Source organism: Gopherus flavomarginatus, chromosome 8, assembly GCF_025201925.1.
Source record: "Gopherus flavomarginatus isolate rGopFla2 chromosome 8, rGopFla2.mat.asm, whole genome shotgun sequence".
NCBI classification, from domain to species: Eukaryota; Metazoa; Chordata; order Testudines; family Testudinidae; genus Gopherus; species Gopherus flavomarginatus.
In genome coordinates, this window is record NC_066624.1 from 5,053,686 (window position 1) to 5,182,831 (window position 129,146).

Sequence of the window (129,146 nt, forward strand, 5' to 3'; positions counted from 1 at the left end):
AGTGACCAGCAGCAGTAACACTTTTTAAAAGCAGCTTGTTTTTAGTATGATTCCAGTTCCTTTTAGCTCTTTGCTGTTGCTTCTCCTGCACAAAGCTGTTTCTTTCCCAGTCTGTTTTCACATGAAAAACGTGACACACACCACACCGAGAACATCCTTAATTCTTATTTAAATACATTTGTCCCAACTCACTAGATTATGGCAGTTCCAATAGTACTCTGGCACTTCTCCTCATTCACCTAGTTTTAGAGCGAAGTAGTCAGTGATGGAGGCAGTGGCAAACTGCAGAACGGCTGGTTTGGGAGCAACCTAAAGGGTAACATACTCAGCACCAGATTCAGATGTAGAAAAAGGTCAAGTCATTGCCACCAAGGTTCATTAATTCAGATTGTCTGATAAATACAACGCACCTTGATTTCATATAGCATTCGGCACAGGCTGTATGTCCAAATGCTTTACAGAATTAAACTTCACACTGTGTAATACACAGTGGAGACTTTTTTTAACCTTCTCTTTTAGAGCAAAGCCATCATATTATCTTCAAAAACAATCAATACAAAAACCCTACTCCAACAGGGAGAAGTGTCAGAACCCATGGAGTTCACTAGGGACCTTGCTATTGGTTTTATGTGGAAGGTAACGCAATACTACAGTGATGAGCAGCAGTATAAAATCCATAGATAGATTTTATATTAAAAATCAGAAAAACACCTTTCCCCAAAATCAGAATCACGCAGCTTTGAAGAAGGGCTAAAGTGTTAAACACCAGGAGAAAACAGATGAGACTATTTTCTTGTATTATAAGCCCAGCCATTGCGTCCAAGAGAACCACAGAAAACACAAGGAGAGGAAGTCAGACCGCTTGGCATAATTACCAGACTTATTGACTCATAGGGGATTGCTACTTCCAAGTATTACTCAGTGACCTGAGATTGGCTACATCCTTTTTTTGTTCTAAATGAAACTGTTGTGGCCCTGTATTGCCCCCCAAAAGTGCTTATCTGCTATCTTTACACAAGGAGGGATCATAATGGATGTTGTTCCTGGGACGCTAAGAATGCGTTCAAAAAACTATTTCCTACATCTTAGATAAATAGGAGCCTGAGCAAACAATAAACCAGTTTGGTTTCTAAAAGCAGATGTTTGTCCTCTTTTCCCACCACCTCTTTTACTACCATCCTAGCAAGATTATTCCAAAGAGCAACACAGTAATGAAAAACAAATGGATCTTAACTCCCTCCATTGATTAAAGCAGTTGCTTACCCTACTGCAACTGTGGTTCCTCAAGAGGTTGTAGTTAGTGTGGCTCTCACTGTAGGTGGGCATGTGCTTCATGTAAGTGAGATTGGATTTTTTTTTAAAATAACCTTGGTTGTTGGAGCCACACATGCAGCCTGTGCCTCTTTGTGCACCATGTGAGGGCCAAGGGCATAGAGGGTGGAGCAGCCATGACCCTCCCTTAGTTCCCTTGCAATTAGAAATCCAAGGCAGGTGAAGACTCCAAAAAGCAGGGATAGAGAGTAGGTTATGAGACTCACACTGACTACATCATCTCAAAGAACCACCCTACAGTAACGGGTTAACTATTCTTTTTTCAGGACTGTCAGCGTGGGTCCCATTGTAGGTGACTGGCAGATAGCATCTCCTCTGGGACTGTGGAAATGAGGAGTTTCATTTGCAACAGTCCAAATGTGACTGCAGTACTGCTCCATCCAAACTTGATATCTGGCCTTGTAGCCAAGTCCAAAGCATAGCATTTGGCAAAGTGTATTAGTCCACTCATCATATTGCAGATCTCTGATACTGGCGGCTATTGAAGTAGGCGGAAGTTGCTTGCAGTGTGGTGGGGTGAGTCTTGATGTTTGGTGGGAAGGTACAAAGATGCACTGCGTGATCCATTTTGAGATTGTGTGTGGTGACATCAGGGCATTCAAAAGGCCAAACTCTAGCCAAAGCGATGGAGTAGCAGTTTGAATGGTTTAGTTCTGTTAACATAATAAAGCAAAGTCCTGGCTACATCTAGTGTGCGTAATTTCCTTTCTCCTAGAGCAGGGTTTCTTAAACGGGTCGCCGCTTATGCAGGGAAAGCCCCTGGCAGGCCAGGCCAGTGTGTTTACTTGCCTCATCCACAGGTCTGGCTGATCGCGGCTCCCAGGGGCCACGGATCGCTGCTCTGGGCCAATGGGAGCCGCTGGAAACAGCAGCCAGTATATCCCTCGGTTCACGCCGCTTCCCACTGCCCCCATTGGCCTGGAGCAGCGATATGCGGCCAGTGGGAGCTGTGATTGGCCGGACCTGTGGATGGGGCAGGTAAACACTCTGGCCCGGCCCACCAGGGGCTTTCCCTGCACAAGCGGTGACCCATTTGAGAAACGCTGTTCTAGAGCAGTGGAGGGCAACCTGCAACCCATCCAGATAATCCGCCATTCATTTACATTTGAACAGCCACCCGCAGCTCCCAGTGGCCATGGTTTGCTGTTCCCAGCCAATGGCACTCCCTCCTCATCCCCAATGGGAGCAGGCCTGGATTGCTAGGGAGGTGTGACCCCATTTGGGGACCACTGGTTTAGGGCCTTTGAAAAAGGGGTCCCTTTCTGCGTGTTTACAGGAGATTGCTAGATTCATTGCAAAATTACGGCAAGCCTGGGATTAGGGCCTGTAGCTCTTTCCTGCAGAAGTGGATAGTACTGGACCTTGCAAGTTTTGCACTTGGCCTTGAAGAGTCCTTTATCAGCAAAACCAGTCCAGTTGGCAATTTCCTTCCCTTGTGGTGTCTGAGCTGCTGCGTACAAGATAAGAGTGTCTCAGTGGGTGTTCAACAACCACAACATCACAACACACACTGGACTTTTAATTTACAAATAGAGTTGCCAACTGTCTAATCACACAACCACCAACACCTTACCCCAGCCCCTGCTCTGTCCCTTTCCTGAGGCCCCACCCCTACTCCATCCTCCCTCCCTTTCACCAGGTTGGGGCAGGGGTGCAGGCCCTGGGCTAAGGCCAACAAGTTCAGAGTGTGGGAGCAGGCTCAGGCAGGGGATTGGGATGCACAAGGGGGTGTGGGCTCCTGCAAGGCAGTCAGCATATCCAGCTCCTAGGGGGGCTCTGTACACTGCCCCTGCCTGCAGGCACCCCCCTTCCCCATTGGCCAGCATTCCCAGCCAATGGGAGCTGTGGAGTCAGCACTTGCGCTGGGGGCAGTGCACAGAGACCCCGTGGCTGCCCCTGCAGCTAGGAGCCAGAGGGATGCAGCAGTCACTTCCAGGAGCCGCATGGAGCCAGGACAAGAGGGAGCTTGCCTTGGCCCTGCTGGGCTGCCCATGGGACTTTTAGCGGCCTATTAAAATCTCCTGGATGGCTTTCAATAGCTGCCAAGAGATTGAGGCCAATTCTGGGAGATAATCCTATTTACAGAGAGGTGGTAATCCTAATGGTCCTCTACAGCTGCAAGACTTGGGTGACTTACAGAAAATTCCTGGCAAACCTGGAACCCCAGCACTTTCTCCAGGAGATCCTCAACATAAAGTTGGAGGATCGCCGTCCTGTTATCAGAAGCCAGCACTTTCACTGGTGAGGCCCAGCTGATTATCCTGCACCAGCTAAGGTAGAGGAGGCACTGTGTGCGCATGCCTACCACAAGACTTGCCTACCACACTCACTCACTCAGGGAGCAAGGAAATGGGAAGGCCTAAAGAAATGCTTCACAGACACCGTCAACACATACATCAAGAGATGTGGCATCGTTACCATGCACTGGGAGACAGTAGTCCAGGACACGGCTAACTGGCAAAGACTTGTCAGAGAAGGAATGACCACTTTTGAGGAAAATTGCCTTGCCCTGGTCACAGAAAAATGCCAGAAAAGAAAGAAAGGACAGATGACTGTGATGCAGGTGATGTTAAAGGGAAAGGTTATTCCACGGTTGCTGCAACATCGGGCCAAGAGTTTGCGGCTCAACAAGATTGGACTCCTCTGTAACCAAAGGACCTATGCAAAATAAAACCTGTGGAAGAGATTCTCCACCCAGAGGTATTGCCACCATCACCAATACTGGCAAGATAAAAATTTAGGTTTGGAGAAGGCAATTTCAGATGGTGTAAGGTTTCTGGTGGTGTGAGTTTTTGTTTTTTGGTGTGTGGGTGGGGAAGATATCAAACTCCTACAAGTGAGCAGGACATCACATGCTATTTCTGAACTACACACTTGAGGTCATCACCACCATTTTGCTGCAGGCCTACCACTTGGTTTGGAGGGAGAGCCCCTGACATTTGGGGGTTTTAAAGTCTCCCTAATTGAGATGTGCTATTAACATTGAGTTAAAATGATCTATTTGAACTCATCCTTTAGAGTAATAGATTCCAAGCTGAGAACCTCAAAAATTAAAGCCAAAGGCACCCTGTCTCCTTGAAAGATTAAACTGGAAAAATGTTAATGGCCACGAGTATGTACTCTGCTATTATTGACAGAAAAAGGCTTTTCTGGTGGTTGCCAGCAATTAAGTGGCATAAAAGGTGAATATCCTCCCAGTCTAAAAGGGCTTTCTCAAGACACAGATGGAATATTTGTTTAAGACAGATGAGGAAAAATGTAACACTACTATTGACATTGGCTATGTGATGGTCCTGGAAACCAAGAAGCTTTTCTTACAACAACCGTACCAAATAGCTCTAAGGCAGTATTTTTTAGCTTTTCCTCTAAAGGCAAAGTAATCAGAGGCTGCAAAAGCTTAGATAAGAGAAGAAAGTTAGCTGTACTATCCACTCAGATAGTAACTTCATAAAAGTATGCAACTTTAATACAAAATTACTTTTTTATGGAGTTACCAGGAAGGGTTTGGTGGATGATATTCCTTCATGGAAAGAGGATCCCTCATCTTTACCTTTGCATGATAAATGGCTTGGTGGTTGGCTCTACAAGAATGTTAACAATTTGCATCTGCAAACTAGTGAACATGAAGCAGATGATTCCACCCTATCTATAGACACCACAGAAAAACTTGAGCAAATCTCACTGCAGGATTAGGACAAGTAAACCTACACAGAGCCCTATAGCTTTAATTAAGGCTGAGGGCAAAGGAATCTGCCCACACAGCTCTCACTGTGGGATTGAAATCTTTGACTTTCTGAAAAATATGTAAATGTGAATTATGCTGGTTAGGGCTTAGACACATTTCAGTTTACTCAATGACCAACTCGTCTCCTTTCAGTTTCTACACTACTCAGCAGGAGGATTGATTCATTTGTCTTCTGCATGGTAAGACTAGATTCACCACTGAAGGCTGTAGCACCAGCTATTGACATTTTCACATCCAGCTCTCTTACATACAAATACTGTAGGAAAGCTTGTTTAAACATACAGAATGCACAGGAAAAGACAGTTAAGCACAGGCTTTTGTTGTTGATCCCACATTTAAAATTAAGCATTAGCATGAGAAAAAGCGACGTACAGACACATCACCAAATCAGAAAAGGGATAACAGAATAAAGATGATCCACTTCTTAGAGTAGGGCTTAGTCTACTTGATAGTTCTGTCTCAGAATATATAGTTATACAGACCATAAGGCCACTCTGCCCTAAGAATATCCAGAAGGCTGCTTTATCAGACTTATACTGACGTCTGCAGGTATTCTGACTAGTGGACTTGCTTTCAATAACTATAGCTAACCCCTGCCAATTCTAAGTAGTATGGATGATAATACAGAAAATAAAGTACTCAGCATATGTAGTACACTGTATTTGTTTGTTTTCCTTACACCCTTTGGCTATCTATAGCTGGGGCTGGGTTAACAGTTTGGGGTATCTTTTCCTTAACAGCTTTAGAGTACAAATTATTCAAAATTGGTTCATAACTGGATATGTATGCTAGTCGCTCATATGCAATTTATTCTAAAGTGTATTTCAAAGAAAGATTGACATGTCTAGTTTTAAAAGGAAGTGGTTTTACATACAGCTAGTTGTGTGAAACAAATTTGAGTGAGAGGAGGTCTGTCAGGACCACAAGATGACATGCATTATCAAACAAGTGAACAGTATCTTAATGCAGTTTTAGTGAACAGTATAGTAGAGACCTCCAAAGAGTGGAGAAGAGTCAGACCATTTAAAAAAAAGGTAACAAAATTGAATGGTTGTGCATTTGTTTTATGAAGATTACATTCTACAAAGGCCAGTCCCCACTACTAACAAAAACAGACATCTTGAATACACACTTGTACAGAGAGATTAGTCAGCCCCCCCCAAAAAGCAATAGCTGTGTTCTCAGCTATAAGAAAGCATGCAGAAGCTTTATTGTTTTGCTACCCCTTGTGCAGATTTCTAAGTCAGTCACACGACCGATAAAACACATGGTATAATGGAACTAGGGCAATAATAAGTTGTACTTTCACAGACTATTGATCAATACTTTGCAAGGCTGTTTTGACATTTTGCAAAGTATTAACATGGATAAAAATTAAGTTAAAGCCAAAATACAAGAAATAGCACTGTGCATATACAAATAATAACATTGAGTACTGTAGAGCTCATTTAAAAATGGCACCACTGGACAATATTTTACAATATGCACATTATTTGAGGCAGGGAAACTCATGCTCCACAGGTGAAGTGATAATACAGATAAGTGCCTCTATTGGCCATTTATGATACTTAGTACAATTTAAAACAAACACTTGAAAAGTAAAATGCTATGTAGGACAGGTCTATTGGAAACTAAACCTCTTTAGAGTGGAAAAAATATGGTGCTCCCACCCCATTCTTAGCCATACAGTATTGCCAGAGACTGTGCTCATCTTTAAAGCACACTTACTTTAAATTCAGTGCTATTTTCTTTCAGAAATCCGAAGCTGTACTTTTAGATAACAAAAAGCATTTGTGTTACCTTACAAACATTCAAAACTGGAAGCTTATGATTCTGGCAGACAATGTTGCATATTAAATAGAAACCAACCAGCAATTACTGAACATAAAAAACCTTATTCAATCATAAAAAAATACTATAATTCATCACCACAGACTTTTTTTACATACTTTATAAATAATAAATAACAGTAGACTACAAATGGGTTTATTTTAGCCCAGTTAGGTGGTCTTAAAAAGTATACTATTGTATTACCTCAGACTGACCAAGGTACTGTATCGAGACTACTACTCAAATGTAACTCCTTAAATGGTATGCAGAGCTAGTATCCAATCCAACCTTAAAGCCTTTCCCTAGAAATTAAAGTTAATTTAGTGGCCTGCCCTCTGTAAGACAGACAAAGGCATAAAGCTATACAGCAGCTGTGACGGGAACACATACACTGCTATCTTACAAAATACTTGGGACTCTCCATAGCACCTCCCAATGGAAGAAACACCTTGAAAAACAGCAAGCACTAAGAGAAAGCAGCGCTGAAGACAGCATCTGGTAAGCACTCTACAAACTAAGTCTGTTGCCCACGCACCAGTTTTACATTCTTTAATTTTAACAATGTCCCCTAAGGCACAAAAATACCTACGGCCTCAATGCCACAGGAGACACCGATGACGCCATGCACATTCTTCTTTCCTCAGTAGTTTAAGTAACTTAGTTACTTGCACCATGCATTTTAGATCAAGGCAGGGATCGTTTCCCTTGGCCAAATATTTGAGTATTTACCATCTTCCATAGAATCTCCTGGATGAAGGGTGTGGAAAGAACTATGCAGTTATGTTAACCATGTTTCATACAGGTTATTTGTATTTCCCCTATTGATAAATATGCTAGTCACCCTAGAAGTGTCTGTGTGTTGTTTTAAATACAACCAACTTCCAGAACCATAGTGTTCAACTGCAATGAAGCAATTACTAGTAGCACGAGAGACAACCAAGCATTTCTTCCCCTTCTGTGGGAGAAATGGCTGGGGATAGCTGCAACTACAGAGAGGGAGGAATAATTTTACTTTGAGTTACTGGGAGAAATTAGATATTTACCCCAACCAGAAATTGTTTATGAAATAATCTAGAGAAATCTAATTTACTACTAAAAAGATAAATGAGTATTTCCAAACATCTCTGCAACCACCATGTGTTTCTCCAGACAAAGTGACCATGACAGTAATAGCATACAGTATTTTCCTAGAAACAATAACACTAATATTGTAAAAAGATGCCTATTCCGGAATCAAAAGGTTTTTTCTTTAAAACAAAGAAGTTAGTATACACTGGACAGACATCTTGTTTGTAAAATAATCAAAACCAGACATTAATAAGGTCTAAAGTGTCCATTAAGGCTAAATCAAAACCATTGGGAAGAGTTGTCAAGAAATAAGATTACATTAGTTTTCCATTAGTATTTTAATCCTCATGTTAAAGATTATCAAGGATCGGAGTTCTTCATTTCTCTGTAGAAATGTACAGCAAGGAAACAGCACAGCGAAACACTGAGTCAGAACAGATTAAGTCACTTAGGTGAGAGATCATCCATCAAAATGAATGAAGAGCATGAGTTTGAACATGTTACTGGAGATTCTGTGGTAATGCTACCTTTAGCCAGTGAATCAGAGGAAGAACCAATACTGCTGCTACTCCTATCGAGAATATCTGAAGACAAACTGGAGACAAAGGAAAATGGTTACTTAAGAACATGTGAACTATGGATTGGCATACCAAGTTAATGCACTTTAAATAAAAAAATATATATTTATGTAGGAGAGACATACTACCACTCAGCCTTTACTGCAAGACTGGCAGCCCTGAAGACTTCTTATTTTCCTCTAGCATGTTATGGATACATTCATGCTCCTTAAGGGAAAGAGGAGCAGAATTTTTTTTTTTTAAACATGCATTATAAATTGACACCAAAACTTCAACCAGATGTAGAATAGAAAAGTCAGTTAATAGAAGTAGCGCCTTTAACAATTACAAGGGAAATAATATTTTTTTCTAATGAAGATTCCAGTAATGCAGCTATTTTGATGCCACTGATTAGCCAGTTTGCTCTCAAATACATCATTCAAAGCGGGATCTTGCAAAATAGTTTTTTTTCCTTAAGAAAATTCTCCCACACTTGGATTTTAAAGGCTATCATGATTCCAGATTACTTGCAAACCAGCACTTTGTAACTGTTGAAAAATGCCACAATTCTCACTAATTCTAGGTGGCTTTCCAATTCTACAAAACTCGGGAAGAAGTTTATTTTAGAATCACTTAAATTATTTGATGTCTCCTTGGAAAGAGACAAGACTCAAGCCAGATATATCACCCTCCTGTTTCTATGAAACAGACATTAGACAGAGATACATCAATATAATCTTAACAGTGGAATATCATAATAAGAATTTGGCTTCATGTCAACTACTGGCCTCTGGGAATGCCCAGGAGATGTGTGGTACTATACTTCCACAAAAATCCTTCTGCTCACTATACCATTCTGGAACAGCAGGGCACCTAGCAGGTGATACAGACAGCAAATTATAGTCAATATTGAGTGATTCTGCTTTGAGGGAAATAAGGACACCACAGAACAATAATTAATTTACTATGAAGCATCTGGCATGTGAGCAGCAAGGATTTCCTGCCTATTCCAGGTATCAAAAATGGTTCTTGTGAGATGTTACCACAAAGAGTGAAGCACTTATGGGCAGCTTGTCAGATCAGCCAAACAGCAAGCAAGAAAACACTAATTCCAGACAGTTGGGGAACAGTTTCTACTAATTTGTAAATGCAAATTTAGCACAAGTTAAAATTTCTCTGAAAAACCAAGGTGCTGAGGATTTCTAAATGACCTCTGCTTTGGTGTTTCAGTGTTTATAATACAATATTTTACCATGAACTGAAATCTGTCAGATGTGTAACATCAGGAGAAAGCATGTTGGTAGTTCCTTGGAAAAGTCTCTTTGGCTGGCTTTCAGTTTCCATTTCACCTGAGAAAAGTAAATAACAGTCAAACTTGTTTGGTTCTGTGAAATATCTTCAGCAGAGTAACTTCAAAGTTCTTTCTATTCAAGACTATTTTGGGTGTCCCATATAGTACGTAATTACATGCATAACATCTTGCACTGTGATCTTGTCAGATCTCCAGTTCAACCAGGTCAGAGCTTGGTAAGAGCCCTAACACTCCTAAAGCTACAGGAAGTGACTTGATTATTCAGTCCAACCTTTTGAGTCTGTACTAAACTAATGCTTCAACATTGTTTAAGGGACACAATGCTGCACTGAAAGTGCAGAACAACAAAGGTTCTGGTCACTTTAAGATCTCACAGCACGTTTCATAAGAGTTGGGACCTAGAACCAGTGTCTTGCTAAATTCAAACTCTGATTTCATCCTGCCTTTATCAACTCCTTTTACAGTTTCATTTGCATACTGTATTCTTCATTCCCTGCCCTGAAGTAATGTGTAGTGTTGCACTGTGCTATTAAATAGGTGCTGGGTTCCAACCCAGAAGTGAGCACTCTGCAGTGTTTGTTGAAATGTTTAATAGCAATTTGCCTCTTGTGCAGTGTCTCATACTCAATATTTTAGAAAGTTATTTGTCAGAGCTGTTAAGCTTAAATGTTTATATATTTAGAAGTATATAGCTTGTATATGCTTTAAAACATATGTTGTCAAATGTAAGTGATTTTAAAAGGACTCATTTTTACAGCCAGCTGTATAACTTGTTTAAAACTGGGCCGCTGTATGGACCAGTTTCCTGCCTTAGTAAATGGAAATATGTGAACTTGGAGCTTCTGGCCATCCGCATATCGTTCTCTTAAATTAAATATTTAAGAGCAGGCAATCGCTCCCATTTTATTCACTTAAAAAAAAATCTATTGTCACAATATCAGTAACTTTGAGAACTTTAAACAGCATGTGTCCATTTTGGACCCAAGAATGACCTCCTAGATATTAAGACCAATATTGACAAGCATGAAAGCACACACACAAAGCCTAACACAAAAAAACATTTGGCACAACACCCAATCACTTCTCCTTCCTTACTGCGAGACAGATTACATCCTCATCCCCGTGTAAACCCGTTGACTTTTTTGGAATTGCAAGTGTAAAACGCAGAATTGGGTCCTGTATCTTTAGTATATTATGCCAATGGTGGGCAACCTGCAGCCCATCAGGGTAATCTGCTGGCAGGTCATCAGACCATTCATTTACATTTGCATGGCCGCCTGCAGCTCCCAGTGGCCGCAGTTTGCCATTCCCAGACGATGAGAGCTGCAGGAAGTGGCGTGGGTGCAAATGTAAATGAATGGTCTGATGGCCTGCTAGTGAATTACTCTGACGGGCCACAGGTTGCCCACCACTACCTCATACTATGGGATGATACCCAGTTCATTTATCAGTTTCTTATATAAAGTTCAGTTATCTGATACTTTAGTTTTTTCAGTTTCTTTTTTATTGCCAGGTTCATGAGATTTTTCAGATGTAGTTTAATTCACTGTCTACCAGCAAAAGTATATTTGAAATTTGGGGACTACTTTTTCAGCTTCCATTTAACTTATAGCAGTTCTAGTGCCAGCTTGGGGAACTAATTGAAAGGCTTCACATTAAAAACATACTATAAATCAACTTTGTGTACATAACGTAGGAGAAATACACTACCACTCAGCCTTTACTCCAAGACTGGCAGCCCTGAAAACTCATTTTCTGTAGCATGCAAGGAATATGTTCATTCTCCTTTGATGAAATAATGATGGCTTCCATCATGCAGATTGAAGCTAAAGAACACAGATGTAAAATACTCGGGATCCTCACACAAACTGAGAAGAAAAAGGTCAGACAACTCTTTCAAGAAATGTGAAATTCTACAGGAAGGCTGCATAGTAACATGTATCATTTTTACCACTAGAAGATATTTTAACAGCTAGCATTTCACTGTTTTACAATATAACACTGATATGCTGAGTCTTTCCTATTAGGGATTGTTTCAGTTTATGGTAACATGTATAGTCATAGCCATGTAATAAATGCAGACTAAGAACCACTAAGCAATTTAAGAGTTTAAAGAAACAAGAATTATGTATTTCAGAAGGATAAAGAAATTAGATGTATTTAGAGTGACATTTATGATTAAGGACTATTCATAATTAAGGCTAAGATTCTGTCATGGATATTTTTAGTAAAAGTCAGGGACAGGTCATGGGCAAAAACCTCACAGAAGCTGTGACCTGTCCCTGACTTTTACTAAAAATATCCATGACAAAATGGGGATCTACATCTGCAGGTCCCCACACTGCCTAAAGTGAGGCAGTTGGGCAGTGGCTAGGGTCCCCCACAGCAGCTGCTAGAGGCCACGGGGGTACCCAACAGCTCCCTGCCCTTGCAGGGGACCCTGCACTTCCCAACCGTCACATGCTTAAGACACGGAGGTCGCTGGAAGTCCATGCATTCTGTGACTTCCATGACCAAATCATAGTCTTATTCATAATTAAAACTGGTTTGTGTATCCAGTAGAAGAGCAAACTCACATTTCCAAAAAGCACCAGAGTGGAGTGGGGAATGGGAAAGCAGGCTCCTGTTTGGACTTTACTTGTACTGTGCTTTTGCTTTAAGTGGTCCACTCTAAAGTACTCTGGCTTCTTACATTGTGAGTTTCACTATGGGTACTAAAAGCTGCTTCACATTCCCCCCTCAAAAACTAGATAAGCAGCATCTGCAGCAAAGGTAGGGTTTTTTTTTTTGTTTGTTTTTTTAAAACAAATTTGAAATAAATTGGACCTGATTTGACAGATTAGAAGTAAGTCAATTTATTTTGTCACTTTTTTTTTAAAAAGCAAACAATCAACGTCACAATTTCATAAATACACACTTGGGGAGAATAAAAGGGGGTGTCACTGGTATGGCTGAGTAAGGAAAGATCAACAGAAATGGATGGGATTAGGTGGAGAAGTACTTGCCACATACGCACTGATAAATTAGTTTTCTTAATCCCTCAGTTTAATGCAGTGTCCATTAATAATAGTATGGAAATTTTTTTTAAGTTTTACTTCAAACACCATCATATTTCTGGTTAAGAAATACAGATTTTCAAAGGGAAAAACACTCATGTACTCTGCTACTTCCATCCCTCTAAATTCTCAAAATATTCATCATTTGAACTTTCGTAATATAGAACAAACATTGGATATACAATTTCAAAGATATTCAGGAAACATATAAAAAAGAATACTTCTATAATTAGAATAAACTTTTGAAATGTACCACTATACAATGCATTTCCTTCAGAACATCATTTATGGAAGCCAGACAGATTTCTAGTATAACAAAGATGGTTAAATACAGAGGGAGCCACAGAATACAGGGCGGACACCAATTTTAATAACTATTTAAATCATCAAGCCAGAAATCTTGATTTAAATAATTATGTTTTGCATTTGTACTTGTTATTTTCTTAAGGACAGGCTGATTTTCATTAGTTGGTATCCACTGAACCATGGGGATATGCAACTAAATATAACTTTTTATATTAAATTTGGTGTTTCTTTTTGCTAACCAGAAGGATACTCTATATTTAAGCAATTATATGGCTGAAAAAAAAATTTATTTGGCTTACATTTTATGCTAAAATACATAATTCATAAATTTCTATTTATTAGATTAACTCTTTACTTGTGGTTTGTTTAGCAGTTTAATCTTTACTTGTGGTTTGTGTCAAGATCTATTTGGCTAGAAATTCAAATTTTATTAAATGCATAAAACCAGTATTTTTTTTTTAAATAGACTACCTTAAAATGTTGGCTATATAAGAGAAAAATCAAAAAACATGGTTTTGTATTTAACACTAACTGATTTATTAGAACAAAGTAAGTTATCTGTAGTTAGTGAATTGAATTGATGGGTTGGTTGGTTTTGGTCACCATGTCCTTCAAGATTTTAGAACTAGTAGACCTCATGCTCTCTCTCTCATATTTTTTTTTCATAGAGTGGAAGAGAAAAACAAGCTTTCCTGCTTTTTCAACTCCCAACTAGTTTCTTAACTTCGAATTAAGTAGTAACTGAACTGGATGAATAAGCAGAAAAGAAAATATTCTCTTTATACCCTCAGAAGAGCCAGTCCAAACCTAGCTTAAATACTTAGACACTGGCTCCAGATGCTTAACCTGACTTCTACCAGTTCGTGGTATAACGGCCTTCAAAACGTGGCAGCAAACATGCACTGCTTAATAACTTCCATGTTTATTTTAAATGTTAGAGCATAAAGTAGCCTAGTAAAACACAAGATAGTCTATTTCAAGTTTAATTTTAAATAGGTTTATTTTAGACATAAGCCTGTATTTAAATTTTGTTTTAAAAATGTTTTGATCCACCCTGCCACAGAATCTAAAAAAGCCTCTCAGAAGGTGAAGCATATTTATCTTAGAATTAGTCTTAATTTACAGCTTCCTGCAGCTAAAAATGATTGCCCATCTAGCATAGATTTTGATTTACATCTGATTTTTGGCAAGTCAGTCTTTCCAGTCTCCAGCCCATTTTTACTAATAGTCAAAGGTGAAAAATATTCCAAGTTTTAAATAGTAGATACAAGTGACTAGTCAGATTTATAAATTAATTTATAGTATTTTAGGCAAGCCCTTTTGTTTTATTTTACAGCTGGAAGTCTGGATTGGTAAATACCAAAACATCATGGAGGAGCGTGCACGATATTTTGAGGAAAGGCTACTGCTTAGCTTAGACTTCCTGTCTTTAAATCCTAATGCTATCTAGTGACCACAATTCACAACTACATCTCTAAAATATCAGAAGTATTTAAACATACCTTTCCTTTTAATGGGACCAAGAACACTCGGCCTGATACAGTTGATTGGACTCTGACTCCTCCTGCTAAAAGAGCCAAGACTGGTATCAATAAATTCTAAAAAATTTAAGCTTGAACGAAATGTTTTGTATACTAAACCAATATACAATCACATTTTAAAAACTGAATTCCTGTTTTAAAACAGTTCAATCACTTAGGCAATTGAGAGTCTGATACTGTAGTTAAACAGAAAAGTTAGCTTTTGAAAGGTGTTGTGTCTCTTCAGAGAAGGATATTTACCATACGATCTTTGGTAGGTCATTTAATTTCTGGTTTACTTATGAAAAGTCAGCCTCATTTTATTAATTTGTAAGTCAGATATAATACTGCTTGTATACATCTGGGGAGTTTAAAAAGTCTGTCTGGTAAGTGCTCTGAGATTCTCTATGAAGGACCCAGACTAATCTAAATTTGAAGAGAATTCAAAGAACGCTAGCGTTCAACTTCCTCTTGCAAAGTTTAACGTTCAAAGATTTTTGGGTGTGTGGGGCAATGGTGGAGTCTCTAATTTCAACATCAGTGCAGTTTAAAAAAAAAAAGCAGTTCTAAAGATGACTTGTTGACAAAATATTGAAAGGAAACTACAGCCACCTTTCAAAGCAGGACAAAACTAGAACCATCCAGAAGTCACTTTATTAATGGATTCCAGTTGAAATTACAAATAAAAATTGCTTCAAACCAATTTCCAGGCCTGAATGTTAACATTGAACTGTCTTAAACTGCCAGACTACTATTGAAACTAGGTATGTGTTACTTTGAGACAATTTGACTTACTTTGAGAATCGCCTTGTCGGACTAGGAATAGGACTTGGAGGTAATCCATTACTACTCACAAACATTTGTAAGGATGGTGAAAAACATTGCTGGGAAAAGAATTACACAGTAAAATACTTCTGCAACTTCCTTTTAAATAATCAATACTTTTTCCCACCCCAGCCAAAACCCCTAGTGAAAGTAACAAGGCCAACAATACAATAACCTACTGGAAGCTTGAATAGAACATTAAAACCAAATCTAAGAGGTCTGTAAAATTGAATTTATAAAATATTCTAAAAGCATCACTTCATTCAAATTAACAGTCAAAATGCTTGAAAATAAAAACTCTGAAATCAAAAGTTAAGATAGAGAATGAACCATGTTATCCAAATAGGATTTGGTCCCTGTTCTGCCCTTACTTCTAAACGCATCAATACAGAAGACTGCATTAATCTTTATACCACTCTTCTCAAAAAACAACCCATGCTTATTTAAAATACTCCATATATTTGTCTCCTGTTGAAAAAAATTGTAATATGAATTTGGCAACAGTGTCTCACTCTTCACATCCATTCTGTGCTCCTGCAGCTGAACTCAGCCCAAGGAGCTGCATGCATACTGATGTCCGTGAAACTCAGTCAAGTCTGCTTTGAGACAGTTGTAATCCTCCCAGTACAAACACTACTATCCAGACAAACAGCCAGCATCTTACCATCATACACCAGCACTGCTTAGAGCCGGTTTCCCTGACAGTGATAAAAATACTGTGGCTGTTCTGCACTGGCAATAGTGAGTGCTAACGCTGGTTGAGCTTCCATGATACAGTAACCATGGAAGAATGCGATAACTTCAGTAAAGACAAGGCCAAGAAGTAAACATGGTTGCTGATTTCCACTTCAATCTCTATCGAATTCTCACTGGAGGGAAAAAAAGTGGTGCTAGGGGGAGGGTCTTTGTCTCCACTCCACCCTTCCCGAGTCTGCAATCAAGAGATCCAGGAGCAACGCAGACTAAAAGGAAAGATCTGTAAACTGGGGTCTTGGACTCCTCCCTCTCTCTCCTCCACACACATACAGCTTATATCCAAATCTTGCTGCTTCCTCCACAATATTTCTAAGATCCATCTTTTTCTTTCTGTTTAGACAACTTAAGATCTCATCCAGGCCTTCAACTTGATTACCACAGCCACCTCCCTAGCATCTTCCCTCCCCAAAGCACAAAAAATGCAGCTGCTGAAGTCACTCAGCATAGTGAAGGAACCAGGAAGTCAGCAGGTCAGATTTTGCAGGCTTAGGTAGTAAGTTTTAGATATTGAGAAAAGTCAACAGCAGTTGTCTATTACCATTGTTAAATCTTTTTTTCTTTAAAATCAGTAAATTAGTTCGAAGAGTTTAAGATGAACTGCAAAGGATTTTTTAAAATCTGAAATGTGTGTTTTCTTTCTTGTTCTTGGTTTCTCCTACCTTCCCTATTCCTCGGGTAGGTGAAGGTGCTGGGGAAACTGGGATGAAGTCTATTCTCTTTGGAGAGGAAGATTTCTCGGACTTGTCCAAGTCAGTGTCACTCTGTAAGTACAAAATGTCATCCTTAAACTGACATAGTACATTGCCTTACAACCTGAGCCACAACATTTCAATGACCAAATCAGTGGAGCAACTAGAAGACCAAACTTATATTTTCTAAAATTATTTCTCAAGTTATTTCCACTTTGTCCTTAAATCCAATGGTTAAGTGTAGAAGTAGAATTAAAAATTTAAACATCTGTAAAGAGATTACCAGACTCAAGCTTTCCTCCCATGACTGGCTTATCTGCATTGCTGTTTGCACTTCCCTAAAACACAAAAAATCCCATTAGTGGCTACAAAGATGACAAGTCTGGCTACTTTCTTATTTTGTTTCAGTCACACTCACCTTTCATGTGCTGTTTCTCTGTTCATTAAATCCACTCCTTCCTCCTACAGGAGATAAGCACTATAAGCTTTCACAATATTTAGTTCATCATGGTACTCAAAGCTGAATGAACTCTTCCTAGTTCAGTCATCGGCCTTTAGAATTTAAACCAGCAGGAGTAACACTCCAGAAGGAAAGGCCTGTCATCCATCCCAACTCACCACTTCTCCCTGTTCATCCCCGAGCCCCATATCTAGATCATAACAATAGCTTTATAAGTGCTGAAGCACTTCAATATGAAGAAACAACAAGCCCTGTGAGGACACCACGCCAGACTGTACGTGACACTGGAGGTTAGAGGATGAAACAGAGCTAAACTGATCTAATGGAGAAGAAACGCCAGCAGTGTCATTTCCATATCAAACACTGCATGAAGAGAAGGAAAGTTAAATGTTTTGATGAAATATATCACATCTGAAGTAGAATAATGCAATTTACCCTTCTGATTTGATGAAGTCTGCTGCTAGGAATTCGAATTGGAGATGATGACAGCAACTAGAAAAGAGTAAACATCCACTTTTCAATCATAAATCAGTAGTCTGCATACAGACTATTCTCAGTCACCTATGTTCTCTTTAAATTAGAATTAAGATAGCCAACTGTCAATAAGTGCTCAGAACTCAGACCACATAGTAGTAAAATGAGAGTTGGCCTTAGTATAGCTAGTGCTCTCTTCTTACCAAGTTCATTCGGTTAATCAATGGATGCCACTGGCTACTGCCCTCAAATGTAGTAGCAATAATATAAACAGTTAAGAAAGGTGAGGTACTGTAATAAGAATGTAAGCATAAGTTAGAACAGTGGTTCTCAACCAGGGGTACACCTATACCTGGGGGTACACGGATGTCTTTCAGGGGGTACATCAACTCATCTAGGTATTTGCCTAGTTTTACAACAGACTACATAAAAAGCACTAGCCAAGTCAGTACAAACTAAAGTTTCATACAGACAATGACTTATTTATACAGCACTATGGATTATACACTGAAATATAAGAATATTATTTATATTTCAATTGATTTATTCTGTAATATGGCAAAAATGAGAAAGTAAGCAATTTTTCAGTAATAGTGTGCTGTGACATTTATATTTTTACATCTGATTTTGTAAGCAAGTAGTTTTTAAGTGAGTACGCAAGACAAACTTGGGGGTACGCAAGACCAATCGGACTTCTGAAAAGGGTACAGTAGTCTGAAAAGGTTGAGAGCTACTGAGTTAGAACATTACAAAATTAACTATGTACTTAAGAAAACTGGAAAGATTTTGTTCACAAGCCTTAAACCCAGTAATTTATCTCAGATAATCTAGAGATGAAGTCAAATCAAATGGTATCACATAAATTTTCAGAAGTGCCAGTGGGAAAAGTTGTAGGGAATTTAAATATTGGAAATAGCACTTTGCCGTAAATTTAGCCCCTTTGAGGCAAAGACTGTCCTGTAGCTAGGTCTGTACAGCACATAGAGCTAATTGAGGGCTTTGGGCACTACTATAAAATAAGCGTTTACTATGACTACTAACAATATTAGGCATAGGGCAGACAGTGAAGTGACAGCTCCATAACAAAAAGCTTAGAACCGGAATTCTGTCACTCTTTTGCTAGGCTGAATGTAAGACAGAGGCCATAGGTATTTTATAGATTTTTAGGACCTTTTGAGTCCCATAACCTCTCTAAAGAACCAAGACCTAATCTTTACTTCCAGGGCTTTGGAGTGGAGCAGCTCTGGAGCAGTGGAGCTGCAGGTTTTTGCCTGGAGCGGAACAGGAGCACAGCTCCAAAGCCCTGTTTACTTGCTATAAAACAGGAAGAAGAAAATGATTTTAGCTGAAAAAAATGTAATGCTATTTCCCATGATTTGTCCAAGTTAACAACTGATTGGGAAACATGTAAGAGTGACCTACAAACATCTTTGAAAAGTGAAATAATTACAGGATTGTATGCTGAAAGCCCTAAACAGTAATGAGTAGAATAATGTTCAGCATACGAATTACTTTAAAATGACCTTCTCTTAATCTGATCCTGTGAAGCCAGCTGTCCACCTCTAGCTCTAGTCATCCTACCAGAGAGTCAAGTAAATGGAAGGCTTTTGGGGGTTGTTTTTTAGACACAGTTCAACTGTGCAAGGTTATTTTAAAATGAGACTGCAATTACTCTTTCCCACAGGCAAATTCAATGCACTGAGCTTTGAAACCAGAAGAGATGCTGGGTTCCACTCTGTTATGGTATCCCAACTACAGGGCAATTTTAACCAAAACAAAAAGACAGGGTATCAATCAGTAATATGCTTTGTGAGGTATTCTGCTTACATCTAGAAAATGTCTTGATTGTTCAGAGAAAATATGCATTAAAAGAAATCCATTTTCCAGCCAGGAGGTCCGTAAGAATATTTCAGTACAGCTTTAAGTTTAAGCTTTCTATTTCCCCACACTCAATTACACATTGTTGAGGTATGAACACTGTGTTTAAGATTACTTACCATACTGTGACGGTTCATAACCGTTGTACTGTTCCTGCGGGTTCGCAACACATAAGGCTGAAAAACCTGCGAATTATCACTGAAAGAGATTACAATAGTTACTTTAACTTAAGGCACACATCAGTGATACAATCTTTTTGTATTACATTTTTCAAGGATACTGACATTTTCCCATTCTATTTGGAGTATTACTTCAAAAACTAAAGAAGGTAAAGGCATGGGGGCTACTAGCATGTCATCTTTGAAGAGCTAGACTCAAGTTTCTCTGTAGCTGAGTGAAATTACTGGTCTCATTCTACTTTTCAGTATCTGAAACGCTAGTGTCTTTTGATAAACTGCTCGGGGCCTTTTGTAGACAGCCATCTTCCTTAAGTCTAAAATTTTTAAGAAAAAAACAGCTACAGATATGATCTTCAGAAAAGGTTTGGTTACACACTTGTAATTAGGGTGTGGTATCCATCAGACCAGTCCCCAGGACTGAAATTAGCAAGCAGATGCTAGGCTGGCGCCCACACTCTTACTTCTCCCAACTAGGGTTTATAATATTAACACAATTCTAGCATTGCAAAGAACCACAAATGGTTTGAAGAAGTGACGGTTAAACTGAGCCTAACCTACATGGAGAACCTGGGGAATTATATGGAATTAGTTGTCCATAAGAAGCAACAAAAAGTGAATAAACTACTGACAGTATAGAAGTGAAGCGCCTGTCTTGCTTGCTCATACAAAGGCTTAGTGCACCCCACAAAAACACCATATAATTAACCCATTTCAGGGCTAGCCCAATGCATTATGGAACTCCTGATTGCACAGTGCACTGCATTATGGTTGGGAGGAGCCACTTGTGGGCATTCTCCTAGCTGGAGCCTTTACTGAAGTTGGAATAGGGATCAGTTGAATAAGCATCAAGATGGGGAGAGAAGGGCTGATAGATACATTAGATCCATCCCCTCACCTGAGAGGAGGGAACCAACCATCAAAACCCATAGCTTCCTCTCAAACATGGGGAAGACAAGGCACTGGATGGCAGGAGGATGCCACGGCAGGACCCTCATCTCACCTGAGCCCAGGAATGGGCATACACCAGGCCAAAGTCTCTCAACCCTACCTTATGGACCATAGATGCAAGGGAGGTAGCAGCTACCACACCCACAAGCTTGAAGTGGTTTCCATCATATACAGGATTTGGTTCAATGGCTCTCAGCATCCCACTCCATAAATTGTTCCAGTGCCCTTGCTATAACTGCAGGGGGAGGGGGGGGCAGCTGCTAGGGCCGGGTCTCACCTCAGCCCATGGATTAGGGGCAGGCCCAGGTCTCTCACCTCAGCCCAGGAATGGAATGCAATGGGATGGGGGCACGAGGGGGGACAGGCAGGCCCGGGTTTCTCTCACCTCAGCCCGGGGATGGGATTGGGGGAGGGGGGGAAGGGTAGGCCCAGGTCTCTCACCTCAGCCTGGGGATGAGATGAGGGGAGGGGAGGGGAGGGGACAGGCCCAGGTCTCTCACCTGAGCCCGGGGGTGGGATGGGATGGGATGGGGGGAAGGGAACAGGCCCGGGTCTCTCACCTGAGCCCGGGGGTGGGATGGGATGGGATGGGATGGGATGGGGGGGAAGGGGGCAGGCCAGGGTCCCTCACCTCAGCCCGGGGGTGGGACGGGATAGGGGGAGGGGGCAGGCCAGGGTCCCTCACCTCAGCCCGGGGGTGGGACGGGATAGGGGGAGGGGGCAGGCCCGGGTCCCTCACCTCAGCCCGGGGGTGGGACGGGATAGGGGGAGGGGGCAGGCCCGGGTCCCTCACCTCAGCCCGGGGGTGGGACGGGATAGGGGGAGGGGGCAGGCCCGGGTCCCTCACCTCAGCCCGGGGGTGGGACGGGATAGGGGGAGGGGGCAGGCCCGGGTCCCTCACCTCAGCCCGGGGGTGGGACGGGATAGGGGGAGGGGGCAGGCCCGGGTCCCTCACCTCAGCCCGGGGGTGGGACGGGATAGGGGGAGGGGGCAGGCCCGGATCTCTCACCTCAGCCCGGGGGTGGGACGGGGGGAGGGGGCAGGCCCGGGTCTCTCACCTCAGCCCGGGGGTGGGACGGGGGGGAGGGGGCAGGCCCGGGTCTCTCACCTCAGCCCGGGGGTGGGACGGGGGGGAGGGGGCAGGCCCGGGTCTCTCACCTCAGCCCGGGGGTGGGACGGGGGGAGGGGCAGGCCCGGGTCTCTCACCTCAGCCCGGGGGTGGGATGGGATGGGGGGAGGGGCAGGCCCGGGTCTCTCACCTCAGCCCGGGGGTGGGATGGGATGGGGGGAGGGGCAGGCCCGGGTCTCTCACCTCAGCCCGGGGGTGGGGTGGGATGGGGGGAGGGGCAGGCCCGGGTCTCTCACCTCAGCCCGGGGGTGGGACGGGGGGAGGGGCAGGCCCGGGTCTCTCACCTCAGCCCGTGGATGAGGGGGGCACTGTTCGATCTCCTCAAGCTCCCCCCGTCGCTCGGGGCCGGCGCGCTCCCCGCCGGCAGCTCCAGGTCCAGCTCCATTTTCTCTTGAGCCATCGCGGCGGCTCCGGCTGCTCCCGCTCCGCCGCGAGGCCCATTCACTGGGGGCGGCCGCAGCGGCTCCTCATGCCGCCCCCTGCCCCGATGCGGCCCGGCCGCCCCTACAGGCCCCGCACAGGCCGCTGCAGGCAGAGTCCGGGGGCGCTGCGAGCCCGGCGAGCGGGGCGGCACCAGCAGCGCCCCATGCTGGGGAGACGAGAGGGGGCGGCCCCTTCCCCCAGCCGCCGCTTCCTCGGCTCCCCGCGCGCGGGGCCGGCCTTGCCGCCGCCTCAGGGAAACAAGCGACCCGGCCTAGAGAACCACCACACAGAACGCGCCGCCACTGGAGCACTGCGCATGCGCCACACGCAGCCGACTTAGGAGCCAAAAGCTAGTGTGTTGCAACTGCGCATGCGCCTTGTAGCCGCATCACACCAATACGCATGCGTAGAAGAACCTCGTCCAGCCAGCTTTGATTTCAAGGAGAAGCCCATGCGCCTGGGAAGGGCGGGTGCGCTGATTGGCTGAACAGGGAGAGCGTGTATTTTAAATGGCCCAATAGGCAGTAAGAACTGTGACGTTGTGGAATGGTTGGAGCCTGAGTTTTTGAATTTTGGATGCATAGTGTTTGCGTTCGAGTCCCACTATTATCACTAGTGCCTTGTGGAATTTTCTTGGAACGTGTTAATTAGGGGTTCTGCTTGTGCAATAGTTTTACTATATTATCCATTATGGCAACACCTCATAGCAGCTTTCCTGTGATTTGCTCTACTAGATTAGAATATGACCATATTCACATCACACAATCTGGTGTATCCATCCAATTTGGTAGGTGTTTAAATGATTGCCAAAGATGACAGAAATCATCAGGGATTTGGGGCACTATTGGTGCACAATTTAGCCCTTATCTTCAGGAATTTGCTACAAAAAATTGCCAAAATGTGTTCAGTATGATTCCTGCAAGATTTCTCATGTAGTTTTTAGCTGTATGTGATCTTATCCTTTGTTGGCCAAGCAAAGCAAGGTCAAACACTCAACTTGATTTCATTTCTATCTTTGCCTGCCTTCCCTGTAACATGTTAAGTGAGGAACGTCACAGTATAATTTACCAGCACCTTTATGAAGATGCTGTCTTTTTCTCCAGAATCTCAGTTTTTGTTTCTTTTTCTGAATCTGCAGGAAGCCTGGAACAATCGTTCTGATAGAGCTGCCAACTGACTAATCACACAAACTCAAACACCTTTGCCCTACTCTCTTCCCTTCTCCCAGGCCTCAGCCCGCTCACTCCATCCCCCTGCCCTGTGTTGCACGCTCTCCCACATGCTCACTTAGGCTTGCCAACCCTCCAGGATTGGCCTGGAGCCCAATTAAAGATTAATCTTTAATGGCAGATTATGTCATGTGATGATGTCTCCAGGGATACATCCAACCAAAATTGGCAACCCTATTCACTCACTTTTACCAGGCTGGGGCACGAAGTTGGGGTGCGGCTCTTGGCTGGGGCCAAGGGGTTCAGAGTATGGGAGGGAGCTCCTGGCTGAGCCTGGGGCAGGGGGTGTGTGGGGTGCAAACTCTGGGAGTGCTCCACGTGCCCCCACAGCTCCCATTGGCCGCAGTTCCCAGATAAGTATCCGTAACAATAGCTATATACAAAAAGGAGTATGTGTCATATGAGGATTCATAAATAGATATATAAACGGTTATGTATGACCATAGATACATGGATGAGTATATATTTATGGTAATAAGCAGATAAATAGCTATAACAATATATAAGATGATAGGTAAATATAGATACAGGAATAAGTATCACAATATATAGAGAAATAAGTTTGGCATAAATAAATATTTTAGAGGTTTGTACTACTAAACATCATTGTAGTGTCTGAGTATTGTCCATATGAAATAGATTATCAGTAATGAAGTCCCTAACGGACTTAATGGAGTCTCTACTTCTTTTTCCTTATCAAATTTTAGGAAGATCTATTTAGATAGCTGTATTAAGGGTAGGTAGGTGGTTGGTGTGAGTGTTATTTTGTTTATGCTGGAAGAGGTTTAACAAACAGAAAAGTTTTGAGCATTTAATAAAAGAATCAGGATTTGTCTAATTTCTGGAAGATAGCTTCACAACTCAGAATGCTTTGTCTCCAGCTTTTACATGTCAACTCTCAACATTTCATTAAGAGTCTCATGCTGATTGATATTTTTTTTTATAACTCCAGCTCCTGAAGTGATGTGCTTATGGTTGATTTTTTAAAAAAGGCATTTGTTATAAGAACATAAGAACAGCCAAACTGGGTCAGACCAAAGGTCCATCTAGCCCAGTATCCTGTCTTCCGCCAGTGACCAATGCCAGGTGTTTCGGAGGGAATTAACAGAACAGGTAGTCATCAAGTGATCGATCCGCTGTTGCCCATTCCCAGCTTCTGGCAAGCAGAGGCTAGGGACATCATCCCTGCTCATGTTGGCTAAAAGCCACTGATGGACCTATCCTCCATGAATTTATCTAGTTCTTTTTCTGAACCCTGTTAGCATCTTGGCATTCACAATATCCTCTGGGAAAGATTGTCTTCATGGTTGTGGAAAAAGCTTGCAAATATGACCCCTAAACACTAAGAACTCAGAGGCTGATATATAGGTATGTAGTATGAAAGTAGATAGATGGATAGATAGATGAGTGGGAACATGGCCACGATACTTGGGGTTATCAGTTGATTCTTATGAAAAGTGCCCTGGGATGTTTCGTGCCCATCAGGTAAATTCCACAGCTTAATTATATACTGCATTTGTGAGATAGCAGCTTCCAGACCACTGAGTTCCTGCCTCCAGCCCATGGGCTCCCAGTTAACAATCTATAACAAAGCCCCCAAGGATCCAACCTTCAGAAGTTAAGAGGTAGGGAGCACATCAGTAAGGGGGAGGAGGAGATGCACACACAGAAGATCACTTGAGATGTGTGCTGTTCATGCCCTCTGAAGCCTCTGGCACTGGCCGCTATCAGAAGATCCACAATGGCCATTCCTATCTTCTTAACCACTTTCTCTGGGCCTTGATGTACTGCGCAGGCGCAATTGCAACTCAGGAGCCTTACTACGGTTACACTGCGCATGTGCTGACACCTCTTGACTCTGTTGCGTCTGCCATTCAGGTTCGCTATGGCGCATGCGTACTGCTTCTCCGCGGTACTCCGGGCCCGGTCGCTTGTTTCCCTGAGGCGGCGGCAAGGCCGGCCCCGCGCGCGGGGAGCCGAGGAAGCGGCGGCTGGGGGAAGGGGCCGCCCCCTCTCGTCTCCCCAGCATGGGGCGCTGCTGGTGCCGCCCCGCGCGCCGGGCTCGCAGCGCCCCCGGACTCTGCCTGCAGCGGCCTGTGCGGGGCCTGTAGGGGCGGCCGGGCCGCATCGGGGCAGGGGGCGGCATGAGGAGCCGCTGCGGCCGCCCCCAGTGAATGGGCCTCGCGGCGGAGCGGGAGCAGCCGGAGCCGCCGCGATGGCTCAAGAGAAAATGGAGCTGGACCTGGAGCTGCCGGCGGGGAGCGCGCCGGCCCCGAGCGACGGGGGGAGCTTGAGGAGATCGAACAGTGCCCCCCTCATCCACGGGCTGAGGTGAGAGACCCGGGCCTGCCCCTCCCCCCGTCCCACCCCCGGGCTGAGGTGAGAGACCCGGGCCTGCCCCTCCCCCCATCCCACCCCCGGGCTGAGGTGAGAGACCCGGGCCTGCCCCTCCCCCCATCCCACCCCACCCCCGGGCTGAGGTGAGAGACCCGGGCCTGCCCCTCCCCCTCCCCCCCGTCCCACCCCCGGGCAGAGGTGAGAGACCCGGGCCTGCCCCCCCCCACCTCCCTCCCACCCCCGCGCTGAGGTGAGAGACCCGGGCCTGCCCCTCCCCCCGTCCCACCCCCGGGCTGAGGAGAGAGACCCGGGCCTGCCCCTCCCCTTCCCCCCGTCCCACCCCCGGGCTGAGGTGAGAGACCCGGGCCTGCCCCCCCCCCACCTCCCTCCCACCCCCGCGCTGAGGTGAGAGATCCGGGCCTGCCCCCTCCCCCCGTCCCACCCCCGGGCTGAGGTGAGAGACCCGGGCCTGCCCCTCCCCCCATCCCACCCCACCCCCGGGCTGAGGTGAGAGACCTGGGCCTGCCCCCTCCCCCCCTCCCGTCCCACCCCCGGGCTGAGGTGAGAGACCCGAGCCTGCCCCTCCCCCTCCCCCCGTCCCACCCCCGGGCTGAGGTGAGAGACCTGGGCCTGCCCCTCCCCCCATCCCACCCCACCCCCGGGCTGAGGTGAGAGACCTGGGCCTGCCCCTCCCCCCATCCCACCCCACCCCCGGGCTGAGGTGAGAGACCCGGGCCTGCCCCTCCCCCCATCCCACCCCACCCCCGGGCTGAGGTGAGAGACCCGGGCCTGCCCCTCCCCCCATCCCACCCCCGGGCTGAGGTGAGAGACCCGGGCCTGCCCCTCCCCCCATCCCATTCCATCCCATCCACGGGCTGAGGTGAGAGACCCGGGCCTGCCCCCTCCCCCCATCCCACCCCCGGGCTGAGGTGAGAGACCCGGGCCTGCCCCCTCCCCCCGTCCCATCCCCGGGCTGAGGAGAGAGACCCGGGCCTGCCCCTCCCCCCGTCCCACCCCCGGGCTGAGGTGAGAGACCCGGGCCTGCCCCTCCCCCCATCCCATTCCATCCCATCCACGGGCTGAGGTGAGAGACCCGGGCCTGCCCCCTCCCCCCATCCCACCCCCGGGCTGAGGTGAGAGACCCGGGCCTGCCCCCTCCCCCCGTCCCATCCCCGGGCTGAGGAGAGAGACCCGGGCCTGCCCCTCCCCCCGTCCCACCCCCGGGCTGAGGTGAGAGACCCGGGCCTGCCCCCTCCCCCCGTCCCACCCCCGGGCTGAGGTGAGAGACCCGGGCCTGCCCCCTCCCCCCGTCCCACCCCCGGGCTGAGGTGAGGGACCCGGGCCTGCCCCTCCCCCCGTCCCACCCCCGGGCTGAGGTGAGGGACCCGGGCCTGCCCCTCCCCCCGTCCCACCCCCGGGCTGAGGAGAGAGACCCGGGCCTGCCCCTCCCCCCGTCCCACCCCCGGGCTGAGGAGAGAGACCCGGGCCTGCCCCTCCCCCCGTCCCACCCCCGGGCTGAGGTGAGAGACCCGGGCCTGCCCCTCCCCCCGTCCCACCCCCGGGCTGAGGTGAGAGACCCGGGCCTGCCCCCTCCCCCCGTCCCACCCCCGGGCTGAGGTGAGAGACCCGGGCCTGCCCCCTCCCCCCGTCCCATCCCCGGGCTGAGGAGAGAGACCCGGGCCTGCCCCTCCCCCCGTCCCATCCCCGGGCTGAGGAGAGAGACCCGGGCCTGCCCCTCCCCCCGTCCCATCCCCGGGCTGAGGAGAGAGACCCGGGCCTGTCCCTCCCCCCGTCCCATCCCCGGGCTGAGGAGAGAGACCCGGGCCTGCCCCCTCCCCCCGTCCCACCCCCGGGCTGAGGTGAGAGACCCGGGCCTGCCCCCTCCCCCCATCCCACCCCCGGGCTGAGGTGAGAGACCCGGGCCTGCCCCTCCCCCCGTCCCATCCCCGGGCTGAGGAGAGAGACCCGGGCCTGTCCCTCCCCCCGTCCCATCCCCGGGCTGAGGAGAGAGACCCGGGCCTGCCCCTCCCCCCGTCCCACCCCCGGGCTGAGGTGAGAGACCCGGGCCTGCCCCCTCCCCCCGTCCCACCCCCGGGCTGAGGTGAGAGACCCGGGCCTGCCCCCTCCCCCCGTCCCATCCCCGGGCTGAGGAGAGAGACCCGGGCCTGCCCCTCCCCCCGTCCCATCCCCGGGCTGAGGAGAGAGACCCGGGCCTGCCCCTCCCCCCGTCCCATCCCCGGGCTGAGGAGAGAGACCCGGGCCTGCCCCTCCCCCCGTCCCATCCCCGGGCTGAGGAGAGAGACCCGGGCCTGCCCCTCCCCCCCGTCCCACCCCCGGGCTGAGGTGAGAGACCCGGGCCTGCCCCTCCCCCCATCCCATTCCATCCCATCCACGGGCTGAGGTGAGAGACCCGGGCCTGCCCCCTCCCCCCATCCCACCCCCGGGCTGAGGTGAGAGACCCGGGCCTGCCCCCTCCCCCCGTCCCATCCCCGGGCTGAGGAGAGAGACCCGGGCCTGCCCCTCCCCCCGTCCCACCCCCGGGCTGAGGTGAGAGACCCGGGCCTGCCCCTCCCCCCATCCCATTCCATCCCATCCACGGGCTGAGGTGAGAGACCCGGGCCTGCCCCCTCCCCCCATCCCACCCCCGGGCTGAGGTGAGAGACCCGGGCCTGCCCCCTCCCCCCGTCCCATCCCCGGGCTGAGGAGAGAGACCCGGGCCTGCCCCTCCCCCCGTCCCACCCCCGGGCTGAGGTGAGAGACCCGGGCCTGCCCCTCCCCCCATCCCATTCCATCCCATCCACGGGCTGAGGTGAGAGACCCGGGCCTGCCCCCTCCCCCCATCCCACCCCCGGGCTGAGGTGAGAGACCCGGGCCTGCCCCTCCCCCCGTCCCATCCCCGGGCTGAGGAGAGAGACCCGGGCCTGCCCCTCCCCCCGTCCCATCCCCGGGCTGAGGAGAGAGACCCGGGCCTGCCCCTCCCCCCGTCCCACCCCCGGGCTGAGGTGAGAGACCCGGGCCTGCCCCTCCCCCCATCCCATTCCATCCCACCCCCGGGCTGAGGTGAGAGACCCGGGCCTGCCCCTCCCCCCATCCCACCCCACCCCCGGGCTGAGGTGAGAGACCCGGGCCTGCCCCTCCCCCCATCCCACCCCCGGGCTGAGGAGAGAGACCCGGGCCTGCCCCTCCCCCCGTCCCATCCCCGGGCTGAGGAGAGAGACCCGGGCCTGTCCCTCCCCCCGTCCCATCCCCGGGCTGAGGAGAGAGACCCGGGCCTGCCCCTCCCCCCGTCCCACCCCCGGGCTGAGGTGAGAGACCCGGGCCTGCCCCTCCCCCCATCCCATTCCATCCCATCCACGGGCTGAGGTGAGAGACCCGGGCCTGCCCCCTCCCCCCATCCCACCCCCGGGCTGAGGTGAGAGACCCGGGCCTGCCCCCTCCCCCCATCCCACCCCCGGGCTGAGGTGAGAGACCCGGGCCTGCCCCCTCCCCCCATCCCACCCCTGGGCTGAGGTGAGAGACCCGGGCCTGCCCCTCCCCCCGTCCCACCCCCGGGCTGAGGTGAGGGACCCGGGCCTGCCCCTCCCCCCGTCCCACCCCCGGGCTGAGGTGAGAGACCCGGGCCTGCCCCTCCCCCCGTCCCACCCCCGGGCTGAGGAGAGAGACCCGGGCCTGCCCCTCCCCCCGTCCCACCCCCGGGCTGAGGAGAGAGACCCGGGCCTGCCCCTCCCCCCGTCCCACCCCCGGGCTGAGGTGAGAGACCCGGGCCTGCCCCTCCCCCCGTCCCACCCCCGGGCTGAGGTGAGAGACCCGGGCCTGCCCCTCCCCCCGTCCCTCCCCCGGGCTGAGGTGAGGGACCCGGGCCTGCCCCTCCCCCCGTCCCACCCCCGGGCTGAGGTGAGAGACCCGGGCCTGCCCCTCCCCCCGTCCCATCCCCGGGCTGAGGAGAGAGACCCGGGCCTGCCCCTCCCCCCGTCCCACCCCCTGGCTGTGGTGAGGGACCCGGGCCTGCCCCTCCCCCCATCCCATCCCATCCCCGGGCTGAGGTGAGAGACCCGGGCCTGCCCCTCCCCCCATCCCACCCCCGGGCTGAGGTGAGAGACCCGGGCCTGCCCCTCCCCCCGTCCCATCCCCGGGCTGAGGAGAGAGACCCGGGCCTGCCCCTCCCCCCGTCCCATCCCCGGGCTGAGGTGAGAGACCCGGGCCTGCCCCTCCCCCCATCCCACCCCCGGGCTGAGGTGAGAGACCCGGGCCTGCCCCCCCCCCTCCATCCCATCCCCGGGCTGAGGTGAGAGACCCGGGCCTGCTCCCCCCTCCATCCCATCCCCGGGCTGAGGTGAGAGACCCGGGCCTGCTCCCTCTCCCATCCCATCCCATCTCATCCCCAGGCTGAGGTGAGAGACCCGGGCCTGTCCCTCCTATCCCATCCCATCCCAGGGCTGAGATGAGAGACCTGGGCCTGCCCCCCCCATCCCATCTCATCCCCCGGGTTGGGATGAGAGACCCGGGCCTGCCCCTCCTCCCATCCCATCCCATCCCTGGCTTGAGGTAAGAGACCCGCGTCTGCCCCCTCCCCCTCCGCATCCCATCCCATCCCCGGGCTGAGGTGAGAGACCTGGGTCTGCCCCCCTCATCCCATCCTATCCATGGGCTGAGGTGAGAAACTGGGGCCTGCCCCTCACCCCCATCCCATCCCATCCCATCCCCGGGCTGAGGTGAGAGACCCGGGCCTGCCCCCCTCATCCCATCCCATCCATGGGCTGAGGTGAGAAACTGGGGCCTGCCCCTCACCCCCATCCCATCCCATCCCATCCCATCCCCGGGCTGAGGTGAGAGACCCGGGCCTGCCCCTCACCCCCATCTCATCCCCTGACTTAGGTGAAAGTTCCGGGCCTCTCCCCACCCCCCATCCCATCCACAGGCTGAGGTGAGACCGAGTCCTGGCGCCCCTCCCCCTTCATACTCCCTACACCCCCCAGCCCTGGACAGTGATGAGAGTTCCTCACCTCATCCACAGACTCATCCTGTCATATTCCAGGGTGAAGTAAAGAGACCTATTCTCTGGACACAGATTTCTTGCCTCCTTTTTGTATGGTGGAGCAGGAGATATAGGTTTTGATCCAAGCATGCTTTCCAGTCCCTTCCCCAGGAGCTAATGAACTGAGGAAGTGCCCAGTCTAGTCTCCATCTCGCCTCCCTAAAGTGGCTGTTGGGAGCAAGCTCACTTTTGATATTTGATCACAGTTGTTCAGGTTAAATGCAGTATTTGATTTTCCTGATGAAAGTTTAAAACACTCCCTCTCCTTGGAATGTGTTTTAATGTACTTCTAACTAATACATAGGTTGTCAAATACATAGCCATTCCCCAGGGATCAGGAGCGTATGCTCACTGCATCATCACCAAATTAGTTTTTCTGTGAGAGCCAGAGATAGAAAGAGCCAACTGGCTGACCTATCCTCAGGGGATTCCTGGACTGGATTTAATGTGCAGTTTTCCACCTGAGCTGATGTAACTGGGCTCTTATTTCAAGGTATCTGCACGCTGCCATATTACAATTTTGTTGCTTCGGAGGCAACAGCAACTTGAGTTTCTATAAAATGTAGTGGAGAACAGTCTTTCTCATATTTAAAACAGAAGCATGTTTTCTATCCAGTTGCATCTCAGTAGCTAAGCAGAGTTAATTAATATTTGGATGAGATGCTGATGCTTCAGAAAGTGGTAATATGATTTGGTATGTTTTTTCCATATGAAACTGTAGATATACTACTAATGCTTCAGAATGGTATGTGGTGCTCTGTTCTCTTTTGGGTAAGATGTAAAACTGAGACCTTGTCCACTATTTTTGCCCTTGTATCTTTCGAAATATGTAGGTAGCTAATTAGAATTTGCCTGACTAAATTTTCCCTGATGTTTCAATTAGACACTGTATTTTTCACTCCTTATTCTAAACTATGGTGCTATGTGGAGTTAAAACAGCTGTTGCATTCACCTGCGGAGGTGGGGGTGACATTTCAGCAATGGATGAAATAGCAATCACTCTATTATTTGTGTTTCAGTTTAAGATTGTAAACACTCTTAAGATCCTTCATGATGCAAGGCACTATACAAACGTTAGAACAGCATTTTTCAAACAGGGGTCACCGCTTGTGTAGGGAAAGCCCCTGGCTGGCCGGGCCGGTGTGTTTACCTGCCCCGTCCGCAGGTCCGGCCGATCGTGGCTTCCACTGGCTGCGGATCGCTGCTCTGGGCCAATGGGAGCTGCTGGAAGCGGTGTGGGCTGAGGGACTTACTGGCCGCCACTTCCAGCAGCTCCCATTGGCCCAGAGCAGCGATATGTGGCCAGTGGGAGCCACGATCGGCCAGACCTGCGGATGGGGCACATAAACACACTGGCCCGGCCCGCCAGGGGCTTTCCCTACACAAGCAGTGACCCCTGTTTGAGAAACCCTTAGTTAGAATAATAAATTATCTGTGAAGAGTTTAGTCAAATCATGAGGGAACATTACTTACTGGGCCCTTTAGCCTCTAGGGGTTTCACTTCTGCATTAAAGATGAGGACAGTTGTGTGTGGTAACAGGCCTGTTAATTTTATTTTGGACAATTGTAGCTTGTGTTGGCAAATGGAACACTATTAGTGAGAGATTCAGGAACTATATTGTAGACATTAGACTACCTACTTATAATGTAGCCTTGTACATGTATCTTTAGTATTTTTTCTAAATTCATTTTGTAGATTATAAACATGAGATTTATAAGAAAGCTATTAGTAGATGGCTAGCCCAGTGAATGATGTAAATCTTTCTACTCTAAGGACTAAAGTTACTGGTTTAAAAAGAACAGCAGAGAATTTTGTGCTTTTTTTTTTATCCCCAGTTGTCATTAATGTTAAATGAATATCATCTAGTAAGAGCTTGACTCTTACTAGTTTCCAAAACGTTTCCCATGAAAGGGAAATTCTGAGTTTTGACCAGTGCTACTGCATATGCAGAACCGTTTGCAGATCAGGGCCTTTGTGTCTAGTCTTCTGATTAGCATTTAAATGTTAAAGAAATAGTCAGTAAAGGAGAAGTAGTTAGAATTGTGCAACCGTGGCCACTCTTCAGGCCCTCCATGGCCCCTTAACTGTTTTTGTCTGGGTTTTGGTTCCATTCCTAAAAATCTAGGATGTATTGTCTATGACAGCTGTCTGTCTACCTGTAAATTAGATGCTATAGATATTTCTTCACTACTAATCTCAGCTGACAAAAAAGCTCATCTCTAAATTTTGGGTCAGAGCCCATTTCAACTTCTCCCTGACCCACTTCCTATATCAGATGATAACTAATTGCCACCTGCAAGAGGAACAGGTGAGAGGGTTTTCGTCATGATTTCCTCAAGAACTGTGATTGGCAAATAGAGATGGGGTATACTTTTGGTGAAAAGGGCTGCACTGAATTCCTAATGAAGAATGTAAAGTTTGTGAAATAGCTTCTGTGAACAAGTTGATATTAGCTTTTTCCTGCAGAATGTAAAGCCTTATTCAGTAGCTTTATCTTGTATTAATTTCCAACATAATGCCATTGAGAGTTATTGAAAAACAAATGGGTGTATACATTGTAATGCCATAAAATTCTTGTTTTGTATGTTTACTACAGTTGGAATAGTTGTCGTCATCTAACATTTAGATTATTAAATTTATCAATATGGCATGATCCCTGTTTAAATCTTAAACGTTTGCGACTTTTTAAAGGATACCTGATCATATGACTGAACAAACTAAAAACATTCTAAAGTTCTTTTTGTCTAACAGATACAATAAGGATTTTGAACTGTGAGAGTTTCAGCTTCTGAAAATTTCTTTACTGAACTAGAGCTCAGTTCCTACTTTGGAGAACAAGCTAATGGAAAAACACTGTCCAGCTTGTGTTTTTAACAACAAAAAGCTTCTTATAAGGTGGTAGTTGTGTCCATCTGTTTGAGATCAGAAAAGAGTTAAGATAGCAAAATATAAAGTAGATGACTTTTCGATACAAATGTCCCAATCAGGTTGGCACATTCAGAAGTCTGTGGGGCTGTGTGTGGGCATGTTGACCAGATTGTAGGGCATGTTGACCAGATTGGGTTTTAAACTATAGTATTAATTACTGTAAAAATTTGTTCAGTTCCTACAGTCTGCTTATTCATAAAGTGCAAAGTTTTGGCTATCAGGAACGTAGGGAATGGCAGAAAAAACTTGCTACTGGAGTATATCTAAAAATAGAGCACTTTGCATGAAATAATCTAGTCCACTAATCTTAAATGAATCTGGCCTATTGTACTCCACTGTGGGTTATGCATGTGTTCCATGCACCTGGAGCTGGAGAATTTGAAAGTAATGTCTGTTGGTCTGTGCATGTGCCCTGGCTCGCCTCATGACTCTGACTGAGGTGATAAAAGGTGAGGCAGACTGACTGCCTCTCCAGTTCTTTCTCACTGCCATGTGGTCCAGGTTGGAACTTCTCTGTGTCCTTAGCTTTGGCTTCATCCCTTAAGATAAAATTTTAGATTTGTAAATAGTTTTTAGCATCTTGTACAGTTTATAGTTTGTGTTTTCATAGTTTTTATGCTAGATTAATTGTTGGGGGAACGCTCCCGCCCCTCACACTCCCCCGTGCTGGTACTAGACTGTTCCCAGAACTCTGGCTTCAAACTCTGCGCTTCCTGCCCACGATCCTTCGCAGTCAATGATGACCACCAGGACTGTACTGCCCTGGGGAAGCACATCGCAGTGAGGTGCAGTATCTGCCAATCATTCCCCAGCCATATTTGAGAAGGGCAGGGACTCTCCATTCAAAACCACCTCATGGAAAAGGGCCTGAGGTCTCAATTGGACCTAGGCTATGGCCTCTGACCCACATACGCATTGGCCTGACTTGGCAAAGAGTGAGCCTCCAACACTGGTGCCAGATAATCTAATTCTACAGAACCCCTGGCAAGATCTTCTCGGGAACCCAGGAGGGACTCTCATATGCACGAGATTATGTCTTCCTCAAAATCCATTTAGAAGAAGTTGGAGTCAGCTCTGAGCAAGCCTGGCACCTCATCCCAAGAGGACTTAGCATGTCCTAAGTCCCAGAGGCTTGACAAGAAAGCCCATAAATATTGGGCTCCATCAGTACCAAAATGGGACCTGTAGGTACTGTCATTCTTGGCACCTCCCAAACCTTGGGATCCGTTGGCACCGACGAAGACCGCTCACTGCCTATCCATGGCACCATCTTAGATACCACCCTCTCAAGCTACAATGATCTGGGCAAAGACAACTCTTCTCACACTGGAGAGACCTGGGTCCAATGTTGCTCCACAGAACATCTTCATTCCCCTGGATCTGGAATCCCTTCCATTGGATCCGTTTCTTTCCAGAGATGGCATAACACCACTCGGAGAAGTTTATCACCCGTTCTTTCCCGAAGGTACAGCTTTCCTTCAGTAGCACCGACGGTATCACCTTTGGAACAGAACTCAGCTTTCTCCTCATCAGGAGACTGATCCTTACCCTATATATCCTCCATCTCCCAAAAGACTTACACCAGCTTGGGACAAAACTCCACGTTTAGCTTGGAGTTGCTGGTACCCCATGTAATGGGGGGAGGGCCACCATATCCCCCTTTCGAGACTTCCTGCTGGCCATATTGGGGGTCCTGGGTCCTGCACAGTAGACAGGGAGTCTCTCCTTGCTTCCCTTTGAAGGAGGTGCTCAGATCACCCCAGGATCCTTCAGAGGAGGAAGAGCAATACACACTGAATCTGGCAGTTCTGCTGGAACCAGCAAGACTACCAACTTTGTGTCCAGACAAAGCAGTAATCCCTATGTCTTCTTTCCCTCCCCCCAGATGAATTCAGGCAGTTCACCTTCAATGCTACAAATATGATCCTGGAACTACGGATTCCTCTTGAAGAGATTCAGGAATCCAAGCACAAGGTCCATGACGTCTTCCATCTATCTGGATCCAACAAAATAGCACTCCTCGTTAATAAAGCTATAATGGAGCCAGAAAGGTATGGCACACCCCTGCCATTGTGCTCCCACCCCCAAAAGGGCAGAAAAACTCTTGTGTGCCAGCCAAAGGGGCTAAATTCTTGTTTTTTCACCCCTCCGCCAATTCTTTGGTCATTCAAGCAGCTTCCGAAAGGGCTAGACAGCAACACCCCTGGTTTACCACTGTGGACAAAGAGGGTAAGCGCCTAGACCTACTGGGCAGAATGGTCTTGTCTTTATCTGGCCTCCAGTTCAGGATAGACAACTACGAGGCACTAATGGCCAGGTTTGACTTTCTGAACTACTCCAAGTTTGCAGAATTCACTGACAGACTTCCACAACAGGACAGAGCTTGTTTCCAGGCTTTGATAGACTAAAGCAAACTAATAACAAAGACTTCTCTCCAATCTGCAGTCGATGCCGTTAACCCATTCTCCAGAGCCATGGCTACTGCCATTGTTCTGGACAGAGGGCCATGGCTCCCTGTGTCACGGTTCTCTCATGAGGTCCAGAATACCCTGGAGGACCTCCCCTTCATAAATTAATTATTCAATCAGATGAGTCATCTTGAAGGATTCCAGGGCTATCCTCCGCTCTCTGGGGTTATATACACCTGTCCCCATGAAGAAGTTCCATCGACAGTCATCTAGAACTAGACCCATGGTTCAACAAGTTTTTTATCGGAGGCCCTATGAACCACCACACAAAAGGCAGAGTGTTCGAAGGACCTGCAAACCTGCACCTTCTGCAACTGTCTCGAAGCACTATTTTTGATGGGATCTCAAGAGCTGTGAGCCATTAAGCCCAACATTGCCCCACCTTTACACACTATTTGGAGGTCATCTAGCACACTTTCACAACATCTGGAGTACAGTAATAGACCAGTGGGTACTGAACTTCAGCCTCTCTAGGTATATGATCAAGTTTGCATCCCTGCCTCCTCCACCTTTCGAGGAGCACTCTCAGGAAATTGTTCTCAAGCAAGAGGTGGGCTCCCTGTTAGAGCAAGGAGTGATAGAACGTGTCCCTCCTCAATACCAGAAGAGCAGCTTTTCCTCAACTTTTTCCTTATACCCAAAAAGAAGGATGGATGGATGGAGACCACTTCTCAACCTCTGCTACCTCATTCACTTCATTCAAGTTCACTCAAATTTTGTCTGGTCATGTAGGGCTCTGTAATTCCATCCTTAGAAAAGGACATGTGGTTTACAACTTTCGATATCAAAGACGTCTACTTTCAGGTAGATATTCATCCCACTCACAGATGCTTTCTCAGATGCTTTTGTTGGTGGGCTTTGACCATTTTCAGTACAGAGTGCTCTCTTTCACCATAGAGCCCTCCCGCCCCCACCCCAGAATCTTCACCAAAATATTCACAGTAGTGACAGATCACACCAGTTGCTTTGGTCTTATTGTCTTTCCCTGCCTCCATGACTGGCTCCTTGTTGCCAGGTCATGCCAGAAGGCCCATGTGTCGAATCTACTGATGCTACATCCCTTCTCTACCCTTGGGTCAGCATAAATACTGAACAATCTACTCTGAGCCACACACAGTTTCTGGACTTCATTGGGACCACCCTGGATTCAGTCACTGCAAGGGCATACTTGCCCATGGACCAGTTGCAGATCACGAACAGTATTATGATCAGGTATCAGAGGGGTAGCCGTGTTAGTCTGGATTTGTAAAAGCAGCAAAGAGTTCTGTGGCACCATATAGACTAACAGACGTATTGGAGCATGAGCTTTCGTGGGTGAATATCCACTTCGTTGGATGCAAGTATTATAGTCCACATCACAAACAGCAGTCAAGTCTTGGTGAAGACATGCCTATCTCTCTTAGGTCATATGGCCTCGTGCCTCACATCACTCTGTTCGCAAGATTCCACCTTTGTTGCCTCCAGGCATGGCTCCAGTTGGTGTACACTCCAAACCACCATCCTATGATCTTCATAGTAACAGTTCCTGCCAAGGTGATTTCTTCTGGACTGTAGTGGACAAATCCTCAACAGGTATTTCTTCCCTCCTCTCCAGACAGGACCATTACCACAGACCCATCCCTGTTCCGTTGGGGAGCCCCCATGGACAGCCACTCAACACAGGGCATGTAAACATCCTGAATTATAAGCAGTCCAGAAGGCATGCAAGGCTTTTCTTCCGTTCACCTGCATTCACCGTGTCCTTTTACTGTCTCCCTGTGTGCACAAGTGGTCAGTTTGTGGAACTGTTGTGTCGGCAACTAAATCACCCTATCAGCAGCGTCCTTCCCAGAAAATGAAATTATGCTCTCAGACTCTCTCAGCAGATATTTTGCAGTCAACCATGAGTGGGAACTCTACAACTCGGTACTGCACAATAGCTTTGATCTATGGGGAATCCCATCCAGGGGTTTGTTCACCTTCATAACAAACAGAAAATACATCGAATAGTGCTCCAGACGAGCCCTAGATCACCACTCTCAAGGCAACACTCTACTTTTTCCTTGGTCAGATCACCTGAACTATGCATTCCCTCCGTTACTGCGCCCACCATCAGGACAGGGCATGGGTTATCCTGATTTCCCTCTACTGGCCCAGGAAGTTTATTTTGCCGAATCTCCTGCGCATGTCATTCTGAGCACTGATCATCTCCCAACATTTCCTGAGCTTCTGACCCAGAGGAATGGCAAGATCAAGCACACCAATTCATGTTCACTTTACCTCAGGGCTTGTTTTTTGGATGATCCTCCTTAGAATGCTCATGTTCCACAGCTGTATGAGACATACTTTCTAATAGTAGGAAGGAGTCCAGTAGGCAGTTTTACTTGGCTTGTCTTCGCGTACAGCACTTTAGTGCAGATACTTCTATGCCAACTGGAGAGCTTCTCCTCTTGACGTAGTTTGCTACTGCCTCTTGGGGAGGTAGATTATGTCAGTGGGAGAAGCTCTCTTGTCAATATAGTGCTGTTTACACAAGAGGGGGGGTTAGGTAGGTATAACTACATCATTGTGGTGTGAATTTTTCACGCCCCTGAGCGATATGGTTATACCGATATAGGTCTCTAGTGTAGACCTGGCCTTAATGGAAATGTTTTTCTTCTTGGGCACATCAAAGGAATGTTCTTCCAGAAAATGCAGATATTCCTCTCATTTTAGTCTGTATGCTTTCTCGAAGGGCATCGGGCCTATTGATTAGCTCCTCCTGAGTCCTCCTGGCAATGATTAATATATATCATCTTCCTTCGCAAGGTTACTCTGTCTTCACTCACCCTCTGACCACCAGATTTTGGAAAGGTGTCATCAGAACCTTTTCATCTGTTCAGAAGCCTATTCCTCAGTGGGACTTGAATCTTGTTTGCTCAGGACTCACAAGGCCACACTTTTGAGCCCCTATCTTCCTGCTCCATGTCCCTTCTCTTCATGAAGGTTGCATTCCTTGTTGCCATCACCTTAGCCAGAAGGGTTGATGAGCTTGGAATGATGATGGTGGATCCTGTTGACACTGTGTTCCATAAAGATAAGGTTTTATTATATTTATACACCACATTCAACCCAGAATTGTTTTTGAATTTCATTGAACCTATCAATCCACGTACCTGTGTTCTTCCCTAAACTGCATGCTTCCTTAAAGGAACAGAGACTCCATGCCCTTGATGTCTAGTGGGCCTTGACCTTTTACATACACAAAACAAGCCCAATCCGGAAGTCCCAGAAACTATTCATCACTATAACCGAAAGAATCGGGACAAGCAGTCTCCACTCAGAGGATGTCCAAATGGATCTCTATCTACATTCTATTCTGTTATCAACTATTGAACCTTCCCCACTCCCCATGGAATAAGAGTTCATTCCATGAGAGCACAAGCAGCAACTATGGCATTGCTTCAGGAGGTATCCCTTTTTGTAAAGCAGCCAGGTGGGGCTCCATTCACACCTTTGTGAGACATACTGTGGTCTTAGTCCAGGACTCCTCTGCTGATGACTCCTTTGCTCAGCCCTAATGTCTACATCAGTGTTTCTCAAACTGGGGTTCCTGACCCAAAAAGGGGTCTCCAGGCTATTGTGGAGGGGTCACGAGATGGTATGGTGTTGTCACCTTTACTTCTGCACAGCTGCTGGCAGAGGCACTGCCTTCAGAGCTGAGTGGCCAGAGAGTAGTGACTGCTGGCCGGGCGCCCAGCTCCAAAGGCAGCACCACCACAGCAGCAGCGTAGAAGTAAGGATGGCGGAGTATGATATTGCTGTTTCCCCCCCTCCTTCAGTTCTGCCTCCCTCCAGCAGTGTCCTCTATTTGAGAACTTGAAATATGGTCACCCTACTTTACGGTTTTTGAAAGGCTTCAATGCCTTTGCAATATTTTCAAAGTGGGGGTCCAGCAAAAAAATGTTTGAGAACCCGTGGTCTACATCCTTGCACCCTTCTCCTTCTTATTTACTGCTTGTTAATCACCCACAGTGGAAAACAATAGGGACCATCACTTGAAGAAGAAGAGGTTTCTTATATGTAACTGGATGTTCTTTGAGATATGAGATCCCTATCTGTATTCCACTACTCGCCCTCCTTCTCCTCTGCTTTGGATTACCTATGATTCACAATATGGAAGGAACTGGAGAGTTCCCCCTCTCTTTATCCCCTTAGTCAGAGGCATGATGTGATCCAGGGCACGTTTGTGGACCAGTGGACACTACATTCAGATTGTCTGGCTCTGGGCCCATGGTGCGCAGACACAACCCACACTGAAATACAGATGGGGACTACACATATCAAAGAACCTCCAGTTACAGGTAAGTAACCTCCTCTTCATCTTTACCAAGGTACCACTTCAAAAAATAATTAGGACTTTCTAAATGGATATTCTGGGTGCTTAATTTAACATTTTGAGTGCTGTATCAACACCTTGGTGAAGAGGGGTTGTAACTTATAAGGTGCTCCCAGTGACAAACTTCTGACCTGCAGTGTGGTTTGTCTTTGATACCACTGGAATTGAGGCTTGCATCAGTCCATCTGTTGATTATGCTTACTCTCAAATTCTAGTGAATGAATTGTGTTTGGTGCTGAGGACTGCATATAGAGAGCTGCACTCTAAACTCATACATTTCCATAGAAGAGACATCTCCATAAAAAGTTTGCAGCCACTTTAGTGAGGACTAAGCATGATTAATGTCATTAAGTGGGGTAGCTGGAACTTGTTTCGGGGAGAGAGACTTGAGTTTTTGACTTTGGGTTAAGAGAGGATGAAAGCACACACACAGCTTATATTGAGGCATTTTTTTGTAGGAGGTGAAGGAGGGAAATGGCTCTTGAATTTGACCACTCTTTCTTTTCACAGTGATAATTCACAGGTGTTTCAGGCCAACATTTTGCGAACCCGCAGAAACAGTACAACAGTGATGAATCGTCATAGTCTGGTAAGAAAATGTTTAGTGCAAACATGTTGCCTACTTGTTATTTGAGTCTAAACAGGATTAAAGATAAGGGTGTAAATTGAAAATTAACACTACATATTTTGTAACTGTAGTGAAATTCTTTTTAAAGATCATTTGGCTTTAGAACACACATTTGTGTCATTCTGAAGACAACCTAGTTCATAACTTATTTAAGCAGATGATCTAAGATTGGATAAGAAGACCAATTTAGAAAGAGAATTGGTATATTCAGAAGTACCAGTCAGTTATTTCTAGGTCTCAATAATCTCTGCTTTGAATGTTTGTTTTTAAATATCCACTGACTTTACATTTATACTGCATCGTAGATTATAAGCCAAAAAGAACTGTTATGATAATTTAGCTGAACTCCAGTAAAACATAGGCCATAGGACTTCACTGAATTAATGCCTGTTTGAACCAGAGCATATATCTTAGAAAATCATCCAATCTTAATTTAAAAATTTTCATTATAACAATTTTTTGTAAACTTAAATGACTTTGTTAGTAAATGTCTGCCTCAAAATTTAGCGCAGTACTTATTTATGAACCCAGAGAAGATGCAGCTTCTATTTTAAAATATTGTTTCTTTTAAGTAAATCATTATAGTCTGATTTATGGTCAAAAGGTAGTTTAGACTGATCCAGTAGTAATATGCAGTTAGTGCAGGCATATTTAGAAAGGATTTCTTGATCATATTGAAAGAACCACAGATACATATATTGATGCATTTCTGGGGGGCCTAGGGTGGAAAAACAGTTCTCATTTTTTTTTAACCAAGAGGAATTTTTGCCTAGATTTAAAAAATATAAAATTTAACCGAAAACTGTTACATTTTTCTTAAAATGTTTTCTAACTTTAAGAAACTGGCATAAGTGCAGTAACATGTCGATTGTATACAATGCACAACTAATATACTGGACGGATGGAGTGTCTTGTGTTAATGTCAATTTATCTTTTTCTAAGGCCATGTTGCAGCACTGGTGGTGGGTTTACAGCACTGCAACTTAGTAACTGTCCACACCTGCAAGGCACATCCAGCGCTGCAACTCCCGGGCTGCAACGCTGGCTGTACACCTGGTCTGCTTGGGGTATAACGAGTGCGGTGCTGGTGATGCGGTGATGCAGTGCTGCTCATCAAGTGTGGCCACCAAAAGCGCTGTAATTGGCCACCAGGGTATTAGGAGGTATCCCAGAATGCCTGTTCACAACAAACCGGGAGAGTGGCTGAACTCTGGGCACCCCGGAGCTGCTTATCTAAAAAACAAACACAGCTCCTGTTTGCTCGAGCGAGCAGAGGCAGGCAGGGGAATTGCTTTGGAATGTTCACAGCTGTTTGCTTGAGGAGAGAAGCCACACGGCGGGGGGGGGGGGGAGTCCGTGTTGAGCAGCTGCTTATGTGGTCTGAAGGCTATTTAGGAGTGCATAATTTGCATTTAGTGAATAAGAGAGGGGTGGGGGAAGGGGTCGAAACTTTTAAAATGATTGAAGGTAGGTGCTGTGTATCTTCCAGTCCTTAGAACTTGCAAGGCAGGGAGCTGACAACAGTGTCAGCTCCAAAAATCCACTCTCTCTGTCTCCCCCACGCTCCCTGTCACACTCCACCTCACCCCCCTCTTTTGAAAAGCATGTTGCAGCCACTTGCACGCTGGGATAGCTGCCCACAATGTACCACTCGCAACAGCGCTGCAAATGCTGCAAATGTGGCCACACTGCAGCGCTGGTAGCTGTCAGTGTGGCCACACTGCAGCGCTGGTAGCTGTCAGTGTGGCCACACTGCAGCGCTTTCCCTACACAGTTGTACGAAGACAGCTGTAACTCCCAGCGCTGTACAGCTGTAAGTGAAGCCATACCCTTACATACAGTATACAAGATGCTTAGACATATGCTAACTTGATGATTGTTTGTTGCTATTTGGGTTACTTTGAGTAGAGATAGCTTTTAATTCCTGTCCACCCCTTCCATACAGCCTCTTCACCCCCCAAAAAGTTAAAATTCCATTTCAGAACTAGGCCAGACAACTGGTTTGGAGGGCATTTGTTTTTGTAGTAGTTTTGAGATCCTTTATTTAAAAGCCTCAACAGATGAGCGTAACATAAAAGCAATGTGCCTGCTGCTTAAGAAACAAAACATCATATAGTGCCAGTAGCACTCTAATTATGGTTGAGGAAACATTTAGTCAGAAGTCCTTCTATTTGGGCATTTGTTTGAAGTTAAATTTAAGCCTGAAATTTCTATCCTTGCTTTCAGACCAAAAATAAGTTGCTTTCCTTTCCAGCAGTTCACTTGGGTTTCCTTTGGTATTGAAGAGATTCACTTAAACAGTGGTCAGCAAGGAGGTCAGGTTGCCCTTTAAGAAAAACAGTTTTGAAACACTAAGGTTCTTTTTCAGTTGACCTGGATACAAAGCCAAAGAGGAGCAAGTGGGGTGATCTAGTTCCCTAGTCTGTCCTGAAGATTAACTGAACTCAAGATATTTCATGTACTTCATAGAAGTTACCTTTTTTATTTTGTTACTTTTTTTTTTTAATAAGATCTGCAATAGTTTAGAAAAGGGTACTGATGATCTCACAAGTGACCCAAAACATGAAGATGAAGCAGGCAATATACGCAAGGTTGGGGAGCGAAGAAAAGTAACTGATAGCAATGGACCGCTATAGCAACAGCAGTAGTAAAAATATTCCAGAGAATGAGGTATCTGCTTACTTAGCAATAGACAGATATTTCCCAGGAAAGGGAGAGATGATAATTGAGAGTATATGCAAGATGCCAGAAAGAACTGCTAAAGGCAAGGAAATATGTAATTGTTTTTTGGCTTGAGAGGCCATTTCCCTGGCTGGGAGCAATGTGGCCTTGCAGAAAAAGGGTAGAACATACTCCTTATTAAGGCCAATAGCGCTACTTCATGACCCAGAGAAGAGGTCTAAAGCAGGTCACCAACTCTGCTGAAGAGTCCTCTCTCCAGTCATGCACATCTGGTATTGCTGGGGATCTCACTTCCTTCCTTATGCCTTCAGAGTGTCATACACTAGGAGTGCCTCACCCCCATTCATTATGCTCTACTAGTCTGGCCATGCACAGTAGGAATTGGGTGGAATCTAGCTCAGAAATGATGGGAGTTGGCTAAGATGTATGCAGTCTCTGTAGTTTATGGTGGAGCACACTTGAGTGTACAGTATGACATTATATGCTCTTTCCAAGTCCCATCAGATCAGCTAACTGGGCTGTATAGGGCAATTCAGCAGCTGTCAGTAATGCACAGCTGATTCTGCTCATCAGAAGAAAAAAAATCCATACTACCAGTGTTTAATTTGTTTCAGCGGAGATATATCTTTAATATTACCCTTTATTTTAAAGATATTAGTTTAAAGGGCATCTAAAATCTATAAATCCCATTCGCTAAAGTTTCCTCTTTCCTTCAACCTGCCTTTTGTCAGTAACTGATACCTTAAAGTATCAGAGGGGTAGCCGTGTTAGTCTGGATCTGTAAAAGCGGCAAAGAGTTCTGTGGCACCTTATAGACTAAGTGTTAATCTTACTTAAAAGGTCGAGTTGGGAACCCTAAAACAACTCCTGGTTCACTTTAGGACTTGTCTATTCAGGGAATTAGCTAAGGTGTGAATTTAGAGAAAACAGCTATTTTACACCATTTTACCATGTCGACACTCTTATTTTGCACTGAGGGCAGGTCTACACTACCACTTGAATCGATGTAATTTACATCGCTTGGAGTGTGAGAAAGACACCCCCCTGAATAATGCAAGTTACAGTGACCTAAGCGCAATCCATATCAGCACTATGTTGGCAGGATATGCTCTCCTGCCGACATAGCTTTCGCCTCTGGCAGAGGTGGAGTAATCATGCTGACAGGAGAGTGCTCTCCCGTCGGCATAGAGTGTCTTCACCAGATGTGTTTCTGCCCTAAGAAACCAGTGCAGAATAGCTATTCCCAGCTTTTTTCTTGTGTAGACGTCGTCTTAGGCCTGGTCTATGCTACAGAGTTAGTTCAATGTAAGGCAGCTTGACCTAAGTATGTCAGTGTCTATACTACATCCTTGCACACACCGATATAAGTGCCCTACTACACCAGCATAACAACTCCATCTCCACGAGAAGCATAGTGCTTATGCCAGTGTAATTCGGGCAACCAGTGTGCTGTTGGCTGTCATTCTTGACAATTTCACAGCTCTGTTCTGCAGCCTGGGGCTCACAGTTGGAGCTGTGAAACTGACAAGAAAGGCTGCTCCCTGCTTTTAAATTGAGCCCAGTACCAGGCTCACAGCTGGCCCCTCACAGCTGTCCATTGGGCTGGAGCTCACAGCTGGAGTCCCCATCCGACAGCTGGGGGTGACAGCCCTAGCTGTGAGGCCAGTGGTGGGCTCAATTTCACAGCAGGAGCCTACCAGCCTTTCTTGTGAGCTTCAGCTGTGAACCCCTCTCTCTGAGCCTGAGGCAGCAGTGAAATTGTCAAAAAAGGCTGCAGCTTACAGCTCAGGCTATCACCTTGGGCAGCCATGCACCCAGCTCTCAGACCTTAATGGTGCCCCTCTTTAGTTGGTGCAAGCACTTCTGGTGAGGATGTGTACTACTGACAGAAGGAGGGTAGTACTGAACTGAAAAACCACAGTAATTAATGTGGTGGCTGCATGTGGACCTTTGTCAACTTAAGTTTGTAGTGTAGACATGCTCTTAGAAACAGTGTGGCTTTGAAGGTACACAGCTCTGATTAAGTGGGTCAGGCTGTTTTGATATGAAGTAGGATGAATTGGGATATGGTTTAGGGCTACCAGTTTGGTTTTTAAGTAAAATTAACATTTTAAAGCTCCCAAGAGAAGCATCATTGCTGGCAAAGAAAGAGATGGGAGATGAAAAGGAGGGAGTAGGGGGCAATTGCAGTTTTAAACTGTCCCTACTAGAGGATCCCAGGTGACAGTAGGTGGCCAGAAACTGCTGATTAAACTCTCCTTTTCTAGGACAAAAATCAGATCAGTAGCTAATCAGTGTTGCTACTGAAATGTCATTGGATCTCAAGTATATAAAGATGGGACTCAACTAATCCAGAATACTTTAAAGGAAAAGAAGCAAGTTATTAAGAATAGTGCTCATCCTTTTTTCTACCAGTCTTACTGTTCTGTTATGGAGTAATCTTTTTCAGTAGACATTGCATAAAACCCTAAAACTTGTGTTTTTGAAAAGATTTGAAAAAGAAGTGTAACATGAAGGAGCTATATTCGTTTAATAAACCAGTCAGGGTGTGCATTAAAGGACTACTAATGCACTTTTCTGATGGCAGAACCAGTAATGTAGAAACTTGCATCATATGGTGGCTTATTGCAGTGGTTGAGTATAGTAGATGATGTAGGTATAGTCTTAGATTGTGTGGGGAAATGTTTTTTAAAAAAGTACTAAACAGGATTAACTTTAATGGAGTGTTTAATGATTTTTTAAAAAGTACCTTCTTCCTTTCATAAAATTAACCTTTGGAATTCAGAAAAGTTCATCCACGTTTTCATACAAATTAAATTTTAGTTTAACTAGCAATAATGACTCAGATTAACCTCATTGGCTATGATACTGCGTGAGGGAAAAGTGGGTCTGAGAATGTGACTGTATTTTAATTTTTATCATGTAGGCAACATGTTTTTAATACTCTATTAACACTTTTAGCATATTAAGAAGATTTAAGTTCCTTCTGATTGAGGTGCAGTCAGTAACACTGTCTGCCTAGTTTGTATTAGTCTGCCGTTAAGGAAAAAGTTTGGAGTATGTCTAGAATTATAATCAATGTTTCTCATGTTTTAATGGTGCTTCCATACAAAATTCCAGCCCCACCTTTGTGGGTGTGGAGATAGCCTCCTACCTGTGATAACTGCATCTCGCTGTGACTTCTCGTGATCTCTTTGCATGTACCCACCTCCAGCTCTCAGACCTCCAGCTATCGTTTCTCTTGGGGTGAAACATACTCTTGAACCAGGCATTGGGCTGCAGTTCCCAGATACTAACCATGACTACATCGACAGCCCTGAGTTATGTTCAGTAGGCTCGTCCAGATTATTAGGACCAGAGTTTGTTCATAATTTTTAACTGTAAATAATAAATTGCAAGTTCTTAATGCAGTATGGAGTGGTCAATAGGGAGACAGTGAAATAGAGCACTGAACCGATATGCTTGTGGCATCCGATGTTGCTCAGCAGATGGTCTTATGTATTCTGTACCAGTTGGAACTTTTTAAGGGTAAGTAGTTACATTTCTACGTGGAGTTTCAAGTTGGGAGGTCACAAAAATATATTTCACTTATCAAGGTCCAAGTCTGATAGATGAGCTGTTGTCTTGTGGCTCTCTGCAGATGGAACAAAATCTTTCACTGTTGTAGCTGTTTGAAAATCCAGTAGTACTGAAGTCCAAAAAGAGCTCTTATTTATTATTAAACTCTTCCAATAATTTTTTCTTAAAACAAACCAAATAAATTCTAAGTACCAATGTATAAAACAAGTAAACCAGCACTATACATCAGAAAGAGAAGACCAAGATGTTTACACAGTGTTTGAATTCAGCTTTAGTGTTTGATTCTATTGCTGTCTGAACATCAAAAGGTCACAGGGTGAATAGGACAGCCTGACACGAATCTATTAATTCCTCTCAGACTCACCCAAAGGATTGTAATGGGAAACTGATTCCTCCACCTCTGGAGCCCTCGCCTTGGAGTTCCTCATAACTCACTGGTCTGTTCTCTGGACTAAAATGTGATTGAGAGTCAGTGGTTCAGAGTGCTGAGTTGACAGTTGAAGCTGGAGACTGTTCTCTGTGAACTCTCTAACCAGCTAACTTGAAAATGAAAATTAGATACTGGGCAATAATTTGTGAAGTTAGTTGCACTGAGCAGTGGTTCTAAGTTCTAGTGAGTAGCAGGATTTTGCATCTTTCACCAGCCAGGAGCTTCAAGTTGCAAGTTGTACCCAGATTACCATTAATGCATTTGTGGAAATGTTCATTGGCATTTATTATGCTACCTTCCTTTAATTCTTTGTTGATTGAATCCTGCTTCCAGGACTAGTTGTAAGCAGGCTGTTTGGTTTGTCTTGTGTTCAGCTTATTGTCCTGAGAGACCATCTCTTAAATATGCTCATTCCCCAAGCAAGTAGCACATGTAGGCAGTCCAAGTTTATAAAGCAAACCATAAAAGTTCTATTGTCTGTGTGACTTTTCCACCTCTAAGGAAAATAGGAGGCTCTCTGAAGAAGAGTTGTGTCTGGCTCAAAAGTCCATCTGTCCAACCAACAGAAGTTGATCTAATAAAAGATATTACCTCACTTAACTTGTCTTTCTAAGAGGATCAATTTGCATTTTCCATGGCACTAATTGAAGTAAGATACAGCTGGCTGGTGATTGAATGCTGATCCGCATCCTGTAGCTTTGGACTTGTAGAAAACTTAGGGCATGTTTTGTGTGAAACTGAGGAAGCCTACTATCTGCAGAGTGTAGTTTAATGACTAGAAAGTGCATGTAATTTATGCTATGTGATTCCCTTTACTTTTCACCTGGCAGATTCCATGCAGTCTGAAAGAATGACAGATACTTAGGGTACGTCTACACTACAGGATTATTCTGATTTTACATAAATCGGTTTTGTAAAACAGATTGTATAAAGTCAAGTGCACCCAACCACACAAAGCACAATAATTCAGTGGTGTGCGTCCATGTACCGAGGCTAGCATCGATTTCTGGAGTGTTGCACTGTGGGTAGCTATCCCATAGTTCCCACAGTCGCCCCCGCCCATTGGAATTCTGAGTTGAGATCCCAGTGCATGATGGTGCAAAAACAGTGTCGCGGGTGATTCTGGGTAAATGTCGTCACTCATTCTTTCCTCCATGAAAGCAACGGCAGACAATCATTTCGTGCCCTTTTTCCCTGGATTGCACTGGCAGATGCCATAGCATGGCAACCATGGAGCCCGTTTTGCCTTTTGTCACTGTCACCGTTTGTGTACTAGATGCCGCTGACAGAGGCGGTACTGCAGTGCTACACAGCAGCATTCATTTGCCTTTGCAAGGTAGCAGAGATGGTTATCAGTCGTTCTGTACCATCTGCTGTTGTCATGGGTGCTCCTGGCTGACCTTCGCTGAGGTTGGCCGGGTGCGCAAAGACGAAAATGGGAATGACCCCCCGGGTCATTCCCTCCTCTATCTTGTGTCTAAAAATAGAGTCAGTCCTGCCCAGAATATGAGGCAAGTGTACTAGAGAACTAGTGTATCAGAGAACCAGAGAGCACAGCCGCTCCATGTCAGATCCCTCAGAAATGATGAGCTGTATGCCATTCTAGGGGGTGTCCCTGCAACGACCCTACCTGTTGCTTCCCTCCTCCCCCAACCCTTCTGGGCTACCGTTGCAGGGTCCCCCATTTGTGTGATGAAGTAATAAAGAATTCAGGAATAAGAAACACTGACTTTTTAGTGAGATAAAATGATGGGGAGGCAACCTTCAGCTGCTATGATAGTACAGGCAGTACAGAATCTTTTCTTTAGACATGAAAGGAGGGGGGCTCATGGAGTTCAGCCCCCAGTTGCTATGATGAGGACGGTTACCAGCTGTTCTGTAGCATCTGCCGGGAATAACCGGGAGCCATTCCTGTTTTTACCCAGGCACCCCCGGCCGACCTCACCTGAGGCCAGCCAGGAGCACTCACAGGCTGATGACGAGGACGGCTACCAGTCTTACTGCACTGTACCGTCTGCCACCGGGGAAGGGAGGGGAGAGGATGCTGCTATTCATTGCCCCAGCAACGTGTCTACCAGCAGCATGCAGTAGACATACGGTGACATTGAAAAATGGCAAGAAACGATTTTTTTCCCTTTTCTTTCACAGCGGGGGGAGGGGGAGTAAATTGACGAGATATACCCTGAACCACCCCGGACAATGTGTTTGACCTACAGGCACTGGGAGCTCAGCCAAGAATGCAAATGCTTTTCGGAGACTGCAGGGACTGTGGGATAGCTGGAGTCCTCAGTCCCACCTCCCTTCCTCCATGCGCGTCCATTTGATTCTTTGGCTTTCCGTTACGCTTGTCACACAGCACTGTGCTGTGGACTCTGTATCATAGCCTGGAGATTTTTTTCAAATGCTTTGTCATTTCGTCTTCTGTAACGGAGCTCTTATAGAACAGATTTGTCTCCCCATACAGCGATCAGATCCAGTATCTCCCGTACGGTCCATGCTGGAGCTCTTTTTGGATTTGGGACCACATCGCCACCCGTGCTGATCAGAGCTCCATGCTGGGCAAACAGGAAATGAAATTCAAAATTTCGCGGGGCTTTTCCTGTCTACCTGGCCAGTGCATCCGAGTTCAGTTCGCTTTCCAGAGCGATCACAGTGGTGCACTGTGGGATACCGCCCGGAGGCCAATACCGTCAATTTGCGACCACACTAACCCTAATCTGATATGGTAATACTGATTTCAGCGCTACTCCTGTCATCGGGGAGGAGTACAGAAACCGGTTTAAGGAGCCTTTTATATCGATATAAAGGGCCTCGTTGTGTGGACGGGTGCAGGGTTAAATCGGTTTAACGCTGCTAAAATCGGTATAAACACGTAGTGTAGACCAGGTGTAGTTAAAGAATGAGGCTCTCACCCCTGTAACGCTCATCCTCATTACAAAGCCCCAACACAACTTGGCAAGGTTGATCTTTATTTAAGAAAAATAGGTCATTCGCAGAACTGTGTGGTTCATGCCTAAGGCTTCTGGTCCCTGATGGTCATGAGCACCACAAATTATTCAATTGTGTTAATGGTAAGGGAAAGAGAAGGACTCAGTAATTGATTCAAAGTAAATTTGCTTGTAATTAATTGCAGTATGTAGTGGTGTATTAAGAAATCCCACTAAAATGATTTAATAAGACCTGTCCCACAACTTGAGACTGGGGTATACTGAGAATCATTATGAAAGTTTTGCTTTCTTTGATGAACTACAGTAAGTTGTTGGTTCAATGCCTAGGAGTTCATAAATTATCATTTTTATCAAACTAGCAGTCAAGTTAAGTATAAAATTAAAGAATCTAGTTAAAGTCCCCGGAGTGTGGCTTATATCTCTGCCAGATTGGGTTTTATTTGATCCTTTAGATTTTTTCTTGTTAATAGATATCATTTTATGGGATTTGTTTTTTATGTGTTCTGTGCAACAGCAAGGGAGAAAATGCTCAAACAGCCTGCTCAGTGGCACTCCTACTCAGTGAGGCCATTTCACTGCCGTATTTTAACTTTCTGTCATTTTAAGCTGTATAGCTATTGAGGGTAGAAGAGATTGAGAAATGTTTTCACTCTCCTTACACTTTAATGGCTGAATCTCTATCATGTCAAAAATATTAATCTGCAGGCAGAGACCAGCCCTGGAAAACTCCTGCTCAATCGATTTTTCTTTTTAGCATTATGAGCAACTTACAACAGCTTTAAGATGGAAGTGCTTATTATTCCTTATCTATTGTGTTGTTGCAACCACAATGTGTGGCCGGTATTGCCAATACAGTTCATGAAAGGTGAGAGTATTAAGTAGTGTGAGACTGAAGTGGGATGGAAGTTGGCACACAATAATTAGGAGTCATTTCTAAGCATACAGAGAAATTTCATAATGAAATAGTCTAGTGCTCTCACTTATAAAACTAATATACATTTATAATTGTATGCAAAATGTATTGCATTTAACATATGCAAAGTGTGTTAGATGCTATTTTGGTGATATTGAAGTGGCTATTTATCTTTTTGAGAATGGAATAATATATTAGAAAAAAGGTAGTGTCTAAACTTCCTGATTTTGCAGTTTTAAAAAATGTTTCAGCTATATGGTGTTTGTTTTCCAGTTGGTTCCATCATCTCCTGTACGTATTCCTAGCAGCCGCCTTCATCAAATCAAACAGGTAAGAGATGATTCTAGTTCTGTTTTGTAAATAACAAGACTCTGGCCTGGTCTGCACTACGCGTTTATACCGAATTTAGCAGCGTTAAACCGATTTAACCCTGCACCTGTCCACACAACAAGGCCCTTTATATCGATATAAAGGGCTCTTTAAACCGGTTTCTGTACTCCTCCCCGACGAGAGGAGTAGCGCTGAAATCGGTATTGCCATGTTGGATTAGGGTTAGTGTGGCTGCAAATTGACGGTATTGGCCTCCGGGCGGTATCCCACAGTGCACCATTGTGACCTCTCTGGAAAGCAATCTGAACTCGGATACACTGGCCAGGTAGACAGGAAAAGCCCCGCAAACCTTTGAATTTCATTTCCTGTTTGCCCAGCGTGGAGCTCTGATCAGCACGGGTGGCGATGCAGTCCCAAATCCAAAAAGAGCTCCAGCATGGACCGCATGGGAGATACTGGATCTGATTGCTGTATGAGGAGACAAATCTGTTCTATAAGAGCTCCGTTACAGAAGACGAAATAACAAAGCATTTGAAAAAATCTCCAGGCTATGATAGACAGGCCACAGCAGGGACTCAGCACAGTGCTGCGTGACAAGCGTAACGGAAAGCCAAAGAATCAAATGGATGCTCCTGGAGGGAGGGAGGGGGGACTGAGGACTCCAGCTATCCCACAGTCTCTGAAAAGCATTTGCATTCTTGGCTGAGCTCCCAATGCCTGTAGGGTCAAAAACATTGTCCCGGGTTGTTCAGGATATATCTCATCAATTTACCACCCCTCGCCCCCTCTGAAAGAAAAGGGAAAAAAATCGTTTCTTGCAATTTTTCAGTGTCACCGTATGTCTACTGCATGCTGCTGATAGACGCGGTGCTGCGGCGCTGAACAGCAGCATCCCCTCCCTTTCCTTTCTGGTACAAAATGGTGGAAAACCATTGGGACTGTCCCTGTCACGTCGTCATCCCGTGAGTGCTCCTGGCTGGCCTCGGTAAAAATGGGAATGACTCCCTGTCATTCCTGGCAGACAGTGCAAAATGCTGGGTATCTGTACTCCCTGGACTATCATAGCAGCTAGAGGCTGCTGCCCCCTCATTTTATCTCGCTAAAAAGTCAGTATTTCTTATTCCTGCATTCTTTATTACTTCATCACACAAATGGAGGGACACTGCCACGGTAGCCCAGGAGGGGTGTGGGAGGAGGGAAGCAATGGGTGGGGTTGTTGCAAGGGCACCCTCTAGAATGGCATGCAGCTCATCATTTCTGCAGGATCTCTGAGGCTGTGAGCTGGAGTGGCTGTGCTCTCTGGCTCTCTAGTACACTTGCCCCATGTTCTAGGCAGGACTGACTCTATTTTTAGACAAAACATAAAGAAGGGAATGACCCGGGGAGTCATTTCCATTTTTGTCCATGCGCCCCTGACCGACCTCAGCGAGGTCAGCCAGGAGCACCCATGACAGCAGCAGACGGTACAAAATGATTGATAACCGTCGTCTCCACTTTCCAATTGCAAACGGTACAAAATGATTGATAACCGTCATCTCATCGCCAATTTACAATGGCAGACAGTGGAATAGGGACGGTAACCATCTCTGCTACCTTGCAAAGGCAAATGAATGCTGCTGTGTAAGCACTGCAGTACCGCCTCTCTCAGCAGCATCCAGTACACGTACGGTGACAGTGACAAAAGGTAAAAAAGGATCCATGGTTGCCATGCTATGGCATCTGCCAGGGCAATCCAGGGAAAAAGGGCACGAAATGATTGTAAAAGGATTGAGTGACGACATTTACCCGGAATCACCTGCGACACTGTTTTTGCACCATCATGCATTGGGATCTCAACCCAGAATTCCAATGAGCTGGGGAGACTGCAGAAACTATGGGATAGCTACGGGAAAGCTACTCACAGTGCAACGCTCCAGAAATCGATGCTAGCCTCGGTACATGGATGCACACCACCGAATTAATGTGCTTAGTGTGGCCGTGTGCACTCGACTTTATACAATCTGTTTAACAAAACCGGTTTATGTAAAATCGGAATAATCCCATAGTATAGACATACCCATAGAAAGCTTGCTTTATTGGCTTTACACGAGCTGGTGTATCCTACTCGTCATCATTGATATCTTCACTCAGAAGTAATAGCTGATCTGTAAAGAGTGTTCAGCAAAAATCTGTCATTTCAAGGTGCATTTAATAGTCACAGGTTGAATCAGTTTCCAGAGATACAAAAGTTTACAGAAAATATAAAATGTGTCCTAAAATATTATACTGAAACCAGGATTTTGTCCCATTTATAAAAGTGATTAGCCATCAGACATCTTTTTCCCCACATAGAAAGCTGGTGGGCCCTATCTCTTGCAGCCTCATTTGCAATCTAGAACTTAGTCAGTGGCATTTTTCTGGGGCTCAGATAAACCGCCTGCCTTCCTCCCAATTGAATTGTGCATAACCATAAAATGATGTTCAGTGGAGTTTGTGGTGTTCAAATCTCAGTCTCCGTGATCGGGCAAACCTAAAAGTTTAGTGTAGTATAGCATGGCATGCTGTATTTAATCGGTCAGAGAAACTGACAGGAGATATACCAATGTTCAGCACTGAAGCAGTTGGGTGCAGCGTCCAACAAGGTAAGAAGCTTGCTGGTGATTGCTGCATGTTAAGCTTGGAGACTCTCAAAGCTGACAAACTAATGTGAAGTTGAGGGATATCAGGATAATGGTATACAGTCCCACACCTTCACACTTTCTCTACCACCTAATCTTTCTTCTTGTGAAACATGGGTGGTGCTGAGTTGTCCACTTTTGTTTAAAAAAACAAACAAAAACAAAAAACCCAACCCTGGTTACTATACCTTCCCCAAATCTATTAATGCAGTAAGTTCATTAAAATGGTGAAGTAAGAATGCACTTCTGTTTTGAATACAAGCCTGTTTCAAAGTACAGTTAGATTTAATACAAAAAACAGTTATCTTGGTTTTCTTTTGGAAGAAGAAGAAGAATCATAAAATGTAAATTCCCAGAAGGAAACCTCTAATAGTATACACTCTATTATAGGGATTTAAGCTGTTAAAATAAATGTTTAGTTAAAGCTGTCCCATATGATAGCCTGCCTTTTAAAGTCTCACTTTGGAAAACACATTTCCAAATGCTTGTAAATCTTGTGACTTTTGTTTTTCTTATTTTGTAAAAGCAATTTAGCTCTCCGGGCATTATATTTCCAGGGTACGTGTTGCAAGTGATTGAAGGTACTTGATCTCCAGCTTCCTGCCTCCTCAAACACTTGAGGCACATAATAATTCTGAAGAAATGCACAGCCTGTTTCATTTTTATTGTGTAATGTATTCATTTACTAGCTTTAACAAGGACAAGAAGTCATCGGAAAGTTCCTTTTATTCTTAATATAGTAAAGGACTAATGTTAATATGTACATACAGATGGGATGGAAGGGAGGTGCAGGGAAGGCACAATATATGTTACTTCATATTTGACACTGTATTTCTATTAAAACTTCACGCTAGAAGGTAGTATAGTAACTGTTTGCTAGCTTTCTGATTTTTGGGAATTTGAGGCCTATATTGTTGTATAGTCATAATAATTATTCCATATAAATACTCCATTAAAAATAGGTTAAAAGTTAAATCAGGATATGTCAGAGTTAAAGCTGCACTCCCTGAAAACGTGTTACTATAGGAGGAGATTGACAAAGGCATTAATGGGTATTAGACGCTTAGCGTCCGTTTGTGCCTTTTAAAAAAAACAAAACTTCTTCATAGTCTTCAATTACATAGACTGCATCATTCAATGCCTGGGATGCCAGTGAGCAGTGGATGAATCATCTAACCTATATTTATTCCTCCTCTGTTCAATAAGTGGATCCCTACCATGTTTCACTGCACTAGGGTGACCAGACAGCAAATGTGAAAAATTGGAACGGGGTGGGGGGTGATAGGAGCCTATATAAGAAAAGACCCAAAAATTGGGACTGTCCCTGTGAAATTGGCACATCTGGTCACCCTATACTGCACACCATCCAATCTATGCATTGAATGCATTCTGAGGAATGATACATGCTTGTGTATTTAAAAACAGTATTGTAATGTATACATACAGGGAGTGAATAAGTTTTGTGTGTGGAATTTCTTTTTCTTTAAAAAAAATGCTTTGTTTTTCTATCTTAATACATTTTAACAAGTTTTTTGTGTAGAATTTCTTAGGTTTGTAGAAGAAACAATAAAAAATTAAATAATGTGGAACCGTTTACTAACCATCAGTAAAATGCTCTGTTCTGCACAAGTTGCACACTCACTGAGTATGCTAATGGTGTATGGAATGAGGTGAGACTCCATCCAAATTGTGACCTGAAGAGGAAGAGTTTGTCTGACTCATTTTAGCAAAAGAAAGCTCTATAAACCAACTCTTAACTGTTTCTGTATTATATTATTATTTTTTAGGAAGAAGGAATGGATTTGATGAACAGAGAAGCAGTACATGAACGGTGAGTGTTAGTGTGCAAGTGAGAATACCTAAACTCTTGTGTCTCTGGGCCAGTGATGATGAATTTTTTTTCTTCTTTATAGGGAAGTGCAAACAGCAATGCAGATCAGCCAGTCATGGGAGGAGAGCTTGAGCCTGGTAATGTGTTTATGCTTTAGATTTGAGTTTCTATCTTCAGTGTTCTAACATCCCATATTGCTGCATTTTGTTGTCCATGGTATCTTAAATTTCTTTTAGAGGAAAATCAAACAGATTAGGCTTCCTGTTTAACATCAAATTGTTTCTGTCTAGTAATACACTTTTTATTGCTGCCTTATAACAAGTTTTGTACTAATAAGGTATGAAATCACCAGTGGCTCAATGACACATGGCTGTCACTACAGCTATTGGGACATAGTTTTTTTTCCTGATGTGTCAAAAGGTAGTTCTAGTCATGTCTGTATCTTTCTGTTTTATAGATCCTTTAATATCAGCACATAGTGTTTAATATTTTTTTCCTCAAAGGTATGAAATTTGTCTCCTACGTAGTCATAGTAACAAATTCTTACATGTAGCCATTTGTGAGGGTGACTTGCATCATGTGGTTCCATTCCACAACAAAGTAATGCTTTGTATAATATTGTATAGCCTGGCCCATGAAATATTGCATTAAAGCAATTGGCTGTAATTACATGATCTGTTATACTTATAGAGTGACAATGATTTTGAGAAATCATCCTCTCCCAAGCAAATAGACTTTGTCCCAGTTTCTCCAGCTCCTTCACCCACCAGAGGAATAGGGAAGGTAAGAAAAATGAAGTGATAGAGGCTTTCCTTCGTGAGTACCGATAGTTAGATTTTTGTTTAGCACTAACATTAGCAAGGGATGAAACTTCCCATATCCCTGACTTCTGCATGGGCATTCACTGCAGACAGGGAACTAAAATATTAAAAAGGCAAGCTAACAGCTGTACAACCCATGAATTTATCTACAGAATATCTCATAAATGTCAATACTAAGTAGGTATATTGATTGATAAATTGTTGGTATATTGGTGATAAATAAAAGCCATATTCTTTGTCTGCCTTTCTTTGGGGGAAAGGGAGTTTTTTTAGAAGCTAACTCAGTTGGTTTGTTCCAAGGTAAAGCGATACATACATATTCTGATAAATATAATACTATCAACTTGCATGCACTGTGTATATACATAAGAAATCACTCTAAATTGTTCTAGAAGTTTCTTCAAGACTTAGCCAAAAGCGATACCTTCCTAGTCAAATAGATCAGGTAGTCACTTTAGATGAATGATGAGGTGTTTGTTTTAATATGGTAAAATTCTCTTAAAGCCCTAGTTGTGTTCCTCAAGTCTCTCTAGTTCTTTGTATGTCGAGAATTTTTATTAGTTTTTTGCAGTAGGAATGTTGATATTTGTGCATGATGTTTATATTTAAATATTGCAATATATTTTGATTTCAGCAATGTTTCTCACCATCTTTGCAAAGTTTGGTGAGTAGCAGTGGATTACCTCCAAGCGCTAGCCACAGTCCAACAAGACGATTCTTAAAGTACGTACAAGTCTGTAAAACTGACTCTGCATACTGTTAATAGGGATTGTTCACTTGAGGCATCTGAAATATCAGGACTTAACTTAAACATAGTAAATCTAAACTATGTTTTTGGTGACTCAGATCTCCAACTCACATAGTAAATCCATACAACTTAAATTCTAGAGTTTATAAAGTACCAAAATATATATACTTGACATCAGGAAGCTGGGTTACAATGCAGCCTGTATCCGATTTTTTCAATAGGTTTTGTTTAGCACATAATCACATACAGGGTAGAATGAATTTCTATCAGAAGATGGTGAATTAATTCCCAGGTTTTGAAACTGGGACAATACCAGCCTGTGTAGATTAGCAAAACGTATTAAGAGGAAACATTTAAGTTTTTAAATTATAATAGCATCTATAGGACCCAATTAGAGATCATGGCCTCATGGTGTTACAGGTTGCCTGTCAGAGAGGCTTATTATTACCTTCTTTCTCCCACTTTAATTTAATGTAATGTTGCCAGAAATAGGATAACTTTTGTGGGTGGCTAGGGTGCTGAAAGACACTGTTTGGGCTGCAGAGGGTGTGGTTCTGAGGGCAGGTGAAAAGGGACTTAATTGCCAAATCTGTTGCTTTAAGTGACCTTGTATTTCTGACAGAAATGACTGTTACTGCAGGGACCTTGGGCATTTTTAGTGTTACTTGACCAGTGGCCAGGGTGCTCTCTCTGTCCTGAAACTCCTGGGTCATTCACAGTCTTCACCAGTCCATGCAAGACACAATATTTTGGCCCTCAGTGTTTTTTCTAGCAACATAATGCAAACAGATGGTGAATCTAACTAGTCTTGCTACTAATCTTCAGACTCACAAAGGACAGCACCCATTGTAGAGAAACTTGCGTGATCCTATAGATGATTGTATTAGAGGAAATGTTGGGAATGCTTTTTGAAGACTTCAGTATGTGAACCAGGCTTTCTGGTATAGTGTTCTGCGGTTAAATTTTTAAGGGTCAGTCATGTCGTATGTGTGTTGTTTTTTAAAAGATTTTTTTGTTAGGGCTATCCAGTCTTATTGTCTACTTCCCTTTATGTTGGCATTTGCTCTTAAACAGAGCAACTTGCCCTGAATGTGCTTGTTCCTCACTTGTAGTTGTTTTCTATGCTATTTATGCCAGTTATAATCTACCAATATATTGTTTATACTCTTTTAGCAGGAGAAGTCAGAGTCCTATTCACTGCATTCGCCCAAGTGTTCTTGGGTCAATGAAAAGAAAAGGTACAGCATGTGTTTCTAATTGTTAACTTTTAAATAGTTCATATAGCTTTCTTGATAGTCCTGTTTTTGGACTGACACTTGCTAGGAAACGATTGAGTTTTAGCAAAAGGTATGCTATAAAGGAATGGCTGGGTGTTTGGGCTGTTGAAGTACAATAGTTGAAAAATTAACTATACAATAAATCTATAATTTAAAGTGGTCACTCTGTCCTACTACCCATCCACTGATGCAAGATTACACGTTTGGTAAAGCACCAATGGAACCTCTAATATAAAGGAATTAAGGAATTCTTGGTACACTTCCATTCAATTATAGAAAGGTCCCAGCTAATTGAAGCACAGAGATGCTGTAGAGTTAAGATCACAAGCATACAGTTTTCTTGGTAACCATACAGGGGTTGAACATAAGAATGGCCAGACTGGGTCAGACCAAAGATCCATCTAGCCCAATATCCTGTCTTCTGCCAGTGACCAGTGCCAGGTGTTTCAGAGGGAATGAACAGAACAGGTAATCATCAAGTGATCCATTCCCTGTCGCCCATTCCCAGCTTCTGGCAAACAGAGGCTAGAGAAACTTTAGAGCATGGTTTTGCATCCCTGCACATGCTGGCTAATAACCGTTGATGGATGTATCCTTCATTAACTTACTAGTTCTTTTTTGAGCCCTTTTATAGGTATACAAACCTCTGCATTCTAGTTCAATACAGGCCTCAAAATTCAACATCCAGATACCCAGAAAAAGCATAGCCACCTCATCTTGTAGTTTTATTTAGAAGTTGTTTAAGTTTTGGAAGATGTGGCTCAATCTGTACACCTGCACCTGCTTCTCTTAGCCTCCATTTCAACAGTCGTATTGCATCTGTTTTTAAAAGCTTTCTCACCCTTCACTTCCATAACAGTAACATTTTGGCACGTTAAGTCATGTTTAAAGTACTGATAAGCAAGCTGTATTGTTGCATAGAAGGCAGGGAATGTGGTGGGCCAGGTTGTGTGTGAAGCAGTCTTGAGCTCTCTGTCTCTCTCTCTCTCTCTCTCTGTCAGAATCTGTGAATTGAAAGCTGCTGCTGGCAGAAGTTCCCTTCTCATTTATCCCAGCCCCTTTGAACTGCGCATATTTCAAAATGGATTTCAATGAGAAAATAAATTATTGTTATTGAGGGAGTTTTACAAATTACTTTGGGGGTGTTGAGAGGATCTCAATACAATAACTTAAAGACTTTGAATGGAGGATGCTTTTTCACTGACTTTCAAAGTGCTTGCTAACTCAATTAATGAAACTAAGAAGTAGGTAAATATTTTAATATCGGTATCTGTAGTAGGTAAATGTTCAAATTAATCATTGTTAATGGGGTTGACACTTTTAATCCACTCAGCATTTCAAATTGTCACTGTCTGTGTCTCTTTACTAATATTCTTTGAGATTAGTGTTTCATTATATTTAAGTTAATATCATAGAATATCAGGGTTGGAAGGGACCTCAGGAGGTCATCTAGTCCAGCCCCCTGCTCAAAGCAAAACCAATCCTCAACTAAATCATCCCATCCAGGGCTTTTGTCAAACCTGACCTTAAAAACCTCTAAGGAAGGAGTTTCCACCACCTGCCTAGGTAACCCATTCCAGAGCTTCACAACCCCCCTACTGAAAAAGTTTTTCCTAATATACAACCTAAACTACCCTCACTGCAACTTGAGATCATTACTCCTTGTTCTGTTATCTGGTACCCAGGGCCAGCGCTACCATTTAGGCAGCCTAGGCAATCGCCTAGGGCGCCAGAATAATTGGTGAGCGCTGTTTTGCCGGAGGGGGCGGCAGGCGGCTCCAGTGGCACTGCCGCAGTGGTGCCTGCGGAGGGTCCTGTGCTCCGCGGCTCCAGTGAAGCTGCCGCAGTCGTGCCTGTGGACGGTCGGCTCCTCGCGTGGCTCCGATAGACTGCCCGCAGGCATGACTGCGGCAGCTCCACCGGAGCTGTGGGACCAGCGCACGGGGCGGCGAAATTGCCATGCGCCTCGGGTGCTCAAACCCTTAGCGCCAGTCCTGCTGGTACCACTGAGAACAGTCTAGATCAGGGGTCGGCAACCTTTCAGAAGTGCTGTACCAAGTCTTCATTTATTCACTCTAATTTAAGGTTTTGCGTGCCAGTAATACATTTTAATGTTTTTAGAAGGTCTCTTTCTATAAGTCTATAATATATAACTTAACTATTGTTGTGTGTAAAGTAAATAAGGTTTCTAAAATGTTTAAGAAGCTTCATTTAAAATTAAATTAAAATGCAGAGCCCCCCAGACCAGTGGCCAGGACCCGGGCAGTGTGAGTGCCACTGAAAATCAGCTTGCATGCCGCCTTCGGCACTTGTGCCATAGGTTGCCTACCCCTGGTCTAGATCCATCCTCTTTGGAATCCCCTTTCAGGTAGTTGAAAGCAACTATCAAATCCCCTCTCATTCTTCTCTTCTGCAGACTAAACAATCCCAGTTCCCTCAGCCTCTCCTCATAAGTCATGTGCTCCAGCCCCCTAATCATTTTTGTTGTCCTCTGCTGGACTCTTTCCAATTTTTCCACAGCTTGCTTGTAGTGTGGGACCCAAAACTGGACACAGTACTCCAGATGAGACCTCACCAATGTCAAATAGAGGGGAATGATCCCGTCCCTTGATCTGCTGGCAATGCCCCTACTTATACAGCCCAAAATGCCATTAGCCTTCTTGGCAACAAGGGCACACTGTCGACTCATATCCAGCTTCTCATCCACTGTAACCCCTAGGTTCTTCTCTGCAGAACTGCTGCCTAGACATTTGGTCCATAGTCTGTAGCAGTGCATTGGATTCTTCAGAGTTGTACACTTAGGACAGCACTTGTCCTTTTGAATCTCATCAGATTTCTTTTGGGCCAATCCTCTAATTTGTCTAGGTCCCTCTGTATGCTATCCCTACCCTACAGCGTATCTACCACTCCTCCCAGTTTAGTGTCATCTGCAAACTTGCTGAGGGTGCAGTCCACGCCATCCTCCAGATCATTAATAAAGATATTGAACAAATCCGGCCCCAGGACCGACCCTTGGGGCACTCCACTCAATACCGGCTGCCAAGTAGACATGGAGCCATTGATCACTACCCATTGAGCCCGATGATCTAGCCAACTTTCTATCCACCTTATAGTCCATTCATCCAGCCCATACTTCTTTAACTTGCTGGCAAGAATACTGTGGGAGACCGTATCAGAAGCTTTGCTGAAGTCAAGGAATAACACGTCACCGCTTTCCCCTCATCCACAGAGCCAGTTATATCATCATAGAAGGCAATTAGGTTAGTCAGGCATGACTTGCCCTCGATAAATCCATGCTGACTATTCCTGATCACTTTCCTCTCCTCTAAGTGCATCAGAATTGATTCCCTGAGGACCTGCTCCATGATTTTTCCAGGGACTGAGGTGAGGATGACTGGCCTGTAGTTCTCCGGATCCTCCTGTCTTTTCTGTGGCATGGTAAAGCACTTGTATCCCACCCATTCTTGAGGTGTATTTGGAAAATTCAAATTAATATGCATTTTAGAGAAGGGGGAAAACATCTGAATGTTAAGAATGTGTATAAATGTGTCACAATCTATATGTTCGTTTGCGTCGGATCTAAGATAGAAGTTTATCTAAAGTGGCTATGTTAATGATCCCTTTGAATCAGGACAGAGTTGTATTTTAACTGTTAGTGCATAATATGAATCTGATTGCATGGTTTTGTTAAAGGTGAAATGGATACTGAAGATGAGCCAAAGAGATTTTTTCAAGGAACTACTAACATGCTTTCTCCTGAAGTTTCACATCTGACAGACCTTGGTGCATGGTAAGCATTACTGTGCCTTGTAACTTTCATTAGAAACTGCTCAAATGTTTTCGGTCTCTCTTTCTAGACATCAGGCATGGGTGAGCATGCTTGAAGTCAAATAGTGTTATATATAATAAGCCTTGGATTTTTGCAGTATATCCAGATAAGTATTGCAAACAAACTGGATATTTGGGTACCAGTGCCTATAATCTCAGAACATCAAAAACAGATAAATGACTTCTGTTCTCATATTGATATGCTTATCATTTATGAGAGTTAAGCAGGTTTTGAGACTAGACCCCCAATAATTGGGTATTTTGGAGCAAATAGCTTGAGATCTTAAGATTTGCCTTTTAATTCTGCATATTAATGCAAATTGTCACTTTTTTTATACTTTTGCTCTTAGTTACGCATGGTGAATGCTAGTCTGATCTCTCTGCATATGAACTGTGACTGTGCTAAGATACAGAAAATGAACTATGCAGCAAATTATACTGAACATCTGGTTTAAAGGAAAGAGTGAAGGATTTTTGTTTTGAATGTTCTTTTAGAGAAGAAAATAATAATAATAACTCTACATAGTTATAATTTTGCTATGATATGTACTGTAAAAATGTAATCAGTAGATATGTTGTAATGCACTTTTTTCCTAATACCTAAGCACCTATTTGAATTTTGGGATGACTGTCAAAAAATTGTGGCTGAGTTGTGAACAAGCCATAGAAAATAATAATGGACCATATTATTTACAATAATAAAGTCCATTATTACTTTTCCATGATTTTTTGCTGTCAGCCACCAGGGGACTCCCTGGGACTGAGCTCCAGCTGTCAAAATTGCGGTAGAAGCCTAATAGAGTGGAATCTGCAATTTCCGCAATATTGCAAGTTAAGTAGGGCCTTACTAATACCACATATTGTGAGGTATAAGTTGCCATTGCCACGGAGCTTGCTGACAGTTGTGGTGTTGTCAGGGCACCCAGTTTGAGAATTCCTGTAATAGAAGATAAAAATGATGATAGAGTTTCCTGAATGATTCATTGCAAACTTTGTCATTTCTTTATTTATGTATGTTCCACTGCCTGACCATTTCTAATGTATAAGCAATTCTTTGAGTCAGCTGAATGAATTAACTACTTGATAAAATATTATGGTTTGGCTGGAGAGCAAAATTATTGTAGACTTCTTTGTATTTTTATATAACACTGTTTGAAGATGACTAATATTTGCTTTTAAAGTGACTTAATAGCTAATCAAAACCAGAATTTTAAACATCTGAAATTTAGTAAGAATTAGAATATCTCATTTTGGTTAATTAAAATGCAGATGATTGCTTTGAGGAGATTAGACTGCTTTGCATTAGCAATATACCTGTTCCTAATATCTTAAAGCAATCAGTATTTCAGTTATTTTTCCATAGGACCTGTTTAATGTCATTTAAAATGTAAAATTCCTTCCTGGAATTCAAGCTGCAGTAAGTCCCATGAAACCCTATTTAGTGGCAATCAGGTGCAATTAGAGTTTATAGTTAGATCACTTTAAAAGACAGTTAAGTGTGTGTTTAAAGCTTATTGTTTCACATCTATATGTTAAAGATGTTGAATAATAAGCTTATTTAAATTAATGCATTCCCCAAAAAATGCTGCTCCTGTATTTTCCATATCCTTCTGTTACATTCTCCTTTTTTTCAGTCTGACTTCAGGTACTCTTGATGGCAATCAAAGCAGTGCTGGCTCTTCCTGTGGTTCACCAGCTGAAGTTGTCACCACCAGAGATTCTCCAGCCTCACTTTCCAATTCCAGATCTCAATTTAAGCCCATAGATTTTTCAGCTAAATTACCCACAAATTGAGACTTTATTACCCCTCTGCTGAAGGGTAAACAGCCAAGCTGGAGAGCAACAAGACAACGTTCTACAATGTGTGACTGAGTTTCTTATCTGATCCTGTTCCTCATAGGAACTTCCAGAAATGTCTTTATTTCTAGAAAACTTCCATAATAGTTCCTTGAGGAAGTTTATAGTGATTTGTATGACATTTACTACAGTTAGTGTTTAAACTCCAAACGTTCTCTTTAATATGCGAATATCTGCATACATGTTTTGACTTACAATAGATCTTGATTGGCATAATAAATTGCAAATACATATATTATTCTACAAGGGGAAACAAGGCATTTTAAACTACATCTTTTCAGTTGTCATTAGTTTGTAATGGTGCTGATTAAGGTAACAGATAGCCTTTATCGGATTCTGTCATTTTTTATCAAGCTAATCAACGGATCAGTTTATTAATATTAATTTTACTCCACAAGCTTTGGGTATTTCATTTGCTGTTTTTTAAAATGTAAATGTGGGTATCAAAATATAACTGGTGCCTAAGTCCTAATTTGTTCGGCTGTTAGTCAATGTTATGTTCTGATTGGATGAAAAGAACCAGAATGGATGAATTGTCCATATGTTACATTTTATTTGTAATCATAATTGCTGGTGTGACTAAATACAGACTTAACATGGGGAAAAATGCCTGCCCAAAATCACCAGCTTCCTTTGTATCCCCTATGTGACTATCTAGAGTGATAGGCATTCTCCTAGCACTGTTTTTCCACAGAAGGACCTTTAATAGTGTGTTGGGACAGTGCATGAAATGCTAACATCCCTAAATTAAATGCTTCAGATAAGAAAATTAGAGGCTGTAGAGCCTTAACAATTGGTTTTAGTTGGAGAGGAAGGAAGCCTTAAGGAGGGACCTTGAGTGACTATGTCCAGACTGAAGTGATAATCCATGAACATTTAACTCTGCTACGTGACCGCATACCATGTTTTAACCTCTTCTGTACAGTAATAGCAACCCAGTAGAAGCAGCTTCCACTTCCTCAGTATCATAGCATAAAGAGATTTCTGATGTTATAAAGTTAAAAAATTACTGATCACAAGTGTGGAATCGATCAATTTAGAGATGTTGGAGAATTCCTATAATGGATTTGAAAGGAGCTAGTATGTCCAGAAGCACCATGATAGCAAACCTTGAAGACTCCCAAGACAGAAGCAAGCGTCTGCCAGTCTCCAAGAGCTTAATAGTGAAGCAAAACTTTTCCTTCCCAAACAGTAAAACTGTAATGCAGGGCTAAAGGTGGGCACTGAATGTAGTGAACCTTTTCTAACGAGATATGGTAGTAGTTCTCTACCTTATCATATGGCTGTTTCACAGAGGCAGAACTTTGACAGGGCAGCAGCATACAAGGGAAACAGAAAACGTGAAGATCCTGGGATGAGTGAGGACTAAGGACTTATTTCTCCTGTATAATATGGAGATATAGGATCTATGTAGTGGTCTCACGCTTAGCTCAAACACTGTGAACATAGCTTATTGTTGATTCTCCATGTTTATCTACATTATTGCAGCTGTCAGCTGAGCTTCCTTACTCCACAGATCAGTTTTCATGAAGTTCTGAGACTTGTGCTTCCCTTTCCCAATGACAGACAGAGAAAATTGTGTATAACATCTGCTTGCTTGCTTTAATACAGCATGGCTTTACTTTATAATCTCAGCCATATGCCAAAGACTTACTGTGCATTCTTTTGTGATAAGGGCAAAATTATAAATTTTTATCTTGCTTATCTCATTTTTCATGAATGGGCCTCAATATCTGATTGCCAACCCTTTTAAAAGATGCATGAACAGAAAGGTAATTACAGTAGTTGTATTGTGTGTGGGTCAACATGTCTCTTCTCTATTAAATATTTATGCTGGTTTTCCAAATAAGTGCCAATAAAGAGAACTGAAAAAATAAGTACAGCTGTTGTTTCTTCTGGAACATGCACTAACTATGTCCAGGATTTTAATCATATTTTTATTACTTTCAGCAGGGGAGCATTGATGTTTTTGTTGCCTTCAACTGAAGTGCTTATTTCAATCAGTGTTTCATCCTTTTCTTCGCAAGCTGGACCTAAATTCTACAACACTTTATCCTAGTTTCTGCAACGTTCCCACATAGCAGACTGGAAGTTCTTGACAGAATTAAGTATATTTAAAAACAAACTAGATTCTAGTGATTTGAAGAGATGAAAAAAGCACAGTCTCGTCCTTGTACTTATTTAGATATTAAGTAAAATGCATGTGATGCTGTCCCAGAATTATCCGTGTTCAGTGTGCTGGAGATGTTTGTCCTGAAAATGCATAGCTTATTCTAGAAGTTTCAGCAGCTGGGTAATAGATACTAGGGCTTTTGGCTCCCAGGAAGGAGTGGGGAAGTCTTTGTGATTTGGCATTCAGAAGGCAGTTAATCCTTTTGGTACTGAGGAAAAGAGAAATCTCCCCTTCTCTGTGTGCTCCCCCTCCATCCCACTTTGTACAAAAGGAGAAATCCCTTCCAGTTTGTGAGGAAAGAGGTGCTTGGATTCCTCATTGTCCATGCTATCAGATAACTGCAACACACCTTGGAAACATTGAGAGGAGAATTTTTCCCCCTTTTAAATGAAGGATTAAAATCTGGAATGCAACTAGGCTGCAGAATCAGAGAATAAGCAGATCATGTGCTGATTTGCATGGCCACATAATTGTATTTACATACACTGCTTTAGTCAGTGGTTAATAGTCATGTTAACCCATATAGTGTTAGTTGCCTTTTACTAATTATCCGTGTAAATAACAAAACTGATGAATGTTGTGAATTTTAAAGCTTGAGTTGACTAATGTCATCATTATATGGCTAGCTTCACCTCTCTCCTATTTCTGGTCTCTGAATGCACTCCCTCAGGTGTCAGGCCTCATGCCTTTACTTATCCTAGAGCGTAATTCTCCCACTCATAATCTGGGCCCAGTACTACAGTATTCTGCAGGTCCAACTGAATTCGGACACTGGAGTTCCAACTTTCAGGAGTCTGTGACCAGTGATAAACTGTAATTAGACACCCTTCTTTAAACAAAATAATTTTGTTTTTAGCAATATGCTGCTTCTTTGAGCAGTGTCCCTATGGGTGCTCCTACTTCAGGTGCACATGCACTACTTAAGGCCTTGATCAGAGATTTTTCTTTAGTGTCCGTTTGTCCTGCATATGTTCCCTATGTCTCCTCATATTGGATACCAATACTATATAAGAGTGTGGGCAAACGGCCCTCAATTCCTTCTCAGCCTCTGCCTGAGATGGAGCCTTAATATGTCCACCTTGAGTGTGCCTCAGCTATCTTTTATTCTGCATTTCTATAGTTCATTAGGATCAAGTAGTAAGTTGTTAGTGATAGTTATAGTTAGAGGTAAGTAGTAAGAGGATTGTTTTGTTTCTCTCACAAGCTTTATTTTCCTGGCCAGGCATGCCTGGCTCATCAGGTTTTAAACACTGCCCTTCTCCTGCCTAGATGTTATACTTGTTAGCAATGGCACTCCAAGTGTGTCAGTTGCTTTGGGGGAGAACCATGTCTCCCAAAAGTGCCACTTCTGCCTGGCTCTCAAATCCAGAGCAAGGAAAAACAGGAATATGAAACTCATGACTATTGATGATGGAATTCTTCCTTTGACCAGCTTCTGAGTCAGGTCAGGAGGACCCCCGTAGATCAACATATATAGCACCTCTTCAACCTGGGAGCAGGCTTCCTCTAGGAAAGGGAAGACCTCCAAAAAGAGGAGCATGTAGAGTCACCCTAAGGAGCTAGCACCGAAAAAGCTCCGCTCCCCTGTGATAGTTATGGTCTCTGAAGCCTCAACCTCTTGGCTCAGTACTGTTGAGTCAAATGACTCCTTCTCCAGTACTGGCAGGGCAGAAAGTCTCAAAACTAACAGCTCCAACAGAGCTTCAGTACCTTCTACCAGGGACAAAGATGGCAAGCCTAAACATGAGAACTCTACATACATACAGAATTTGTATCCGCCTCTGGTCTGTGACCCACAAAAATGGTCTGTGGATATAAAGTGGATATCTGCAGATTTGAAGGGCTCTACTAAGCACACAACAGTACCAGACACCATTGGTGCCTGCATCTGTATGCCCCCCATTACAGTAATATTAGCTTCGTCTGCTGCATCCTTGGCTCCCACATCAGTACTGATCCCCTACACAGTGCCACAAGAATTCTGCTACACCAAGGATCTGTCTGTAATGGACGAACCAGCCTCCCAACTCCTCCTGGGTATCCAAGCATTTCTTGTTATTGAGACTCTGACCTTCAGATTGCCAACTTCCTCCAGTACCACAGAACTCGCCCCCCTTTTCTGCAGGTGCTTCTGCATTGGATGATATTGAGGAGGATGAATGAGACTTCCAGTTGGTCTCTTCTGATTAGGTTCGGGATTCTCCCAACATATCCTTTCAGGAATGCATTCTTTGACAGTCATAGGGAAGATTATGCTCATGAACAAGGGTGGTGGAACCAACCCTACTTGTTATCCTCATTCCCATATGCCCCCCTCTCCTCAGTGGCCATACTGGGACCTCTGCGCCACCTATCAATTCGCTAGCCCAGTGGCACCACATCATAGGGAGCCTAGAGTTGAACAGTTCTATTTTCTCCAACCAGCCACCTCCCCCTCTCCCTTCACATGAGAGACATCTGAGAAACAGGAGGCCAGGGCACTCCTCAAACACCTATATTATCCTTGTCTCCAGACAAGTTAATTATGCCTCTGCCACCATCCATGGCTAACCATTTTTGGCAATTTCAAGACCTCAGAAAGAGGGTAGCTGACACTCTTCAAATTGCACTTGAAGAAGTCAAGGACTTGCAGCATAAAATGTTGGATATTCTGCAGACAGCGACACCCTCCAGGGTGGCATTACCCATTAACAAGGTGCTCCTGAATCCAGCTAAGACTGTGTGCCAAGTGTACTCAGTATGACAAAGACCAAAAAAGAATGGATCTCTTTGGATGGAAGTCCTGCTAGTCAGCAACCCTACAATTCAGGATTGCGAACTATCAAGCCGTCATGGCCAAATATAGTTTTACAAACCAGATTAGATTTACTATATTGAGTAAACATCTGGTGCAGGAAAGTAGAGAGCAGTTCCAGTCCCTCTTCTGAGTGCCAATTATTGGCCAGAACTCTGCTCTTCAAATGTCCTTGGATGCTGCAGACACTACTGCTGGGGACACTGTCACAGCGGTGGTTATGCGCAGGACATCAAGGAGAAAGTTTTTTTTTTTTTTGTTGGCCCTCAACCTACAAGATGCTTATTTCTGTATAATGATATATCCGTTGCACAGGAAATATGTATGCTTTACTATGGGCCAAGATCATTTCCAATACTGAGTTCCTCTTTTCTGTCTTTCATTGGCCCCAAGGGTGTTCTCAAAGATCCTGGCAGTAGTGGCTACTTACCGCTGACAAGAAGCAATTCTAGTTTTCCCATACCTCAATGACTGGTACTCAAGGCCATTCCTATGAAGCAGCACTATCTTCCATCCAGATAGCTCTTGCTCTGTTCCAGAAGTTGGGTCAAAAATCCACGTGAACCCCTGTACAGAAGATACAGTTTATAGGCATGTCTTCAGACTTGTTGACAGCCAGGGCCCACTTTCCCTTAGACAGATTCCTAACTTAGTCAAGTGCGGTGTGGGTAACTCAGGGGAGCTCTTGGACCATAATAAGGAACTGTCTTCAGTTCCTGGAACACACATCAGCTTGCACCTTTGTGACTGATTATGCAGAGCTGTGCCTCCACAGCTTCCAGGGCTGGCTCAGAATGACCTATTCTCCAGTCAGATGCACCTTGGACAAATGATGGTTTCTGTACAAGTGAGGAGTTCCCCAGACTCGTGAAAAGATCAACTCAACAACTGTGCAGGTGTTCCTTTGTTGCTTACCTCCATCCATATCTTTAACTATAGATGCATCTCTGTTGGAATGATGCAGTACTTTGATTTGTAATTGTTTGCAACATTTCTGAAAAATGAACTCTGCATTTGAGTCTAAACCAGCTGCCATGAAGTCAGTTGCTCTTGACTTAAATGAGGGCAGAAGCTGCCCCCTATTCTGTTACAACTCTGTCTTCACACTCTGTCTGTGGTCATTCCTGAAATGTGCCTTTCGTGCTCCTTGGTTTTGTATCCCTGCATCCACTAGTGGAATCATAATTACCTTAAATGTGTCCTGTTTTCAGAAGATCCCTTTCTGGTCACCAGGTGGCAGCATGAATTCTAGTTAGTGCATTTTTTTCCTATTTACTCTAACTGGAAAAGATCATTTCATGGCTTTGGATATGCAGTAACTGAGCTCGAAGCCTAATGAGTGCTCAAGAGGCAGACCTGATTGACAAGAACCCCTTATGCTGACTAGGGAGGTGAGAATGGCAGCATTGTCCTACTCCAATCCTGATTGAATTGGAGCCCACCCACAGGCTTGTGTGGGTGAACACAGATACCCAGGCAGCAAAATCATCAAACAGGACAGGGTTACAATTGCAGGCAGCCAAGATTATTTCTGGGCCAGGTAGGTAGCCCCCATCCCGTGTGAGTTTCCCCGCCACCATTCACATCATGAGGCAAATAAGCTCAAATACTTCCAGTACCAGAAGAGGCAGACCCATGATTGGGAAAGTTTGTGAGGATGGGAAGGGCTTATGCTTTCTGTGGCCACAGGTATTTGTGGTAGATGAATCAGAGAATATGGGAAGGTTAAGGAGGATGACTTTGTGCATGAGTTGCGAGCTAGGTGATGTGGGGATTATTGATTGATTGTGCTTGATGTTTATGTACATTTAAAAAAAATCCCACCTCCACAGTAATCACCTGTGCCTATCAAGGGGCCTATTAGACTCACCTGCATCTGTGCAGCATGGAATTCCTGGGATTTGATCCTGGCACACCTGAGTTAGCATCCCCTTCTGTGCCTCCATAAAATGTGGATAATATTTAACTGCCTCATAACCAGGTTATGAGGATTCATTAGCTAACATTTACGTCTTAAGATTCATAGTACTATAAAAGTTTCTGAGTATTTTCCTGGTTGATGTCATATAAGCTTCTCTCTCAAGGCTGTGTTAAATCAAAACTTAGTTTGCTGAAAAAAATCTATTTTGTGTAATGTAGGCCCTGATTAATTATTACTCTCTCTCCTTGTGGATTTGATGTCTTTTTCACACAATATACATAGAATCAGCCTCTCATATTATGAAAACTATGTATTATTTTGATCTATGATCTCTGAACCTGTCTGAATTTTCAGTTGCTTAAGTTAGTGAAATGTGTTCATTATGGTACTTGAAAAATATTACACTAATCCTGAAATTGTCACCTGGTGTAATTTTACATAAGCACTCCTCACATAGCATCTATACTCGGGCAATACCAGTGCCTGTGTGCCTTTTTTGCATGATAAATAGTACCCTGAACCATGCACCAGTAAGGGCAACTGAGCCCATCCAGGCTCTAACACGGTCATCACTGCAGTTTCCATTGTAATTTATTTTAAAGATGAGAATCCTTTCATCTGAATGGTTCCAAGTGCCAGCAGTGGAGGTTGTGCTGTGGACCATTGGCAAGTTCCTGAGGTGAAGGAGTTAATTTCTTTGGGGAGGATGGAATCTGAGATTCTAGTACTCCACTGCAGAATTTGGCTTCCCAAAGGATGCAGTTTACTTGTTTCTTGAATGACACCCATTGCTGATGTCTTAATTTTGCCTGATAAGCCTCTGGTTGTATCTATAGTTCCCTGAGTGGAAAAAGTGCACCCAAGTATGTTAATTCTCTGTTGCTTCTTCGTCTAGTCTTGTGTGTAAAACTGGAAACACTGACCATTTAAGATGCCTTGTTCTTTGATTACATTTCTTCTGCAACAGGATTTCTGAAACACTGGTCTTGTGTGCTTCTGCCTCTATCTCCTCCCTCTTCAGCATAAGAGCAGTGTGACTCAGAATGACAGTCACTTCTTATTTCTGTATTTATGGTCCATTACCGTAGCATAGCAAAGCAGTCCTGCTATTTGGTTAGCCTTTTCCCTTCCATATGAAAGAGGTCATCAGTACCCGATAGTGCTTCTAAAGTCATGGTTTACAGCAGGGGGCTCTGTTCAGGATATGGGTATAATCGTTTAGAAAAGGCAGACTAGTAATTCCTATGCAATTCCCTTGATACTTTCCCTTCTCGACCAAAGTTATTCCCATCACAAGTGCTACCTATTAGCAACTTCAGCATCCGTGTTCATGTCCTATCTTGTATCCTTGTGACTCGCTGATGGATTTTCTCTGTGCCCCATTGTATGTGTTTGTATATAGAACTAGAAAAGCTTTCTTTACTAATCCCCAAAGAGTGTGCAGCATCACTGCCAGTGTTGTCTACAGTCACATTTGGCACAGACTTCTCTACCACATACCTCAACTCCATGTCTGTTCAGCAATTCCATTGTTTATGATGCATCATAAAAACCCTAAGAAACGTAACCTGTCTTCCTTGTGGTACAGCTGATTTTTCTTGGACTGGGACAAGAGGTCTTTTATACACTGGGTCGGTGGTTCAGGTGCTCAGCTCAGTTAATGGGGTCTGAACAGCTCACTCTGGAGAACCAAACAAACATGCTTCCTGGAGACGATGAGTGTGCAGCCTTGGAGATGATACAGGCATTTCCTATTCCAGGGAGCCATGTCAATACACTAACGTTACAACATGTGAACAAGTATAATTAAACTACATACACAGAAAGCCTAGTGCCACATGCCTTACACCACTATATAATCAACACATTTTATAACCCCAGATAGATCATTTGTCCCATTTCTAGTCATACAAATACTTGATTCCACACTTCACACTAGAACATACAGAACACTGACATACCTTCATGCCCCCTGGAAACTGTGCTCCTTTTAAAATATCTACTGTGCACTTACTAAGCAATATATTCAGGTCAGCAATATACCTCCAGCAGCACACTTCCATTACAAAACAAAGCAAAGGCCCAGTTGCATACGTGGTGTGAACTTGGTGATTGGTAAAGGATCATTTAGATGACAGTGGAGAACTGGCTGCATTCTTTAATCATTCATCTCCAGACTTGTTACATTTTTGTCTTTAGATTTGTGCCAGTGTGGTATGTGGGTTTTCTGGGCTGCTGCTTGTGGTGGTGGTGGATTGTTAGCTGGACACCAGACATGCTTTCAACTAAGCAGTTTTTGTTTGTGGATAAGTTTCTTATTATTAAGGCCATATATATATGTTCTTCTTTAAAGCCTGTATTTCTGGAGAGGGTTCAAAGTAGGGGGAGGGAATTGGCATGAAAGAGATAAAACTACAGCTTAAAACTACTGCAGCCTTCACAATGATGCCACTCTGCATTCCTCATTAGAAAGCTGGGCACTGAAGCATAGGTAAACAAACCAAGCTGAAGAAAGTAGACTGCACCTAGACTAACTCTTGATTTAGTTAAGGAAACAAATATGACCTTTTAAGTACCTTTCTGAGCAAGAGATGGCTTTGTTCTTCCCTTTCAGAAGGATGCTCACACATGTTACATGCAAAGGCCATTTTCCCTGGGACCTGTTCTGTGATAACTTTTCAAAGAATGATGTGCTGGTGTTTGCACGGTTAGTGTATGGCTGTTACCTGTTGCTGAATACCAGGCAGCTGATGTTATGGCTGGGAACCTAGAGAGAGAGGACTTCTGGAAGTAAGTCAATTATTTCAAAGCTTTTTTAGGTATGCAAAACTTCTGCTACCAAATTCTAAATCAGGGATTGGCAACCTTTGGCACGTGGCACACTAAGGTAAGCACTCTGGGGTGCCAGGCCAGTTTGTTTACCTGCCACGTCTGCAGGTTTGACCGACTGCAGCTCCCACTGGTTCACTGGTTCAGGCCAATTGGGGTGGCGGGAAGCAGCAGCCAGCACATCCCTTGGCCCTCGCCACTTCCTGCAGCCCTCAGTGGCCTAGAGCATCGAACCACGGCCAGTGGGAACCACAATCGGCCGAACCTGTGGATGCGGCAGGTAAACAAACTGACCTAGCCTGCATGGGTGCTTACCCTGGCGACCTGCGTGCCAAAGGTTGTCGATCCCTGTTCTAAACTAACCAGTTATCATCCTGAATGGCGGGGTGACTGGGAGGTAGAAAGCCATTAACATGGGCAATGCAGCATGGTTAGTAGTTGGCGTTTGGGTACATCTCTTCCATTTTTTTATATTTTCTCCTAATTAATTTCAAAATGCACAGTCAAGGATAAGAACTGTTGAACTACGCTAGAGCTGTTGATTTTTTTTATGAACCTGTAAGGGGTGGGTGTGTGTGTGTGTGTGTGTGTTGTGAACAGCTGTTATAAAATGTGTGCCTTCTCACCCACCAACTCAGATTAATTGCATTTGTTTCTGGAGAGCTGTTACTAAATATCTACAATCATATACTGACTCGTGCCAGCAACTAATGTCAAGATAGCATCATTTTGATGCTCTTGGGATTTCTGGTAGCTTTTTGTATTATTATTATTATGTAGTTCACTGTACATAATAAATGTTCTTACTGAATAAACAGATTCATGGGGTTGGTATATGGAGGAAGTGGGGAGTTTTTTTCCTGAAACACAAGGGATGAGCTATTTCTAGAGATGGCCCAGGAATCTGATCCAGTATCACAAGTTGTGTTCTAAGTGTTCCATAGGCAAACTGTGGAATTTTGATTTACTGAGGGTGGAACCTTTGTTACCTGAAGGCCAAATCGTCCCTCAAGTCTGACTGTATCCCCACTTTCTCTATTGCAGGCATACGCATTTTATTACTCACTTTTAGAGAAAATGGGGGCTTGCAATCATTTCCTGATCCAGAGCATTGATCCAGATTAGACACAAGCACCTAACACAGATCTTACAGCCAATGGTAAATTAACAATCCTGTCAGGTTTTAAGTGATGATGACATTGATAAAGGTATTTCATCACTTAGTACGCAGTAGGATTGTTCACTTACAATTGTGTGAGAGAATTATATTTGTACAGCCAGTGCTGAAAGAACAAGGTGATTCGGTCTCTTCTAGTAGACATTTCAAGCAGTTCTAGCTCTGATCAAAGCATTTATCTGTTTCCAGCAGAGAAGGCTGTCTGGTTTGCGTCAGGAACTAGGAATGGGAAATGGCACAAACATTTTTTCAGGGGGTGTATTCACTTTCTCAAGTTGCATTTCTGGGTGTTAAATGCCCTACATCTTCCTTTCTTAGCTCCATTTTGAATTGAAAAGCTCGTTTCCACCTACTCTGGATCGCATCACGAAATGCACACCTCCATTTTCTTAAAGTGATTTCACACAGGGTTGGTGGCTAACTGAAGTGTGGTTAAACTGAGCTATTGGGCTGATTCCCACTGTGATTCTACGCTGATTGTTACCAATACATCATCTCTGACAGTTCCTTCCAGAACAACTGTGACCCCACTACTCAAACGTGCTCTGGTGCAGTGACCCCTAATCAACTGCTCGAGATTCTAAATCTAAATGGCAGGGATGAGTCCACAAGCTCCGCTTCACTCCTAATGAAACGAAGTTTATGTACCCAGTTGTCCTGTTTGAAGTTAAATTACATCAAGCAGGGTTTGATTCTCTGTTTTTCTTGGCTCTTCACTGAGCCTGGATTACTAGAACATAGTGCACTAAAACATGGGGATGGTCCTGATCTCTCCGCCAGCCAGGAAGGATCCCTTGTGCCCTGCATTCAAGGCACTAATATCCTCCCTTGTGTCAGGATGGTCCCTACTGCACATACCATTCCAGATGGGCCTCTCGGGTACTTCTAATACTATATTGCCTTTCTGTATCTATCCATCTGCTCACATAAAATCCTGCTCAGCTCTTGCTGCTGCTACATTCCCTTCAAATGGTTTCTGTAAATCTCCCCTTGACTAATGCCAGATTACCTGTTAATTTCCTGATATCTTGTTTTCAATATTAAGAGTTATATATATGGACTGTATGACCCTCAGGAATGAAGTTAAGTGAACCTTTATTTTCTGCTCATTTCTTTTAAAAGTCATGATGTGTCACCTGCACTTCATGATGGACTTGCATACACTGTGTGTTTAACCTTGCCTTTTATCGGTGTACTAGCTGGCTCCTTCTCTTGTGACCCTTGGAAAGAGAAATGCTTTCTTTATTGTCTGAGAGTCTATTACTTTGTCAGTGCTTCATTTTGAGTCAACCTATTTCTGTAAAACAATTGCACCTCTATAATTTCCTTGATGAAGAAACCTGTACTGCCGACATTCCTTTTCACAACCTTGGAATGTTCTGTTGTCCTGCATTTTCAGTTCATTTCTAAACCTGAAGATGTTAATACACTAATATGCACAACTGAGAAGATTAGATAGGCCTGAGACTTGGTTTTTATGATTGTAAGCTCCTTGGGGTAGGGACAGGCTTTTTGTTCTGTGTGTGTACAATGCCTAGCACAGTGGGATTCTCCTAGTCCATGACTTGAGCTCCGAGGTTACTGCAGTACAAATGATGATGAACATATAATGTTAAAGATACAGTTCAGTGACTGTGTTGAGATTAACCACTTCATCTTTGACGTCACAGCTGCCATGGTTACACACACAGTAGTGAAACTTAAAACACACAATAGAAATGGACAGGGTAATATACAATAGTATATGTGCTGTTTCTCTCCTATCCACATCTACCTTTTCTTACAGAGAAGAATCAGAAATAAGAAATGAAGTGATGTGAGAAGAGTTGAATGTTGAACCTGAAGAAAGGTGACTACAGTAGTAGAATGAAAAAGGAGCTAAACTTGTGCTGCTTGGTAATAAAAGGATGACATGCAGAGTAAGGGCAGGCAGAAGGCTACAGGAAGGGAGAGGTTGCAAGTGCTTTGGAGGACAGGATTAAAATTCAGAAATGATCTGGACAAACTGGAGAAATGGTCTGAATTAAACAGGATGAAATTCAATAAGGACAAATGCAAAATACTCCAGTTAGGAAGGAATAATCAATTGCACAAATACAAAATGGACCTAGGAAGGAGAACTGCAGAAAAAGGTGTAGGGATCAGAGTGGATCACAAAATAAATACGGGTCAACAATGTAATACCGTTACAAAAAAGAGTGATCATTCTGAGATATATTAGCAGGAGTGTTGTAAGCAAGATGTGAGAATTAATTCTTCCTCTTGACTCTGCAGTAACAAGGCCTCAATGAGAATACTGTGTCCAGTTCTGGGTACCTCACTCAGGGAAAGACATGAACAAATTGGAGAGAGTCCAGCAGACAGCAACAAAAATTATTAAAGGTCTTGAAAGCATGGAATCATAGAACTGGAGGGGACCTCGAGAAGTCATCTAGTCCAGTCCCCTGCACTCCAGCCAGGACTATATCTAGATCATCCCTGACAGGTGTTTGTCTAACCTGCTCTAAAAAACCTCCAATGATGGAGATTCCACAACCTCCCTAGGCAATTTATTCCAGTGCTTCTTGACCTCTGAGGAAAGATGTAAAAAAAAAAAAAAAAATGGGATTGTTTAGTTTGGAGAAGACTGAGGAGGGTGGAGGGGGACATATATTTTCAAGCATGTAAAAGATGGTTATAAAGAGGAAGGTGATAAATTGTTCTCATCCACTGAGGAAAGTACAAAAAGAAATGGGCTTAACTTGCAGCAAGAGAGGTTTAGATTGGACATTAGGAAAAACCTGCTAACTGTTAGAGTGGTTAAGCACAGGAATAAATTGCCTAGGGAGGTTGTGGAATCTGTCAGTGGAGGTTATTAAGAGCAGGTCAAACAAACCTGTCTGAGACAATGTAGACCAGTGATACTCAGACCGAAGCGCTCTGGTCGCAAGTGGCTCTTTAATGTGTCTCCTGCTGCTCTTTGCAGCACACGATATTAAGACACTGTGATTGTCATTAACCAATTGAAGTTGATACAATACTTGGTTAGTCATTTTGCTGTGAGAATTCTATCTACACACTAAATATGTCCCTGTCAGACAGTTTCAATAGGACTATATAGTACTAGAGTAAATGAAACAATGAATTCACACTAGTGTCACACTTTTGGGTGATGCTGATTGATTACTAACTGGGCTCCTGAACCACTGAGTATCACTGAGCTAGATAATATTTAGTCCTGCATCAGTGGAGAGGACTGGACCAGATGACCTACTGCAGTCCCTTCCAGTTCTCCATTTCTGTTATTCCAGGATGGTTCATGCCCTTATCTCCCCTTGAAGTTAAGCTAAAGTAATAACGTGACTATTCCTACAAAGACTCATGATGTAAATTAGTATCCAGGGCAGCTCTCACCTAAGTACTTCAACTTCACCAGCTTTTGTGCAATCACTTCTAAATAACTTCTCATCTCTACATGGTCTTTTCCTGCCCCCTCTATACATAAACTGAGAGGTAACCCATTATATGCAGGGGGGGAAGAAGGTTTAATTTCCAAAATGTTCTTTTACACAGCTCGAGGCATGGTATATAGAGCTTTCATAAATAACGTACGAGTTTTGTGAAAGAACCAAGCACAGTCATACTGGGCCCTAGATAAGGAACATCCAGCTTTTCTTTCAAAGGAGACAGATGATATTTACATAGGAGGTCAAAGAGAGAACTTGTTTCTTTTCCAGCATGAGACAAAACGGAAATGTATAAATTCTTCCAAACTATAAAAATCAAAGCTGAACTTCAGTTCCTTGCAAAACAAAAATCAAGTATATTTGTTTAACACATGTCTATAGAGGGCCTTGGCTATGTTGCTATACATATTCAAGTCATTACCAAAGTAGTGGCAAGGTTTATTTCCGTATTACTTTAAAGTGGGAGTCCTGGACATGTGAATTTTCTCTTGCTGGATGTTATCTGTCTATACTGAATTATCTTGCTACATTTGTCTGTTACATGTATTTATAAAAAAAATTACAAAAATGTTTTATGATTTACAGTTATGGTGCAAAAAATGTCTATAATTGATTCCACAGTTAAGAAGAACTTATACCCCATATACTAGTTGTTGTCAGCAATTGAGAATGAATTACTTCTCCGTCTAAACTTAATGTATTTATTTCATAGTTTTTAGTGATGGAACTTCAAAGTGCATCTTAAATGACAAGCCTTCCATAAACTCTGATCATGCTGGTATTTATACATAAAATGTTACGTAGTAACCTCTGTACTTACAGCAATGGAATAAACAAATGAACCTTTCCGAATGAACAGTTTGCTTTTATAGTGATCAAACACTGATGTGAACATGAATTTAAAATAACAAATGTTGCTTTAATATGTCTGTTGTACAGTAGATGTAGATATAAAAGTTTCTTCAAAATAATTTCACAGCTATCACTAAACATTCCATAGCTGTAACAGAAGCACCTAAGAGTCCTGTCGTTTATTTATAGTTATACATAGTTAAAATATATTACACTTTTGAAAGTATTTTAAATCACTGAATAGCTTTTCTAGCATCTTAATGCGTCACATGAGAGTAAAAGGCAGTCCACATTCATGATGTAAATATATAGTAAGATAAGGTTGGGGTTGTTTTTTTTACATTTAATTACGTCATTACTCATGTCCTCAAGATAACCATGGTGATGAGACCTGAAAGATGAGAAATGAAGAACAGTTTAATTTAATGGAATAAAACATTCAAAGTAGAGGTTTAACTGGCCTATCACAGGCCAGAAAACAAGGTAAGAGAGCATAAATCTACAGAGTGAAATTTTACATCTATTTCACTTAAAATATTTTATAGGAATAACTTTCAAATATTACTCAACAGAAGTTTGGCTTAATCGGAATCAATGTTTGTTTAAAATGTTACTTCTAAAGAACTAATCATGTCTAGATCATCCAGTCTGAAGAGATCCAGAGACTTCAGTGCCAGAAGCGATGCACATTCAGAGAACAATTAGGGATCAGATTGTCTGGAAATTAACGCATTGTTGCTAGTTAAATGCTGTGCAGGGACTGTCTCACTCTGCATGTGCAGTACTTAGGACAATGAGGCACTGATCTTGGGTGAGGCCTTTAGGTGCTTTTCTAATAGAAATGTGCTGGCACCACCTAAACGAAATAACTGAAATGTTGTTTTCATTTCAGCTCACTGCATTTAACAGCACCTTTCTTTCGAGACAGTCATGTGGCTGGCTTGACTTCCTGTCGTCACTCACACAGTGCAGGAAGTTCCCTCAGACTCTTCCCCAGCACTCATCAGAGTGTGCAACCAGCAGCAGAGCGACAGTGAACGGGGAGGTGCCTAATGCGTTTGGCACTGTTGCTCTTGCATCTGTCCCTGCCTCCACTGCCAAAGGCCTTCCCCTATCAGCAGGGAGCAGATTTAAGAGAAGTGTCAAACTTGCCTCTTTACAAACAGGTTCTCTATTACTAATCATGCAACCTTCAACGGCCCCGGTACTAACGCTGAACTGATGATGACTACACTTGAACCTGAAATGAACCTATCCCGGTTGGCAGATTGAGTGATTTATTTTGCTTGACCCTACTTTTCTGACTATCCCAGGTTCTGAAACAGAGAATATATTAGAGTCCGACCTGCAAGCGCAGAGCACCTAATGCTGCACTTGGTGAACACTGTACTGTTCAGTAGTAATTGACAGATGGTGGAGACAGCTGAGTCCAAAGGCAGCTAAACAAAGAGCTGCAAGTAACAGTGCTCCATGAACCAAAAACCTATCAATGTAATGGCTTCCTGAGGAGCCCAAGGCAGCTTCTTCCCCGCTCCTGGCATGGAATGGGAAGTGGAGAGGGGGGCAGACTGCCGGGAGCCTAGCAGGAGCTGCCAGCAGAGCTAAGAGACCGGGCACTCAGCTTCACACACTGCCCCTCTTACGTCTGTGGAAGTGCTCCTGGTGACATGCACCACCAACCCAAGGAGGGTAGTGTGGACATACACCACCACAGTAATTGCTGTAAGTCAACCTAATATAGGTCGATTTATGTTTCTAGTGTAAACATATCCTCTGGCAGGTATTAGCATAGAAAGTTATGACTACCAGAACTGGAAAGAACCTGAGCTTATCTAACTCATTTCACAACACCAAACACTGGGTTTATTAAATAGTGCATAATAGCCACTTATGCCATGTGTCAGGGGACCATGTAAAGCATTTAACTAAAATAAGTGACTATAAACTAAAAGCAAAGATGCTTTTCTCTTTCCCACCTAGTTACTACAGGTATAAGCCTGAGAAGAGAAGATGCACCATCCTCTCTCCGTGGCAACAGATGTACACTTTGGACAAACAAGCAAAGTGCATTCCAGACTAGAAATCTCTTCACTTCTGGGAGAACACACAGTCATTGGATTTTTAAATCTTGAGAGGATTAGCTCAAGCACCTTATCTGATCAGCTGCTGTAATGGTACAGAGGGGAAAGAGACCAGGACCCAAACCACATTAAAACCAAACACCTTAAATTGTATCCAGAAGCAAGGAAGTTAATGCAGCTGTCTGAAAAATCATGTATTGTCCCATTTCTAGCACTGCATTTTGCACCTGCTATAGCTTTGGAGTGGTTTTCAAGAACAGAGCATATTGCAATCATCCAGAAGTTACAAAGTCAAGAATTATTGGATGTAGATCTGAAAAACAATCACCACAGCCTCACATGAAGATGTTTTTGGCTACTGACACCGGGAGAGTTAAAATGCACACCCACAATACAGACTTGGACAAAGGGTGAATAAACCACCTCTAGAAGGCGCAGGGTCCACCACTCAACTGAGTTGTTCCCCACCATCCTACCAGCATCACCTCAATCGGATCTAGCCTAAGTTTCAGGCTGCTCATTCTCATTTTAGTCCTGATCTCAGCCAGGCAATAGGAAAGCAGAGCGCGAGTCCAATGCCACCTTCCCTTGAGTCAACATTGGTTGCTGATGAGTAACGCAAGGCGCTCGCTCCATGAGATAAGATGCTGCCTTCTCCTGCCATTTTGAGGAGCAAGTCACAGGTTTGGGAATCAGACACAGGTATTGTCCCTTCCATTCACCTTTAAAGTGCAGTTCTGTTTCTTATTATTAAAAGCTGGGGTAAACGGAGGCAGCTCTTCACATTAGATCTCTTCTGGGTTAGAGGGGATGAAGAGAAGGAATTTCCAATATCAATAAATAAGATGACTGAATTACAATTTTACAGTGTAGAAGTCCTGGCAAAGAATCCATAGGAAACAGCAATGTATTCCAATAGCTTTCTTTAAGCAATGAGGTGGAGTAAATGCCTATATAGGTTCCTGTTCTGAGGGTCAAATAAGACACGTGTCCAGAACACTTCTATTGCTAATGGTGAGGGCTCCCGTCTCAACACCAGCAAGTACTACTATGACCTTTTATGTTAAGTACAAGTGGGGATGGAACAGAATGAAATTAGTCTTGACTCTGGCCCCGATACATGGAAGTACATCTTCTCATCAAGCCAGTAGGGATGCTCACAGAAGTTCCTTTGATCAACACTGACTCCAGTAGAGACTAGAAAAAAGCTGTTTAAAAAACCCTTTTCAAAACACTTACCTAAAACATAAGCAGCCACTAACTTTTGATTCACACTTAAATGGAGGTAGAGAGGCACCAAGGATTCCACTTCCCCCAGTGTCGGCAGCATTAGTGCTCCAATGCATACTATTCCCAGGAAGACTGTTAGTAAACTAGGTCCCGATGAGGCAGATCTGTTTTCTGAAAAATAAAATGGCATTCATTGCAATGAAAGTCTGCAGCACTTCAACGTTAAATGTTCTGCATTCTGGAAAAACGTTTATAGTGCACGTGTGTGAGAGGCTGCATTTGTCATGCCCCTATGGTCATCTACACTCTGCCCATTTCTCCAACTCTGCTGGGATTAATTTTAACATTTCAAATCACCAGCTCACTTTCAAACATCGTTTTTCGTAAAGGAAGACAATTACAAACACGTTTCCTTCTTTTCCCTATCTCCAGTGCTGAACTCACACTACTGGGAGGTGCAGGATCTTTGATCTCATGACACGATTATGGTCTAATAGCCCATGATATCGCTGGAGAGTTGGGAATCCATACATTCCACTGATGTAAGGCATTTGTTTCCAGCGCTGGTATATTTGGATATCAACCGTAATCACATGATGATTACACAAGAGCTGTTTTGAACATGTTTTAGAAAATGTTGTTGCTTATGATCCTCTCTCCTCTTGATGCCTGTCGAGTTAGGCTCATGGGGATAAGGCAGCCCGGCTTACAGACTTGGAGTGATGAGAAATAATACCAAAATATTCTTAAAAATTCCTCCTAAAACATTTTACAGTTGTTCCTGAAAAATGTGTAGTATAAAGAAAACACATGGTGTAATATAAGAGGATGACCTGCACCGCATGTTCAAAGCTCTCTCTGCAGCACATTTAACTCAAACGTGCTAATAAAACCTTTCAACAGTGGGACATTATGTAGTTTCTTTTTGGTGAATGATGCTGGATTAATATCACAGGGAAGACAAAGGTACAGTGAATTTATTATTTATATAGGGTCGTACAAAGGTGCTATCTTCCTAAAAAATACTGTACGATAACTCAATAATAAGGCTCTCTTATGGTTTAAGACAAAGGAATAAACACTATCCCTCGTGTTCTATAGAAGCAATCTAGGTTAGCCTGGTTTTCTACAACACTTCTCTTCCCTCAGAAGAACTGTAAATATTACGTTTTGTTAAGCTTCTCTTATGACAACCTTGATAACTCTTCACATTACCAGTAAAAATGATGCTTGATTATGGTAAGAACCTCAGATGTCTGCCTCACTTTAATCATTTTGTTCCTCCCCGAAGCTAAGTACCAGAAAACAAAGTCAAATGTCAATTATTGCTTGAGCAATCAATTAATATGCAGATTCTAAACTAACAAAACCAAGTACACCTATAGATATGGCTCTCCCCTCATGGAAAAAATCTTATATTTTCAATGTAACAGTGAATTAAAGAAATTGTTATTGAATATAAAATTATTCAAAACCCATATCAGTTTAAAGGGAAAGGCATAAATAAATAATGTACAGAACTGGTTGGACTCCCGGCTGCAAGTAGGAGTTGGTCTTGGCTAGGACAAAAGGGGCTAGCTAACATGCACCACTGAAAATTCTAGTGCAGCAAATTGCAATTAGCATCTGCTAGTTGACAAACTGAATCTGCCTAGATTAGCTTCCCTTAGGCTTCAACTTGACCAGCTCATACATCTTCACTAGAGCTGCACAATATGCCAGCTAACAGATTCTTAGAGAAACCACCACTGTTTCCACTTATCTAGACGTACCAGAGAAGATGAAGCAGAAATGGCCAGGTCTTTTTATTTTTTTCTTTATAATCGTTTACATATAGCCAGGAGGTTGTGACTATTTCTTTCAGGTGAGGACCTTGCAATTGTCATCGATGTCTGCAATATGCGCTATATGGAGCTACACTTTAAAGCCGTCCAGAAATGCAAGCTGGCGCAGAATGCAGCACACACTTGGTAAGTGAAGTATCTTACATCAAACATATTAAACCAGCACACTGTGATCTGTACTGGCTGCCTATTGGTTTCTGAATGAAGTTTAAGGTGCTGACATTGACTTACAACACCCTAAATGTTTTAGGAGCTGAGAGACTGCCTCTCTCTGTATGCTACTATGTCTGAGACCAGCAGAAGCCCTGAGCTGCAGCCATGCTGGTATAAGCGAGAGGGGTCTGTTGGCTGGATATTCTCAGTGAGGGCTCTCCAGCATTGCCATCACTCCCCTACTTGGTCCTGGATCAAATGCCTTCAGGGTACATTGCAAACTCCTCTTTTTCCCAGGCGTTTCTGGGTGGGAAGGTGCTGAAAAGGGTGGGGGCGGATTGGAGCTTGGAAGCTGCCCAACTTGCTGTTGGTGGATTATACTGAATTTTACTGCTGCACTTGCAGGGTATTCGTTGTGACGTATTGCTCAGTTATGTTCGGGGACCTATGGGCTAAAACTCCCCAAGCACCCCCTGTTCTACAGCTGTGGAGGCTGCTCCCTGGTCTGAGGCAGATGCTTGGAATGTGGCTTCACAGCACTGCCCAAGCCCATCCGTTCCCCAGCGGTGAAGTCTGACAGCTCATTATTATAGACATGGCAATGGGATGTTTCAGCAATGCTTGGGCACGTGCCAAGCACACAGACTTCATTCCCTGGCTTATTAGGGCACAGGCTCTTCCATGGCTGACAGTCAGCAAGGAAAGAATATTTAAAGGGGCTGCACAGCCTGAAGACGTCTCCCTTTATTTACAGCTCCAGAACAGAGCTTAGCCAGGGATAGGCAGCAGGCTCCCTTAGGCCAAAAAAGTCCCCCCCTTCTCAATTGCGATCAAGGGAGAGAGTAGAATTGGCATGTCCCCATCCCTGCCCCCCCGAATAGAGTGCCAGCTTAAAGAAGCCCCCCCAACCCTAAACGGGTAGGATCCCTGACAACTGCCCCTTTTCAGTGCTCAGGGTAGAAGAGGCCCCACCCCTGCATAAAAGGTTTGGATTTTAATCTAAAATCCCAGCACTGTCTTCCTCCCCTGATGGACCTGCACCTGCACTGTGGCTATCTAACACCATTGATCCAGTAGGGGACAGTGATTCAGCCACTAGAGCCCATTTTCTAACAAAACACAAGGTCCAATGTTGCCAAAAGACGAGAATACAGACAAGAATAGAACCCCATTCTTGGCACACCTTACTGGTTGTAGTACAGTAGGTAACTGTTCAAAGGCTCTAGAAACACGTATTACCCTCCCCCACTTTTTTTAACGAGTTATTGGTATGTTGGAGTCTGAAAGATCTTCACACACAATCTTTAGAGCCATTAGCATTTAGCCAAGTTTTATACCTAGGTTTCTGAAGTATGGATTCAAAGCATACATGAAAATGGCTCCTGTTTTCTAAACTGATTTTGCAGTTCTCGGAGGCATGCCAGCAATGCTGGTCCCATTTTAACCCTACCAATCAGATGTTCTTAGTTTGCAGGCTTGCATACTCGTTATACTGTTCCTCTGCTCTGTCTGCTCCATTCTTGTTAGCAAATATGCAATGGTAACAAACTAGATTCTTACGCATCACATTTCAGAAAAGATGTGGACAAACTGGAGAACGTCCAGAGGAGAGCAATGAAAATTCTTAAAGGTCTAGAAAACATGAACTATGAAGAAAGATTGAAAAAATTGGGTTTGTTTAGTCTGGAGAAGAGGAGAGACATGACAATAGTTTTAAAGTACATAAAAGGTTGTTGCAAGAAGGAGGGTGAAAAATTGTTCTTGTTAACCTCTGAAAATAGGACGAGAAGCAATGGGGTTAAATTGAAGCAAGAGAGGTTTAGGTTGGACATTAGGAAAAATTTCCTAACTGTCAGAGAAGTTAAGCCCTGGAACAAATTGCCTAGGGAGGTTGTGGAATCTCCATCACTGGAGATTTTTAAGAGCAGGTTAGACAAACACCTGTCAGGGATGGTCTGGATAATTTTGAGTCCTGCCATGAGTGCAGGGGACTGGACTAGATGACCTGTTGAGGTCCCTTCCAGTCCCTTCTATAATTCTATGCAAAGTTACCTAGGGTAGGATTCACAAGCGGGACTTACTCATTCTCTCTCTGGGCCACTGTATAGTTAATTATTTATACAAAGTGGGCAGCTTCAATAGGAGAGATCTGTCCCACAGCAGAGTCATTATGGAATTCTCTTGGAAAGTGGGAGACCCAAGTTCAAATCCCTGCTCCATATCATGTGGGGAGAACTTGAATCCAGGTCTCTCGCATCCTGAGCATTCTAACCACTGGGATAAAGGTTGTAAGGGGGACCCTGCCCTCACCATTTTGTTTAGGTTTAGACATGCCCTAAGCCAGTTGTTCCCAACCTTTCCAGACTACTGAACCCCTTTTAGGAGTCTGATTTGTACTGTACCCCAAGTTTTACCTGACTTAAACTACTTGCTTACAAAAATCAGACATAAACAATACAAAAGTGTCACAGCACACTGTTACTGAAAAATTGCTTATTGTCTCATTTTGTCTGTGTGAAATTTTAGTTTGTATTGTCTTCGCTAGTGCTTTTTAGGTAGCCTATTGTAAAACTAGGCAAATATCTAGAGGTGTTGATGTACCCCCTGGAAGAGCTCTGCATACCCCCAGGGGTACAGAACCACTGCCCGACGCACACCTATCAGATTAGGCCCTGAAGGCAAGGAAGCAGGGGAATCCCTATTTTGTGAATCCTGCTGGGGCACAGGAGACTTAGGCACACATCTGCTGGGCAGTGTCAGTACTTTAATGGTGGAAACATAGGAGCCATGGGATTCTAGGCACCTCTACAGGGCTAGGTGGCAGCTATGCGGGGCTTTTGTGCAAGCCAGTGGTGCCTAAATGTTAGACTTAGAAGACAACAAAACAATCAATGAATTAACAAGCCTTCTCACCTTACCACTCCTAATCTGCAAGAGCTCATGCTTCAGCCATGGCTGTTGGTACATCACCTACTCTCTGTACTAGTGCCTGTGCATAGTAGATATTTGTAACTCCACTTTTCTGTACCTTTCAGAGGTAAAAACATGGCACACAAGAAGGCGTGCCATGTGTGGAAAGTGTTTGGCTGTATCTGCTGCTAGTCAGAGCGTGGAGGATTAAAGTTCTGAGACAGACAAAAATACATTTGGAGACCCACTTTGAGAGAACAAATTAGTCTCCAAGGGCATGGTCCTGCAATCCTTTTGTAGCCACATCTCCTGCTGAAGTCAGTGGGAATTTGCTTGTGTAGTAGGATTGGACCCTTAAAAGACACATTACTCAAATGAACAAAACTCTGGATAGCCCATGTAACTTTTAGGGGCACCTGGTAGTTTACAGCTCTCTCATTTGACTGAAGAGGACATAAGCAAGACAGCAATAGGGTGGGCTCTGGAGCACCATAACCACTCTTAACAATAACCAGTGCACTCTTACAAGAAAGTCTAAATTAACTCCATTTTTACTATCTTCCTTATAGTTTAACCTCTTTCCAGTCATTTCAGCTGTACCAAACGGTTTGAGCCAGAAGAGGGCTAGGTAAGACTTTAAACTACCTGGTTGACACAAAGTCTGCTCAAAAAAGACACTTTCAGCCAGGTGTTCTTTTATTCTTTTTTCCTCTTCTTCCTTTTGCTGTTGCTCTTTTGCAGATGGAAGTAGTGTAGCAATGACTTCTTTTCGCCCTAATGCTTTCCTCTGGCTTTGTTCAGACACTTGGAGACGGAATTTGTCTATCACGCCATAGTGACAAGACCGAACGTCTCTGTGACGAATCACACTGTAGAGTTAAAAAAAAAATAGTGTATGCATGTTCTTTTAGAAGCTAAAATAACGATATTCACAATCACAAAAGTATTAGGGGCATCTTCAAAAGCAAAAACCAACCACTCAGAGTTTCAGTTACATATGTAGTTACATTTCGCAGATCTTTTCACTGCTCTGTGGATACATCTCTTACATTCTGTTTAGAAACCTGCAACTGACTTGTATGGATAGACCCCTGCATCTATGCAGAGCCCCTTTCAAGAGATTCATCTGCATGGTTTCAACTGCACGGCTGGGGTCAGGATACTTATATTATACCCACGACCACTATCTGAGCACCCAAAATGATGCAGTTCTGCAGTACTTCATGTCAACTTTCACACAGGACCAACAAAGAGCCAAGCTTAACTAAATCCCGTCCGTACTCTCTTCTATGAACAGCAGTTTGTTCACTTGGGTCTTCGCTAAAACAGCAAGGAGTCTGGTGGCACCTTAAAATAAATCTGTTAGTCTTTAAGGTGCCACCGGACTCCTTATTGTTTTTGTGGATACAGACTAACATGGCTACCCCCTGATACTTGGGTCTTCATTGTAGTTATAAATAATTACGAAAATGAATGCGTACCTAGTTTTAAAATCCAACAATATTTAGCCACCATAATGGGTACTGTAACTGTTTTTTCCCAAAATGCAAATTATTTACTTGAATGGCCATAAAAACCTTTTGAGAGATATTAAGTGCTACTAAGAGAAAATCCATATTTAAGCTGGTTAGCTTCAGGAAATGTGCAGTCTAACAAGTTTCAGAGCAGAGCAAGCTGCAAACTCTTAAGAATAAAGGTTTCTAACTACACTGGCATTGGGTAGTGCCATTTCAACACTGTTCCAGGAAACTTATCACTTCAGCATTAAATTACTGCACAAACCCCCCCCATGATGTCTGCATTATGGACTGAAATTTAAGAAACTGGATTTTATGATTGTCAAGGCTTTTTCCCCCACTTTGAACTTTAGAGTACAAATGTGGGGACCTGCATGAACATTTCTAAGCTTAATTGCTAGCTTAGATCTGGTAACACAGCCACCACCCAGAATTTCAGTGTCTGGGGCACTTTCTGTCCCCCATTAACTTTCCCCTCCCTGGGTTGCCTTGAGAGACTTCACCAATTCCCTGGTGAACACAGATCCAAACCCCTTGGACCTTAAAACAAGGAGAAATTTACCATCCTCCTCCTTTCCCCCACCAATCCCCGGTGAGTCCAGATCCAAGCCCCTTGGATCTTAAAACGAGGAAAAATCAATCAGGTTCTTAAAAAAGAAAGCTTTAATTAAAGAAAGAAAAGGTAAAAATCATCTCTGTAAAATCAGGATGGAAAATACTTTACAGGGTACTCTGATTCATATAGCCCAGAGGAAACCCCCTCTAGCCTTAGATTCAAAGTTACAGCAAACAGAGGTAAAAATCCTTCCAGCAAAAAGAAACATTTACAAGTTGAGAAAACAAACATAAGACTAACACGCCTTGCCTGGCTGATTACTTACAAGTTTGAAACATGAGAGACTGATTCAGAAAGATTTGGAGAGCCTGGATGTATGGTCTGGTCCCTTTTAGTCCCAAGAGCGAACAACAACAACACAAAAAGCACAAACAAAGACTTCCCTCCACCAAGATTTGAAAGTATCTTGTCCCCCTATTGGTCCTCTATTCAGGTGTCAGCCAGGTTTACTGAACTTCTTAACCCTTTACAGGTAAAAGAGACATTAACCTTTACCTATGTGTTTATGACAATGATCACAGTAAGATACCTAGTATTTTAATAACAAGCCTTTGTGGGTATGCCTAAAATTAACTTGTAGTTTAAGTAGGGCTTTCAAAAGGGAACAGAGAATGACAAAGGTTTGAAATACATCAGCCTGTAAACCATATGCTTATTGAACATAGGAGCTTCTTCGTAACCTTAGAAGCAAATAAGTTTGGCCATGATGGAGTTTCATCAAGTAAATTTATTTCACCTGTGCCCAGGCAACTGTCATTTGGTGAAGAGTGGGCTCTGTCTTGAGTAGATCAATGAGCAACAAAGGTTTGACCCTGCAGTCCTTACTCAGGCATGCACTTTTGCTTATGTCAGAGCTGCAGCATCAAGCCTTTGATTTCAAGACTTCTTGTGTTGCTTTAAATTCTTTTCTATCATTAGTACCATGCTTCTACGCATCAGTCTAAGCACAGAATTATGTAAAGATTCTGTTTGACCATACCCAGTTACTGTCAAGCAAACAGATGTTTCTCTACAGACCCATATAAAAAGATACATTCTCCTGTTTCTTACTGGAGAGCACTGCATAATTAGAAGCTCTGTAGAATATTGGTTTATCTGGCAAAGGGCCATACGTATATAGCACAGTTCATATCCTAACCTCACAGCAATAAACATAGTTCCAAGAACGTTACCCATACTGAGACAACATCCCCCAAAACGGGGTTGGGTATTTGCTGCTGAAAAAATATTCTTGGAGACCTAACTAAGGAAACTAATATTTTCTGAGATGGACTCAAAGATATTCAATCAAAATTCCATAAAGATCAGATAGAGACCAGAATGACTCACTGAATTACAGTAATAGAAACATTCCATGCACTGGTATGTGTTGATCATTTTTGTGCCTTTAACAGGATTGCTATCCCTACCCGCTGATGCTTTCTAATGGGAAATGCTAGTTGGTTACTTCCTTGAAATCCCAATCACTCCTGATGAGGCCAGTGCCACAGTACCAGATTGGTGCCTCATATTAGAGTTGTGTCATTTGCTCTGCAGAGAACCAAGAGTTCATTACAAGTAGGTCTTTCGTTAATGGCATTTATTGGCCAGAAAATATAAAGAATGCTTTTTGGGGTAACTAAATGCTTAATCAGAAAACTCAATTTCCTTTTTATTTGTATTTATTTTGGATACTTCATGCTCACAAGGCACACACTGCAGCCTTGAAGTCATGTAGATAAGCATGAAGCTAACACAGAGAAGCTGAAACATGTCAGGCTATTTTGAATTAAATGAATATTTACCAATTTTTTCTGCTCCGAATTACAGCAGTCAATACTGAGAAATCATGGTTAAAGCAAAAAACTAGAAGCCTTATTTAACATTTGGGGATTTCGAAGGTAACACTTAACTGCCCATCAGCCCTTCTCTGCGAGTGAGTTCGGGTCAAGGAAGGAGAAGAGAGATTTAAAAAATGGTAGGCAAAGGTATCTTCACTGAACAGGCAGCAGAAGTATCCTCACTATGTTATACGGCCCACTGAATGCATGCATGTTAGAATTTCACAGATTCTCACTTTGCCAATCTGTAAATAATTCTCACCCAAAAAAACCCAAGCCTGGTGATCTCATCCATCTTAGCAAAAAACCTTAGATTATAGCAAAGTATTCTAGTGTGGTTCATATTAGTACGACTTACTTTTAAAACTATGCCATAGAATCTATTTATTTGCACTCTATTATTGTTTATTCATATTTACACAAGTAAAAAGAGGCACCTATCTAATGCCCCTGTCATAAATTACAAAAATGGGAGGAAGAGCCAATAGAACGAGAATCTGTGATATTGTTAAAACGAGTACTGTACGCTAGCCAAAATAATTTTACAACTTACACTTTGGGATTCAGTGTCCTTGAGTCACTCTTTACTTTTCCTGCTAATTCATAAAATTTAGCAACATACAGTGTGTCTCTGCTCATTAATACACCTCTACCCTGATATAATGCTGTCCTCGGGAACCAAAAAAATCTTAACTGTGTTATAGGTGAAACCGCATTATATCAAATTTGCTTTGATCCGCCAGAGTGCACAGCCCCCCCAGAGCGCTGCTTTACCGTTATATCAGAATTCATGTGATATCAGGTCACGTTATATCAGGGTAGAGGTGTATAACTGAGGTTTTACCCGATTAAAGCAGGAATTTACTTTATATAGTTAAGTATTTAATTTTCTCCAGCTAATTTAGAATTACCAAGCAACTTGCGTAAGCACTAAGGTATTTTAATGTTTAACAAAATGTGAATGATGTAGTGGGCCCAGAGGTTAGTATTTTCTGTAGTGTAGTTTAAAATGTGCCTTTTAAATACTAGCTGAGGTTTAGACATACAATTAGCTGATGTAGTTATTCAAATCTTCAGCAGTTAAGGAGAACTGAGCTATTTTTACTTACATATCAACACAACACTGAGGCTTCACTGCACCTGCGGCGTCGACAACGACATATTTATTTGGAGTTGTACAAAGAACTGAAATGAAAAGGACATGGGTGGTTACATGGTATAATCCAGCAGCAGTACAAATTTTAACAAACAACCAGAGTGTGGTAAAAGACAAATCTGAATTTTTGCCTAACGCTACAGTTTTCATAACTTATGTTTGTTACATAAACTACAGGTAGACTGATAAAGGAAACCTCAAATGAAACTGAACCTAGGAAACCCACCTTTGAATTTTAAGGCAAACTCATAGGGGTTATATAGAGTCAACACCTGCTTGTGTGTTGACTGGTCATCTGCATAAAATATAAGCTCTGTAGGAAACACAAACACAGGAAGATTTCCTTCCACTAACTCTGGCTGTCTTTTTTGTTGCTGCATTGGCACCGAATCCTTCCTGCTGCTTCTTCTGCTCTTACGATTTTGTATCCCAAACAGACTTCTGGTTTGGAATCATTTAAGAATTCCAACGCATTTTGGCAATTCTGCAGAAGAAAGGAAATGGAATGATGATTGTGTTTTGTTTTTGCAAATCCATAGAACCTAATCAGACAGCAGATGATACATAGATACAGCACTTGACATTTGGTTTTGAGCTTGTTTATAATTATTTTAAGTGCCTTCAGAAATGTTTAAGCTAACATAACTCTACTCATCTTTGACGTTTTGTTTTCACCCATTTTAAAAACTGCAATGAAGTAAGTAAATATGCTTTCCTTTCATTATTACTATTTGTATACCTGCAGTGCAGGGGTAGGCAACCCATGGCATGCGTGCCGAAAGTGGCATGCGAGTTGATTTTCAGTGGCACTCACACTGCCTGGGTCCTGGCCACCAGTCCAGGGGGCTCTGCATTTTAATTTAATTTTAAATGAAGCTCCTTTAACATTTTAAAACCCTTATTTACTTTACATACAACAACAGTTATATATTATAGACTTATAGAAAGAGACCTTCTAAAAACGTTAAAATGTATTACTGGCACGTGGATCCTTAATTTAGAGTGACTAAATGAAGACTCGGCACAGCACTTCTGAAAGGTTGCCGACCCCTGCTAACTATTCTTGCCTCAGTCACGGACCAGGACCCCATGGTGCTAAGGGCTCTACAAACACAGAACAAAAAGACAATCCCTGCAGCAAAGAGCTTATAACCTGAATATAAGACGAGACAACAGGTGGATCAAGGCAGACAGACAGGAGAGTACAAGGAAACAATGAGACAATATTGGTCAGCATGAATTCACATCAGCAGCCTAACTGAAATATCCCAAGGTACAGTACAATATATTATGTATATCATGTTTGTATGAGAGCCAGGTCACAGTGCAAAGATTCAGAACAACAGAATCAGGAAGACCTTTATTCTTTGTCTAATTGCACCTCTGAAGTCTGATCATAATAGTATTTCAGTGTAAAGCCAGTGAATTAAAAATCAAGTAGGATGTATAAGATATTTGTCATTCAATAGTACAGGGTAGGTTTTGGATTTTTCAATCACATGTACTGAAGCTAAGTTTGTAGTTATTATTTAAGTTGATATTAAGAATGATTGTTTTCCCCAGTGTGTAACAAAAATATCTTTTTCCTCCTCCAGATTTTTCAAGTTCATTTCAGAAATCTCAGTCCAGATAAAACAAAAAACAAAACCCCACAATCTGTTCATATCACACTCCCAAATGTAATTTATAAGATAAAAATAAGGCTCCAATCCTGCAAATATGTATACAGATGCTTGCCTTTATGCACTAAGTAATTCCATTGTAGTGAACAAGCCTATTCACAGTGCATGATGTTATGCAGGTGTTTAAGTCTTTGCAGGATTGTGACCTAAAATAGTATTTCACTATGTTTTCTACAGGCTAATAGTCCCAGGAGGACACCAAGAGTCTGACTGGAGACTCTTAGGCTGGGCGTATGCTAGGAAATGTTAATTTTAAAAAATCCCACTTGTGCTGTCACCCATGGAGATGAGGCTCCTAGTGGTTTCCAGCATTTTACCACCACATTGACTAAACCTGTTACTCATGTGCAGCCTTACTGGTGGTTGCACGAGTGGTAATTTTGTTTCTAGAATTCCCTAGTGCAGACACAGCTCTAACGCTATGGATGGTAAATAAATGCCTATTTTTCTGTTTTAAATCATGAAATTACATTTCAAAGTGCCAATATTTTATATCAGAGCTAATTTTCACAAAATTTCAGCTTTTGATACCTAAACATCCAAAAGGGCCTAAAATCACTAGTGCACACTCTACCCAATATACAAAATTTAGTTCTGGTTCAAGATGTAAAAACTTTAAAAATTAATTAATATATATTTTTAAAAAATTCTCTAGGAGTAGGTGCATATTGTCCTCCCAAAGACTAACTACTTTATTCCAGTATCTTTTTTCCTAAAATCCAATCTCCTTTCAGAACCCAAGATTACTTTCTAGTAGACTAGAATGCTAATTATATTCTTTTGATAGCAAATCCCTGATGATCATATTCCTGACTGATGTTCTATTTCTTTTTCAAAACACTTTTTAAATAGGCTACATATCAGCAAATGGCCATTTAGATTCTGTGCTCTTCTCAGAATTTTGGTAAATACTTTTTGTTCCAGAAAAGATAAATAAGCTCTGCAATTATTTTTCACAGCAAGTCTAATTAGTGGGACTTGAGCATCTCAATGTGCTATTGCTAAATAATATTCACAGTTTCATTTAAACACAAGAACTGTATCAGGGTCTATCTTGAAAGAATGCCAGCTCACAGGAATACAAAACTGTTTTCAAATAAACTATTTCTTACAGGCAATAGAAGAAAAGAGAATTAGGAAAAGCTAATTACAGTGCAATATACAGTAAGCAATTCAGGAACATAAGAAATAAGATACTAAAGCTCTCATTAATATAAAATCTACATATATTAATTTGGCTAAACTGTACAAGATTTTTTTCTAATGATTGTTTTAAACATACTTACTACATTATTGAATAACTAACAGAAAATATATTTTTGGATATTTTGAAATATTTTATTGGATTACTAAAGTTCCAATAAATGTGATTCTTTATTCTTCAATATTACATTTTATTACTGTTTCTTTTTATTTTAACACATACATTGGATTCATTGTAGATTCCCTGATCCTACCTCAACTCCAAATGTCATGTTTTTTTATGTGTTTTTTTTAAATATACATATGCATCATGCTCTTGCTTCTACTGGTCATTAATTGGCTGGGTAAAAAGTTATCATTCAAACTGGTATCAATGGAAAGTAGTAAGTTTTCAGCAATATAAGGGACCAAGCCAAGTGTACTCTAGACTTTAGTGTCATAGCAACATCAGTCAGGAACATGACTTTTTTTGTGACAACACTTTACTGGCAAAAGCCTTTACGATGATAGTTATACCAGCATATAAGTTCTTTTGTTAGTATAACTTATTTTGCTTGCTGAATCAGTATAAACTAAACTAGTAAAAGCACTTTTTATAAGCTACATCTATACTGAAGGGTTTGCTGGTATAATTATAATAATACCTAGGTCATAGTAGATTTCAAAGTGCTTTAGAAAAGAAGTCTATAACCACAAAGCTCATTAGAACCAACGGGACTATTAACAACACACAAAGCTAAGCATGGGCATAAGTCTTTGCAGATCAGGGCCTAAGGCCTCCTGCAAACTAATCCACACAGGTGGACTCCTGCATCTGTATGGAGCCTCAGTGATGTCAAGGAGACTCTGCAGGTGCAGGGATCCACTTGCACACAGGTCATATCATTTTAGCAGAGTTAGCTGTTTTGCCAACAGACTATACAGTATGACAGCTACTCTGCACTGATGACTTTCCAGCTCAGTAAAGGAATCTTCCTCCATAAAGTATCTAAAAGTACACTGCTTGTGTCATGATAGCACTTTTTTGCCAGCATTTCCCTTAGAAACTCCTTTTTACAAGAGGTTTTAACTTGGCAGAGAAAAGCTGGACTAAAATGTAACTTATTTCTCCAAGCACAGAACTTTGATTTTTGGCTACTTTTTAGTTTAATAAAAAAGTGAAAATAAAATCAACAAGTTTTCAAAATTAAGATTCTGTTCTACTCATGTTCTTATAACCAGCTCATCACCATGGTTTCTGAGCACAGTCTATACTCCTTTTTTGTATTCAGGAGTACAAATGGCTTTTTTTAAAAGGGGGAAATTGGGTAAGCAATTTATTCAGAACAATGAGCTACTCTTTAAAAAGACCTTAATATGTACATTACTTTTCTGAGATTTTAAACTGCACATCTCCGATTTAAGAAGTCTTGTTACAATGTAATACATACAAGGCATTGCAATGGAGCTATCATTTACTAGCTCAGTGGTTTTTCAACCCCAGGGGTCCGCAGACTATCTCTAAGATTTTCAAAAGCGTCCGATCTCCATTCAAGATTTTTTTAGGAGTCCACAAACGAAAAAAGGTTGAAAACCACTGTACTAGCTAAATAATACATATTGTAAAAGTCATCCCCATTGATATACTCAAACTGTCAAGTTCCAAAATATGATCAGGATATTGATATGTTTTCATTATGTATATACACAGTAAGACACAGTCTCCTTCAGAATCATTACAGACTAAAAGACCAGTAAGAAACTATTGTCCTTTCAGATTTGTCAAGAAATCCAATAGTTTGAGGTTAAAGTTAAGTATTAAAATTGATTGAGGTGTTGGAATTTCGTTCGATTTGTTTATTTATCAGGGTAATTTTAGATGGCCTTAACATATTCCTACACAATCTACATGTTAAACTTCCTGTAATTACTTGGGAGGGGGAGTTATCTAGTGATTTAGAGTGCAGAATCAGAAGTCAAGACAGCTCGGTTCTACTATTTCTAGCTGTCATTGACTCACTATGTGATCTTGAGCAAATTAGTTAACCTCTCCGTGCCCCAGATTGTTAGTCTATAAAGGCCTCAATTCAGCAAGGTATTGAAGTGTGTATGTTGTCCCATTGAAATCTATGGGGCTACGCGGAAGCATATTTTACAGAAGAGGAGCCAGAATGGTTGTACTACACCTCTAACCCTATATAACGCTGTCCTCGGGAGCCAAAAGATCTTACCGCATTATACGTGAAACCATGTTATACCGAACTTGCTTTGAGCCGCCAGAGTGCGCAGCCCCCTGGAGCACTGCTTTACCACGTTATATTCTAATTAGTGTTATATTGGGTCGCGTTATATTCGGGTCGAGATGTACTATTTACCTACCTCATATGGCACTGTGAAATGCAAGTAATACTTGCAAGGTGCTTTGAGATCTAATAATCTCAGAATATTATCTATTACATCATATGAATGAGATACTAGTAGGATGATTTATTGTGTTCAATTTTATAAGTTTCTATGGGAATTCTTTCACTTGAAAGATATTTTAAATAATGAATGCTAAAAATTATACTTGCATAAAATTAGCTAGGTCACAAAGACAAAAACAAGGAAATTCTAAATAATACTTGTACACAATTTCTGATTCATTCTGGTTTAGTTAGGTAATACAGGATTTTCAATAATGTAAATCAATCTCAACCTGAATTTCCTTATTTTTGTGGTGCTTACAATATTTTTAAATGGAAATATACAGTATTAACATACCCAGTTGTTTTTTCCCAGGTCAGGGAAAGCTGTCAATCAGGAAAAAAGAAATCCAAGCGTCTGTGAGAAACTGATTTTTGAGTTGGGCTAGCTGGGAAAAAAATCCGTTTTTCCTAAACATACTAATGAGACTCAGGCTACGTCTACACTACAGCATAAAATCGAAATTACTAAAACCGGTTTTATAAAACCAATATTATAAAATCGATTTTATGCATCCACAGTAGGGCACATTAATTCGGTGGTGCGTCCATGGTCCTAGGCTACCATCGATTTCCGGAGCGGTGCACTCTGGGTAGCTACAGTAAAAGAATGAGACCCATAACTTCGATTTCCATCCACACTAACCCTAAATCAATATAGTAATATCGATTTTAGGGTTACTCCTCTCGTTGAGGAGTACAGAAATCTATTTTAAGAGCCCTTAAAATCAATTTAAAGTGCCTTGTAGTGTGGACGGGTACAGTGTTAAATCGATTTAACGCTGTTTAAATCGATTTAACTGTGTAGTGTGGACCAGGCCAAAGAGTCCATCTTGGCCAACCCTTGGTGTACCACTGTCCTTAACATTGTTCCTTGACTGTAATGCCTCAGCTGGGGCACCAGAAGGGGAAGTATTGGCACACACTAACTTTTTCAAAATATTTTCCAGCAGTGAGCAGAAAGCTATGGCATAATCGATGCTCCCCTCTCCAGTTCCAGCCCTGCCCTACTTAGTTTCTGAGACTTCCCAGCGTTTGATTTTCGAGATAGGGGCGAACAGAGAGTCAAATATCCTAACCCAGCGGCAGTGCGAGCTGAGGATGAGGGGTTCCAGGGCCCTCTCCCTTGCATGAGGAAGGGGCAGGCTGGGTGACCTCCCAACCCTCTCCTCCTTCGCCCCGGGCAAGTGGCAGCGGGCAGGGAGGCCCGTCCCAGCCTGGCTGCTGCTCTCAGGACCCCGCTGGGCGCACAGCTGTGGCCGGGAGGCTTTGGCTCCCTGGTGGCAGCTCCCAGTCCCGGCTCGGGGCAGCCAGGCTCCGGAGCGCCCCCGCGCGGCGGCTCGGCAGCTGCTCCACGTGAGCGTGTTTACAGCGGCCGGACGAGGCTGCTGTGCCGGGACCTGTCAATAGCGCGGGGGGCTCCGCGGCCAGAGCCCGACCCGGCGCTGCCAAGGGTCCCGGCCCTCTGCACCCGCCGGCGAGACCCGGAGCTGCCGCTGCCCAGCCGCCCCTCGGGAGCGCGGCTCCGCCCGCGGGGAGGGACAGGACCCCCCCGGGGGCCCGGAGCCGCCCTCAGCCCCCAGGCGCACGGACCCGAGCTGCCGCGAGCCCCCTTCGCGCCGCACTCACGGGGATCTCGCCGTCCCCGCCGCCGCGCCCGGCCTGTCAGGGGCCCCGATCCGGCCCCGGGGCTCCCCTGTTGGGGCCGGGGGAGCCGCCGACCCCCCGGCCCTGCCGGCTCCCGCACTCACCCCTCGGGGCCCGCCGGGTCCTGGCTCGCCGGCTGCCTGCGCGGAGCCCCTTTGTCAGCCCCCCCCCGCCTGACACTGCAGGAAGCGTCGTCGCTACGGCTGCCGGGATCGTGGCTGACTCACCCCCCCCTCCGAGTGACGTCATGACCCGCCCACCGCGCGCGCTGCGGCTCGCGCTGCTGTCTCTGACCGTCCGTCTGCCCCGCAGGGCTCGCGCCACCCCCCCCCGTGGGCCTCCGCCCCTGAGCAGCGCTGAGCCGGGCCGGGTCAACCTGTTGGGCTGACACCCCCCCCCCCCGCGGGCGGTGAGGGGCCCCGGCTGACACCCTCTTGCCCGTTCGGGGCCAGTCACTGACCTACTTCCAGCCGGTGGGACATCTCCGGCCTGTGGCGGTGAGACCTGGGCCCAGCCAGCACGTCTCTGGTCCCCGAGTCCTGGGCTGGCATCAGTGACTCACAGACAAATGAGACACGGAGCCTGGGTAACCCTTGGCCTCCCTGTGCCCCCCCACCCCCCTGTTGTTTGTGACGCTCCCTTGCTGTAGCTTGGCTCTGTAACATTGAACTGGTTCTGATGGGACCTCGTCTTCCTGTAGGTGCAGTCCCCAGCACAGCAAGTGTTTCCTTCTGATCTGGGCCCTGAAGCGCTGCTGTAGGAATGCGTAATCCTGATGGATCATTCCAGGTGGTGAGATTGTTAATAGGCTGCGGTTTGTTTTCTATACCAATGAATATGAGTAAAACAGATGAATGATTTAGATTTATATTGGCCTTTTGAATTGCAGGATTCCAGAATCCAGTGGTGGGTGTGATATATCTTGACTTTAGTGAAGCTTTTGATACGATCTCCCACGGTATTCTTGCCAGCAAGTTAAACAAGTATGAATTGGATGGAGGGACTATAAGGTGGGTAGAAAGCTGGCTAGATTGTTCGGCTCAGTGGGTAGTGATCAACAGCTCCATGTCTAGTTGGCAGCCAGTATCAAGTGGAATGCCCCGGGGGTCGGTCCTGGGTCTGCTTTTGTTCAACATCTTTATTAATGATCTGGATGATGGGATGAATTGCACCCTCAGCAAGTTCGCAGATGCCACCAAAATGGAGGGGAGGTAGATACGCTGGAAGGTAGCGATAGAGTGACCTAGACAAATTGGAGGATTGGGCCAAAAGAAATTTGATGAGGTTCAACAAGGACCAGAGCAGAGTCCTGCACTTAGGAAGGAAGAATCCCATGTACCACCATAGGCTGCGGGCCGACCAGCCACACAGCAGTTCTGCAGAAAAGGACCTGGGGATTACAGTGGACTAGAAGCTGGACATGAGTCAACAGTGTGCCAAGAAGTCCAAGGACATATTGGGCTGTATTAGTAGGAGCATTGCCGGCAGATTGAGGGAAGTGATTATTCCTGTCTATTCTGCACTGGTGAGGCCACACCTGGAGTATTGTGTCCAGTTTTGGTCCCCCCCCCACCTCTACAGAGGGGATAGGGACAGAGGTGAAAGTAAGCCAGTATAGCATGCCGACAGGAATCGATACACCGTGCCAGACTGGACTGGCTTCCCTGGCAGTGATTTAAAGGGCCCAGGGCTTCAGCCACTGCAGGGAACCCCGGGCCCTTTAAAGGTGTGGCCTTTCAATATTTAAAGGCAGTGGGACTCCCTGCAGCAGCCGGAGCTCTGGGCCCTTTAAATCCCTGCCTGAACCCAGCTGCTGGAGCCCCGGAGGGGATTTAAAGGGCCAGGGGCTCCAGCCACTGGGGGGAGCTCTGGGCCCTTTAAAGTGTTGCCTGAGCCCCACTGCCTTTAAATATTGAAAGGCCACGCCTCTTCTGGTTGAGGCCATGCCCCTGCTCAGGACTCTGGTGTACTGGTAAGTCCTTTAAGTTACTTTCACCCCTGGATGTGGATAAATTGGAGGGAGTCCAGTGGAGAGCAACAAAAATCATTTGGGGGCTATGGCATATGACATATGAGGAGAGTCTGAGGGAACAGGTTATTTAATCTGCAGAAGAGAAGAATGAGAGGGGATTTGATAGCAGCCTTCAGCTACCTGAAGGTTTCCAAAGAGGATGGAGCTAGGCTATTCTCAGTGGTGGCAGATGACAGAACAAGGAGCAATGGTCTCAAGTTGCAGTGGAAGAGGTCTAGGTTGGATATTAGGAAACACTGTTTAGCTAGGAGGGTGGTGAAGCACTGAAATGGGTTACCTAGGGAGGTGGTGGAATCTCCATCCTTAGAAGTTTTTAAGGACAGGCTTGACAAAGCCCTGGCTGGGATGATTAGTTGGTGTTGGTCCTGCATTGAGCAGGGGATTGGACTAGATGACCTCCTGAGGTCTCTTGCAACCCTAATATTCTATAATTCTATGATCTTTAATAAGTTACATGATGCCCTCACTCTACTGACTACTGAAATATAGCCACCTCCGTTGTGGAACACAGCAGCCATTTAATACTTCACAATAAAAATATGCAGCAGTTTAGGACTGGAAGTGACTTTTTGTCCAGTTGTAATTATAGAGGGATTTTAAAATAGGAAGAAAGGCATTACACTGGAACTTAGCCAAGATGATAGTGCTAACACCCATCCTCTTGCAAATGTCTCCTATGTGTCATACAGTCACTAATGTCTGCACCCAGAATTAGAATCTTACAACCACATATTATTTGCTATTTCAGTTTATCATTACTTCTTAATACATAAATTTAAATCTTTACAGAATCTCTGAAAATTTATGCAGTGAAAGTATAATAATGGCAAATATTCTGGTAATACATAATATTTCTCTTTGAGAGACTTAAATCAGCCAAAACAGCTTAATGTTCAGTCTGTTAAAAATCAGTTGAAGAATTATTGTTAAACATTTATGCTGGCAGACTTTGAGTATTCAGAGTACTTTTGGAAAGCTAGGACCCTTGTATTATGCCCTAATCAAATGTACTATGTTTTCTTTGTTTGAAAACCTGTCTTAGCAGAAGTTCCTTAATGCAATAGTCATGAACATGCTTCAAAAGTTGATCCAGATCATTTATAAAAAAACAAACAAAAAACAGCTGGAATATTATAAAAATGCATTTTCTTTTCATTTCTCTTTCAGAATAAAACGTCTAGTTCCCCAGGCCTCCTACGTACTGAATAACAATTGACTACACTGACTGCTTCAAATTTGAAATGTGTATTGATCTCCTGCCTACTCCTCCCAACCATGACGTCTGCTTGTACTAGGTTATTTTGTTTACCAGTCCTGTATTGGGTTGCAGGAATTACCATACTGGGTGAGACCAGTAGTTTGTCTAGTCTGGTATCCTGTCTCTGACTGTGGCCAATACCTGAAGCTTCAGAGAAAAGTTAAAAAACTCACACAATGGACAATTCTGCAATAACTTTCTCCTAGGGAGGTTTCCTGCTAACTCCAAGCAGTTAGACCCAGATCCACAAAGGTATTTAGGCTCCTAACTTCCATTGTGGATCTGGACCTTAGTGACTGGCTTACATCTTGAAGCATGATGAGGGATTGTATTCCTTATATACCTTTATCCTAGCTAGTGTAACTGCACAAAATAAATCTGGAGCTTCACTGGTCATTTTTTATTTGTAGTGTGGTAGTATCTAAAGACGACAGCCCCATCGTGCTGTATAAACATAACAAAGAGACGGTACCTACCCCAAAGAGCTTACAGACTAATAAAAGGAGAGAATAGATGGCTACTCTCTGATTTCATAATTACATTGTAAGCTCTGCAAAGTAGGCACAAGATAACAGTGAGATGATACTAGTCAGACTACATAAGCAGCAGTCACAGCACCCCACCTGCGTAACCATTATCAAAAATTTTGTAGGCATCATGGTATAGGAGAGTTTTAAGAAGAGATTTGAAGGAGGAAAATGTGGTGGCTTTGTGGATATTTACAGGGAGCTCCTCACATGGATAAGGGGTAGCATGGGAGAAAGCAGAAGATGCTTGCTGGAAATTTTTATAAATGGGCATTCAAGACAGACTGACATATTTTGCAGAATAGAGGCAGGGTTCAATATCTTGATACAGTATAAGAGACAACAAGTAGGCTTTGAAGAGCCTTAAAAGTGAAGACAAGAAAATACTCTTTGCAGTAGCATTTTGAAGGGATATAAATGAGACAAGGTGGGATTTGTCAAGGCCAGAAAGGAAGAGGTTGGAGTAGTTGGGATGAGAGATGATGAGGGTCTGGATAAGAGTTTAGCTATGGGAATGGAGAAGAAAGACCAGATTTTAGAGATGTTCTGGAGGAAGAAGCAGCAAAATACAGCCTGGATATGTGGTCCGAGAGAGAGGACTGATACAAAAGGTATGTCTGCTTGGGTTTTGTACTTTAAATTAATGTATTGCCAATTAATTTGAGATAGTTAACAGCCTTATAAAGGCTAATTTTGACTTTCTCCCAATGTTTGTTCCAGGTGACAAATGTGTGTGTATGGAGACAGTATAAGGAACTTGGACGTAGTAAAAGTATGGGGCCAAAAAAGGGAATGGCAAAATAAGGAGCAGATATAAAGGAAATTGAAAGAAAATCAGGTGGACAAGTGGGAATCAGTTACAAATAGTGGGGGGTGAAAGAAAAATAGTGGAGAGAGGAGCAGAGACAAGGGACCTTCTGGGGGTGCAGCTCAGTGTTCATGAGGTTGTGCAGGTTGAAACTTTATTTCTAAATCTAGTTCTGGGTCCTATGGATCTTTGCTGATCCCATATTTTGAAATCTCAGTGGGACTGCCATTTTGCAGCCTAAAAGCACTAGCTCATTTTTGCTATGTGAAGAAGTATTGTATCCTGGTCACACTAGGAAAAGTAAGAAATGTGAGAGTGGAGACAGAAAACACAGGACGCTCCTGAATGATCCCACCATGTATGTTTTTTCATTGCTGTGGTGACTCCCCATTTCTTTATACAATCTAAAATTATGGAGATTCATTACTACTTCTCTGTGTGAAGTATTCTGTTATATTGTCAGAAATATTCTATTGTGCTCATTTCTTCTACCACCTCTCACACTTGTATAGCAAGGCCCTTAGTCCAGTCTTTGTCAGTCATGGCAAAAGGACTTATTGTATGTAATAGAATATCAAATCCTTCAGCATCCAGATATAGCGGAAGTGGCACTACAGATTCACAGACAGGATCAACCCCACAGAAAGGGGGCCTATATTGAATGTATCAGTATGCTATACATCTGTGATGTGGGTGAAACTCATTGTGGCAAAAGAGCTGGAATGGTTATGAGAGGGCCGCCTTCTCCTTAAAGTATGCTTTGAGTCTTGGAAAGTTATTCTTGAAGAGATGGAACACAAACAACTGGGGTTATTACACGAAAGACATGGCAAGAATTAAAGAGTTATAAATTGGGATGGGGAAAGCAGGGAGCTGTTGGAGGGGGAGGGAACACTTAAATATTATTTCTTTAACAAAAGTTTTATATTCAGTTCTTAATATATTTAGTTCTTAATTGCTGTGCAAGCATAGAAGCTTGTGCTTCCTCCCTGCAAATCATGAAAGGCCCTGTGTTTGGAATATTGCCATAAATCCTTGGAGTTTACATTTTCTTAGCAGTCCTCTGTTTTCTTTTCTATTCTGCAGCACAAGATGTCAAATGCACTCTTCCCTACAGATAGCTATGATGGAGAGAGAAGAAATAGCATCAGTATCTTTCTTGTTCTCTTTGGGAGAAGGGAAGAGGGAATGATTTCTGTTATTCTCTTTTATTTTGGATGTCTGCAGAAAATGTTCTGAGCTGTTCCAGTACATTCTGTCAATGAATACTGGTAGTATTCACAAGAGAGGGTTCTTTCATTTTAGAGAACCATTAAGAAACCCAAAACATTACGTTAAGATTTTCTTATTTTTTACTTGTACGTGTTGCTGCATCTGAACTTTCCAACCACCAGTGTTGACCTCCCACACACCCGGGTCTTTGCCGCTTGTGAGTTATACAATAATTTTAACTTTTGGTACAATGTGTATGTTTTCTGTGGGTTATAATGTGGTCCCTGAGAGCCAGGCACCCAAGCACAATGGCAGGAAGCTGTCTGAGGCATAATACCTCTTGGAAGCGGAGGAGGGGGAACAGTATACTGGGCATCAGTAGTTGCTGCAACATGCAAAAACTACTTTAGAATAATTCAGCCTACAGCATTGCCTTCTCTAGATTACTGCACTGCAGACAATGCAGTTCAACCTCTTCTCTTGTGCTTCCAGGGTGAAATTCATCCTTGGTCACAAGGCCAGCACAAGGAGTAGGTACCACTTAAACCCCTCTTTAATCCTGATATGGGCCTTCTACAATGGGATCAATTTTGCATCCAGAGTACAGAAATATTATGGCTTACACAGATATAGAGCTTCCCTCAGTGGTGCTTGGGTATCTGGTATTATGCCAACCTCATGTGCAGAGGTGCTTAGGCACACCTGTACAAAGGCAGCCATACTGTAATTGGTGCTTTGATACCATGGTGATAGACATCTTTTAAAAACCTGAGATAGACAGAGATAATTTAGCATTATATAGGCATCCATCATCTCTGAGAAGTGTTAAGCCCATTTCTGCAGAGTCTGTAGGATCCTGCTGAGAATCTCCATTGTCCTGCTCATCAAGAAGCTGCAAACTCAGCATGGGCTTTGCACCTCTTAGGGATGTACACATACATCTTTTGTAAATAAGCAGTTATGGTTGTTTCATTAAACCTCTAATAACATCTTTATTTCATTTTCCTTCCAAACATGTTTACTTCAGCCACAACACAATATTTATTGTGTTGTCTTGAATGCAAGAGGCTATTCTGTCAGATTTACGACTATTATAAAATTTGATTCTATCTGCATACAAGTGGATGCTAGGAACCTTACAGACATTTCCGCTATCATTACTGAATAAAGAAAGCAATAAAGAATCTAATATTTACCGTTGGGGAACACCTGCAGATCTTTAATTAAAACCAGATTATATACTTATCAATTAGATGTTATAAAAGCAAACACTTTGCAGATTCACATAAATTCTCAAAATCTTATTAAAAAGTGACTGAATTAAAGGCTTCACTTAAATTCCTAATTCACCTTGCATCTCAGTACTTCAAACCCTCCATGTGTGAAATTCCTATGGGCCTTCCAGGATCAGTGCAGCCATCTGGAGGGAGAAGCAAGGTAGTATTACAGTATCAGAGTGAAGTTGATGGATTTCCACTCCATACGGCTAAATGCAGTGCCTAAGGTGCCACGGGATTCTTTGCTGCTTTTAAGGTAGTATTACAGTGTGTTCTGCTGCCCATTTTACTGCCCAGGGTTTTGAGAGGGATTAGAGCCTAACTTCCCCCCCAGAGCCTTTCAGGTGATGCCCTCAAACCCATCATGTGAGGTCAGAAACCAATCTGTCTTCGGGATGTAATGAATCTTGCACAATTTCCAGTGTGCTTTCTTCTTCCCATGGGTCTTTTCTAAAGGAGGGAACAATTTGGCTCCAAGAAAACAAAATGATGCCCAAATTATGAATCACACGAGTAAAGGCCCATTCAGGGAAGCCCTCTGCACCTGGAGCTCCCACTGGCTTTGCTGAATGATGAGGATGTGGCAATGGTCATTAAGGAAATGATTATAAAATAAATCAAGTGGTGTCAAATCACGTTGGGCCAAATTCAGAGGTGATGTTACATGTTGGTAAGTAGATAAGGGAGGCTAACCAGCTGCACTCCCATCAGAAACCACAGTGTTGCTGTCTGTCCTCCCCACGGTTGAATAACTTCTCCATCACAATGGCATATAATTTGCTCAATCCCAGAGTGGCTGTAGTGATGAATCATGGATTTGGGATTTTTATAACTTTCTTTTGAGAGTTGGGTCTTATCCTCTAGCTTCAGTGAGCATTGTAGTTACATAAGGAAGACAGGGTCATGCCCAAAATCTGTTACTTGCTTCTTTGGGCAAATCGTAGCACTTGACTTGGAAAGCCTCCTCATACACCTCTACCTCTATGTAATCCTGTCCTCGGGAGCCAAAAAATCTTACAGCGTTATAGGTGAACCCACCTTATATCAAACTTCCTTTGATCCACCGGAGTGCGCCTCTCCCCCGCCCCCCGGAGCGCTGCTTTACTGCATTATATCCAAATTCATGTATCGGGTAGCATTATATCGGGGTAGAGGTGTATCTAGTACCTGACTTCAAGAGTCTGGGCATTGCAGAATACCAACATATGGATTATTTTAAATTTTAATTTTTCCCACACAACATACATTAGACACTTGTGTAGTATTTCCAAGATGTAAAAACTGCTTACTTATAGCATACTAATTCCATAGAAGACATATTCAGCAATTCTCATGTACTGCCACTAGAGGTAGGACAACCTGCCAGAATGAATAGCAAAGAAAAATGTTCCGTTTGAAGCTCTGACAATATTAATATGAGATCCTTCAGATGGTGTTTTTGATATGTCTCTTTTAAGGCCTGATTCTACAATCTTTATTCATGTTGTGTAGCATTTATGTCTTTGAAACTAGTGTGACTATTTGTGGGATGAAATCAGGGCCGGCTTTAGGAAGTGCAGGGCCCAATTCGAACACTTTCAGCGGGGGCCTGGCAGGGATGACTTAAAAAGAAAAAAGTGTAAAAAAAAAAAAAGCCTTCCATTTCTTCCATGTATTATTTACTTTCCATAACTATATAAATAATAAAATTGTATATTATGTACATTGCATCATATATGCTGTTGATTGGTTATTAATGACTGCCATTTCACATGTGTAGGTCCACGCCACTCCCTGGGGGTGTGCACATGTGTGGGTCCCCGCTGCTTCCTGCCCCCCTCATTGAAGCAGGTGTGCAGGTTACTGGCCTGGGAACTGCAGGGCAGCAGTGGACATGGGGCTGGTTCGAGGCAGGGCAGGGGCTGACTGGAGGTAGGGTCTGGCTGCAGGCAGGGCAAGGGGTGCGAGGCTGGCTGGAGACAGGGGAGTGTGGGGTGGGCTGGCTTCAGGCAGGGCCACAGGGGGGTGCAGCAGGGATTGGCAGGGCTGGAGACAGGAGTATGGGACTGGCTGGCTTCAGGCAGGGGGATGCAGCCGGGGTTGGCTGGAGACAGGGCAGGGCGGGCAGTGCAGGGCTGGTGCGGGCAGGGGTATGTAGCAGGGGTTGGCTGGAGACAGGGCAGGGGGTTTGGTAGGGGCTGGCTGTGGGCAGGGGGTGCAGAGCTGGCTGCAGGCAGCAGGGGGCGGGGCTGGTGCGGGCAGGGCAGGGGGTGCAGCAGAGGCAGCTGGAGCCCCAGCCCTTTAAATAGCCCCCAAGCCCTCCGCTATCGCAGGGCTCTGGGGGCTTTTAAAGGGCCCAGGGCTCCCCTGCTTCTACCCCTCCCCGGACCTTTTAAATAGCCTTGGGAGCCCTGGGGAATGCATGGGGGCGGCGGGGCTCCCGCGGCTATTTAAAGGACTGGGGTGGCAGAGGCAGCTGGAGCCCTGGCCCTTTCAATAGCCCCCAGAGCCCCCTGCTACCCCAGGGCTCTGGGGGCTATTTAAAGGGCCCGGAGCTCCAGCCGGGGGCACAGGGCTTGCCGCGCTCCAGCCGGAGCTCAAGCCAGGAGACCAGGGCCGCAGGGCTTGCGGCACTCCGGCCGGAGCTCCAGCCGGGGCTGCGGGGCTTGCGGCACTCCGGCCGGAGCTCCAGCCGGGGCTGCGGGGCTTGTCGCGCTCCGGCCGGAGCTCCAGCCGGGGCTGCGGGGCTTGTCGCGCTCCGGCCGGAGCTCCAGCCGGGGCGGCGGGGCTTGTCGCGCTCCGGCCGGAGCTCCAGCCGGGGCGGCGGGGCTTGTCGCGCTCCGGCCGGAGCTCCAGCCGGGGCGGCGGGGCTTGTCGCGCTCCGGCCGGAGCTCCAGCCGGGGCGGCGGGGCTTGTCGCGCTCCGGCCGGAGCTCCAGCCGGGGCGGCGGGGCTTGTCGCGCTCCCGCCGGAGCTCCAGCCGGGGCGGCGGGGCTTGTCGCGCTCCCGCCGGAGCTCCAGCCGGGGCGGCGGGGCTTGTCGCGCTCCCGCCGGAGCTCCAGCCGGGGCGGCGGGGCTTGTCGCGCTCCCGCCGGAGCTCCAGCCGGGGCGGCGGGGCTTGTCGCGCTCCAGCCGGAGCTCGAGCCGGGGCCGCGGGGCTTGCAGTGCTCTGGTCAGAGCTCCAGCTGAGAGCGCGGGGCTGTGGGTCAGCCGCGCTCCCGCTGTCGCTTTGGTCAGGGAAGTGGGGCCATGGAAGACCCCGGAGCAGACCACAGCCGGGGTAAGAAAACAAAATTTAAAAGGCTTCTAAAGCGCGGGGCCTGATGCCCAGGAATCGGGCTAATCGGCCTAAAGCCAGCCCTGGATGAAATACTACTTACTGTGACTAAGGTTTACAGAATTGGGTCCTTAGTTAAATAGCAGCAAAAGCCAATTCAGGCTCAGTCTTTTAGAGCAGGTCCACATACAGACTTGTAACTGAAATATCTATATCAATTTTAATTCACACTTTTATTATGTTGGTGCAATTTTGCATTTGGACACTTTTATTCCAAAATAAGGGTGTCCACATACTTGCTCTGATGTAACAAAAGGTGTGAGTTAAAACTGATTAAGTTATTTTGGTGCATCTTTGCCTTACTCAGTCATAAGCCCTTATGAAGCAGTGAGAGTTTATCCTGAGTAAGGAATAAAGAATAGAGTTGAGTATGGTATGTAAAGCCCTTAACATACTGGGATTTATAACTGCTTGAAACTGTTTTCAAACTTGACAGCAAAATAATGTTGCAACTTTGTTCTTTAGCCATTCTATAAACCAGGGGTAGGCAACCTATGGCTCGTGTGCCGAAGGCAGCATGTGAGCTGATTTTCAGTGGCACTCTCACTGCCGGGTCCTGGCCACCGGTCCGGGGCACTCTGCATTTTAATTTCATTTTAAATGAAACTTCTTAAACATTTTAAAACCCTTATTTACTTTACACACAACAATAGTTTAGTTATATATTACAGACTTATAGAAAGAGACGCTTCTAAAAACATTAAATTGTATTACTGGCACGCAAAACCTTAAACTAGAGTGAATAAATGAAGACTTGGCACACCACTTCTGAAATGTTGCCGACCCCTGCTATAGACCATGTAGATATAGTTTCTGGAGTGTGGTCTGGAACATGATTTTTGGTTAGCATGGATGTTTAAAAAACAAAAAACGTCGCCAGAGCAGTACCAGCTGTGACCATGTTGGAAAATAAATTTCAGGAGAGCTCTGTCTACACTACAGATTTTAGGTGTTGTAGCAGGCCTGTTAACATAGCTTCCTAGCATGCCTGTTAACACAGCACACACAATTACTGCCATTTGTGCACTGGCGCTGAAAGTGCTGTTGATTTCTCTGGGGAAGCTAACTGACTTGTTGAAATGCCAGTTTAGTCAACAATTGCCAGTGCTGCAGCTATAGCAGTACACTTATACCTCCCAGTGCTTTTACACACCCTTCAGTGACAGCTTTGACAACTAAGAGCATTGGTTCTGTAACTGGTCTCAGCTTTGCCTGGCTCCCCATCCAAGGCAGGCCCAAAATCAGAACCCCAATCCAGGGGTGGCCAGCCTATGGCTCTGGAGCCACATGTGGCTCTTCAGAAGTTAATATGTGGTTTCTTGTATAGGCACCAACTCTGGGGTTGAAGCTACAGGCACCAACTTTCCAATGTGCCGAGGGGTGGTCACTTCTCAACCCCTGGCTCCACCCTTCCTGCCCTCTCCCCATAGCCTGCCATGCCCTCGCTCCTTTCCCTCCAGAGCCTCCTGCATGCCACAAAACAGCTAATCTGGAGGAGCGGAGAGGGAGAGGGAGAGAGAGGTGCTGGTGGGTGGGAGATGCTGTTGGGGGGGAAGGAGCTGATGTGGGGCTGCTGACATATTACTGTGGCTCTTTGGCAATGTACATTGGTAAATTCTGGCTCCTTCTCAGGCTCAGGTTGGCCACCCCTGCTCTATTCTGTCTACTTTCAGAGCTGCCCACCACCCAGTGCCCAAAACAGCAAAGACAGATATAGAAATATAATAGAAAATGCCAGTTCATTAAAGCTCTTTGAGGCTAGAGCTGTGCAGAGAACAGAAATTCCATTTCATGGAGAATTCTGAGATTTTGAAACTTGGATTGAAACCCAATAATTTAAAACTTCTCCACAAAAGATAATAGCGAACAAATTTAATTTATGAATGATTGATACACTTAAACAAAATCAAATCATTGTTTCTAGTTCAACATTTTATTTTAAACAATATAATACAAAATTCATAATGAACTTTCATTTTGACAGGAATACTGAAACATTTCACTGGGGAGGTGTTGACTTCACAAAGTGTTTTGACTTTGATAGAACTGTATTTTCTGATGGGAACTGTTTCCTCAATTTTTTTTTTGACCAGCCTCTCAGGGCATGTCTCCACCATGGGCGCTCCAGCAGACCACCTGCCACGCTGCAGCTATGACACTGCAGTGCCTCAGTGTAGATGCTTCCTATAACAATAGAAAGGATTTTTCATCAAAGTAATCCACCTCCCTGAGAGGTGATAGCCAGGTAGAGAGAAGAATTCTTCCATCAACCTAGCCACAGCTATACTACACAGTGCTTAACTGCAGCACTCAGGAGTGTGATTTTTTCACACTCCTAAGCAACATAGGTAGGTAGATCTACATTTTAAGTTTAGACTAGAACTAAGAAATTCTCCAGGGCAATGCAGCTTCCTGTCCTCGCAACACAGTCTTGTGCTTTAGTGATAAAACATGATCCAGGCAATTCAGACATAAAACCCTGTGCATTGATCTAGGGCTGTCTCCTATTAACAGTTTGCATTCTTCAAATTTTTAATAGCTGTATTGATAGAATCCTACTGGCTCTTGTCACACAGGCTAAAAAATCTTTCTGAGAGGATAGAAGAAACACGGGACCAGATTCTGATCTCATTTATCCCAGTGTAAACCCACAGTAATTCCATCAACGTTACTCTGGATTTACATCCATGTGAGATTAGAATCTGGCCCACAGAATTTATTGAAAGAAGTAGTGGTATTGACAGCTTTTTCTCTGCTGTTGTACAGTCACTAGCCTTAGTGTTCCAGTTTATTTACCATTTCCCCAGATTTGCACTAAATGTAAAGCAGTAATTTGATTGCAGAGGGGTTTTGGGTTCAGCTCATTGCATCCACTTTGTTTAGTATAAAGTTGCCAAGTTATTGTCTCCCAAAATTCAAGAAAATGAGTGGCAACCTCCCATTCTTTGTTCACAGTGTTAACATTTTAAAATGATGCAGTTTATTGTCAAGCTGACCTTTTTGATTTTCACAGCTAGGAGAACAGTTACATAAAAAGGATGAATGAACAACAACAAAAGAGGATGGTTGGGGTCACATAATCAGAAAACCGTAACCACCTTCAGTGGTCAGACCTTATAATTTCAGTATGGGAGGCAGCATTGTCTAGTAGTTAGAACGCATGATTGGGAGTCAGGAAATCTAGGTTCTGCCTTATACTCTGTGCGTGACCTTGAATAAATCACTTAGGTCCTGATTTTCAGAGATGTCAAGCAGCTGCCTCTACCTTAAATACCTTACATTAAGTAATAAAAACATTTTGCACTGAAATAGTACTTTTAATTTGAGAATCTCAAAAAGTTTTATAATGATTGGTAAGCACCATTATCCTCATTTTACTAGTTAGGAAACTGAGGCACAGATAAATTATGGGCCTATTTTTCAGAGATACTGAGCAACTGTGACATCCATTGATTTCACTTTTAAAGTTTCTCTATCAGTAAAATTAATATAGAAATATTGAACCAGTTTTCTACAGCCTCTTGAGATTCTTGGATGAAAAGCACTATATAAATCCAAATTATTTTATTTGACACTAATAGATAGAACTAACTATGTTGCTAAACTAAAATAATGACAGGCACACAGGAAATAAGAAAGAGCCATTGAGTCCTTTTTGCTTCTTTGTTTTGTTTTTGTCCAAGACACACGAGGCACTTTTGTACAGCCCTTACTCAGATCAAACTCTTATAGAAATTCCCAATAACTCACATGGGAGTTTGTCCTGAATAAGGACTGTAGAATCAGGCTGGCCGCCTTGCACTCCTCCTGTAGATGTTTGTGCTCCTTGATGCTTCAGTTCACCTCTTTGGGAAATTATGTAACAGTTTTCGTTGGTTTTCATTGTTTTCTAATTTCATAGGTAACACCCCTTTGGGATTTTAATTGTTTAGGAGAGAAAAGACTTTATACTTAGTTAATGTCACAGATTTTTCTCCTAGACATCTTGATACCAAGATTGCTGTCATGATGCAGCCTGAAGGCTTGTCTCCTTCTCAAGTTACTGTGCGGCAAGCCAGGGTGTGAATCTACAGTGCAGCAGTTTGCCGCATAGTAACGTCTGCTGTGGACAAGATCTGAAGTTCAGTATGGGGCTTTTTGGTACAATCTCCTTTGGTTTCTCATAGTAAGATACAATGATATGACTCTGCTATGAGATCTCTATTCCTAATGCTCAAATAAAGGGCTCTGCACAGCTCCATCCATAGTGGACAGTTCTCTTTAGACTCATGTGCCTCTGCAAGATGCTTTGAGATTATAAAACCTGGCTTTAGGATAATTTGGGCTGCAAGATACCAGGTGGGAACTGCAATGATCCAGAGGTGACACACTCACTTTTTCCATGAGGACCAGGAGATAGCCAAGCCTGGAGTTCCTGCACCATATGTGAAGCCAGTGGTGCAAGTAGAAATCATTTCTTGCCAGTACTGCACTCATGGGAGGGACACAAGGGGGGACATGTGACCTCCCCATATGACCCTCAAGTGACTCCTCACTGCCCTGCCCCCAGCCCGGAGCCCCCATGCTCTCCCTGTCCCCTCCGACATCCCCCTTTGTATATACAAACATTGAGATGCTTAACTACTCACTTTCCTCACAAATATATAGTATTCTGTCTGTTTATATGGAATATGGGAGTTGAGTGAGGAGCCATTTCAGCATATGTATGACTTATTAAAAGACAAATTTTAAGTAGAACTGTGTTCTAAATTGCTTTACAGTATTGTATCCAAACATTGCATTTCAGAGGGGGATTCAACTTCCTTTATAGGAACAGACTCCTGAAATTTTACCAGTCCACAGAAGTGGTCCATAGTCATGCAAATAGTCCCATTGTCTTCAGTGAGATTGATTAAATGATTAAGGGTTTACAGGATTAGGTTCCAAGTTTGTAAATTGTTCTGGATGAAATTGACAATGCCTGAACTGACAGATCAGAAGGCGCTTCATTTGAATAAAGGTGGGCAGATGTGTCATAAGTCTTAGCTCCGTTTCTAAGATGAGGAACATATTTTCAGCAAAGTTCTTGGCAGATTCCTGAGGCAGCTGGTTTAAAGCTGTCAGTGTCCGGCATTATAATCGTCACTTATAGTTCTCTCACCCACAAAGCTGGAAAATTAAGCATTTGTTTTCTTTGTTTTGGTGCTTCAGTTCCAGTTAACAAAATGCGTTAGATTAGTTTGGCTGCAAAGAAGAATTCTGTGTACACTGGGGACAACACCTGATTCCTGTCAGGCTGTAGAACAGGGCTGACATCGGAATCCAAACATCCTCTGGTCAGTGCAGGCAGAGGCATTCCTCTAATGATTTGGACTTGATGTGATGCAGTATGGATGTCATGGATAATTCAGACAAGTGGGGAGAAACAGAATTAAAAACACTGTTTAAACACTTTCTGTCTCCCCACCCCTCAAGAGTCAAGTTTTGGCTGACAAAACAGCGGAGGTGTACGCACTGCAATGCTCCTCCTGCTGATTTAACTCTGCAGCTACACCAACAAAATAAAACCACCTCAGCGAGAGGGATAGAGCTTTTTGAACAAAGTTAGATTGATGCAGTGTCAGTGTAGACACTGCACTTGATTATGTTGCCATAAGTGGTCTCCGGGAGCTGTCCCACAATGCCCATCTTGACCCCCTGGTCAGCATTTCAAACTCTGCTGTCCTGTAGCCAGGTACACAGGCATCCGCTCCTTTCCCTTTAAAAGTCTAGGAATTTTTGAAATTCCACTTCATGTTTGCTTGCTGTGGAGAGCTTCCCAGCTGACCATGGTGGCCCATGCAGCAAACACTCTCATGCTTGGAGTACACCAGAGATGTTGGATCTTCTGGGTCTCTGGAGAGAGGAGGCTGTGCAGTCCCAGCTCCACTCCAGCCGTAGGAATTTCAATACCTGTGGTCAGATTTCTTGTGGCATGTTGGAGAAGAGACATGAACAGGACATGCATCAGTGCCATGCGAAGATCAAGAAGCTGAGGCAGACATACAGAAGGCAAGGGATACAAACCATCACTCTGATGCTACACCAAAAACCTGCCACTTCTACAAAAAGCTAGACGCCATCCTCAGTGGCAACCCCGCCATCACTGCCAAGAACCCTGTGGATACTTCAAGGGGGCTGGAGATAGTGACCAGCGGACTGAACCTGAGGACAAAGTGGTGGATGAAGAAGTGGAGTTGAAGGATGTGGTGGAACAGGCAACAAGGTCGTCCAGCAGTGTGGCTATCCAGGGCCTCTTCTCTTGTCTAGAGGGTGCAGGCCAGTCCCAGCACTCCAGTTCTGGCACACATGATGCAGGAGATGGGAGCTTTGGTAAGTGCTCATTTTGATTTGATACCGGTTGTTTACATGAGGTAGAGCTGTCCTTTCTATTGTTTTATATGCTAGAAATGGGTTAAAGGATAGAAATGTATAAGACTAGCAGTGTTTGTGTCTACTTCCCATTCCCCTATGTGGCTTCGCAGTGGGAGCCCTGCGGAAAAGTTTGTTAATTCACACTGAGATTTCACAGAAATCCCTCAGAGAGATCTCTAGGAAACTTTCCTGGAGGTATTCGCCAATCCTGTACCAAAGGTTCCTTGGAAGAGCTGCTTTGTTTCTTCTCCAACTGCAGGAAACTTACTTGTGCAGGGACCAAAGTGGCACGCAGGCAAGCAGGATAGGGACCCAGCTGAAGCTGCACGCAGCAGGAGATGCACTCTTGCATCCTTGTTTACCCTCAGGAGTGAGATATCAGTTTCAAGGATTCCCACTTGTGGAAAATAGTGGCAGCATTTACAATAGTGTCCCTAGTCGCTTCCAGTGATCCCCTTAAAAAGCCACCTAGACCTTTTGCCCCATCTTGGATCGTCTTCCCCCCTACCCCAGGGCTGAACTCACCATGTTTAGGGTGCTTGCTGAGTTGTGTGCTAGCCAAGGGAGAGTGAATGAGAAAGAGTTGTATTTAACTGTGATGATTCAGTGCTGCGAGTGCACTCACAATACTGCATCTGTTCATTGTTTTTCATGCTTCTGCAGATGTGTCCTTTGAGGGGAACCCCCGACACACCAGTGGAGTGCCTCTGTCAGACAAGAAGGCGACCCAGAAGGAGTAAGGACATGTTTAGGGAGGTGCTCCAATCGTTGGACGTCACAGATCATGAACACAGAGCGTGGAGAGAGACAAAAATTGAAATTAGCTAGGAGAGGAAGCAGGGCCAGGAGCGTATTTTAGTGGGTGAAGAGTGAATGATAAAACTGATGGAAGACCCAACAGAGATGCTGAAGTCCCTGATAACACTGCAGTCAGAATGCATGTATGCTCCCCTCCCCTTGTAACCTATACAGAACTGTGTGCCATGCCCTCCCCAAACGCCCCACACACATTCCTTGCATGTCCCCAGCCAATCGCAGTGCTCCTTTCACTCCACCCCTTCCGACAGGTTACCTGTTGACTGATGGACTTATCTATGAGAGTGTCCATTAAGAGAGTGCTCCTCGGTGTCATGTCCTTTGCAAGAAATCGATTTCTGTGTACTGGTTATTGGTGTTTAATAAAAATGAACTTATAGAAAGAAAATTAATTTTTATTTTTCTCTTACACGTGATGGTTGCTGCTGGAATTCATACACAGTGGCTATTGTCACATTTGCAGATTACAAATTATGCTCAGGAAGAAATTATCACAAGGGTTATTCCAGGTGGCAAATAAACAAGGCCTGGCTGAATGCATTACATAAAGACATATTACTGGGACTCATTGTCAAAATGCTGCTTCAAAGCCTCCCTGATTCAAATAGCTCCTCTATGAGCCCCTCTAATAGTCCTGGTATCTGGTTGCTCAATATCAGCCACCAGCTGCTGACGCTCCACCCCTGTGGGAAACTTTCCCCCTTAGCTTCACAAATATTATGCAGAGTACAGCAGGCTGCTATGACCTCAGGAATGTTTTCCTCATTGAGGTCTAACCTGCCCTAAAGGCAGCACCAACGAGCCTTTAATCTTCCAAATGCATGTTCAATAGTCATTCTGCACCTGCTCAGCCTATTGTTGAAGCACTCCTTGCTGATGTCAAGGTTTCTACTGTCAGGCTTAATGAGCCATGGGGGTAAGGTTAGGCTGGGTCTCCCAGGATCACTATGGGCATTTCAGCATCCCGCATTTGAATCTTCTAGTCTGGAATGAAAGTCCCTACTTGCAGCTTTCGACACAGGCCAGCGTTCCGGAGGATGCATGCATCACGCACTTTCCCTGGCCACACTGTGGTGATATCAGTGAAATGACCCTGGTGATCCACAAGTGCCTGCAATACCATAGCAAGTCCTTTCTGTTGAAGTACTCTGTCACAAGATGGTCTGGGGCCAAAATTGGGATATGCGTGCCATCTGCTAGCACTGTTTTCCTCAGGTTTTTTCACACTTTTAGCTGCTTGTTCAGGCTCCCTCTCTCACTCTGTCCTTGTCTGACCTCAGTTTCTGCTTTCAGTTACGTTAATTGAAGTGTGAGTTTACACCTACTAATCTCAATGAGGTCTTAACCCATAACAAAGATTTGACCAACTCATAATATTATTTGATTATGAAGTACTGTGTATTTACTTTTGTAATTTAAAATAATTAGAAGTGTGTTCAGAGCCTGTGACTGTTCACTAATTATTGTTCTAAATCTAAAGGAACTAAACAATAGTTTGGAACTAGCTCTTTAGTTTGGTGATCTATCCACTGTTGAATTGTGTGTCTCCTAACAAACCATTCCACTTCAGTGGAACCCAAAGTGTGGAGGGTACACTTCAGGGAGTTTTAGCATCCCATTTAAAAAAAAAAATCTAATTGAGGTTTTTTCTTTTTGTTTTTTACTACTACAAAAATCTTCCATTTGATCATAGACACCCAAACGTTGCCAGCTGAGGGTTGTGCTGATAATTGGTCATGTGCCCAAGGGCTGCATTTACGTTGTATGTAATGCAACAGATTGCAGTTGCATTTCTTTTAATACAGAGTTGTGACCTACAGAGACTACAGGTACTCTCATGCAGCTCTGCCTTGATCTAAGAGGCCTCTTTCCTTGCAGCCGGAGCACTGCATGCTGAGACTTGTGCTACATTTAAAAAATGTAATTGTGGGCTATGTAGCTATGAAATTAGTGGCTGCTCTTCTAAAGTTCCAAACCCTGTCCTTGGGTGAGCAGAGGTTCTCAAACTGTGGTCCATGGATCACCAGTGGTCCGCAAGCTCCATTCAGGTGGTCTGTGGATAGTTCCTTCTAAGGTGTGTGCCTTGGCGGCTGCACACAAGAGAATCAAGGGCCACCCACCTAATTAGTGGAGCTGTGCAAGCATGGCTCCACTAATTAGGTGCCTGGACCCTGGGGAAGATGCACATGTAAGGTGAGGTGGTGGCCTTGGGGGGAATAGAGGATAGGTGGGACGGGAGAGTGTGGTGAGAAGGGGGGAGGGAATTTGGGATGTGCAGGGCTGCGGTGGCCAGAGAAAGAGGTGACTTTCCCCAGCTCCAGGACTATAGCTGCCAGGGAGATACGGCCCTCCTTCCTAGACTCAGCTCTGTGTCTGCTGTGGCGGTGAAGACTCCCCTTCTTCCCAGCCCCAGCTTGGGGGCTGCTGCAGTGGAGGAGAGAGGGAGAGACCACCCCCTTCTTAGCCCGAGCTTGGGGGCTGTTGCGGCAGGGGAGAGAGGGCACATCCATCGCATTAGAAAAGTAAGACTACTGATATTAAAATATGAGTTGTGTGCTTTTATTTGTAGAACAAAACAAGTTAGTTATTAAGGTGGGTTTTTTTTATATAGCGCTTTTATCCAAAGTGCTTTACAATAGTTAGCTAGTGGTACAAACAACATTTGGAAAGATCATTAAGTGGTCCCACAAGACCCTCAGCAATTTTCAAGTGGTCCATGGAAAAAAAAGCGTTTGAGAACCACTGGTGTAGAGTTTAGCAGCCATTTAGTTGTCATTGCTCACTTACAGACTGTCCAGGAGAGACATTGGGGGTCAAATTCTTAGTGGATTTTATTTTCTTTTTGTGTCTCCATGTTTGAGTGTCCCGCTTTGGGACTGATTCTCAAATGCTGAGAAACTGCAGATTCCAGTGGCTTTATTTGAAGTTCTGAGTGACTAGTGTTTCTGAATCAAGCCCAAGATGTGTCAAGTTGGATACCCAAAAACGGAGGCACCCAAAATCAGAGCCGATTTTTGAAGCTTGACCTGTGTGCTCTCTTGTGGAGTCTTGATCCTTTGTTGTTTCTTGCTTTGTTCTAGAAAGTAACTCATTCTAACTGGTGTGTGCTACGATATGACATACTGTTATGAAATATTTTAAAAGAAAAATGTGATCTGTGTAATGGGAACTCTAGTGGAACTATTTGGTACCAAATCCAATTGAAATGCTCTTTTTGGCTTCCATCCTTCTGTCCATTACAACAGCGTAGGGCAACATTTAGTTTGGCTGCCACTGTGTGCCACAGTTACCTGTGCATACAATGTCATTTGAATAAATCACATATCATGCACAAGGCAGCTCCTCCCAGATGAACCACAGGAGACTTGTTAGAGCAGAGCTGCTCTCTGCTCTGCTTTTCTTACTTCTTCTCAATGCTACCCTACAAAACTGCTCTTTCCCCATTTTGTCTCCACATCCCCATTCTCCTGTGTGTTCTCACTGCTCCCCATGGCACTGCTGCCCAGTGTGCTGGATGACACAAGCTAGCTAGGGAGGGACTCTGAAGTCCATGATCTAGGAGAGCCCTCAACCATCTGAAGTGAGGTACTGACACATGTAGGGCTTGCTCCAGCACCATTTCCTCTGTTCCCCAGTAGACCACGCTGGTAGCTGCGCTGAGGGGAACTCTCGCAGCACTGCTTCCTTAGTGCAGAGACACTCTGCTCTCCTGGCACTGTTGCCCTGAGATAGCAGTGCCAGGAAAGCGTTTGAAGCATCAATGGGTTGGTTTACAAGCACTAAGTTCCCCCCCAATCCCAGGTCCCCATTACAGCTGTGGTCTCCTGCTTGAAGCTCCCCCGCTTCCCATTTCTCTTCCCACACACCTCCACTCAGTTCCCAGCCTTGATCACTCCTTATGTCCTCTTACATATATGCTGCCTCCTGGCTGATGGATGAGACACTGAGGAAGCTGTAAATGGTGGGGGGGGGAGAAAAATAGGGTTGCCAACCCTCCAGGATTGTTCTGGAATCTCCATGAATTAAAGATTAATCTTTAATTAAAGATGATGTCATGTGAAGAAACCTCCAGGAATACGTCCAACCAAAATTGGCAACCCTAAGTGGGGCTGAAGGGAGCAGGATTATAGGAGCACAGAAGGCCTACTTTGCTTCTTTGGCTTCTCAGGTTCTGTGTGGTGTGTGCACAGAGCAGGAAAATCAGGGAAGTGGGTTAGTAATGACAAAGATTGGAGGTAGCTGGCACAAACTGACACTCCAGTTGGCTTTTCCTTGCAGAGACAAAATAGGCTGTGTTGAATAAGGGGAATAGATTCCTTCATACTCTGCTAAGTTTGAAAACTGTCCTATCCCTGAGCTGTTATGAAAGTGTGTGTGTGTGTTTCAAAGAGATGGGGAAGGGATAGGGAAGACTGTATGTGGGAACTATGTTACCTGGAGCAGTCCAGGGAAAAAAAATACAATTTGGGTATTTTTAAGGGCTCACTTGTAATTGTTTCCTCTTAGAAGTTATTAAATATTTTCCTGCATCTGATTTGACTGAGAGAGGCTCTTCTGGGGGTTATTTTCATTTTACTTTCTGTTGGCTGAAGTAAATTATTACCTTCACCTGGTTATTGAAGGCTGCTGATTGGTGGCTTTCATCTATTTGTGTTTATGTTGCTGAGTGGGTATGCAAGTTTAATTATTGTCAGGGCACTCAGAGCTGTGTATGGGTTTTCTTTATTAATGCCAAATCTAAAGAAAAAATATTTAAGCAAGAAAATATGATAGAGAATTCAGTTGTCCCAGGAAGAGTGTATTAAATTTGGAGACTAAAATCAAACACTGAAGTGTGAAACAGAGGGATTTAAATCCTGCTTTAAGTGCAACTGTCAATGTAACTATAACTAGGGACATACCATAATATTATATCTTTTTATGTAACCATCCAGTTTGGTTGCTGCAGGGCAGGTAAGGAATTGGATGGTGGAGTTCTCCCTAAAAGTATTTCTAACTTAAGTAGTCCACAAGTGAAAGACATCAGAGAACAACATAACAGCCAAGAGGTTTATTTGTTTTTAATTATTTAATTATTTATTATAAACGTGTCTTGCTTTTGTCTAAAAAAGCATTACAGAATATTACCCAACAATGGAGAGTTTACAAGATTCGTTATTGCTTATTTGTACAGAAATAGCTAGCATTTATCTCTTGGAAAATGTCGAAAGCTTCAGAAAGGAAGTGAAAAGACAAAGTCTGTTCTTGCAACCCTGTTCAGTTCATTGAGGTCGCACACATGTAACCAAAGAGCAGAATCTGGCCGCAAAGCTCTTGTATTTTGCCAGCAATAGAAAATAAAGCTTTATATTTAGTGCACAAAAATCTAAAGGGTGCAAGGGTGAGACAAAAAGCAAGAGATATGTGATAGAGTGGAAAGCTCAGTAACTCATTCTGTATTGAGAAAGGCCAACAGGAAGAGATGTGAACAGTTAACATGGCCATTAACTGTTTTTCAGGTTTGAATTTACCTTGTAATGACATAACAGAGAGCAATGCTGAAGTTAGGCTTAATTATTGTCACCTATCCTAGAGGACAGTCCCATGATACCACACTGCTAGAATGATACTGATTTACAGAATTACCTCCAGAGTCAGTGTTCTTTTTATTTATAGATTCCTGAAAACAAGGATTTGTGTGCTGAAAAAAATATATATTTGATTCAGAAAATCTGAATCCTTGAGGAGCACATTTATGGAGTGATTTTAAACCAGATGGGAAAAATAGTTATCTGAGATTATTTTAAATTTATACAGACTAGTATGCTTGTAAGATCCATATTTTTTTTTAATCTGGTTGATTGCTGTTATGGTTTTAAAGCCAGTAAGAACGAGGGTGGAAAGCTGGGGGGGGGAGGGGTTTGGTTGCCTTTTTAAAATTAGTCTGTGGTTGAAATGGTGATTAGTGTGTAGTATTTTAGTCTGTCAGATAAATATGTATTGTAAAAAATGTCCAGGACTCCTCACCTGTGTAAAAGTATCATGTGCCTAAGACTTTACAAAATTGGGGCCATTATTGATATGACAGTATGGCCATGAAGGTTCAATCCTGTATTTGTACATCATGCAAACCTCCCACTCAAGTCAGTGCAAGTCTCAGTAGAGTAAGGATTTTAGAATCTAGCCTAAAAAGTCCATATATGTATTAACTGTAAACTTAAAAAGTTCTCAGAGAGGCCTGTCCACTGGCTAAGTGATGGAGCTCTTACTTGACAAATGGAAAACCAAGGTGTGAGTTCCAGTCTCTTGCTTTGAAAGCTGGCAAGGGGTGAGAATGTTGCTAGGAAGTAGTCTGCTTAGCCCTGGGGCGTGGGAGTGTTTTCTATCATTCTGCAGTGCTGTCTCTGGCCAGTTAAGGAACAGCATAAAAGGGAGCCCTGTCCAGTCTGCCTCCTCCAAAAGTGTGGTGGCTGCAAACTATTCCCCACATAGAAAATTGTTATGTGCAAAGCGATACTGACCCTTTTTCAGCACAGTTTGGATCAAGAGATTAACTGCCCATTTTAAAGTTTGTTCTAAGTCATAGGTGGTGTAGAGTACTGTATAGCTTAGGCACACTTATTCACAGTATGAGGGTGAATGCTCTCATCCTGGGTATTCACTCTCCAGTAACTTCTAAAAGAAGAACAATTACACACACCTGATAGGAGGATAGACATGGTGTCTGGAAAGCAGATGCCCAGATACCTTCCAGTGACACTGCTAGACATGCATGTGTCTCAGTGAGAGCTACACAAATCTAAAACACAGAAGTGACCCAGGACCTCCAGACCTATGGGAAGTCACTCTCTTATCATGACAAAGTAGCAGAGACCTATAGCTTTTGAGAATTTAATGTTCAGAGGGGTAAAAGACTCCAAGGAAAGAAGCCTGAAACACTCCCTTCTGAAAACTTTTGTGTATTTAATTTAAAGTTAAAATAGTAGAGAGGTTTGAGCTGCAACTGTGAGACACCACTTACACCAGGTAAGGGGAGTTCTAATGGGGTATACACAGAGTGATATTCTTCCCCTCTGATGCTCTTTGGACAGGGAGCTGAGCAGACTCTTCTGTGTGATGGCCATTTAGGAGGAAGAATGGATTGCTGGGATCAGATGTTTCCGTGATGACAGTTAGGAGCTGGTGTGTCTGGAGGAAGAGAGCAGCAGGACACCCAGGGGGACAGAGGAGATAGGGAGGCTGATGGAAGGCCATAGGAAGCTGGGTATAGTGTGTGACAAGAACCGCAAGGGGGTAAGAGAAAGGAAAGAGTGAGAGAGGGAACCAGCAGGACTAGGAAGAAAGTGAGAGCAGAGAAAATGAGCCAGTGTGTTCTCCTACAGGGATGGGTGTGATATCACCATGGTGGTGTGCCCTTAGGTTGTATATTAAACTCTCTCTCTCCTCGGGAGGACACATTCTTGTTTCAAAATGAGAGTTAAGGAGAAGGCTTGTGTAGCTCTAGTGAGAGGTAAGCTGGTTCAGGGCTGACACACCTAGTAAGTTCTGGGGCAGGGGCCATCTTGTTGTTCAGTGTTTGTACAGTACCTAGCACGGTGGGCCGCGGTTCATGACTAGAGCTCCTAGGCATTACAATAATACAAATAATAAATAGTACCAAGGCACATATGGAAGTGATATGTGGGATGCCAGTCAGGACTCAGCATAAGGACTGCAGGCCCATGAGTATTTAGTTACACAGTTCTCTCTAGCAGACATCAGGAAGGGATGGGTCAATGAGCCAGGAAAGAGCTTTTCAGACTTCCAAGCAGGTTAAAGTATTCTTTAAAGACAGGCTGTGAAGTCTGCTGTTTTCCCCCTATGTGTCACCTCAAGCGAGATACTCCAGATGGGCTAGAGTAAATGCTGAGGCTGAAAAGAATCTGCATGTGGCTTTGACTTGAGTGTTGGAGAGAAGGTTTGTTTATCAGTGTGGTATGGACTGCAGGAAAAAGCATTTCTGCCCCCTCTGGAGTATGGGGCACCATAAAAGGGTTTTGCAACCAAGATAACTTCTTGCTGAATCATCCTTCCAAATGTAGAGGCAATTGTTATGGTCCCTTAAAGAATTCATAAAATATCTGTAATGACCCCAACTCCAAAGCACTGTCTTGGTACGAGACCCAATTACAATGTGTATTTGATTAGGTTAAAAACAATTTGCTTTTCTATAGCTGTTTCCTTTAACCATCTCTAATCGTTATTATAAACATTAGGCCTCCTTATAATCCTCTGTGGGGTAGGAGAGGATTATTGTATCTCTTCTCAAATCTATGCAAAAAGTATCTGGTAAGATCATCTTGCTTCCCTTTCAGTCTAACCATGTCCCCCCCCCCCATCTCTACTGCTCTGTGTTTTTATATGATATGAGGTTCAAGTTGTCTTCCAGGCCCTACATAACTCTTCCCCTCCTTGCTTACCTTAGTCCCTTACCAGTTTGATCCTCCCTACCTGGTCTGTTTCTAATGATGCCAGCTTCATCATCCTGTTTAACTCCTTCTCCTGCAACCTTTCTTACATTCCAGCCCACGTGTGGAACGCAGACCCTGAACTGGTTCCAATAAGGCAAAACCCTCTCCTCATTTAAATTCTTCCTGGAGACCCATTTCTTCCACAATGCCTCAAGAAACTGCTTCCTCTTTATCTTTATTTATCTATTAATATTTTAAAAATAAATTAATGGAGCAAAACAATTTTTTTTTATCCTGTGCACTAGCCTTTGCTGAATTTCCACTTTATCCTATTGATGTTGCATGGGCCTTTTTCTCCTGTCCCTCCCTGCTGTCTAGTTACACCTACCCCTTCTGTCATGTCTGAAATTAGCTTATAAACTCTTTAGGGCAGGTCTCATGTCTTTTGTCTTTATTGGGAGGTGCCCAGCACAGTGTTATTAAAATGATGCAGATGGAGAAACTGAGGCACAGAGGCTATGTAACTAGGCTGAGGTCATGTGGCAAGTCTGTAGCAGAGTCGGGGCTAGAACTCAGATTGCTTGACTCCTAAACTTGTGCTCTAACCATTAATCTCTCAACTGTTATCATCCTCTAAGAATGTTCTTTTTCCAAAATAATCTAATTTTAATCCAAGAGACCTTTTGTAATAAATGCTTATGAGAAATCACAGTTCTATTGAACACTGTTTTTTATAGTGGATATTTTTCTTGCAACCACAGTGGTGATGAAATATATTTATTGCTGTGGTCACAAGGATTTAATTTCAGTGAATCCTGACATTGCCTGTTGTTATGGTACTGGAGAATTTGGAGTATTCATCCCTAACTTATCAGAACACTGTTGCATGAGTTATCAGACTAGGAATCTTTCAGTATGAGAACCTCCCAGAATATGTTCAGATAACACCTACCCCTATGGCTTGCCTTCAGGATTTTGGTGTGAGTTTTGTGTCTGTCTATATCTTGTTTTGTGAGACTGATATACTAAAATACGGTTAGATATTTACATATTCTCTCTGGCTGCAATTCTTCAATCTGCAATCTCCAGAGCTGTGCTAAAGAGCTAAGCTCTCTATCCGGGAGCTGTAAGGGTATGTCTACACTACACCTGGAGCATGCCTCCTAGCCCAGGTAGACAGATTTGCGCTAGCAGGGCTTAAGCTCGTGCACTAAAAATAGCAATGTGATGATCTGGCTCAGGCTGAAGCTTAGACTTTTCAGTTTAGGGTTTCTGGTGGCCTTGGGAGCCTGAGCTTCCTCCCAAGCTGGAACATCCACATTGCTATTGCTATTTTCAGTGAGCTCGAGTGCCTTTAGTGTGAGTCTGTCAACCTGGACTGGGAGACTTGCTCCCAGCTGCAGTGTAGACGTACCCAAATAAACTCATATCCTCTGTGAATCAGCTGCAGAAGGGCATGTGTAACACACCCGCTGACGAGCAGGTTACATAGGTCTTTTTTCCTCTGGAGTGAATTTCAGATTCCATGAAGGAGCATTTGTACTATTCATAAGGCTTGTCTACAGCACAACATTGCTCACAGTCATGTGGAAACACAATCCAATCAAGTTAGGGTAGGGCTGTCCTTTGCTACATGCCTTTATAGTTCCTAGTACAATGACCAGGTTGAGGCTGCCAGGCACTGCTGTGATATAAATGTTGAATAATAATGATGATGTCACTCTATAGCTTGAATTCTGGAGCTCTGGTTAAGGGAAATGCCTTTTCCAACTCTAGACAACAGAGCTCTGTTGAGTGTAGACTCTTCAAAGATCCTTTCCTAGTTTCGGGAATCCGTTAGGTTACTGATGTACTACAGGTTGTGTGTCTCCCACTCATGAATATGGAGAGAAGTATGTAGCTTTTATCACCATAGGATATATTGAGTCGTCTCTTACATCATAGCTTGAATAATGTCACCAAAAACTACTCTGCAAATTCATTTGATTTAAGTGGTTGCTTTCCAGTGGGTAACAATACTTCATGCTTCTACTGCGCCTCTCATCCAAGTACTCCAAACTCAATCGGTTTGAATCTCAAGTCTGGCTGAGCTGTGCTTGGCATAGGACCAGAGAGTAGGAAGTAAAAGTGGCTTCACACAATTCTGAATTGGCTGGGGGTCAGTTCATACCCTGGCAGCCTAAGGACTACTATAATGTGTGCCTTGCTTCCTG

The 129,146-nt window shown here is 43.7% G+C and overlaps 3 protein-coding genes, 1 long non-coding RNA gene and 2 other non-coding genes across 20 annotated transcripts; 2 read left to right on the forward strand and 4 right to left on the reverse strand.

Annotated features, from left to right (window-relative positions):
* Window positions 1-6,120: 6,120 nt before the first annotated feature.
* PABIR2 (PABIR family member 2) lies at window positions 6,121-22,786 on the reverse strand. The gene is made up of 10 exons (XM_050964437.1): window positions 22,349-22,786; window positions 19,928-20,006; window positions 17,892-17,948; window positions 17,415-17,458; window positions 17,280-17,334; window positions 16,967-17,068; window positions 15,522-15,610; window positions 14,709-14,773; window positions 9,785-9,881; window positions 6,121-8,570 (listed from the first exon to the last, which is right to left on the reverse strand). Exons 1-10 carry the CDS (start codon window positions 22,462-22,464, stop codon window positions 8,420-8,422), a joined length of 855 nt encoding a protein of 284 aa, XP_050820394.1. The 5' UTR covers window positions 22,465-22,786; the 3' UTR covers window positions 6,121-8,419.
* Window positions 8,660-8,804, reverse strand: LOC127057337 (small nucleolar RNA U109). The gene has a single exon (XR_007776067.1). It is a non-coding gene; the product is annotated as a small nucleolar RNA U109 (small nucleolar RNA).
* LOC127057338 (small nucleolar RNA U109) lies at window positions 11,533-11,663 on the reverse strand. Its single transcript, XR_007776068.1, has one exon. It is a non-coding gene; the product is annotated as a small nucleolar RNA U109 (small nucleolar RNA).
* Window positions 22,787-25,618: 2,832 nt separating the features above from the next.
* On the forward strand, window positions 25,619-67,248 carry LOC127056508 (P2R1A-PPP2R2A-interacting phosphatase regulator 1-like). 11 transcript variants are annotated; one of them, XM_050964415.1, is made up of 10 exons: window positions 25,619-26,047; window positions 41,353-41,431; window positions 52,296-52,352; window positions 56,797-56,840; window positions 56,923-56,977; window positions 57,531-57,623; window positions 58,296-58,384; window positions 59,586-59,647; window positions 63,380-63,476; window positions 65,149-67,248. In XM_050964415.1, the coding sequence occupies exons 1-10, from the start codon at window positions 25,932-25,934 to the stop codon at window positions 65,306-65,308; spliced, it is 852 nt and encodes a 283-aa protein (XP_050820372.1). In that variant the 5' UTR covers window positions 25,619-25,931; the 3' UTR covers window positions 65,309-67,248. The 11 variants fall into 11 exon arrangements, with proteins under 11 accessions (XP_050820372.1, XP_050820371.1, XP_050820373.1 ...); XM_050964414.1 differs by having other exon boundaries at window positions 25,620-26,047; window positions 59,583-59,647; XM_050964418.1 differs by lacking the exon at window positions 25,619-26,047 and adding an exon at window positions 26,925-26,933 and having other exon boundaries at window positions 59,583-59,647.
* Window positions 67,249-80,398: 13,150 nt separating this feature from the next.
* On the reverse strand, window positions 80,399-101,154 carry MOSPD1 (motile sperm domain containing 1). 4 transcript variants are annotated; one of them, XM_050964438.1, is made up of 7 exons: window positions 100,971-101,154; window positions 99,518-99,546; window positions 94,245-94,374; window positions 93,844-93,919; window positions 89,427-89,650; window positions 83,884-84,045; window positions 80,399-80,954 (listed from the first exon to the last, which is right to left on the reverse strand). In XM_050964438.1, the coding sequence occupies exons 1-7, from the start codon at window positions 101,113-101,115 to the stop codon at window positions 80,923-80,925; spliced, it is 798 nt and encodes a 265-aa protein (XP_050820395.1). In that variant the 5' UTR covers window positions 101,116-101,154; the 3' UTR covers window positions 80,399-80,922. The 4 variants fall into 4 exon arrangements, with proteins under 4 accessions (XP_050820395.1, XP_050820396.1, XP_050820398.1 ...); XM_050964439.1 differs by lacking the exon at window positions 99,518-99,546 and having other exon boundaries at window positions 94,117-94,374; window positions 100,971-101,059; XM_050964441.1 differs by lacking the exons at window positions 99,518-99,546; window positions 100,971-101,154 and adding an exon at window positions 100,849-100,935 and having other exon boundaries at window positions 94,117-94,374.
* A 345-nt stretch (window positions 101,155-101,499) lies between these two features.
* LOC127056520 (uncharacterized) lies at window positions 101,500-109,694 on the forward strand. Of its 2 annotated transcripts, none has more exons than XR_007775840.1 (3): window positions 101,500-101,658; window positions 104,066-105,294; window positions 106,578-109,694. It is a non-coding gene; the product is annotated as an uncharacterized LOC127056520 (long non-coding RNA). The 2 variants fall into 2 exon arrangements; XR_007775839.1 differs by having other exon boundaries at window positions 101,500-101,655.
* The last annotated feature ends 19,452 nt before the right edge of the window (window positions 109,695-129,146 follow it).

What these genes read in the sequence shown, in the direction of transcription:
- MOSPD1 (XM_050964438.1), bottom strand. Translation starts at nt 101,115, where the DNA reads ATGACGTCACTCGGAGGGGGGGGTGAGTCAGCCACGATCCCGGCAGCC. An exon ending in CAACAAAAAAGACAGCCAGA is followed by an intron (nt 93,920 to 94,244) that starts GTTAGTGGAAGG and finishes TTTTCATTTCAG; the next exon opens with TTCTTTGTACAACTCCAAAT. An exon ending in AGTGGCTGCTTATGTTTTAG is followed by an intron (nt 80,955 to 83,883) that starts GTAAGTGTTTTG and finishes CTCATCTTTCAG; the next exon opens with GTCTCATCACCATGGTTATC.
- PABIR2 (XM_050964437.1), bottom strand. Translation starts at nt 22,464, where the DNA reads ATGGCTCAAGAGAAAATGGAGCTGGACCTGGAGCTGCCGGCGGGGAGC. An exon ending in CCCCTCATCCACGGGCTGAG is followed by an intron (nt 20,007 to 22,348) that starts GTGAGAGACCCG and finishes AATCTCTTTCAG; the next exon opens with TGATAATTCGCAGGTTTTTC. An exon ending in TTATGAACCGTCACAGTATG is followed by an intron (nt 17,949 to 19,927) that starts GTAAGTAATCTT and finishes ACTCTTTTCTAG; the next exon opens with TTGCTGTCATCATCTCCAAT.
- LOC127056508 (XM_050964414.1), top strand. Translation starts at nt 25,932, where the DNA reads ATGGCTCAAGAGAAAATGGAGCTGGACCTGGAGCTGCCGGCGGGGAGC. An exon ending in CCCCTCATCCACGGGCTGAG is followed by an intron (nt 26,048 to 41,352) that starts GTGAGAGACCCG and finishes TTCTTTTCACAG; the next exon opens with TGATAATTCACAGGTGTTTC. An exon ending in TGGGTCAATGAAAAGAAAAG is followed by an intron (nt 59,648 to 63,379) that starts GTACAGCATGTG and finishes GTTTTGTTAAAG; the next exon opens with GTGAAATGGATACTGAAGAT.